A 128,808-nucleotide genomic window follows, 5' to 3' on the forward strand; every position below is an offset into this window, starting at 1 on the left:
GGTGGGGCACTCCTCATTGACGGGAGGCACTCCACTTTGACCTAGGGGAATCGTCATAGACGGGGGTGGGGGTGGCACTACTCATTCACAGGGTGGCACTCCTCATTGACGGTGGGGCAATCCTCATTGACAGGGTGAAGTCCTCATTGACAGGGGGCTCTCTTAATTGACAGGGGCACTCCTCATTGATAGGGGGCCACTCCTAATTGACAAGGCGCAATCCTCATTGACAGAGGGCAGGCCTAATTGACAGGGGGCACTCCTAATTGGCAGGCGGCACACTTGATTGACAGGGGGCACACCACATTGACAGGGGGCAGTACCCGTTGACAGGGGGCACTCCTCATTGACAGGGAGCACTCCTCATTATCAGGCCGCACGGCTGATTGACAGGGGGAACTCCTGATTGACAGGGAGCACTCCTCCTTGACAGGGTGCACTCCTCATTGACAGGGGTCACTCCTAATTGACTGTGGGGCACTCCTGATTGACGGAGGGCACTCCTCATTGACGGAGTGGCACTCCTCATTGACAAGCGGAATTCCTCATTGACAGTCGCATCCCAATTGACAGGGGCACTCCAAATTGCCAGGGGGCACTCCAATTGACAGGGGGCACTCCTAATTGACATGGGGAGCTCTTAATTGGTATGGGGCACTCCTAATTGAAAGGGGGCACTCCTATTTGACAGGGGGCACTCTTGATTGACATGGGGCACTCCTAATTGAATTGGGCACTGCTATTTGTCAGCGGGCACTCCTAATTGACATCGGGCACTCCTAATTGACAGGGGGCACTCCTAATTGACATGGTGAGCTCGTAATTGACATGGGGCACTCCTAATTGAAAGGGGGCACTCCTAATTGACAGGGGCTACTCCTCATTGACAGGACCAATCCTCATTGACAGCGGGCACTCCTCATTGAAAGGCGACACCTCTCATTGACAGGGGGGCACTCCTAATTGAAAGGGGGTCACTCCTAATTGACAGTGGTCATCCCTAGGTGATAGGGGGCACTCCTCATTGACAGGGGGCACTCCTCATTGACGGCGGGCACTCTTCATTGACGGTGGGGCACTCCTAATAGACAGGGGGCACTCCTAATTGACATGGTGGGCTCGTAATTGATATGGGGCACTCCTAATTGAAAGGGGGCACTGCTATTTGTCAGGGGGCACTCCTAATTGACATGAGGCACTCCTATTTGACAGGGGGCACTCCTTATTGACATGGGGAGCGAGTATTTGATATGGGGCAATCCTAATTGAAAGGGGGGACTCCTAATTGACAGGGCCAATCCTCATTGATAGCGGGCACTCCTCATTGAACGGGGGCACCCCTCATTGACAGGGGGCACTCCGAATTGCAAGGGGGTCACTCCTCATTGACAGCGGTCGCCCCTTGGTGATAGGGGGCATTCCTCATTGACAGGGGGCACTCCTCATTGACAGGGAGCACTCCTCATTATCAGGCCGCACGGCTGATTGACAGGGGGAACTCCTGATTGACAGGGAGCACTCCTCCTTGACAGGGTGCACTCCTCATTGACAGGGGTCACTCCTAATTGACTGTGGGGCACTCCTGATTGACGGAGGGCACTCCTCATTGACGGAGTGGCACTCCTCATTGACAAGCGGAATTCCTCATTGACAGTCGCATCCCAATTGACAGGGGCACTCCAAATTGCCAGGGGGCACTCCAATTGACAGGGGGCACTCCTAATTGACATGGGGAGCTCTTAATTGGTATGGGGCACTCCTAATTGAAAGGGGGCACTCCTATTTGACAGGGGGCACTCTTGATTGACATGGGGCACTCCTAATTGAATTGGGCACTGCTATTTGTCAGCGGGCACTCCTAATTGACATCGGGCACTCCTAATTGACAGGGGGCACTCCTAATTGACATGGTGAGCTCGTAATTGACATGGGGCACTCCTAATTGAAAGGGGGCACTCCTAATTGACAGGGGCTACTCCTCATTGACAGGACCAATCCTCATTGACAGCGGGCACTCCTCATTGAAAGGCGACACCTCTCATTGACAGGGGGGCACTCCTAATTGAAAGGGGGTCACTCCTAATTGACAGTGGTCATCCCTAGGTGATAGGGGGCACTCCTCATTGACAGGGGGCACTCCTCATTGACGGCGGGCACTCTTCATTGACGGTGGGGCACTCCTAATAGACAGGGGGCACTCCTAATTGACATGGTGGGCTCGTAATTGATATGGGGCACTCCTAATTGAAAGGGGGCACTGCTATTTGTCAGGGGGCACTCCTAATTGACATGAGGCACTCCTATTTGACAGGGGGCACTCCTTATTGACATGGGGAGCGAGTATTTGATATGGGGCAATCCTAATTGAAAGGGGGGACTCCTAATTGACAGGGCCAATCCTCATTGATAGCGGGCACTCCTCATTGAACGGGGGCACCCCTCATTGACAGGGGGCACTCCGAATTGCAAGGGGGTCACTCCTCATTGACAGCGGTCGCCCCTTGGTGATAGGGGGCATTCCTCATTGACAGGGGGCACTCCTCATTGACGGCGGGCACTCTTCATTGACGGTGGGGCGCTCCTCATTGACGGGGGGGGGGGCACTCCTCATTGACACGGGGAACTCCTCGTTGACAGGGGGCTGTCCGCATTGAAAGTGGGCAATCGTGACTGACAAGGGGCAATTCTCATTGACAGGGGACACTCCTCATTGACGGTGGAGCACTTCTCATTGACGGGGGGGCACTCCTCATTGACGTGGGGGGAATCGTCATAGACTGGGGGGGCAATACTCATTCACAGGGTGGAACTCTTCATTGACGGTGGGGCAATCCTGATTGACAGGTTGAAATCCTCATTGACAGGGGGCTCTCCTAATTGACAGGGGGCACTACTAATTGCCAGGGGGCACTGCTAATTGACAGGGGGTACTCCAATTTGACAGGGGGCACACCAAATTGACAGAGGGAACTCCAAATTGACAGGGGGCACACCTAATTTCCAGCCTTACTCCGAATTGGCAGCGGGCATTCCAAGATGACAGCGAGCACTCCTGATTGACAGAGGATACCCCTAACTGACAGTTGGAGCTCCTAACTGACAAGCGGCACTCCTAATTGCAAGGGGGTACTCCTCATTGACGGGGGGCACTCCGCATTGACAGTGGCACTCCGCATTGATGGTGGGGCTCTCCTCATGGACGGTGCGGCTCTCCTCATTGACGGTGGGACACTCCTCATTGATAGGGGGCACTCCTCATTGACAGGGGGCACTCCTCATTGACAGGGGGAACTCCTCATTGACAGGGTGCACTCCTCCTTGACAGGGGGCACTCCTCATTGACTGGGGGCGCTCCTCATTGACAGGGGGCAGTCCTAATTGACAGTGGACGCTCCTCATTAACAGGGGGGCGCTCGTCATTGACGGTGGGGCACCCCCCATTGACGGTGGGGCACTCCTCATTGACAGGGGGAACTCCTCATTGAAAGGGACGTCCTAATTGACAGGTGGCACTCCTAATTTACTGGGGCCACTCCAAATTGACAGGGAGAGCTCCTAACTGACATGGGGGACTTCTACATGAAAGGGTGCACTTCTAATTGACAGGGGGCACTCCTAATTGACAGGGGAGACTTGTAATTGACAGGGGGCAATCCTTATGGACAGTGAGCACTCCTCATTGACAGGGGCACTCCTCATTGACAGGGGTCGCTCCTCATTGACAGGGGGCACTCCTCATTGACAGGAGGCACTCCTCATTGACAGGGAGAACTCCCCATTGACAGGCGGCACTCCTCATTGACAGGGGAACTCCTCATTGACAGGGGGCACTCCTCCTTGACAGGGGGCAGTCCTAATTGACAGTGGACACTCCTCATTGACAGGGGGGCACTCGTAATTGACAGGGGGCATTCCTCATTGACTAGGGGTCAGTCCTCATTGACGGTGGGGCACTCCTCATTGACAGGGGGAACTCCTCATTGAAAGGGGCATCCTAATTGACAGGCGGCACTCGTAATTTACTGGGGCCATTCCTAATTGACAGGGGAGCTCCTAACTGACATGGGGCAAATCTGTATGAAAGGTGGCACTCCGAATTGACAGGGGAGACTTGTAATTGACAGGAGGCAATCATCATGGACAGTGGGCACTCCTCATTGACAGGGGGCACTCCTCATTGACAGGGGGCGCTCCCCATTGACGGGGCACTCCTCATTGACAGGGGGCACTCCGCATTGACAGGGGGCACTCCTAATTGACAGAGGGCACTCCTAATTGACATGGGGCCCTGCTAATTCTCAGGGGGCACTCCTAATTGTCAGGGGGCACTCCTAATTGACATCGGGCACTGCTAATTGACAGGGGGCACTCCTAATTGACAGGGGAGACTTGTAATTGACAGGGGGTAATCCTAATGGACAGTGAGCACTCCTCATTGACAGGGGGCACTCCTCATTGACAGGTGGCGCTCCTCATTGACAGGGGGCACTCCTCATTGACAGCCGACACTCCGCATTGACAGGGGGCACTCCTAATTGACAGGGGGCACTCCTAATTGACGTGCGGCACTCCTAATTGACATGGGGCACTGCTAATTGTCAGGGGGCACTCCTAATTGACGTGCGGCACTCCTAATTGACACGGGGGCAATCCTAATTGATTTGGGCAGCTCGTAATTGATATGGGGCACTCCTAATTGAAAGGGGGCACTCCTAATTGACAGGGCCACTCCTCATTGATAGGGGGCACTCCTCATTGACAGGGGGTCACTCCTAATTGAAATGGGTCACTGCTTGGTGACAGGGGGCACTCCACATTGACAGGGGGCACTCCCCATTGACGGGGGGGGGAGGCTCCCCATTTACGGGGCGGGGGCACTCATCATTGAAGGTGGGGCACTCCTCATTGACGGGGGGGCACTCCTCATTGACACGGGAACTCCTCATTGACAGGGGGCTGTCCTCATTGAAAGCGGGCTCTCCTCATTCACATGTGGCACTCCTCATTGACAGGGGGCACTCCTCATTGACAAGGGGCAATCCTCATTGACAAGCGGCAATCCTCATTGACAGGGGGCACTCCTCAATGACGGTGGGGCACTCCTCATTGACGGGGGGGGCACTCCACATTGACGTGGGGCAATCGTCATAGACGGGGGGGGTGGGGGGGCACTACTCATTCACAGGTTGGCACACCTCATTGACGGTGGAGCAATCCTCATTGACAGGGTGAAGTCCTCATTGACAGGGGGCTCTCCTAATTGACAGGTGTCACTCCAAATTGATAGTGAGCCACTCCTAATTGACAAGGCGCAATCCTAATTGACAGAGGGCAGACCTAATTGACAAGGGGTACTCCTAGTTGACAGGCGGCACACTTCATTGACAGGGTGCACACGTCATTGACAGGGGGCACACCTCATTGATAGGGAGCACTCCTCATTGACAGGGGGCACTGCAATTGACTGGGGGCACTTCAATTGACAGGGGGTACTCCAATCGACAGGGGACACTTTAATTGACAGGGTGTACCCCGGTTGACATGGGGGACTCCTAATTGACAGGGGCCACTCCTAATTGGCAGCGTGCACTACTAATTGGCAGGGGGCACTACTAATTGCCAGGGGGCACTGCTAATTGACAGGGGGTACTCTAATTTGACAGGGAGCACACCAAATTGACAGGCGGCACTCCTCATTGGCAAGGGGAACTCCTCATTGACATGGGGCACTCCTCCTTGACAGGGGGCACTCCTCATTGACAGGCGGCACTCCCCATTGACAGGGGGAACTCCTCATTGACATAGGGCACTCCTCATTGACGGGGGAGGGGGGCACTCCTTATTGACACGGGGAACTCCTCATTGACAGGGGGCTGTCCTCATTGAAAGGGAGCACTTCTCATTCACATGTGGCACTCCTCATTGACAGGGGGCACTCCTCATTGACAGGGGGCAATCCTCATTGACAAGGGGCAATCCTCATTGACAAGAGGCAATCCTCATTGACAGGGGGCACTCCTCATTGACGGGGGGGCACTCCACATTGACGTGGGGGCAATCGTCATAGACGGGCGGGGGAGAACTATTCATTCACAGGGTGGCACATCTCATTGACGGTGGGGCACTCATTGACAGGGTGAAGTCCTCATTGACAGGGGGCTCTCTTAATTGACAGTGGTCACTCCAAATTGATAGGGGCCACTCCTAATTGACAAGTCGCAATCCTAATTGTCAGAGGGCAGACCTAATTGTCAGGGGGAACTCCTAATTGACAGGCGGCACACTTCATTGACAGGGGGCACACCTCATTGACAGGGGGCACGCCTCATTGATCGGGAGCACTCCTCATTGACAGGGATCACTCCTCATTGACAGGGGGCACTCCAATAGACAGGGGACACACCAAGAGACAGGAGGCACTCCAATTGACAGGGGGCACTCCAATCGACAGGGGGCACTCCAATTGACAGGGTGTACTCCGATTGACACGGGGGATTCCTAATTTACAGGGGCCACTCCTAATTGGCAGCGGGCACTACTAATTGGCAGAGGGCACTACTAATTACGAGGGGGCACGGAGATTTTAACTCAGGAATATCAGCCTACCAAACAAGTGCTTGAACGAACTGAACCACCGTTGACTTATTTTTGGACGCAATATAGGAACGAGAGAGGCAGCACGTAAAGTGGGGATGATTTGATGAGGTCGGTGTGGTGCCAAATCGATGAAATCCTAAGCACGACTTGACTTTTGGACATTGGGAAAGTGAGGCGAAATACTCATCTTGAATTTAACGTGGATAACATGACACTCACCCAGCTACATTAAAAAATGAACTCTCTTCCAATCTTCTCTCCTCTCGAGCGCGGTTAGTTCAACGGAGGGAAAAGATTGGCACCCAGGAGCCCGGATAGCTCAGTCGGTAGAGCGTCTGACTTTTAATCTGAGGGTCCAGGGTCCAGTGCATGTTCGGGCGTAGCTTTCCTTCCAGCCACAAAGGCAAAATTTGGAGATGTTGTTCAAATTCGCTTAACTTTAACAAATTCCTCACACGCGATTGACAATTGCAGAAGTCACCACCAGCAAAATTCATCCATTTTCATCGGTGCTTGATGGCCGGCAAGGCCAAAATGCGCCTCTGGTCTTCTTTTCCTGCTGTCGAACTGGATGACGGTCAAGTTGCGGCGTCTCACAGCAAGTGAACAGATACAACGTTTCGGGAAACTTCTTCACCCACAGGGTGCTGAATGAGTTGAATTCGCTACCACACAATTTAATTAAAGTCAAACTTTGTTTGCGAAACCATTTCAGCCAAGTTGCGGCGTCTCACAGCAAGAGTGAGTTTGTTGTAAAACGGCGAAACGCCACGAACACGAAGGTGCCGCTGAGATTCGAACTCACGATCTCCTGTTTACGAGACAGGCGCTTTAACCAACTAAGCCACGGCGCCAATGGAACGCTGCAAGCAGCATTACAATTTGTAGATGAAAAAAAATGTGACCGACCGTGGACCGTGCAATCTGAAACAAAAGCAAAAACGGTGGAAAATCACAGCAGGTCTGACAGCATCTGGGCACAGAGAACAGAAACAACGTTTCGGGACATTTCTTCAACCACATGGTGCTGAATGAGTTGAATTCTCTCTCGGCAAATGCTGAGATTTTCAAGACATTTTCTATTTTACTTTGATGTCTTTACTAAAGTTAAGTGGATGCTACTCATGCCCCTATTTCTCATGCACTGACAGACATCAACAAACACCATTATCGTTGCTTTGGAGTACAGGGAGGCAAGATTCGCCAGCAACATTCTTCTTTTAACTAGGTACTTAGGTGACTGATCTGCAGTGTTAAAACTGTTAAATCTGCGAAACCATTTCAGCCTATTCCTGGGCAATGGGAACATGCTGCCGAATGAAGTGTTCATTGACAATCCAATGTCTTTTGCACGGATGACTTGCTGGAAACATAGAAAACAGTTTTGGAAATCAAATGGATGAAAGCTGCGGCAAATCTTTGACTCCTCATTGACGGTGGGGCACTCCTCATTGACGAGGGGGGAGGGTGGCGTTCGTCATTGACGGTGAGGCACACCTGATTGACGGGGGGGGGGCACTCCTCATTGACGGAGTGGCACTCCTCATTGACAAGGGGAATTCCTCATTGACAGGGGCCTCCCAATTGACAGGGGGCATTCCTACTTGACGGGGGGCACCCTTAATTGAGATGGGGCACTCCCAATTGACATGGGGCACTGCTATTTGTCAGTGGGCACTCCTAATTGAAATGGGGCACTCCTAATTCACAGGGGGCACTCCTTATTGACATGGGGAGCTAGTATTTGATATGGGGCACTCCTAATTGAAAGGGGGGGAGTCCTAATTGACAGGGCCAATCCTCATTGCCAGCGGGCACTCCTCATTGAAAGGGGGCACCCCTCATTGACAGGGGGGCACTCGGAATTGAAAGGGGGTCACTCCTAATTCACAGCGGTCGCCCCTAGGTGATAGGGGGCACTCCTCATTGACAGGGGTCACTCCTCATTGACGGTGGGGGCACTCCTCATTGACGGGGGGCACTCTTCATTGACGGTGGGGCACTCCTCATTAACGGGGGGGCACTCCTCATTGACACGGGGAACTCCTCATTGACAGGGGGCTGTCCTCAGTGAAAGGGGGCACTCCTCATTCACATGGGGCACTCCTCATTGACAGCGGGCACTCATCATTGACAGGGGGCAATCCTCATTGACAACGGGCAATCCTCTTTGACAGGGGGCACTCCTCATTGACGGTGGGGCACTCCTCATTGACGGGGGGCACTCCACTTTGACCAAGGGGAATCGTCATAGACGGCGGTGGGGGAGGGGGGGCACTACTCATTCACAGGGTGGCACTCCTCATTGACGGTGGGGCAATCCTATTTGACAGGGTGAAGTCCTCATTGACAGGGGGCTCTCCTAATTGACAGGGACACGTCTAATTGATAGGGGGCTACTCCTAATTGACAAGGCGCAATCCTCATTGACAGAGGGCAGGCCTAATTGACAGGGGGCACTCCTAATTGACAGGCGGCACACTTGAGTGACAGGGGGCACACCTCATTGACAAGGGGCAGTACTCGTTGACAGGGGGCACTCCTCATTGCCGGGGGCACTCCAATAGACAGGGGGCACTCCAATTGACAGGGGGCACTCCAATTGACAGGGTGTACTCCGATTGAACTGGGGGACTCCTAATTGAGAGGGGCCACTCCTAATTGACAGGGGGAACTCGAATTTGACAGGGGGCACTCCAAATTTCCTGCGTCACTCCTAATTGACAGGGGGCACTCCTAACTGACAGTGGGAGCTCCTAACTGATAAGCGGCACTCCTAATTGCAAGGGGGTACTCCTCATTGACGGGGGGCACTCCGCATTGACAGGGGCACTCCGCATTGATGGTGGGGCTCTCCTCATGGACGGTGCGGCACTCCTCATTGACGGTCGGACACTCCTCATTGACAGGGGGCACTCCTCATTGACAGGCGGCACTCCTCATTGACAGGCGGCACTCCTCATTGACAGGGGGAACTCCTCATTGACAGGGAGCACTCATCATTGGCAGGCGGCACTCCTCATTGACAGGGGGAACTCCCCATTGACAGGGGGCACTCCTCCTTGACAGAGGGCACTCCTCATAGACAGGGGGCACTCCTCATTGACAGGGGGCACACCTAATTGACAGTGGACACTCCTCGTTGACAGGAGGGCACTCGACATTGACAGCGGGCACGCCCCATTGACGGTGGTGCATTCGTCATTGACTATGGGTCACTCCTCATTGACGGTGGGGCACTCGTCATTGACGGGGGCGGCACTCCTCATTGACAAGGGGATCTCCTCATTGAAAGGGGCTTCCTAATTGACCGGGGGCACTGCTTATTTTCTGGGGCCACTCCTAATTGAAAAGAGGAGCTCCTAACTGACAAGGGGCACTCCTGCATGAAAGGGGGCACTCCTCATTGACAGGGGAGACTTGTAATTGACAGGGGGCAATCTTTATGGACAGGGGGCACTCCTCATTGACAGGTGGCACTCCTCATTGACAGGGGGTGCTCCTCCTTGACAGGGGGCACTCCAATCGACACGGAGCACTCCAATTGACAGGGTGCACTCTAATTGACATGGGGGCGCTCCTCATTGACAGGTGGCACTCCGCATTGACAGGGGACACTCCAATCGACACGGAGCACTCCAATTGACAGGGTGCACTCCAATTGACATGGGGGAACTCCTAATTGACAGGGGGCACTCCTAATTGGCAGCGGGCACTCCAAATTGACAGGGTTCACTCATAATTGACGGGGGCTCTCCGAATTGACTGGGGGCACTCCCAATTCATATGGGGCACTCCTCATTGACGGCGAGGTCCACCTTATTGACGGTGGGGCATTCCTCATTGACGGTGGGGTACTTCTGCTTGACGGGGGGGAACTCCTCGTTGACGGAGTGGCACTCCTCATTGCCAAGGGGAATTCCTCATTGACAGGGGTCTCCCAATTGACAGGGGGCACTCCTAATTGACAGGGCGCACTCTTAAATGACATGAGGCACTGCTATTGGTCAGGCGGCACTCCTAATTGACATGGGGCAATCCTAATTGACACGGGGGCACACCTAATTGACATGGGGAGCTCAAAATTGATATGGGGCACTCCTAATTGAAAGGGGGGAGTCCTAATTGACAGGGCCAATCCTCATTGACAGCGGGCACTTCTCATTGAAATGGGTCACCCCTCATTGACAGGGGGAGCTCCTAATTGACAGGGGTCACTCCTAGGTGATAGGGGGCACACTTCATTGAAAGGGGGCACTCCCCATTGACGGTGGGGGCACTCCTCATTGACGGGGGGCACTCTTTATTGACGGTGGGGCCCTCCTCATTGATGGGGGGCACTCCTCATTGACTCGGGGAACTCCTCATTGAAAGGGGGCAATCCTCATTCACACGGGGCACACCTCATTGACGGGGAACTCATTATTGACAGGGGGCAATTCTCATTGACAAGGGGTAATCCTCATTGACAGGGGGCACTCCTCATTGACGGTGGGGCACTCCTCATTGACGGGGGGCACTCCTCATTGACCTGGGGGGCATCGTCATAGACGGGGGGGGGCACGACTCATTCACAGGGTGGCACTCCTCATTGACGGAGTGGCACTCCTCATTGACAAGGGGAATTCCTCATTGACTGGGGCCTCCCAATTGACAGGGGGCACTCCTAATTGACGGGGGCACTCTTAATTGACATGGCGCACTCCTAATTGACATGGGGCACTGCTATTTGTCAGGGGGCACTCCTAATTGACATGAGGCACTCCTATTTGACAGGGGGCACTCCTTATTGACATGGGGAGCTCGTATTTGATATGGGGCACTCCTAATTGAAAGGGGGGACTCCTAATTGACAGGGCCAATCCTCATTGACAGCGGGCACTCCTCATTGAACGGGGGCACCCCTCATTGACAGGGGGGCACTCCGAATTGCAAGGTGGTCACTCCTCATTGACAGCGGTCGCCCCTAGGTGATAGGGGGCACTCCTCATTGATAGGGGGCACTCCTCATTAACGGTGGGGGCACTCCTCATTGACGGGGGGCACTGCTATTTGTCAGGGGGCACTCCTAATTGACATGAGGCACTCCTACCTGACAGGGGGCACTCCTTATTGACATGGGGAGCTCGTATTTGTTATGGGGCACTCCTAATTGAAAGGGGGGACTCCTAATTAACAGGACCAATCCTCATTGACAGCGGGCACTCCTCATTGAACGGGGGCACCCCTCATTGACAGGGGGGCACTCCGAATTGCAAGGGGGTCACTCCTCATTGACAGCGGTCGCCCCTAGGTGATAGGGGGCACTCCTCATTGATAGGGGGCACTCCTCATTGACGGTGGGGGCACTCCTCATTGACGGGGGGCACTGCTATTTGTCAGGGGGCACTCCTAATTGACATGAGGCACTCCTATTTGACAGGGGGCACTCATTATCGACATGGGGAGCTCGTATTTGACAGGGGGCACTCCTAATTGAAAGGGGGGACTCCTAATTGACAGGACCAATCCTCATTGACAGCGTGCACTCCTCATTGAACGGGGGCACCCCTCATTGACAGGGGGGCACTCCGAATTGCAAGTGGGTCACTCCTCATTGACAGCGGTCGCCCCTAGGTGATAGGGGGCACTCTTCATTGACAGGGGGCACTCCTCATTGACGGTGGGGGCACTCCTCATTGACGGGGGGGCACTCCTCATTGACACGGGGAACTCCTCATTGACAGGGGGCTGTCCTCATTGAAAGGGGCACTCCTCATTCACATGGGGCACTCCCCATTGACAGCGGGCACTCATCATTGACAGGGGGCAATCCTCATTGACAAGGGGCAATCCTCATTGACAGGGGGCACACCTCATTGACAAGGGGCAGTACCCGTTCACAGCGGGCACTCCTCATTGACAGGGAGCACTCCTCATTGTCAGGCCGCACTCCTCATTGACAGGGGAAACTCCTGACTGACAGGGGAAACTCCTGATTGACAGGGGGCACTCCTCATTGACAGCGGGCACTCCTCATTGACGGGGGGGCATTCCTCATTGACGGTGGGGCACTCCTGATTGACGGAGGGCAGTCCTCATTGACGGAGTGGCACTCCTCATTGACAAGCGGAATCCCTCATTGACAGTCGCCTCCCAATTGACAGGGGGCACTCCTAATTGCCAGGGGGCACTCCTAATTGACAGGGAGCACTCCTAATTGACATGGGGAGCTCTTAATTGATATGGGGCACTCCTAATTGAAAGGGGGCACTCCTATTTGACAGGGGGCACTCTTAATTGACATGGGGCACTCCTCATTGAATTGGGCACTGCTATTTGTCAGCGGGCACTCCTCATTGAACGGGGGCACCCCTCATTGACAGGGGGCACTCCGAATTGCAAGGGGGTCACTCCTCATTGACAGCGGTCGCCCCTAGGTGATAGGGGGCACCCCTCATTGATAGGGGGCACTCCTCATTGACGGTGGGGGCACTCCTCATTGACGGGGGGCACTCTTCATTGACGGTGGGGCACTCCTCACTGACGGGGGGGCACTCCTCATTGACACGGGGAACTCCTCATTGACAGGGGGCTGTCCTCATTGAAAGGGGGCACTCCTCATTCACATGGGGCACTCCTCATTGACAGCGGGCACTCATCATTGACAGGGGGCAATCCTCATTGACAAGGGGCAATCCTCATTGACAGGGGGCACTCCTCATTGACGGTGGTTCACTCCTCATTGACGGGGGGCACTCCACTTTGAACTAGGGGAATCGTCATAGACGGGGGCGGGGGGGGGGACTACTCATTCACAGGGTGGCGCTCCTCATTGACGGTGGGGCAATCCTCATTGACAGGGTGAAGTCCTCATTGACAGGGGGCTCTCCTAATTGACAGGGGCACTCCTCATTGATAGGGGGCCACTCCTAATTGACAAGGCGCAATCCTCATTGACAGAGGGCAGGTCTAATTGACAGGGGGCACTCCTAATTGGCAGGCGGCACACTTGATTGACAGGGGGCACACCTCATTGACAAGGGGCAGTACCCGTTGACAGGGGGCACTCCTCATTGACAGGGAGCACTCCTCAATGTCAGGCCGCACTCCTCATTGACAGGGGGAACTCCTGATTGACAGGGGGCACTCCTCCTTGACAGGGTGCACTCCTCATTGACAGGGGGCACTCCTCATTGACGAGGGGGGCATTCCTCATTGACGGTGGGGCACTCCTGATTGACGGAGGGCACTACTCATTGACGGAGTGGCACTCCTCATTGACAAGCGGAATTCCTCATTGACAGTCGCCTCCCAATTGACAGGGGGCACTCCTAATTGCCAGGGGGCACTCCTAATTGACAGGGGGCACTCCTAATTGACATGGGGAGCTCTTAATTGATATGGGGCACTCCTAATTGAAAGGGGGCACTCCTATTTGACAGGGGCACTCTTAATTGACATGGGGCACTCCTAATTGAATTGGGCACTGCTATTTGTCAGCGGGCACTCCTAATTGACATCGGGCACTCCTAATTGACAGGGAGCACTCCTAATTGCCAGGGGGCACTCCTAATTGACAGGGGGCACTCCTAATTGACATGGGGAGCTCTTAATTGATATGGGGCACTCCTAATTGGAAGGGGGCACTCCTATTTGACAGGGGCACTCTTAATTGACATGGGGCACTCCTAATTGAATTGGGCACTGCTATTTGTCAGCGGGCACTCCTAATTGACATCGGGCACTCCTAATTGATATGGGGCACTCCTAATTGAAAGGGGGCACTCCTAATTGACAGGGGCTACTCCTCATTGACAGGGCCAATCCTCATTGACAGCGGGCACTCCTCATTGAAAGGGGGCACCTCTCATTGACAGGGGGGCACTCCTAATTGAAAGGAGGTCACTCCTAATTGACAGTGGTCATCCCTAGGTGATAGGGGGCACTCCTCATTGACAGCGGGCACTCCTCATTGACGGCGGGCACTCTTCATTGACGGTGGGGCGCTCCTCATTGACGGGGGGGGGGGCACTCCTCATTGACACGGGGAACTCCTCGTTGACAAGGGGCTGTCCGCATTGAAAGGCCGCAATCGTGACTGACAAGGGGCAATTCTCATTGACAGGGGACACTCCTCATTGACGGTGGGGCACTCCTCATTGACGGGGGGCACTCCTCATTGACGTGGGGGGAATCGTCATAGACGGGGGGGGAGGGCAATACACATTCACAGGGTGGAACTCTTCATTGACGGTGGGGCAATCCTGATTGACAGGGTGAAATCCTCATTGACAGGGGGCTCTCCCCATTGACAGAGGCACTCCTCATTGACAGGGGGCACTCCGCATTGACAGGTTGCACTCCTATTTGACAGGGGGCACTCCTAATTGACATGGGGCACTGCTAATTCTCAGGGGGCACTCCTAATTGTCAGGGGGCACTCCTAATTGACAGGGGAGACTTGTAATTGACAGGGGGTAATCCTAATGGACAGTGGGCACTCCTCATTGACAGGGGGCACTCCTCATTGACAGGTGGCGCTCCTCGTTGACAGGGGGCACTCCTCATTGACAGCCGGCACTCCGCATTGACAGGGGGCACTCCTAATTGTCAGGGGGCACTCCTAATTGACGTGCGGCACTCCTAATTGACACAGGGGCACTCCTAATTGATATGGGCAGCTCGTAATTGATATGGGGTACTCCTAATTGAAAGGGGGCACTCCTAATTGACAGGGCCACTCCTCATTGATAGGGGGCACTCCTCATTGACAGGGGGTCACTCCGAATTGAAATGGGTCACTGCTTGGTGACAGGGGGCACTCCACATTGACAGGGGGCACTCCCCATTGACGGGGGGGTAGACTCCTCATTGACGGGGGGGCACTCATCATTGAAGTTGGGGCACTCCTCATTGACACGGGGAACTCCTCATTGACAGGGGGCTGTCCTCATTGAAAGCGGGCTCTCCTCATTCACATGTGGCACTCCTCATTGACAGGGGGCACTCCTCATTGACAGGGAGCAATCCTCATTGACAAGGGGCAATCCTCATTGACAGGGGGCACTCCTCAATGAGGGTGGGGCACTCCTCATTGACGGGGGGGGGGGGCACTCCACATTGACGTGGGGCAATCGTTATAGACGGGGGGTGGGGGGGCACTACTCATTCACAGGTTGGCACACCTCATTGACGGTGGAGCAATCCTCATTGACAGGATGAAGTCCTCATTGACAGGGGGCTCTCCTAATTGACAGGTTTCACTCCAAATTGATAGTGGGCACTCCTAATTGACAAGGCGCAATCCTAATTGACAGAGGGCAGACCTAATTGACAGGGGGTACTCCAAGTTGACAGGCGGCACATTTCATTGACAGGGGGCACACGTCATTGACAGGGGGCACGCCTCATTGATAGGGAGCACTCCTCATTGACAGGGGGCACTGCAATTGACTGGGGGCACTTCAATTGACAGGGGGTACTCCAATCGACAGGGGGCACTCTAATTGACAGGGTGTACTCCGGTTGACATGGGGGACTCCTAATTGACAGGGGCCACTCCTCATTGACAGGGGGCAATCCTCATTGACAAGGGGCAATCCTCATTGACAAGAGGCAATCCTCATTGACAGGGGGCACTCCTCATTGACCGTGGGGCTCTCCTCATTGGCGGGAGGAGGGGGGGGGCACTCCACATTGACGTGGGGGCTATCGTCATCGACGGGCGGGGGAGAACCATTCATTCACAGGGTGGCACATCTCATTGACGGTGGGGCAATCATTGACCGGGTGAAGTTCTCATTGACAGGGGGCTCCCTTAATTGACAGTGGTCACTCCAAATTGATAGGGGCCACTCCTAATTGACAAGGCGCAATCCTAATTGTCAGAGGGCAGACCTAATTGACAGGGGGAACTCCTAATTGACAGGCGGCACACTTCATTGACAGGGGGGGCACACCTCATTGACAGGGGGCACACCTCATTGATCGGGAGCACTTCCCATTGACAGGGATCACTCCTCATTGACAGGGGGCACTCCAATAGACAGGGGACACACCAATAGACAGGAGGCACTCCAATTGACAGGGGGCACTGCAATTGACAGGGGGCACTCCAATCGACAGGGTGCACTCCAATTGACAGGGTGTACTCCGATTGACATGGGGGACTCCTAATTGACAGGGGCCACTCCTAATTGGCAGCGGGCACTACTAATTGGCAGAGGGCACTACTACTTACGAGGGGGCACGGAGATTTTAACTCAGGAATATCAGCCTACCAGACAAGTGCTTGGACGAACTGAACAACCGTTGACTTATTTTAGGACGCAATATAGGAACGAGAGAGGCAGCGCGTAAAGTGGGGATGGTTTGATGGGGTCGTTGTGGTGCCAAATCGATGAAATTCAAAGCACGACTTGACTTTTGGACATTGAGAAAGTGAGGCGAAATACTCATCTTGAATTTAACGTGGATAACATGACACTTCCCCAGCCACATTAAAAAATGAACTCTCTTCCAATCTTCTCTCCTCTAGAGCGCGGCTAGTTCAACGGAGGGAAAAGATTGGCACCCAGGAGCCCGGATAGCTCAGTCGGTGGAGCATGTGACTTTTAATCTGAGGGTACCGGGTCCAGTCCATGTTCGGGCGTAGATTTCCTTCAAGCCTGAACGCAACTGTTTGAGATGTCGTTCAAATTCGCTTATCTGGTGGAACAGTCTCGGAGGGCCGGACGACCCTTCTAGCTTCTATATTTCCATGTCGAGATTCTGCATCCTGACGGAATGTCAACCTGACTCGAAACGTTGTCTTTGTTCTCTCTCGGCAAATGCTGAGATTTTCAAGACATTTTCTATTTTACTTTTATGTCTTTACTAAAGCTAAGTGGATGCGACTCATGCCCCTATTTCTCATGTACTGACAGACATCAACAAACACGATTATCGTTGCTTGGGATTACATGGAGGCCAGATTCGCCAGCAACTTTCTTCTTTGAACTGGGTACTTAGGAGACTGATCTGCAGTGTTAAAATTGTTAAATCTGCGAAACCATTTCAGCCTATTCCTGGGCAATGGGAACATGCTGCCGAATGAAGTGTTCATTGACAATCCAATTTCTTGTTCACGGATGACTTGCTGGAAACAGAGAACACAGTATTGGAAATGAAATGGATTAAAGCTGCGGCAAATCATTTGTCAACGATGTACATATGAACAAAAGTCGTCGTGAATAGTTTGAAGATCAGTGCAGAGAGAACAAGAGTCAATGTTTAGATAGAACCGACACGTGCTTGATGGCCGGAACAGACACGATGTGCCAAAGGGACACTTTCTGCTGCAGAATGCAGGACACTGAAACTGGTGGTCCTCAGAGAGATGGTGATGTACTTCAAATTGTACAACGTGAAATGCATAAACAAGTACCACGGAGAATTGAACTCAGGAATATCAGCCTACTAGACAAGTGCATGAACGACCAGGACCACCGTTGATTTACTTTTGGACGCAATATAGGAACGAGAGAGGCAGCACGTAAAGTGGGGATGATTTGATAAGGACGTTGTGGTGCCAAATCGATGAAATTCTAAGCACGACTTGAATTTTGGACATTGAGAAAGTAAGGCGAAATACTCATCTTGAATATAACGTGGATAACATGACACTTCCCAAGCCACTTGAAAAAATGAACTCTCTTCCAAGCTTCTCTCCTCGAGAGCGCGGCCAGTTGAACGGAGGGAAGCGATTAGTCGTTATGAGTCCGGGTCGCTCAATCGGTAGAGCATCAGACTTTTAACCTGAGAGTCCAGAGTTCAAGTCCCTGTTCGGGCGTAGCTTATCTTCAAACCTGAACGCAACTGTTTGACATGTAGTTCAATTTCGCTTCACTTTAACCAATTCCTCACACGCGATTGACAATTGGAGAAGTCGCCACCAGCAAAATTCACCTATTTTCATTGGTGCTTCATGGCCGGCACAGCCAAAATACGCCTCTGGTCTTCTTTTCCTCCTGTCGAACTGTATGACTGTCAAGTTGCGGCGTCTCACAGCAAGAGTGAGTTTGTTGTAAAACGGCGAAACGCCACGTACACGAAGGTGCCGCTGAGATTCGAACTCAAGATCTGCCTCTTTCCGAGACTGGCGCTGTAACCAACTAAGCCACGGCGCCAACGGAACGCTGCAAGCAGCATTACAATTTGTAGATGAAAAAAAAATGTAACCGACCGTGGACCGTGCAATCTGAAACAAAAGCAAAAACGGTGGAAAATCACAGCAGGTCTGACAGCATCCGGGCACAGAGAACAGAAACAACGTTTCGGGACATTTCTTCAACCACAGGGTGCTGAATGAGTTGAATTCACTGCCACACAATTTAATTGAAGTCAAACTTTGTTTGATTTCAAGAAGAAATTACTTTGCGTTCTTGGGGCGAAAGGCATCCAGGGTTATGGGAGGAAGGGGGATCACCATTAGATAATCAGCCATGATCAAAATGAATGGCGGAACAGTCTCGGAGGGCCGGACGACCCTTCTAGCTTCTATATTTCCATGTCGAGATTCTGCATCCTGACGGAATGTCATCCTGACTCGAAGCGATGTCTTTGTTCTCTCTCGGCAAATGCTGAGATTTTCAAGACATTTTCTATTTTACTTTTATGTCTTTACTAAAGCTAAGTGGATGCGACTCATGCCCCTATTTCTCATGTACTGACAGACATCAACAAACACGATTATCGTTGCTTGGGAGTACATGGATGCCAGATTCGCCAGCAACTTTCTTCTTTGAACTGGGTACTTAGGAGACTGATCTGCAGCGTTAAAACTGTTAAATCTGCGAAACCATTTCAGCCTATTCCTGGGCAATGGGAACATGCTGCCGAATGAAGTGTTCATTGACAATCCAATTTCTTTTGCACGGATGACTTGCTGGAAACAGAGAACACAGTTTTGGAAATCAAATGGATTGAAGCTGCGCAAATCATTTGTCAACGATGTACATATGAACAAAAGTCGTCGTGAATAGTTTGAAGATCAGTGCAGAGAGAACAAGAGTCAATGTTTAGATAGAACTGACACGTGCTTGATGGCCCGAACAGACTCGATGTGCCAAATGGACACTTTCTGCTGCAGAATGCAGGACACTGAAACTGGTGGTCCTCAGAGAGATGGTGATGTACTTCAAATTGTACAACGTGAAATTCATAAACAGGTACCATGGAGAATTGAACTCAGGAATATCAGCCCACTAGACAAGTGCATGAACGACCTGGACCACCGTTGACTTACGTTTGGACGCAATATAGGAACGAGAGAGGCAGCACGTAAAATGGGGATGATTTGATAAGGACGTTGTGATGCCAAATCGATGAAATTCTAAGCACGACTTGAATTTTGGACATTGAGAAAGTAAGGCGAAATACTCATCTTGAATTTAACGTGAAAAACATGACACTTCCCAAGCCACTTGAAAAAATGAACTCTCTTCCAAGCTTCTCTCCTCGAGAGCGCGGCCAGTTGAACGGAGGGAAACGACTAGCACCCAGGAGCCCGGATAGCTCAGTCGGTAGAGCATCAGACTTTTAATCTGAGGGCCCAGGGTTCAAGTCCCTGTTCGGGCGTAGCTTCTATTCAAACCTGAACGCAACTGTTTGAGATGTAGTTCAATTTCGCTTCACTTTGACCAATTCCTCACACGCGATTGACAATTGCAGACGTCGCCACCAGCAAAATTCACCTATTTTCATCGGTGCTTCATGGCCGGCACAGCCAAAATGCGTCCCTGGTCTTCTTTTCCTGCTGTCGAACTGTATGACTGTCAAGTTGCGGCGTCTCACAGCAAGAGTGAGTTTGTTGCAAAACGGCAGAACGCCGCGGACACGAAGGTGCCGCTGAGATTCGAACTCCCGATCTCCTGTTAACGAGAGAGGCGCTTTAACCAACTAAGCCACGGCGCCAATGGAACGCTGCAAGCAGCATTACAATTTGTAGATGAAAAACAATGCAACCGACCGTGGACCCTGCAATCTGAAACAAAAGCAAAAACGCTGGAAAATCACAGCAGGTCTGACAGCATCTGGGCACAGAGAACAGAAGCAACGTTTCGGGACATTTCTTCACTCACAGGGTGCTGAATGAGTTGAATTCACTACCACACAATTTCATTGAAGTCAAACTTTGTTTGATTTCAAGAAGAAATTACTTTTCGCTCTTGGGGCTAAAGGGATCCAGGGGTATGGGAGGAAGGGGGATCACCATTTGATAATCAGCCATGATCAAAATGAATGGCGGAACAGTCTCGGAGGGCCGGACGACCCTTCGAGCTTCTATATTTCCATGTCGAGATTCTGCATCCTGACGGAATGTCATCCTTACTCGAAACGTTGTCTTTGTTCTCTCTCGGCAAATTCTGAGATTTTCAAGGCATTTTCTATTTTACTTTGATGTCTTTACTAAAGCTAACTGGATGCTACTCATGCCCCTATTTCTCATGTACTGACAGACATCAACAAACACGATTATCGTTGCTTGGGAGTACATGGAGACCAGATTCGCCAGCAACTCTCTTCTTTGAACTGGGTACTTAGGAGACTGATCTGCAGCGTTAAAACTGTTAAATCTGCGAAACCATTTCAGCCTATTCCTGGGCAATGGGAACATGCTGCCGAATGAAGTGTTCATTGACAATCCAATTTCTTGTTCACGGATGACTTGCTGGAAACAGAGAACACAGTTTTGGAAATCAAATGGATTAAAGCTGCGGCAAATCATTTGTCAACGATGTACATATGAACAAAAGTCGTCGTGAATAGTTTGAAGATCAGTGCAGAGAGAACAAGAATCAATGTTTAGATAGAACCGACACGTGCTTGATGGCCGGAACTGACTCGATGTGCCAAAGGGACACTTTCTGCTGCAGAATGCAGGACACTGAAACTGGTGGTCCTCAGAGAGATGGTGATGTACTTCAAATTGTACAACGTGAAATGCATAAACAAGTGTCACGGAGAATTGAACTCAGGAATATCAGCCTACTAGACAAGTGCATGAACGACCAGGACCACCGTTGATTTACTTTTGGACGCAATATAGGAACGAGAGAGGCAGCACGTAAAGTGGGGATGATTTGATAAGGACGTTGTGGTGCCAAATCGATGAAATTCTAAGCACGACTTGAATTTTGGACATTGAGAAAGTAAGGCGAAATACTCATCTTGAATATAACGTGGATAACATGACACTTCCCAAGCCACTTGAAAAAATGAACTCTCTTCCAAGCTTCTCTCCTCGAGAGCGCGGCCAGTTGAACGGAGGGAAACGATTAGTCGTTAGGAGTCCGGATAGCTCAATCGGTAGGGCATCAGACTTTTAATCTGAGGGTTCAGGGTTCAAGTCCCTGTTCGGGCGTAGCTGATCTTCAAACCTGAACGCAACTGTTTGAGATGTTGTTCAATTTCGCTTCACTTTAACCAATTCCTCACACGCGATTGACAATTGCAGAAGTCGCCACCAGCAAAATGCACCTATTTTCATCGGTGCTTCATGGCCGGCAGAGCCAAAATGCGTCTCTGGTCTTCTTTTCCTGCTGTCGAACTGTGTGACTGTCAAGTTGCGGCGTCTCACAGCAAGAGTGAGTTTGTTGTAAAACGGCGAAACGCCACGCACACGAAGGTGCCGCTGAGATTCGAACTCAGGATCTCCTGTTTACTCGACAGGCGCTTTAACCAACTAAGCCACGGCGCCAATGGAACGCTGCAAGCAGCATTACAATTTGTAGATGAAAAACAATGCAACCGACCGTGGACCGTGCAATCTGAAACAAAAGCAAAAACGGTGGAAAATCACAGCAGGTCTGACAGCATCTGGGCACAGAGAACAGAAGCAACGTTTCGGGACATTTCTTCACTCACAGGGTGCTGAATGAGTTGAATTCACTACCACACAATTTAATTGAAGTCAAACTTTGTTTGATTTCAAGAAGAAATTACTTTTCGCTCTTGGGGCGAAAGGGATCCAGGGGTCTCGGAGGAAGGGGGATCACGATTTGATGATCAGCCATGATCAAAATGAATGGCGGAACAGTCTCGGAGGGCCGGACGACCCTTCTTGCTTCTATATTTCCATGTCGAGAGATTCTGCATCCTGACGGAATGTCATCCTGACTCGAAACGTTGTCTTTGTTCTCTCTCGGCAAATGCTGAGATTTTCAAGACATTTTCTATTTTACTTTTATGTCTTTTACTCAAGCCACGTGGATGCTACTCATGCCCCTATTTCTGATGTACTGACAGACATCAACAAACACGATTATCGTTGCTTGGGAGGACAAGGAGGCCAGATTCGCCAGCAACTTTCTTCTTTTAACTGGGTACTTCGGAGACTGATCTGCAGTGTTAAATCTGTTTAATCTGCGACACCATTTCAGCCTCTTCCTGAGCAATGGGAACTTTCTACCGAATGATATGTTCATTGATAATCCAACTTATTTTTTCCGGATGGCTGGCTGGAAATAGTGAAAACAGTTTTGGAAATCAAAGGTTTCTCATTTACACTCCACATTTACAGGGTCACTCCTCATTGACAGAGGGCACTCCTCATTGACAGGGGGCTCTCCTCATTGAGAGAGGCAGTCCTCATTGACAAGGGGCGCTCCTCATTGACAAGGGGTACTCCTCATTGACAGCATCACTCCTTGACTGAGGTCACTCCTCATTGACAGAGGGCATTCCTCATTGACAGAGGGCACTCCTTATTGACAGGGGGCACTCCTAATTGACAGGGGCACACCAAACTGACAGGGGGCATTCCTCATTGTCAGGGGGCCCTCCGCATTTATAGTGGGCCCTAATCATTGACAGCGGGCATTGCACATTGACGGGTCAGGCAGTCCAAATTTACAGGGGTCACGCCTAATTGACAGGGGTCACTCCTAATTGACAGGGGGCACTCCTCATTGACAGGGGTACTCCTCATTGACTGGGGGCACTCCTCATTGACGGGGGGCACTCCTCATTGACGGGGGTATTCCTCATTGATGGGGGAGCTCCTCATTGATGGGGCGCACTCCTCATTTACAGGGTCGCTCTTCATTGACAGGGGGCACTCCTCGCTGACAGGGGGCACTCCTCATTGATAGGGGACACCTTTCATTGATAGGGGGTACCCCTCATTGATAGGGGCACTCCTCATTGATAGGGGGCGCTCTTCATTGACAGGGGGCACTCATCATTGACAGGGGGCACTCCTCATAGATGGGGGGGGGGAGCAGTCCTCATTGACAAGGTGCAGTCCTCATTGACAGGGATCACTTCTAATTGACAGGCAACACCCCTAATTGACAGGGATCACTCCTAATTGAAACGGGGCACTCCTCATTGACAGAGGGCACTCCTCATTGACACGGAGCACTCCTCATTGACAGGGGGCACTCCTCATTGACCGGATCACTTCTTGACAGAGGCCACTCCTCAGTGACAGGGTCAATCCTCATTGACAGAGGTCACTCCTCATTGACAGAGGGCACTCCTCATTGACAGGGGGCACTCCTAATTGACAGGGGGCACTCCTAATTGTCAGGGGGCATTCCTCATTGTCAAGGGGCACTCCGCATTTGTAGGGGGCCCTCCTCATTGACAGGGGGCATTCCACATTGACGGGCCAGGCAGTCCAAATTTACAGGGGACATTCCTAATTTACAGGGGTTACTCCTAATTGACAGGGGTCTCTCCTCATTGACAGGGGACAGTCCTCATTGACTGGGGGCACTCCTCATTGACTGGGGGCACCCCTCATTGACTGGGGGCACCCCTCATTGACTGGGGGCACTCCTCATTGACAGGGGGCACACCTCATTGACAGGGGGTACTCCTGATAGACGGGGAGGCGGCATTCCTCATTGTCAGGGGGCACTCCTCGATGACAGGGGACACCCCTCGATGACAGGGGACACTCCTCATTGAAAGGGGGCACACCTCATTGACGGGGGGCACTCTTCATTGACAGGGGGCACTCCTTATTGACAGTGGGCACTCCTCATTGACAGGGTCACTCTTTGACAGAGGGCACTACTCATTGACAGGTGGCACTCCTGATTGATGGGGTGGGGGGGTTGCACTCGTCATTTTCGGGGAGGGACTCCTAACTGACAGGGGTCACTCATCGTTGATGGGGGTCACTCCTCATCGACGGGGCAGGGACTCCAAATTTACAGGGGTCACTCCTAATTTACAGGGGTCACTCCTCATTGATGGGGGGCGGGGACAGTCGTCATTGACGGGGAGGGGGACGACTCCTAATTGACAGGGGGCTCTTCTCATTGACAGGGGACACTCGTAATTAACAGCGGGCACTCCTCATTGACAGGGGGCTCTCCTCATTGACAAGGGGCACTCCAAATTAACAGCTGGCACTCCTCATTGACAGGGTGCACTCCTCATTGACAGGGGGCACTTCTCATTGACAGAGGGCTCTCCTCATTGACCGGGGGGGGGGGGGGAGACACTCCTCATTGACGGGGGGGGGGGCACTCCTCATTGACAAGGAGCATTCCACATTGACAGAGGGCACTCATCATTCACAGGAGACACTCATCATTGACAGGGGGCACTCCTCATTGACAGGGGGCTCTCCTCATTGACAGGGGGCTCTCCTCATTGACAGGGGGCACTCCTAATTAACAGCTGGGATTCCTCATTGATAGGGGGCACTCCTCATTGACAGGGCGCACTACTCATTGACAGGGGGGTGGGGGGACACTCCTCATTGACGGGGGGCACTCTTCATAGAGGGGGGGGCACTCCTCATTGACAGGGGGTACTCCGCATTGGCTGGGGCTCCCTCATTGACAGGGGGCACTCCTCATTGACAGGGGGCACTCCTCATTGACGGGGGGGCACTCCTCATTGACGGAGGGCACTCCTTTTTGACGGGGGGCACTCCTTTTTGACGGGGGCACTCCTCATTGACAGGGGGCCCTCCGCATTGACAGGGGACATTCCACATTGACGGAGGGCACCCATCATTGACAGGGGGCACTCCTCATTGACGTGGGGCACTCCTCATTGACAGGGAGCACTCCTCATTGACAGAGGGCACTCCTCATTGACAGGCTCATTCCTCATTGACGGGGGGCACTCCTCATTGATGGGGGGTATTCGTCATTGTCGGGGGGAGTCCTAATTGACAGGGTCACTCCTAATTGACAGGGGGCACTCCTCGTTGACAGCGGGCACTCGTCATTGACAGGTGGCACTCCTCATTGACAGAGAGCACTCCTCATTGACGGGGGGCACTCCTCATTGACGTGGGGTATTCCTCTTTGACGGGGGGCGCTCCTCGTTGATGGGGCGCACTCATCATTTACAGGCCAACTACTCGTTGACAGTGGGCACGTGTCGTTGACAGGGGGCACTCCTGATTGATAGGGGGCACACCTCATTGACCGGGGGCATTGCTCATTTACGGGGAGCACTCCCCATTAACGGGGGACAATCCTAATTTGCAGCGGTGACTCCTCATTGATGGGGGGGGGGGGGCACTCCTCATTTACAGGGTCACTCCTAATTGACAGAGGGCACTCCTCATTGACAGGGGGCACTCCTCATTGACAGGGGGCATTCCTCATTGTCAAGGGTCCCTCCGCATTTATAGGGGGCCCTCCTCATTGACAGGGGGCAATCCTCATTGACTGGGGGGGCACTCGTCATTGACGTGGTTTGGACTCCTAAGTGACCGGGGTCACTCCTAATTAACAGGGGTCTCTCCTCATTGACAGGGGACAGTCGTCATTGACAGGGGGCTCTCTTCATTGACAGGGATCACACCTCGTTGACAGGGGGCCCTCCTCATTGACTGGGGGCACTCCTCATTGACTGGGGGCACTCCTCATTAACAGGGGGCACACCTCATTGACAGGGGGTACTCCTGATAGACGGGGGGGTGCACACCTCATTGACGGGGGGCACTCTTCTTTGACAGTGGGCATTGCTCATTGACGGGGGCACTCCTCATTGACAGTGGGCACTCCTCATTGACAGGGGCACTCCTTATTGACAGTGGGCACTCCTCATTGACAGGGTCACTCTTTGACAGAGGGCACAACTCATTGACATGGGGCACTCCTCATTGATGGGTGGCACTCGTCATTTTCGGGGAGGGACTCCTAACTGACAGAGGGCACTCCTCATTGACAGGGGGCTTTCCCCATTGACGTGAGGCACTCCTCATTGACAGCCTCATTCCTCATTGACGGGGGCCACTCCTCATTGATGGGGGGTATTCGTCATTGACGGGGGGAGTCATAATTGACAGGGTCACTCCTAATTGACAGGGGGCACTCCTCGTTGACAGCGGGCTCTCGTCATTGACAGGGGGCACTCCTCATTGACGTGGGGTATTCCTCTTTGACAGGGGGCGCGCCTCGTTGATGGGGCGCACTCATCATTTACAGGCCAACTACTCGTTGACAGGGGGCACATGTCGTTGACAGGGGGCACTCCTCATTGATAGGGGGCACACCTCATTGACCGGGGGCATTGCTCATTTACGGGGAGCACTCCCCATTAACGGGGGACAATCCTAATTTGCAGAGGTGACTCCTCATTGATTTGGGGGGGGGCACTCCTCATTTACAGGGTCACTCCTAATTGACAGAGGGCACTCCTCATTGACAGGGGGCTCTCCCCATTGACAGAGGCACTCCTCATTGACAAGGGGCACTCTTCATTGACAAGGAGCACTCCTCATTGTCAGGGTCACTCATTGGCTGAGGGCACTCCTCATTGACAGAGGGCATTCCTCATTGACAGGGTTGCCCCTCATTTACAGGGCGCATTCCACATTGGCAGGAGCCCCTCCTCATCGACGGGGCAGGGACTCCAAATTTACAGGGGTCACTCCTAATTTACAGGGGTCACTCCTCATTGATGGGGGGGGGGGGAGGGGGCCACTCGTCATTGACGGGGGTGGGGACGACTCCTAATTGACAGGGGTCTCTCCTAATTGACAGGGGGTTCTTCTCATTGACAGCGGACACTCATCATTCACAGGGGCTCTCCGCATTGCCAGGGGGTACTCCTCATAGATGGGTGGGGTACTCTAATAGACGGGGGGGGGGGCACTCCTCATTGACAGGGGGCTCTCTTCATTGACAGAGGGCTCTCCCCATTGACAGGGGGCACTGCTAAGTAACAGCTGGCACTCCTCATTGACAGCGTGCACTACTCATTGACAGGGGGCACTTCTCATTGGCAGAGGGAACTCCTCGTTGACCGGGGCGGGGGGGGGGAACACTCCTCATTGGCGGGGTGCACTCCTCATTGACAGGTGGCACTCTTCATAGGCGGGGGGGCACTCCTCATTGACAGGGGGTACTCCTCATTGACAAGGAGCATTCCACATTGACAGAGGGCACTCATCATTGACAGGGGACACTCATCATTGACAGGGGGCACTCCTCATTGACAGGGGGCTCTCCTCATTGACAGGGGGCTCTCCTCATTGACAGGGGGCACTTCTAATTAACAGCTGGGATTCCTCATTGACAGGGTGCACTCCTCATTGACTGGGGTGGGGTGGGGGGACACTCCTCATTGACGGGGTGCACTGCTCATTGACAGGGGGCACTCTTCATAGAGGGGGGGCACACCTCATTGACAGGGGATACTCCTCATTGGCTGGGGCTCCCTCATTGACATGGGGCACTCCTCATTGACGGGGGGCACTCCTCATTGACATGGGGCACTCCTCATTGACAGGGGGCCCTCCGCATTGACAGGGGACATTCCACATTGACAGAGGGCTCTCCTCAATGACAGGGGGCACTCCTAATTAACAGCTGGGACTCCTCATTGACAGGGTGCACTCCTCATTGACAGGGGGCTCTCCTCATTGACAGGGGGCTCTCCTCAATGACAGGGGGCACTCCTAATTAACAGCTGGGACTCCTCATTGACAGGGTGCACCAGTCATTGACAGGGGGCACTTCTCATTGACAGAGGGAACTCCTCATTGACCGGGACGCGGGGGACACTCCTCATTGACGGGGTGCACTCCTCATTGACTGGGGACACTGTTCATAGACGGGGGGGGGGCACTCCTCATTGACAGGGGGTACTCCTCATTGACAGGGGGCATTCGTCATTGACGGGGTGCACAGCTTTATGACGGGGGGCACTCCTAATTTACACCGGTCACTGCTCATTGACGATGGGGCACTCCTCATTTGCAGGGTCACTCCTCATTGACGGGGGTGCTCCTCATTGACAGGGGGCACACCTCATTGACAGGGAGTGCTCCTGATAGACGGGGGGGGTGGTACTCCTCATTGTCAGGGGGCACTCCTCGATGACAGGGGGCACTCCTCGATGACAGGGGGCACTCCTCATTGACGGGGGGCACTCTTCATTGACAGTGGGCATTGCTCGTTGACGGGGGGCACTCCTCATTGACAGTGGGCATTCCTCGTTGACAGGGGGCACTCCTTATTGACAGTGGGCACTCATAGAAATCATAGAAACCCAACCGTGCAGAAGGAGGCCATTCGGCCCATCGAGTCTGCACCGACCACAATCCCACCCAGGCCCTATCCCCGCATATTTACCTGCTAATCCCTCTAACCTCCGCATCTCAGGACTCTAAGGGGCAATTGTTTTTCACCTGGCCAATCAACCTAGCGCGCACATCTTTGGACTGTGGGAGGAAACCGGAGCACCCGTAGGAAACCCACGCTGACACGAGGAGAATGTGCAAACTCCACACAGACAGTGACCCGAGCCGGGAATCGAACCCAGGACCCTGGAGCTGTGAAGCAGCAGTGCGAACCACTGTGCTACCGTGCCACTCCTCATTGACAGGGTCACTCTTTGACAGAGGGCACTACTCATTGACATGGGGCACTGCTCATTGATGGGGGGCACTCGTCATTTTCGGGGAGGGACTCCTAACTGACAGGGGTCACTCCTCATTGACAGGGGTCACTCCTCATTGACAGGGGGCACTCCTCATTGACGGTGGGGGCACTCTTCATTGACGGGGGGCACTCTTCATTGACGGTGGGGCACTCCTCATTGACGGGGGGCACTCCTCATTGACTCGGGGAACTCCGCATTGACAGAGGGCTGTCCTCATTGAAAGGGGACACTCCACATTCACATGGGGCACTCCTCATTGACAGGGGACACTCCTCATTGACAGGAAGCACTCCTCATTGTCAGGGGGCACTCCTCATTGACAGGAGGAACTCCTCATTGACAGGGGGCATTCCATATTGACAGGGGGCACACGTAATCGACAGTGCACACTCCTCATTGACAGGGGGGCAGTCGTCATTGACAGCGGGCACTCCCCATCGACGGTGGTGCATGCATCATTGGCTAGGGGTCACTCCTCATTGACAGTGGGGCACTCGTCATTGACGGGGGGGGGGGGGTGGCGTTCGTCATTGACGGTGAGGCACACCTGATTGACGGGGGGGGGCACTCCTCATTGACGGAGTGGCACTCCTCATTGACAAGGGGAATTCCTCATTGACAGGGGCCTCCCAATTGACAGGGGGCATTCCTAATTGACGGGGGGCACTCTTAATTGACATGGGGCACTCCCAATTGACATGGGGCACTGCTATTTGTCAGTGGGCACTCCTACTTGACATGAGGCACTCTTATTTGACAGGGGGCACTCCTTATTGACATGGGTAGCTCGTATTTGATATGGAGCACTCCTAATTGAAAGGGGGGAGTCCTAATTGACAGGGCCAATCCTCATTGACAGCGGGCACTCCTCATTGAAAGGGGGCAACCCTCATTGACAGGGGGGCACTCCGAATTGAAATGGGGTCACTCCTAATTCACAGCGGTCGCACCTAGGTGATGGGGGCACTCCTCATTGACAGGGGGCACTCCTCATTGACGGTGGGGCCACTCCTCATTGACGAGGGGCACTCTTCATTGACGGTGGGGCACTCCTCATTCACGGGGGGGCACTCCTCATTGACACAGGGAACTCCTCATTGACAGGGGGCTGTCCTCATTGAAAGGGGGCACTCCTCATTCACATGGGGCACTCCTCATTGACAGCGGGCACTCATCATTGACAGGGGGCAATCCTCATTGACAAGGGACAATCCTCATTGACAGGGGGCACTCCTCATTGACGGGGGGGCACTCCACTTTGACCAAGGGGAATCTTCATAGACGGCGGTGGGGGGGGGGGGGGGGGGCACTACTCATTCACAGGGTGGCACTCCTCATTGACGGTGGGGCAATACTATTTGACAGGGTGAAGTCCTCATTGACAGGGGGCACTCCTAATTGACAGGGACACTTCTAATTGATAGGGGGCCACTCCTAATTGACAAGGCGCAATCCTCATTGACAGAGGGCAGGCCTAATTGACAGGGGCACTCCTAATTGGCAGGCGGCACACTTGATTGACAGGGGGCACACCTCATTGACAAGGGGCAGTACTCGTTGACAGGCGGCACTCCTCATTGACAGGGGGCACTCCAATAGACAGGGGGCACTCCAATTGACAGGGGGCACTCCAATTGACAGGGGCCACTCCTACTTGACAGGGGCCACTCCTAATTAACAGGGGGAACTCGAATTTGACGGTGGGGCACTCCTAATTTCCTGCGTCACTCCGAATTGGCAGGGGGAACTCCAGAATGACAGAGAGGATTCCTAATTGACAGGGGGCACTCCTAACTGACAGTGGGAGCTCCTAACTGACAAGCGACACTCCTAATTGCAAGGGGGTACTCCTCATGGACGGTGCGGCACTCCTCATTGACGGTCGGACACTCCTCATTGACGGTCGGACACTCCTCATTGACAGGGGGCACTCCTCACTGACAGGCGGCACTCCTCATTGACAGGCGGCACTCCTCATTGACAGGGGGAACTGCTCATTGACAGGTGGCACTCCTCATTGACAGGGGGCACTCCAATCGACACGGAGCACTCCAATTGACAGGGTGCACTCTAATTGACATTTGGGCGCTCCTCATTGACAGGTGGCACTCCTCATTGACAGGGGGCACTCCGCATTGACAGGGGACACTCCAATTGAGGGGGGCACTCCAATTGACAGGGGGCACCCCAATCGACACGGAGCACTCCAATTGACAGGGTGCACTCCAATTGACATGGGGGAACTCCTAATTGACAGGGGACACTCCGAATTGGCAGCGGGCACTCCAGATTGACAGGGTTCACTCATAATTGACGGGGGCTCTCCGAATTGACTGGGGGCACTCCCAATTCATATGGGGCACTCCTCATTGACGGTGAGGTCCACCTTATTGACGGTGGGGCACTCCGCATTGAGGGTGGGGTACTCCTGCTTGACGGGGGGGAACTCCTCGTTGACGGAGTGGCACTCCTCATTGCCAAGGGGAATTCCTCATTGACAGGGGCCTCCCAATTGACAGGGGGCACTCCTAATTGACAGGGTGCACTCTTAAATGACATGAGGCACTCCTAATTGACATGGGGCACTGCTATTTGTCAGGGGGCACTCCTAATTGACATGGGGAGCTCAAAATTGATATGGGGCACTCCTAATTGAAAGGGGGGAGTCCTAATTGACAGGGCCAATCCTCATTGACAGCGGGCACTTCTCATTGAAAGGGGGCACCCCTCATTGACAGGGGGAGCTCCTAATTGACAGGGGTCATTCCTAGGTGATAGGGGGCACACCCCATTGAAAGGGGGCACTCCCCATTGACGGTGGGGGCACTCCTCATTGACGGGGGGCACTCTTTATTGACGGTGGGGCCCTCCTCATTGATGGGGGGCACTCCTCATTGACACGGGGAACTCCTCATTGAAGGGAGGCAGTCCTCATTCACACGGGGCACACCTCATTGACGGGGAACTCATTATTGACAGGGGGCAATTCTCATTGACAAGGGGCAATCCTCATTGACAGGGTTGCACTCCTCATTGACGGTGGGGCACTCCTCATTGACGGGGGGCACTCCTCATTGACCTGGGGGGCATCGTCATAGACGGGGGGGGGCACGACTCATTCACAGGGTGGCGCTCCTCATTGACGGTGGGGCAATCCTCATTGACATGGTGAAGTCCTCATTGACAAGGGGCTCTCCTAATTGACAGGGGCACTCCTAATTGATAGGGGGCCACTCCTAATTGACAAGGCGCAATCCTCATTGCCAGAGGGCAGACTTAATTGACAGGGGGCACTGCTAATTGACAGGCGGCACACTTGATTGACAGGGGGCACACCTCATTGACAAGGGGCAGTCCTCGTTGACAGGGGGCACTCCTCATTGACAGGGGGCACTCCAATAGACAGGGGACACTCCAATTGACAGGGGCACTCCAATTGACAGGGGGAACTCGAAATTGACAGGGGGCACTCCTAATTTCCTGCGTCACTCCGAATTGGCAGAGGGCACTCGAAAATGACAGTGAGGACTCCTTATTGACAGGGGGTACTCCGAACTGACAGTGGGAGCTCCTAACTGACAAGCGGCAGTCCTAATTGCAAGGGGGCACTCCTCATTGACGGTCGGACACTCCTCATCGACAGGGGGCACTCCTCATTGACAGGGAGCACTCCGCATTGACAGGTCGCACTCCTCATTGACAGGGGGAACTCCTCATTGACAGGGGGAACTCCTCATTGACAGGGGGCACTCCTCCTTGACAGAGGGCAGTCCTCATTGACAGGGGGGCACTCCGAATTGAAAGGGGGTCACTCATAATTTACAGCGGTCGCCCCTAGGTGATAGGGGGCGCTCCTCATTGACAGGGGGCACTCCTCATTGACGGTGGGGCCATTCCTCATTGACGAGGGGCACTCTTCATTGACGGTGGGGCACTCCTCATTCACGGGGGGGCACTCCTCATTGACACAGGGAACTCCTCATTGACAGGGGGCTGTCCTCATTGAAAGGGGGCACTCCTCATTCACATGGGGCACTCCTCATTGACAGCGGGCACTCATCATTGACAGGGGGCAATCCTCATTGACAAGGGGCAATCCTCATTGACAGGGGGCACTCCTCATTGACGGGGGGGCACTCCACTTTGACCAAGGGGAATCTTCATAGACGGCGGTGGGGTGGGGGGGCACTACTCATTCACAGGGTGGCACTCCTCATTGACGGTGGGGCAATACTATTTGACAGGGTGAAGTCCTCATTGACAGGGGGCACTCCGAATTGACAGGGACACTTCTAATTGATAGGGGGCCACTCCTAATTGACAAGGCGCAATCCTCATTGACAGAGGGCAGGCCTAATTGACAGGGGCACTCCTAATTGGCAGGCGGCACACTTGATTGACAGGGGGCACACCTCATTGACAAGGGGCAGTACTCGTTGACAGGCGGCACTCCTCATTGACAGGGGGCACTCCAATAGACAGGGGGCACTCCAATTGACAGGGGGCACTCCAATTGACAGGGGCCACTCCTAATTGACAGGGGCCACTCCTAATTAACAGGGGGAACTCGAATTTGACGGTGGGGCACTCCTAATTTCCTGCGTCACTCCGAATTGGCAGGGGGAACTCCAGAATGACAGAGAGGATTCCGAATTGACAGGGGGCACTCCTAACTGACAGTGGGAGCTCCTAACTGACAAGCGACACTCCTAATTGCAAGGGGGTACTCCTCATGGACGGTGCGGCACTCCTCATTGACGGTCGGACACTCCTCATTGACGGTCGGACACTCCTCATTGACAGGGGGCACTCCTCACTGACAGGCGGCACTCCTCATTGACAGGCGGCACTCCTCATTGACAGGGGGAACTGCTCATTGACAGGTGGCACTCCTCATTGACAGGGGGTGCTCCTCATTGACAGGGGGCACTCCAATCGACACGGAGCACTCCAATTGACAGGGTGCACTCTAATTGACATTTGGGCGCTCCTCATTGACAGGTGGCACTCCTCATTGACAGGGGGCACTCCGCATTGACAGGGGACACTCCAATTGAGGGGGGCACTCCAATTGACAGGGGGCACTCCAATCGACACGGAGCACTCCAATTGACAGGGTGCACTCCAATTGACATGGGGGAACTCCTAATTGACAGGGGACACTCCGAATTGGCAGCGGGCACTCCAGATTGACAGGGTTCACTCATAATTGACGGGGGCTCTCCGAATTGACTGGGGGCACTCCCAATTCATATGGGGCACTCCTCATTGACGGTGAGGTCCACCTTATTGACGGTGGGGCACTCCGCATTGAGGGTGGGGTACTCCTGCTTGACGGGGGGGAACTCCTCGTTGACGGAGTGGCACTCCTCATTGCCAAGGGGAATTCCTCATTGACAGGGGCCTCCCAATTGACAGGGGGCACTCCTAATTGACAGGGTGCACTCTTAAATGACATGAGGCACTCCTAATTGACATGGGGCACTGCTATTTGTCAGGGGGCACTCCTAATTGACATGGGGAGCTCAAAATTGATATTGGGCACTCCTAATTGAAAGGGGGGAGTCCTAATTGACAGGGCCAATCCTCATTGACAGCGGGCACTTCTCATTGAAAGGGGGCACCCCTCATTGACAGGGGGAGCTCCTAATTGACAGGGGTCACTCCTAGGTGATAGGGGGCACACCTCATTGAAAGGGGGCACTCCCCATTGACGGTGGGGGCACTCCTCATTGACGGGGGGCACTCTTTATTGACGGTGGGGCCCTCCTCATTGATGGGGGGCACTCCTCATTGACACGGGGAACTCCTCATTGAAGGGAGGCAGTCCTCATTCACACGGGGCACACCTCATTGACGGGGATCTCATTATTGACAGGGGGCAATTCTCATTGACAAGGGGCAATCCTCATTGACAGGGTTGCACTCCTCATTGACGGTGGGGCACTCCTCATTGACGGGGGGCACTCCTCATTGACCTGGGGGGCATCGTCATAGACGGGGGGGCGGGGCACGACTCATTCACAGGGTGGCACTCCTCATTGACGGTGGGGCAATCCTCATTGACATGGTGAAGTCCTCATTGACAAGGGGCTCTCCTAATTGACAGGGGCACTCCTAATTGATAGGGGGCCACTCCTAATTGACAAGGCGCAATCCTCATTGCCAGAGGGCAGACTTAATTGACAGGGGGCACTGCTAATTGACAGGCGGCACACTTGATTGGCAGGGGGCACACCTCATTGACAAGGGGCAGTCCTCGTTGACAGGGGGCACTCCTCATTGACAGGGGGCACTCCAATAGACAGGGGACACTCCAATTGACAGGGGCACTCCAATTGACAGGGGGAACTCGAAATTGACAGGGGGCACTCCTAATTTCCTGCGTCACTCCGAATTGGCAGGGGGCACTCGAAAATGACAGGGAGGACTCCTTATTGACAGGGGGTACTCCGAACTGACAGTGGGAGCTCCTAACTGACAAGCGGCAGTCCTAATTGCAAGGGGGTACTCCTCATTGACGGGGGGCACTCCGCATTGACAGGGGCACTCCGCACTGATGGTGGGGCTCTCCTCATGGGCAGTGCGGCACTCCTCATTGACGGTCGGACACTCCTCATCGACAGGGGGCACTCCTCATTGACAGGGAGCACTCCGCATTGACAGGCCGCACTCCTCATTGACAGGGAGCACTCCTCATTGTCAGGCGGCACTCCTCATTGACAGGGGGAACTCCTCATTGACAGGGGGCACTCCTCCTTGACAGAGGGCAGTCCTCATTGACAGGGGGGCACTCCGAATTGAAAGGGGGTCACTCATAATTTACAGTGGTTGCCCCTTGGTGATAGGCGGAGCTCCTCATTGACAGGTGGCACTCTTCATTGACGGTGGGGGCACTCCTCATTGACGGGGGGGCGCTCCTCACTGACTCGGGGAACTCCGCATTGACAGGGGGCTGTTCTCATTGAAGGGGGACACTCCTGATTCAAATGGGGCACTCCTCATTGATAGGGGGCACTCCTCATTGACAGGCGGCACTCCTCATTGACAGGGGGAACTCCTCATTGACAGGAAGCACTCCTCATTGACGGGGGGGCACTCCTCATTGACAGGGGGAACTCCTCATTGACAGGGTACACTCCTCCTTGTCAGGGGGCACTCCTCATTGACAGGAGGCACTCCAAATTGGCAGGGAGCACACCTAATCGACAGTGGACACTCCTCATTGACAGGGGGGCACTCGCCATTGACAGCGGGCACTCCTCATTGACGGTGGTGCATTCGTCATTGACTGGGGGTCACTCCTCATTGACGGTGGGGCACTCGTCATTAACGCGGGGGGGGGGGGCATTCGTCATTGACGGTGGGGCACTGCTGATTGACGGGGGGGGGCACTCCTCATTGACGGAGTGGCACTCCTCATTGACAAGGGGAATTCCTCATTGACAGGGGCCTCCCAATTGACAGGGGGCACTCCTAATTGACATGGGGCACTCCTATTTCACAGGGGCGCTCCTTATTGACATGGGGAGCTCGTATTTGTTATGGGGCACTCCTAATTGAAAGGGGGTCTCCTAATTGACAGGGCCAATCCTCATTGACAGCTGGCACTCCTCATTGAACGGGGGCACCCCTCATTGACTGGGGGGCACTCCGAATTGCAAGGTGGTCACTCCTCATTGACAGCGGTCGCCCCTAGGTGATAGGGGGCACTCCTCATTGACAGGGGGCACTCCTCATTGACGGTGGGGGCATTCCTCATTGACACGGGGAACTCCTCAATGACAGGGGGCTGTCCTCATTGAAAGGGGGCACTCCTCATTCACATGGGGCACTCCTCATTGACAGCGGGCACTCATCATTGACAGGGGGCAATCCTCATTGACAACGGGCAATCCTCATTGACAGGGGGCACTCGTCATTGACGGTGGGGCACTCCTCATTGACGGGGGGCACTCCACTTTGACCTCAGGGAATCGTCATAGACGGGAGTGGGGGGGCACTACTCATTCAAGGGTGGCACTCCTCATTGACGGTGGGGCAATCCTCATTGACAGGGTGAAGTCTTCATTGACAGGGGGCTCTCCTAATTGACAGGGGCACTCCTAATTGATAGGGGGCCACTCCTAATTGACAAGGCGCAATCCTCATTGACAGAGGGCAGGCCTAATTGACAGGGGGCACTCCTAATTGGCAGGCGGCACACTTGATTGACAGGGGGCACACCTCATTGACAAGGGGCAGTACCCGTTGACAGGCCGCACTCCTCATTGACAGGGGGAACTCCTGATTGACAGGGGGCACTCCTCCTTGACAGGGTGCACTCCTCATTGACAGGGGTCACTCCTCATTGACGGGGGGGCATTCCTCATTGACGTTGGGGCACTCCTGATTGACGGAGGGCACTCCTCATTTACGGAGTGGCACTCCTCATTGACGGAGTGGCACTCCTCATTGACAGTCGCCTCCCAATTGACAGGGGGCACTCCTAATTGCCAGGCGGCACTCCTAATTGACAGGGGGCACTCCTAATTGACAGGGGGAGCTCTTAATTGATATGGGGCACTCCTAATTGAAAGGGGGCACTCCTATTTGACAGGGGGCACTCTTAATTGACATGGGGCACTCCTAATTGAATTGGGCACTGCTATTTGTCAGCGGGGACTCCTAAGTGACATCGGGCACTCCTAATTGACAGGGGGCACTCTAATTGACATGGTGAGCTCGTAATTGATATGGGGCACTCCTAATTGAAAGGGGGCACTCCTATTTGACAGGGGCACTCTTAATTGACATGGGGCACTCCTAATTGAATTGGGCACTGCTATTTGTCAGCGGGGACTCCTAAGTGACATCGGGCACTCCTATTTGACAGGGGGCACTCTAATTGACATGGTGAGCTCGTAATTGATATGGGGCACTCCTAATTGAAAGGGGGCACTCCTAATTGACAGGGGATACTCCTCATTGACAGGGGGCACTCCTCATTGACAGGGCCAATCCTCATTGACAGCGGGCACTCCTCATTGAAAGGGGGCACCTCTCATTGACAGGGGGGTCTCCTAATTGAAAGGGGGTCACTCCTAATTGACAGTGGTCATCCCTAGGTGATAGGGGGCACTCCTCATTGACAGGGGGCACTCCTCATTGACGGCGGGCACTCTTCATTGACGGTGGGGCGCTCCTCATTGACGGGGGGGGGCACTCTTCATTGACACGGGGAACTCCTCTTTGACAGGGGGCTGTCCGCATTGAAAGGGGGCAATCGTGACTGACAAGGGGTAATTCTCATTGACAGGGGACACTCCTCATTGACGGTGGGGCACTCTTCATTGACGGGGGGGCACTCCTCATTGACGTGGGGGGAATCGTCATAGACGGGGGGGGGCAATACTCATTCACAGGGTGGAACTCTTCATTGACGGTGGGGCAATCCTGATTGACAGGGTGAAATCCTCATTGACAGGGGCTCTCCGAATTGACAGGGGGCACTCCTAATTGACGGGGGCACTCTTAATTGACATGGGGCACTCCTAATTGACATGGGACACTGCTATTTGTCAGGGGGCACTCCTAATTGACATGAGGCACTCCTACTTGACAGGGGGCACTCCTTATTGACATAGGGAGCTCGTATTTGATATGGGGCACTCCTAATTGAAAGGGGGGACTCCTAATTGACAGGGCCAATCCTCATTGACAGCGGGCACTCCTCATTGAACGGGGGCACCCCTCATTGACAGGGGGGCACTCCTCATTGACAGGGGGCACTCCTCATTGACGGTGGGGGCACTCCTAATTGATAGGGGGCACTCCTAATTGACATGGGGAGCTCTTAATTGATATGGGGCACTCCTAATTGAAAGGGGGCACTCCTATTTGACAGGGGGCACTCTTCATTGACGGTGGGGCACTCCTCATTGACGGGGGGGGCACTCCTCATTGACACGGGGAACTCCTCATTGACAGGGGGCTGTCCACATTGAAAGGGGGCGCTCCTCATTCACATGGGGCAGTCCTCATTGACAGCGGGCACTAATCATTGACAGGGGGCAATCCTCATTGACAACGGGCAATCCTCATTGACAGGGGGCACTCCTTATTGACGGTGGTGCACTCCTCATTGACGGGGGCACTCCACTTTGACCTAGGGGAATCGTCATAGACGGAGGTGTGGGGGGGGGGCACTACTCATTCATAGGGTGGCACTCCTCATTGACGGTGGGGCAATCCTCATTGACAGGGTGAAGTCCTCATTGACAGGGGGCTCTCCTAATTGACAGGGGCACTCCTAATTGATAGGGGGCCACTCCTAATTGACAAGGCGCAATCCTCATTGACAGAGGGCAGGCCTAATTGACAGGGGGCACTCCTAATTGGCAGGCGGCACACTTGATTGACAGGGGGCACACCTCATTGACAATGGGCAGTACCCGTTGACAGGGGGCACTCCTCATTGACAGGGAGCACTCCTCATTGTCAGGCCGCACTCCTCATTGACAGGGGGAACTCCTGATTGACAGGGGGCACTCCTCCTTGACAGGGTGCACTCCTCATTGACAGGGGGCACTCCTCATTGACGGGGGGGCATTCCTCATTGACGGTGGAGCACTCCTGATTGACGGAGGGCACTCCTCATTGACGGAGTGGCACTCCTCATTGACAGTCGCCTCCCAATTGACAGGGGGCACTCCTAATTGCCAGGGGGCACTCCTCATTGACAGGGGGCACTCCTAATTGACATGGGGAGCTCTTAATTGATATGGGGCACTCTAATTGAAAGGGGGCACTCCTATTTGACAGGGGCACTCTTAATTGACATGGGGCACTCCTAATTGAATTGGGCACTGCTATTTGTCAGCGGGCACTCCTAATTGACATCGGGTACTCCTAATTGACAGGGGGCACTCCTAATTGACATGGTGAGCTCGTAATTGATATGGGGCACTCCTAATTGAAAGGGGGCACTCCTAATTGACAGGGGCTACTCCTCATTGACAGGGCCAATCCCCATTGACAGCGGGCACTCCTCATTGAAAGGGGGCACCTCTCATTGACAGGGGGGCACTCCTAATTGAAAGGGGGTCACTCCTAATTGACAGTGGTCATCCCCAGGTGATAGGGGGCACGCCTCATTGACAGGGGGCACTCCTCATTGACGGCGGGCACTCTTCATTGACGGTGGGGCGCTCCTCATTGACGGGGGGGGGCACTCCTCATTGACACGGGGAACTCCTCGTTGACAGGGGGCTGTCCGCATTGAAAGGGGGCAATCGTGACTGACAAGGGGCAATTTTCATTGACAGGGGACACTCCTCATTGACGGTGGGGCACTCCTCATTGACGGGGGGGCACTCCTCATTGACGTGGGGGCAATCGTCATAGACGGGGGGGGGGGGGGCAATACTCATTCACAGGGTGGAACTCTTCATTGACGGTGGGGCAATCCTGATTGACAGGGTGAAAACCTCACTGACAGGGGGCTCTCCTAATTGACAGGGGGCACTACTAATTGCCAGGGGGCACTGCTAATTGACAAGGGGTACTCCAATTTGACAGGGGGCACACCAAATTGACAGAGGGGCACTCCTAATTTCCAGCCTCACTCCGAATTGGCAGCGGGCATTCCAAGATGACAGCGAGCACTCCTGATTGACAGAGGGTACCCCTAACTGACAGTGGGAGCTCCTAACTGACAAGCGGCACTCCTAATTGCAAGGGGGTACACCTCATTGACGGGGGGCACTCCGCATTGACAGTGGCACTGCGCATTGGTGGTGGGGCTCTCCTCATGGGCGGTGCGGCTCTCCTCATTGACGGTGGGACACTCCTCATTGATAGGGGGCACTCCTCATTGACAGGGGGCACTCCTCATTGACAGGGGGACTCCTCATTGACAGGGTGCACTCCTCCTTGACAGGGGGCACTCCTCATTGACAGGGGGCGCTCCTCATTGACAGGGGGCAGTCCTAATTGACAGTGGACGCTCCTCATTGACAGGGGGGCGCTCGTCATTGACAGGGGGCACTCCCCATTGACGGTGGGGCATTTCTCATTGACTAGGGGTCACTCCTCATTGACGGTGGGGCAATCGTCTTTGACGGTGGGGCACTCCTCATTGACAGGGGGAACTCCTCATTGAAAGGGACGTCCTAATTGACAGGTGGCACTCCTAATTTACTGGGGCCACTCCTAATTGACAGGGAGAGCTCCTAACTGACATGGGGCACTTCTACATGAAAGGGTGCACTTCTAATTGACAGGGGGCACTCCTAATTGACAGGGGAGACTTGTAATTGACAGGGGGCAATCCTTATGGACAGTGAGCACTCCTCATTGACAGGGGCACTCCTCATTGACAGGGGTCGCTCCTCATTGACAGGGGGCACTCCTCATTGACAGGAGGCACTTGACAGGGGGCACTCCAATTGACGGGGGGGTCACACCAATTGACAGGGGGCACTCCAATCGACACGGGGCAGTCCAATTGCCAGGGTGCACTCCAATTGACATGGGGGACTCCGAGTTGGCAGGGGGCACTCCTAATTGGCAGGGGGCACTCCTCATTGAGAGGGTGCACTCATAATTGAAAGGAGGCACTCCGAATTGACTGGGGGCACTCCTAATTTATATGGAGCACTCCTCATTGACGGCGCGGTACACCTTATTGATGGTGGGGCATTCCTCATTGACGGTGGGGCACTCCTCATTGACGGGGGGGCACTCCTCATTGACGTGGTGGTACTCCTCATTGACAAGTGGAATTCCTCATTGCCAGGGGCCTCCCAATTGACAGGGGGCATTCTAATTGACAGGGGGCACTCCTAATTGACAGGCGGCACACTTCATTGACAGGGGGCACACCTCATTGAGAGGGGACACTCCAATAGACAGGGGACACTCCAATAGACAGGGGGCACTCCGATTGACAGGGGGCACTCCAATCGAGAGGGGGTACTCCAATTGACAGAGTGCACTCCAATTGAACTGGGAGACTCCTAATTAACAGGGGCCACTCCTAATTGGCAGCGGGCACTACTATTTGGCAGGGTGCACTACTAATTGCCAGTGGGAACTGCTAATTGACAGGGGGTTCTCCTATTTGACAGAGGGCACACAAAATTGACAGGGGAACTCCAAATTGACAGGGGGCACTTCTAATTTCCAGCGTCACTCTGAATTGGCAGCGGGCATTCCTAATTGACAGTGGGAGCTCCTAACTGACAAGCGGCACTCCTAATTGCATGGGGCTACTCCTCATTGACGGGGGGCACTCCACATTGACAGGGGCACTCCGCATTGATGGTGGGGCTCTCCTCATGGATGGCGCGGCACTCCTCATTGACAGTGGGACACTCCTCATTGACAGGGGGCACTCCTCATTGACAGGGAGAACTCCTCATTTACAGGCGGCACTCCTCATTGACAGGGGAACTCCTCATTGACAGGGGGCACTCCTCCTTGACAGGGGGCACTCCTCATTGACAGGGGCACTCCTCATTGACAGGGGGCAGTCCAAATTGACACTGGACACTCCTCATTGACAGGGGGGCACTCGTAATTGACAGGGGGCATTCCTCATTGACTAGGGGTCAGTCCTCATTGACGGTGGGGCACTCCTCATTGACAGGGGGAACTCCTCATTGAAAGGGGCACCCTAATTGACAGGCGGCACTCGTAATTTACTGGGGCCATTCCTAATTGACAGGGGAGCTCCTAACTGACATGGGGCAAATCTATATGAAAGGTGGCACTCCTAATTGACAGGGGAGACTCCTCATTGACAGGGGGCGCTCCCCATTGACAGAGGCAGTCCTCATTGACAGGGGGCACTCTGCATTGACAGGGGGCACTCCTAATTGACAGGGGGCACTCCTAATTGACATGGGGCCCTGCTAATTCTCAGGGGGCACTCCTAATTGTCAGGGGGCACTCCTAATTGACATCGGGCACTGCTAATTGACAGGGGGCACTGCTAATTGACAGGGGAGACTTGTAATTGACAGGGGGTAATCCTAATGGACAGTGGGCACTCCTCATTGACAGGGGGCACTCCTCATTGACAGGTGGCGCTCCTCATTGACAGGGGGCACTCCTCATTGACAGCCGACACTCCGCATTGACAGGGGGCACTCCTAATGGACAGGGGCACTCCTAATTGACGTGCGGCACTCCTAATTGACATGGGGCACTGCTAATTGTCAGGGGGCACTCCTAATTGACGTGCGGCACTCCTAATTGACACGGGGGCAATCCTAATTGATTTGGGCAGCTCGTAATTGATATGGGGCACTCCGAATTGAAAGGGGGCACTCCTAATTGACAGGGCCACTCCTCATTGATAGGGGGCACTCCTCATTGACAGGGGGTCACTCCTAATGGAAATGGGTCACTGCTTGGTGACAGGGGGCACTCCACATTGACAGGGGGCACTCGCCATTGACGGGGGGGGAGGCTCCCCATTGACGGGGGGGGGGGCACTCATCATTGAAGGTGGGGCACTCCTCATTGACGGGGGGGGGGCACTCCTCATTGACACGGGGAACTCCTCATTGACAGGGGGCTGTCCTCATTGAAAGCGGGCTCTCCTCATTCACATGTGGCACTCCTCATTGACAGGGGGCACTCCTCATTGACAAGGTGCAATCCTCATTGACAAGCGGCAATCCTCATTGACAGGGGGCACTCCTCAATGACGGTGGGGCACTCCTCATTGACGGGGGGGGGCACTCCACATTGACGTGGGGCAATCGTCATAGACGGGGGTGGGGGGGCACTACTCATTCACAGGTTGGCACACCTCATTGACGATGGAGCAATCCTCATTGACAGGGTGAAGTCCTCATTGACAGGGGGCTCTCCTAATTGACAGGTGTCACTCCAAATTGATAGTGGGCCACTCCTAATTGACAAGGCGCAATCCCAATTGACAGAGGGCAGACCTAATTGACAGGGGGTACTCCGAGTTGACAGGCGGCACACTTCATTGACAGGGTGCACACGTCATTGACAGGGGGCACACCTCATTGATAGGGAGCACTCCTCATTGACAGGGGGCACTGCAATTGACTGGGGGCACTTCAATTGACAGGGGGTACTCCAATCGACAGGGGACACTCTAATTGACAGGGTGTACTCCGGTTGACATGGGGACTCCTAATTGACAGGGGCCACTCCTAATTGGCAGCGTGCACTACTAATTGGCAGGGGGCACTACTAATTGCCAGGGGGCACTGCTAATTGACAGGGGGTACTCTAATTTGACAGGGAGCACACCAAATTGACAGGCGGCACTCCTCATTGGCAGGGCGAACTCCTCATTGACATGGGGCACTCCTCCTTGACAGGGGGCACTACTCATTGACAGGCGGCACTCCCCATTGACAGGGGGAACTCCTCATTGACATAGGGCACTCCTCATTGACGGGGGAGGGGGGGCACTCCTTATTGACACGGGGAACTCCTCATTGACAGGGGGCTGTCCTCATTGAAAGGGGGCACTTCTCATTCACATGTGGCAATCCTCATTGACAGGGGGCACTCCTCATTGACCGTGGGGCACTCCTCATTGACGGGGGGGCACTCCACATTGACGTGGGGGCAATCGTCATAGACGGGCGGGGTAGAACTATTCATTCACAGGGTGGCACATCTCATTGACGGTGGGGCAATCATTGACAGGGTGAAGTCCTCATTGACAGGGGGCTCTCTTAATTGACAGTGGTCACTCCAAATTGATAGGGGCCACTCCTAATTGACAAGGCGCAATCCTAATTGTCAGAGGGCAGACCTAATTGACAGGGGGAACTCCTAATTGACAGGCGGCACACTTCATTGACAGGGGGCACACCTCATTGACAGGGGGCACACCTCATTGATCGGGAGCACTCCTCATTGACAGGGATCACTCCTCATTGACAGGGGGCACTCCAATAGACAGGGGACACACTAAGAGACAGGAGGCACTCCAATTGACAGGGGGCACTGCAATTGACAGGGGGCACTCCAATCGACACGGGGCACTCCAATTGACAGGGTGTACTCCGATTGACATGGGGGATTCCTATTTGACAGGGGCCACTCCTAATTGGCAGCGGGCACTACTAATTACGAGGGGGCACGGAGATTTTAACTCAGGAATATCAGCCTACCAAACAAGTGCTTGAACGAACTGAACCACCGTTGACTTATTTTTGGACGCAATATAGGAACGAGAGAGGCAGCACGTAAAGTGGGGATGATTTGATGAGGTCGTTGTGGTGCCAAATCGATGAAATTCTAAGCACGACTTGACTTTTGGACATTTAGAAAGTGAGGCGAAATACTCATCTTGAATTTAACGTGGATAACATGACACTTACCCAGCCACATTAAAAAATGAACTCTCTTCCAATCTTCTCTCCTCTCGAGCGCGGTTAATTCAACGGAGGGAAAAGATTGGCACCCAGGAGCCCGGATAGCTCAGTCGGTAGAGCATCTGACTTTTAATCTGAGGGTCCAGGGTCCAGTGCATGTTCGTGCGTAGCTTTCCTTCCAGCCAGAGCGCAACTATTTGAGATGTTGTTCAAATTCGCTTCACTTTAACCAATTCCTCACACGCGATTGACAATTGCAGAAGTCGCCACCAGCAAAATTCACCTATTTTCATCGGTGCTTCATGGCCGGCAGAGCAAAAATGCGCCTCTGGTCTTCTTTTCCTGCTGTAGAACTGTATGACTGTAAAGTTGCGGCGTCTCACAGCAAGAGTGAGTTTGTTGTAAAACGGCGAAACGCCACGTACACGAAGGTGCACGCTGAGATTCGAACTCAGGATCTCCTGTTTACGAGACAGGCGCTTTAACCAACTAAGCCACGGCGCCAAATGAACGCTGCAAGCAGCATTACAATTTGGAGATGAAAAACAATGCAAACGACCGTGGCCCCTGCAATCTGAAACAAAAGCAGAAACGCTGGAAAATCACAGCAGGTCTGACAGCATCTGGGCACAGAGAACAGAAGCAACGTTTCGGGACATTTCTTCAACCACAGGGTGCTGAATGAGTTGAATTCACTGCCACACAATTTAATTGAAGTCAAACTTTGTTTGATTTCAAGAAGAAATTACTTTTTGCTCTTGGGGCTAAAGGGATCCAGGGGTATGGGAGGAAGGGGAATCACGATTTGATGATCAGCCATGATCAAAATGAAAGGCGGAACAGTCTCGGAGGGCCGGACGACCCTTCTAGCTTCTAAATTTCCATGTCGAGATGGTGCTTCCTGACGGAATGCCACCCTGACTCGAAGCGATGTCTTTGTTCTCACTCGGCAAATGCTGAGATTTTCAAGACATTTTCTATTTTACTTTTATGTCTTTACTAAAGCTAAGTGGATGCTACTCATGCCCCTATTTCTCATGCACTGACAGACATCAACAAACACGATTATCGTTGCTTTGGAGTACATGGAGGCCAGATTCGCCAGCAACTTTCTTCTTTGAACTGGGTACTTAGGAGACTGATCTGCAGTGTTAAAACTGTTAAATCTGCGAAACCATTTCAGCCTATTCCTGGGCAATGGCAACATGCTGCCGAATGAAGTGTTACTTGACAATCCAATTTCCTTTTCACGGATGGCTTGCTGGAAATAGAGAACACAGTTTTGGAAATCAATTTGATTAAAGCTGCGGCAAATCATTTGTCAACGATGTACATATGAACAAAAGTCGTCGTTAATAGTTTGAAGATCTGTGCAGAGAGAACAAGAGTCAATGTTTAGATAGAACCGCCACGTGCTTTATGGCCGGAACAGACTCGATGTGCCAAAGGGACACTTTCTGCTGCAGAATGCAGGACACTGAAACTGGTGGTCCTCAGAGAGATGGTGATTTACTTCAAATTGTACAACGTGAAATGCAGAAACAAGTACCACGGAGAATTGAACTCAGGACTATCAGCCTACTGGACAATTGCATGAACGACCTGGACCACCGTTGACTTACTTTTGGACGCAATTTAGGAACGAGATAGGCAGCACGTAAATTGGGGATGATTTGATAAGGACGTTGTGGTGCCAAATCGATGAAATTCTAAGCACGACTTGAATTTTGGACATTGAGAAAGTGAGGCGAAATACTCATCTTGAATTCAACGTGGATAACATGACACTTCCCAAGCCAATTGAAAAAATGAACTCTCTTCCAAGCTTCTCTCCTCGAGAGCGCGGCCAGTTGAACGGAGGGAAACGAGTAGTAGTCAGGAGCCCGGATAGCTCAGTCGGTAGAGCATCAGACTTTTAATCTGAGGGTCCAGGGTTCAAGTCCCTGTTCGGGCGTAGCTTATCTTCAAACCTGAACGCAACTGTTTGAGATGTGGTTCCATTTCGCTTCACTTCAACCAATTCTTCACACGCGATTGACAATTGCAGAAGTCGCCACCAGCAAAATTCTCCTATTTTCATCGGTGCTTCATGGCCGGCAGAGCCAAAATGCGCCTCTGGTCTTCTTTTCCTGATGTCGAACTGTATGACTGTCAAGTTGCGGCGTCTCACAGCAAGAGTGAGTTTGTTGTAAAATGGCGAAACGACACGTACACGACGGTGCCGCTGAGATTCGAACTCAGGATCTCCTGTTGACGAGACAGGCGCTTTAACCAACTAAGCCACGGCGCCAATGGAACGCTGCAAGCAGCATTACAATTTGGAGATGAAAAAAAATGTAACGGACCGTGGACCGTGCAATCTGAAACAAAAGCAAAAACGGTGGAAAATCACAGCAGGTCTGACAGCAACTGGGCACAGAGAACAGAAACAACGTTTCGGGACATTTCTTCAACCACAGGGTGCTGAATGAGTTGAATTCACTACCACACAATTTCATTGAAGTCAAACTTTGTTTGATTTCAAGAAGAAATTACTTTTCGCTCTTGGGGCGAAAGGGATCCAGGGGTATGGGAGGAAGGGGGATCACGATTTGATGATCAGCCATGATCAAAATGAATGGCGGAACAGTCTCGGAGGGCCGGACGACCCTTCTAGCTTCTATATTTCCATGTCGAGATTCTGCATCCTGACGGAATGTCATCCTGACTTGAAACGTTGTCTTTGTTCTCTCTCGGCAAATGCTGAGATTTTCAAGACATTTTCTATTTTACTTTTATGTCATTACTAAAGCAAAGTGGATGCGACTCATGCCCCTATTTCTCATGAACTGACAGATATCAACAAACACGATTATCGTTGCTTGGGAGTACATGGAGGCCAGATTCGCCAGCAACTTTCTTCTTTGAACTGGGTACTTAGGAGACTGATCTGCAGTGTTAAAACTGTTAAATCTGCGAAACCATTTCAGCCTGTTCCTGGGCAATGGGAACATGCTGCCGAATGAAGTGTTCATTGACAATCCAATTTCTTGTTCACGGATGACTTGCTGGAAACAGAGAACACAGTTTTGGAAATCAAATGGATTAAAGCTGCGGCAAATCATTTGTCAACGATGTACATATGAACAAAAGTCGTCGTGAATAGTTTGAAGATCAGTGCAGAGAGAACAAGAGTCAATGTTTAGATAGAACCGCCACGTGCTTGATGGCCCGAACAGACTCGATGTGCCAAAGGGACACTTTCTGCTGCAGAATGCAGGACACTGAAACTGGTGGTCCTCAGAGAGATGGTGATTTACTTCAAATTGTACAACGTGAAATGCAGAAACAAGTACCACGGAGAATTGAACTCAGGACTATCAGCCTACTGGACAATTGCATGAACGACCTGGACCACCGTTGACTTACTTTTGGACACAATTTCGGAACGAGAGAGGCAGCACGTAAATTGGGTATGATTTGATAAGGACGTTGTGGTGCCAAATCGATGAAATTCTAAGCACGACTTGAATTTTGGACATTGATAAAGTGAGGCGAAATAGTCATCTTGAATTTAACGTGGATAACATGACACTTCCCAAGCCAATTGAAAAAATGAACTCTCTTCCAAGCTTCTCTCCTCGAGAGCGCGGCCAGTTGAACGGAGGGAAACGAGTAGTAGTCAGGAGCCCGGATAGCTCAGTCGGTAGAGCATCAGACTTTTAATCTGAGGGTCCAGGGTTCAAATCCCTGTTCGGGCGTAGCTTATCTTCAAACCTCAACGCAACTGTTTGAGATGTGGTTCAATTTCGCTTCACTTGAACCAATTCCTCACACGCGATTGACAATTGCAGAAGTCGCCACCAGCAAAATTCACCTATTTTCATCGGTGCTTCATGGCCGGCACAGCCAAAATGCGCCTCTGGTCTTCTTTTCCTGCTGTCGAACTGTTTGACTGTCAAGTTGCGGCGTCTCACAGAAAGAGTGAGTTTGTTGTAAAACGGCAAAACGACACGTACAGGAAGGTGCCGCTGAGATTCGAATTCAGGATCTCCTGTTTACTCGACAGGCGCTTTAACCAACTAAGCCACGGCGCCAATGGAACGCTGCCAGCAGCATTACAATTTGTAGATGAAAAACAATGCAACCGACCGTGGCCCCTGCAATCTGAAACAAAAGCAAAAACGCTGGAAAATCACAGCAGGTCTGACAGCATCTGGGCACAGAGAACAGAAGCAACGTTTCGGGACATTTCTTCAACCACAGGGTGCTGAATGAGTTGAATTCACTGCCACACAATTTAATTGAAGTCAAACTTTGTTTGATTTCAAGAAGAAATTACTTTTTGCTCTTGGGGCTAAAGGGATCCAGGGGTATGGGAGGAAGGGGAATCACGATTTGATGATCAGCCATGATCAAAATGAAAGGCGGAACAGTCTCGGAGGGCCGGACGACCCTTCAAGCTTCTATATTTCCATGTCGAGATGGTGCTTCCTGACGGAATGCCCCCCTGACTCGAAGCCATGTCTTTGTTTTCACTCGGCAAATGCTGAGATTCTCAAGACATTTTCTATTTTACTTTTATGTCTTTACTAAAGCTAAGTGGATGCTACTCATGCCCCTATTTCTCATGCACTGACAGACATCAACAAACACGATTATCGTTGCTTTGGAGTACAAGGAGGCCAGATTCGCCAGCAACTTTCTTCTTTTAACTGGCTACTTAGGTGACTGATCTGCAGTGTTAAAACTGTTAATTCTGCGAAACCATTTCAGCCTATTCCTGGGCAATGGGAACATGCTGCCGAATGAAGTGTTCATTGACAATCCAATTTCCTTTTCACGGATGGCTTGCTGGAAATAGAGAACACAGTTTTGGAAATCAATTTGATTAAAGCTGCGGCAAATCATTTGTCAACGATGTACATATGAACAAAAGTCGTCGTTAATAGTTTGAAGATCTGTGCAGCGAGAAAATGAGTCAATGTTTAGATAGAACCGACATGTGCTTGATGGTCCGAACAGACTCGATGTGCCAAATGGACACTTGATCCTGCAGAATGTGCCGCGGTTCCCCGTGGACGGCAAGAAGAGTTCATCAATCAGAATAGAGAGTCTGATTCTTGATCTTCCAGGCAGCAAGGCTTTATTAGCTAATACATTTCAATAAAGCCGGGATTTCCAGATGAATCCAAAAAACCAGTGCTCTGACAGTCCTTTTTATCCACATTTAGCTTCATATTTCATCATTCTTATCTTACAGTCAAGGTTTTTTTGTTGCAGACCCCAAGGCCACTTTTCGTTAGCCACCATAGTTTACTGGACCTACGTTATCTGCCTTCTTTCTGATTGGTCACTAATGAATGTGCTGTGATATCATTGTGGTTACATCTTGCCTCCTTATCTGAAGTTTATTGTCTAATCAGCCAAGGTTGTTGCTTGTTCAACCATTGTAGGGCATCCTGCTATGCCAAGTCTTTTTTCCCGTTGTCTGACTTTCTCACGTTTATTTAAGAAATTACTTTCAGCTTCTGTGTGTTTCCTTGACTTCTTTTAACCTTTATGTTCATTTATGTGAGTATCCATGTGTACTGACCTGGTAAGGTATTGTGCACTTAAAAAGGGTACAAGTATATGCTTAATAAGATATGTGATGATATATGAGAACTTCTTAAGTAGTGATTATCTCTTCTATGTTAATTATTATCTCCTACTTGTCCTAATAATTATTCCTTCCAATATATGTTGTCTTAATGATTATCCCTTACATATCCCCTCTTTGAGACATCATTGTCTCACTAAACTATTTCTTGATATATTTTCCCAATATATGTCTTAGTTATGTTTGGTTTCACGAAATGTGGAGGAGCTTAAGTGTAGGATCAATATCCCTTTTTGTTTATTAATAGCCTAATTGCGAACTGCTCCTCCAGATTTCCTTTCCCTGATAGTTCATTAAAATACATTTTTGCATTAATACATTTCATACACTTTAGACTAACACATCTCTCCCTCCTTGATTTTGCTTGATCATTTAAGTATTTCCCTCTATGCGTATGGTATCTAGGGTCATATTATCTCCTCTTATTTTCAAACTATTGATAATGGTACATGCTGTCCATTGCCCTGTTAATTACACATCGACATAAGCATCCTGCTAACGCTATCCCTACTATTATAAGCAACAGTAACATAAATGATTTAAAAATCCAATCAAACATCCCATTTCCTACCCATCCTAACCATCCAGGTGGGTTATAATCATGGAATTCGTGACCTATCTTTTGGAGTTGGTCTGCTTGTGCCTTGATATGCTTTGCAAGGTTAGTTATATTCTCAGATTTATCTGGTATGTAAGTACAGCATTCTTGTTAAATTATGGCACATGTTCCTCCCTGCGAGGCCAATAGATAGTCCAAAGCCAGTCTATTTTGCAGGGCTACTGTGCGGACTGCCATCAGTTCTGCTGATACTTCTGTCAAGGCTTGCCCTGTTTTTCGAGCTTCAGCTGCAGTGATATTAGCCAGTTGTTCCAGGGCTGTGGCCATCAGAATTAACTCGTTTGCCGTTCTTCCTGTCCCATGTAATGGAAAGGCCATCATAAAGAACTAGTCAGTCTTACTGATTGTTCGTTTTGCTCGCGAAGGGTAGCTTCGTAGGGAAGGCATGTGGTGCATATAGGGCACTACATATCCCAGATAACAGGAGCCTGTCCAGTTCGCAGGAAGCCAGGGATATGCCTTTGTACCGCATATAAAGTAAGTTCCATTGTAGGCCGTGAAGTTCTCAGCCAGCGTCATCCAAGTTTGTACAGCTTTTCCTTCCCACACGTTGCTTGATGTGATGTTGCATATTTCAGTCCAGTCTATTTTGAACATACCAGCTGTACTTAAATCTTTCACAGGTGGTTGCCATTCTACAGTTTGCTGACATTTACTTTCTCCAACTCTTGCTCCATCCACATTTTTCTTTAAACAGAAGGATCCTGGTCCATTTGATTTTAGGACCGTCGGTACAGGTGGGAACTGGGAATGGTCGTAGGTTGGTTGGTACCATGTAGCAAACCTGGTCATTCTATACCCAGCTGACTCCCACATTGTCATGTTTCCTCCTTCCCCTGTCTTATTTTGTCTCAATATCCATTCTATAGTTTCTGAAATCTGAAAGGGGAGAGACTGGAGTGGTAGGCCTTCTTGGGAATGGCTTGGGACATGAGTGCAGACCTAACATTTGCTTATGTTCAATCTTTCTGCATACATATATGACATATATAGGTAAGTATTTATATGCGATCTGTCTTCTTCCTGTTCATTTTTACTCTTGCCACCCCCCATACTAAGTACTAGTATTATCCCCATCCATCCTACCCCTACTTTTCCCATGCTATCACAAGGAGGGAGAGTACAATTTATCACAGTTTACACAATTCTTTTCCCGCGCTTAGTCGCCGCTACTACTATTTAGTTTATACAGTCTTTCAGCTTCAATTTCAGTGTTTTCTCTTGTTTTGTCAGTTCAGTTGATAGCTCAGTTTCCTGGGTCGAATTCGGTGAACCATGAACTTGAGCGGTAGAGTTTGTGTCAACAGTCCTTGTTCCTGAGGAAGGAAAATACTGATCACTGGTATACAAATCAAATTTCCATCTTCTTTTAACGCATTGAAACAGATCTTCCCCTCTTTTGCAGTCTTTAGTGCTACATTGCAAAACAAGGAGCGTCAGTCTCAATCAAAGTTATCATGAGTCTATTCGGTGGGGGTAATTCAACTTGACCCCATTCCTGGACTTCTTGTTCGGGGATTTGTTCATTCTCTATTCGCACTACCATTTGTCGCATCATTAGTCTGGTAATAAAAGATCTCAAAGCAGGCAGTAAACAACAAAAGATTAGTCCAATTACGATCATTACTACTACTATTATAACCCCTGCCTTTGCAAACCATGCTCCCCATTGTCCGAATACATTATCAAGCCAATTCCAAATATTATGGCCAATTCTTTTGGGCCCATCATAGCTTGTATTAAGGCTTTTATTTGACTTTCATGCTGTATTGGTTCCCCACTACTTTTCATAAAGCCTCTCTGTTTCCAGATTGATCCAAACAGATGACACACTCCATGTGCATAAGCCGAATCTGTATACACTTCTACTGCCTCCCCTTTTGCTAATTCACATGCTCTGGTTAGTGCCTTAAGTTCTGCTAGTTGGGCCGAACAGGGCTGTTCACATTTTTCTGCTTCTATAACTTCAAGTCCTCCTGGTCTTTGTTCAACTATGGCATAGCCTGCGTGGTTTCCCAAGTGATCCCTGTAACATGAGCCATCTACATACAGTGTCCTCTTCTCTTCTGTCACTAGTCCCTCTGCTCTTAAGTCTTCTCTCAGTTTCATAAATGTTTTTGCTTCTCTTAAGCATTCATGTTCTTCTCCTTCATGAGGTAATGGCATGTAATCAGCTGGATTTACTCTGTTGCACTTTATTATTGTGATATCTGGAAATGTGGTTAGCATTCGATAATGATGGATCCTAGCAGGTGTCAGCACAAATTTTCCTTGCTCAATCAATTCAGCTACTTTGTGGTGTACATGTATGTTTATTAAATATCCCATTGTGATGGTAGCTGCTTTTTCGTAAGCCCACCAAGCAGCTGCCAAACCCTGATAACATGGAGGGTACCCCAGGGCCACATCGTCTAACTTGGTGCTATAATAAGCTATTGCTTGTTTCTTTCTTCCTTTACACCTGTCCTGCATTAACACAGCAGTTGCGAATCCTGTTTCCCTGTTGCTAACAAAAAGGTCAAAGGGTTTATCATACGAAGGCAGCATCAGTGCTGGTGCTTGCACCATCTCTTGTTTCATGTTATCAAATGCCTCTGAGGCCTCCCTGTCCCATATCAAGATCGCTTTTAACTCCTCACATCCGGCCTCTTTCATTATTTTCCTTAACGCTTGTGTTTTTTCTGCATAGTTTTCTATCCATTCTGAACTAAATCCTGTCATTCCTAAGAATGTCATCATCTGTCTCACTGTCTGTGGTTTTGGGATTTTCAATACTGCTTCTATCTGCTGGTGAGCTATTCTTTTTTGTCCAACAGTTATTTCCCTTCCAAGGTATTCTACTTTTCTTTGACAGAACTGTAATTTCTTTCTTGACACTTTATGTCCTTCTTTCGCCAGCTTTCCCAGCAGTTTTAAACTTTCTTCCCTACACTGTTCCTTTGTTTCTGTACACAACAACAAGTCATCCACATATTGTATCAGTGTTCCTTCTAGTTGTATCCCTGCCAAATCTGCTCTCAACACTTGGTTGAATACATGTGGGGAGTGTTTGAATCCTTGTGGCATTCTATTGTATGTGTATTGTTTTCCCTCATACTTGAAAGCAAAAAAGTACTGACTCGCTTGTGCCAAGGGCACACTGAAAAATGCTGAGCATAAGTCTATTACTGTAAACCATCTGCTTTCAGACGGTATGTTAGTCAATAAGGTGTAGGGGTTAGGGACTTCTACTGGCATATTTTCAACTACTTCATTAACTGCTCTCAGGTCGTGTACTAACCTCCACTTTTCCCCATCTGCCTTTTTAACTGGTAATAAGGGTGTGTTACATTTACTTCGGGTTTCTTTTAACACCCCTGCGTCTACTAATCCTCTGATTGTTTCTCTTATGCCTTTTACTGCTTCTGCCTTGATTGGATATTGTGGTTTATAAGGTCCTTGACATCCTGGCTTCAATTTTACTTCGACTGGGGTAGCTGTTTTAACTTTGCCTACATCTCTGTCGTTCTTTGACCACAATTCCTCAGGGAGAGAATCTAAATCTTTTTCTAACTTTGCTCTCCATTCTTGCTCTACTTCTTTATCTTTTAACTCTATTTTTACCTCTTTTGGTCTTCCAGTCATCCTTGCATTAACAGATATTTTCATCATTTGTCCGTCAGTCGACATCCAAATATTCTCATTGTTTGCTTTAATAAATTCCAGTTCCTGTGCCCTAAACGTCATAAGTCCCAAATCCTTTGGTCTGTAATCAGGATTCACCTTTAGCGTAACATGTGGTTCTGTCTCAGGCACTGAGAACCATTTTCTGACCCATTCATTCTTTCTAATTGTGAGGGCTGCTCCCTCTGGTCCGATTAAAATGCTGTCTGAATTTATTTCCTGTTCTTGTCCTGCCTCTTTATTCCACTTCTCCTGTATCTCTGACTGTTGCATTTTATCAAAAATCATTGTGCTATGTAGTTCAGTTTTTGGCCATTCGGCGTCTGGAATCTGTGCCTCTACAAATGTCCCCCAAATTTCCCATACCTGCTTTTTAATTTGTTCTTCTATGTCCCCTAGCCAATATACATTGGCCCACTCTTCTCCCCTTACCCTAATTACGTACATGCCCGTCAGATTAATTCCTTGAGTTGCACACTCTAATTTTAACCCTCACCCTAAGATTGCATCCCGGCCTAACAAATTCAGTGGTGTTTTATTGCACACTAACACAGGCACATGAGTGGTTTTGTTTCCACCGGTGATAGGCACCGGCATCGTCATTTGAGTCAATACTGCTTTCCCCGAGAACCCCATAGTTTTTACAAACTGACCTGACAATGGTAGGTGTCCTGCATATTTTTCTTGTATGCACGTACAAGTAGCTCCTGTATCTATCATCATGGGGATCTCAACCCCCCCTATTCTAACATTGATTACAGGTTCTTGATTTGCTGTGTCCGTTATTTGTACATACTGGCCTACCATTTCGGGGTTCTCTGGGCCTCCCTATAGGAAACTCTGGTGATTTACTGGCCCCTGACTCATTGGGCAGTCACTGGTTGGCACTTGCATCATTTGCTGACTCATTTGTTGTTGACCTCCTTGTCTATAGCTGTTTTGGGAACAATTCCTTTTTATGTGTCCTGTTTCCCCACATCCCCAGCATACCCCTGGAGGGCCAGGTGGTCCTCCCTGCCTGGGGCCTTGATTATATCCTTGGTTTTGTCCCCTCTGGTTCTAATAGGGTGCTTTTCCCTGTCCCTGTCCTTTTCCTCCTGCACTTCCCTTGCTATATTTACATTTTTCATCCCATTCTTCCTTACCCTCCTTCTCTTCACACCTTGCCTCACTGTCCACTGCCTCCTCACCTTTTTTACTCTGTTCTTCCTCCATTTTTCTATTTGCCCATTTTAACACCCTTACCCGAACCAACTCTTCCTCTAACTCTTGCCTCATACGGCGTATGTTATCCAGTTCTCCTTCCACTTTAGCACCTTCTTCTTCCCTTTTTACCTTTCTTTCCACCTTCTGCTTTGCCCATTGTTCGCGGGTCATGTCCCTTTCTTCATATTCCCCCTCAAAATTCACTGTCCCCTTTATTACTGGATACAGCCCAGCAAAATCTTGGTTTTCCTTATAAGGGGGCGGGGCTATATTTGGGTCTTTCAATTTTTCCTTTTCCTGAATCTGAACTGGCATTTGCATTTTCCATATGCACTTTTTCTCTTTTCCTTCCTTTTCAAATAATGTTAGTATCTCCAATTCTTTTCTTCTTTTCTGATTTCTCTTTTGTGATTTATCCCTTAGTTTATAGTTCTTTACCAGTCCTTTCTGATCCTCACATCTTTCTGTACACCAGGTGCCTCCCTCTGGCCACTGTGTGTTTAATTTACTTGTTCATTTGGTCCATTTTTGGGAGATATGGGCTATGTCTCCTTTCAGGGCTGGGTACTTTTCTCCCAGAATTTCCACCGGTGTCTTAGTTTGATGTGGCATGTTCTGTTTCTTTGCACTGCCTTGCGGCTTAATATTTTCTGATATGTTGGTATTTGGCACTATTGTTATTTTTATGCGATATACTGTTTTCCCTTTTTCTGTCCTTGGGCTATCTTCCCACTGCACTTCCCTGACTGACACCTGTATTTCCAACCGAGGTCTCAGTATTTGCTTCCCTGTTCTTCCCTCTCCTGGTGATAATCCTTTTTCTTCTGCTAGTGGATAATATGCCTCCACTTGCTCACTGATTTCCAACAGAGCCTTACTTGGTCTGATTTCTTCTATTAATTCTGTCAATGTTTCTTCTACTGCTTCACTCGTCCAATTTTTGTATATTATTTCGTCCCAATTTATGTATGGCCACTCCTTATTCACTTCCTCCAAATTAACTACTTCAGTTATTCTTCTTAGCAGGGCATTTCTCTCACCCTCATACCACTCCCTAAAACCTCCTCCAACTATTTTTACTAGATCTTCTCTAAAAAAAATGTGTGTTAACACCACTACTTAAGAAATCTATTACTGCAATATTCCTACGTTATTCATCACTGTCGTGATCCTGCTTTACACTCCACATTTACCAACAGCTGCTTACACCGCTATTCCAGATCAACCTTTTCAGGCTTCTCCTTGTAGCCCCTTTACTTTATTTCACTACCTATCCCCTCTCTTCTTCCGGCGATCAACGTAGGTCCTTAATTACTATATCAGGTAGGAGACCAATCTCTCCTAGATCTCTCCTTCCTCTCGGCTGACGTCTCTCTCTCCGAGGTCCTGGGTAGGTTTGGACTGGCAGGCTTGCCTACACTTACTCTCCTTGGGCAAGTCGTAACCTGGAAGCCCGCTCCAAACCGCTCGACTAACCTAATTGCATCAATTAGCGTTCGGTTTTTGTAGCGTCTCACTTTTTACCCATTCGTGGACAATACAGTACATAAAACTAAAGCGTGCTTTTTACATGCAAAATTTACCCTTCCGATCAGACTCAGTCTCTCAATATTTTACACAATTTTAACTTTACCAATGCAGGTTATCTTTTGGGCAGGTGAGATCCAGGACCAGTGGAGAACCGGGTGCGCCAGGCCTCGAAAACCCCTTTCTGACAACAAGGATTTACATGCATGCAAGTCTGCTTACCTTGTTGACAGAAGGCCGGCTGGGGACTTCTCGGTTCCGGTCGGACCACCGTCTCCCTCGATCCCTCCGGGGTTGAGTCACCGGACGACCTCAACTCTGCCCTGCTCGCAAGCGACAGATTTGCCGTGGTTCCCCGTGGACGGCAAGAAGAGTTCATCAATCAGAATAGAGAGTCTGAGTCTTGATCTTCCAGGCAGCAAGGCTTTATTAGCTAATACATTTCAATAAAGCCGGGATTTCCAGATGAATCCAAAAAACCAGTGCTCTGACAGTCCTTTTTATCCACATTTAGCTTCATATTTCATCATTCTTATCTTACAGTCAAGGTTTTTTTGTTGCAGACCCCGAGGCCACTTTTCGTTAGCCACCATGGTTCACTAGACCTACGTTATCTGCCTTCTTTCTGATTGGTCACTAATGAATGTGCTGTGATATCATTGTGGTTACATCTTGCCTTCTTATCTGAAGTTTATTGTCTAATCAGCCAAGGTTGTTGCTTGTTCAACCATTGTAGGGCATCCTGCTATGCCAAGTCTTTTTTCCCGTTGTCTGACTTTCTCACGTTTATTTAAGAAATTACTTTCAGCTTCTGTGTGTTTCCTTGACTTCTTTTAGCCTTTATGTTCATTTATGTGAGTATCGATGTGTACTGACCTGGTAAGGTATTGTGCACTGAAAAAGGGTACAAGTATATGCTTAATAAGATATGTGATGATATATGAGAACTTCTTAAGTAGTGATTATCTCTTCTATGTTAATTATTATCTCCTACTTGTCCTAATAATTATTCCTTCCAATATATGTTGTCTTAATGATTATCCCTTACAAATGCAGGACACTGAAACTGGTGGTCCTCAGAGAGATGGTGATTTACTTCAAACTGTACAACGTGAAATGCAGAAACAAGTACCACGGAGAATTGAACTCAGGAATATCAGCCGACTAGACAAGTGCATGAACGACCAGGACCACCGTTGACTTACTTTTGGACGCAATATAGGAACGAGAGAGGCAGCACGTAAAGTGGGGATGATTTGATAAGGACGTTGTGGTGCCAAATCGATGAAATTCGAAGCACGACTTGAATATTGGACATTGAGAAAGTGAGGCGAAATACTCATCTTGAATTTAACGTGGATAACATGACACTTCCCAAGCCACTTGAAAAAATGAACTCTCTTCCAAGCTTCTCTCCTCTCGAGCGCGGACAGTTGAACGGAGGGAAACAACTGGCAGTCAGGAGCCCGGATAGCTCAGTCGGTAGAGCATCAGACTTTTAATTTGAGGGTTCAGGGTTCAAGTCCCTGTTCGGGCGTAGCTGATCTTCAAACCTGAACGCAACTGTTTGAGATGTTGTTCAATTTCGCTTCACTTTAACCAATTCCTCACACGCGATTGACAATTGCAGAAGTCGCCACCAGCAAAATGCACCTATTTTCATCGGTGCTTCATGGCCGGCAGAGCCAAAATGCGTCTCTGGTCTTCTTTTCCTGCTGTCGAACTGTATGACTGTCAAGTTGCGGCGTCTCACAGCAAGAGTGAGTTTGTTGTAAAACGGCGAAACGACACGCACACGAAGGTGCCGCTGAGATTCGAACTCAGGATCTCCTGTTTACTAGACAGGCGCTTTAACCAACTAAGCCACGGCGCCAATGGAACGCTGCAAGCAGCATTACAATTTGTAGATGAAAAACAATGCAACCGACCGTGGACCGTGCAATCTGAAACAAAAGCAGAAACGGTGGAAAATCACAGCAGGTCTGACAGCATCTGGGCACAGAGAACAGAAGCAACGTTTCAGGACATTTCTTCACTCACAGGGTGCTGAATGAGTTGAATTCGCTACCACACAATTTAATTGAAGTCAAACTTTGTTTGATTTCAAGAAGAAATTACTTTTCGCTCTTGGGGCGAAAGGGATCCAGGGGTATAGGAGGAAGGGGGATCACGATTTGATGATCAGCCATGATCAAAATGAATGGCGGAACAGTCTCGGAGGGCCGGACGACCCTTCTTGCTTCTATATTTCCATGTCGAGAGATTCTGCATCCTGACGGAATGTCATCCTGACTCGAAACGTTGTCTTTGTTCTCTCTCGGCAAATGCTGAGATTTTCAAGACATTTTCTATTTTACTTTTATGTCTTTACTAAAGCTAAGTGGATGCTACTCATGCCCCTATTTCTCATGTACTGACAGACATCAACAAACACGATTATCGTTGCTTGGGAGTACATGGAGGCCAGATTCGCCAGCAACTTTCTTCTTTGAACTGGGTACTTAGGAGACTGATCTGCAGTGTTTAAACTGTTAAATCTGCGAAACCATTTCAGCCTATTCCTGGGCAATGGGAACATGCTGCCGAATGAAGTGTTCATTGACAATCCAATTTCTTGTTCACGGATGACTTGCTGGAAACAGAGAACACAGTTTTGGAAATCAAATGGATTAAAGCTGCGGCAAATCATTTGTCAACGATGTACATATGAACAAAAGTCGTCGTGAATAGTTTGAAGGTCAGTGCAGAGAGAACAAGAGTCAATGTTTAGATAGAACCGCCACGAGCTTGATGGCCGGAACAGACTCGATGTGCCAAAGGGACACTTTCTGCTGCAGAATGCAGGACACTGAAACTGGTGGTCCTCAGAGAGATGGTGGAGTCCATATCCACAGATCTCTAAAGGTTGCCAGTCAAGTGGATAGAGCTGTGAAGAAGGCCTATAGTGTGTTAGATTTTATTAACAGGGGGTTGGAGTTTAAGAGCCGTGGCGTTATGCTGCAACTGTACAGGACCTTGGTGAGACCACATTTGGAATATTGTGTGCAGTTCTGGTCACCTCACTATAAGAAGGATGTGGAAGCGCTGGAAAGAGTGCAGAGGAGATTTACCAGGATGCTGCCTGGTTTGGAGGGTAGGTCATATGAGGAAAGGTTGAGGGAGCTAGGGCTGTTCTCTCTGGAGCGGAGGAGGCTGAGGGGAGACTTAATAGAGGTGTAGAAAATGATGAAGGGGATAGATAGAGTGAACGTTCAAAGACTATTTCCTCGGGTGGATGGAGCTATTACAAGGGGGCATAACTATAGGGTTCGTGGTGGGAGATACAGGACGGATATCAGAGGTAGGTTCTTTACGCAGAGAGTGGTTGGGGTGTGGAATGGACTGCCTGCAGTGATAGTGGAGTCAGACACTTTAGAAACATTTAAGCGGTTATTGGATAGGCACATGGAGCACACCAGGATGATAGGGAGTGGGATAGCTTGATCTTGGTTTCAGATAAAGCTCGGCACAACATCGTGGGCCGAAGGGCCTGTTCTGTGCTGTACTGTTCTATGTTCTATGACGTACTTCAAATTGTACAACGTGAAATGCATAAACAAGTAAAACGGAGAATTGAACTCAGGAAGATCAGCCTACTGGACAAGTGCATGAACGACCTGGACCACCGTTGACTTACTTTTGGACGCAATATAGGAACGAGAGAGGCAGCACGTAAAGTGGGGATGATTTAATAAGGACGTTGTAATGCCAAATCGATGAAATTCTAAGCACGACTTGAATATTGGACATTGAGAAAGTGAGGCGAAATACTCATCTTGAATTTAACGTGGATAACATGACACTTCCCAAGCCACCTGAAAAAATGAACTCTCTTCCAAGCTTCTCTCCTCTCGAGCGCGGACAGTTGAACGGAGGGAAATGTTTGCCAGTCAGGAGCCCGGATAGCTCAGTCGGTAGAGCATCAGACTTTGAATCTGAGGGTCCAGGGTTCATGTTCCTGTTCGGGCGTAGCTGATCTTCAAACCTGAACGCAACTATTTGAGATGTCGTTCAATTTCGCTTCACTTTAACCAATTTCTCACACGCGATTGACGATTGCAGAGGTCGCCACCAGCAAAATTCACCTATTTTCATCGGTGCTGAATGGCCGGCAGAGCCAAAATGCGTCTCTGGTCTTCTTTTCCTGCTGTCGAACTGTATGACTGTCAAGTTGCGGCGTCTCACAGCAAGAGTGAGTTTGTTGTAAAACGGCGAAACGACACGCACACGAAGGTGCCGCTGAGATTCGAACTCAGGATCTCCTGTTTACTAGACAGGCGCTTTAACCAACTCAGCCACGGCGCCAATGGAACGCTGCAAGCAGCATTACATTTGTAGATGAAAAAAAATGTAACCGACCGTGGACCGTGCAATCTGAAACAAAAGCAAAAACGGTGGAAAATCACAGCAGGTCTGACAGCATCTGGGCACAGAGAACAGAAGCAACGTTTCGGGACATTTCTTCAACCACAGGGTGCTGAATGAGTTGAATTCACTACCACACAATTTAATTGAAGTCAAACTTTGTTTGATTTCAAGAAGAAATTACTTTTTGCTCTTGGGGCTAAAGGGATCCAGGGGTATGGGAGGCAGGGGGATCACGATTTGATGATCAGCCATGATCAAAATGAATGGCGGAACAGTCTCGGAGGGCCGGACGACCCTTCTAGCTTCTATATTTCCATGTCGAGATGGTGCTTCCTGACGGAATGCCACCCTGACTCGAAACGTTGTCTTTGTTCTCTCTCGGCAAATGCTGAGATTTTCAAGACATTTTCTATTTTACTTTTATGTCTTTCCTAAAGCTAAGTGGATGCTACTCATGCCCCTATTTCTCATGTACTGACAGACATCAACAAACACGATTATCGTTGCTTGGGAGTACATGGAGGCCAGATTCGCCAGCAACTTTCTTCTTTGAACTGGGTACTTAGGAGACTGATCTGCAGTGTTTAAACTGTTAAATCTGCGAAACCATTTCAGCCTATTCCTGGGCAATGGGAACATGCTGCCGAATGAAGTGTTCATTGACAATCCAATTTCTTGTTCACGGATGACTTGCTGGAAACAGAGAACACAGTTTTGGAAATCAAATGGATTAAAGCTGCGGCAAATCATTTGTCAACGATGTACATCTGAACAAAAGTCGTCGTGAATAGTTTGAAGATCAGTGCAGAGAGAACAAGAGTCAATGTTTAGATAGAACCGCCACGAGCTTGATGGCCGGAACAGACTCGATGTGCCAAAGGGACACTTTCTGCTGCAGAATGCAGGACACTGAAACTGGTGGTCCTCAGAGAGATGGTGGAGTCCATATCCACAGATCTCTAAAGGTTGCCAGTCAAGTGGATAGAGCTGTGAAGAAGGCCTATAGTGTGTTAGATTTTATTAACAGGGGGTTGGAGTTTAAGAGCCGTGGCGTTATGCTGCAACTGTACAGGACCTTGGTGAGACCACATTTGGAATATTGTGTGCAGTTCTGGTCACCTCACTATAAGAAGGATGTGGAAGCGCTGGAAAGAGTGCAGAGGAGATTTACCAGGATGCTGCCTGGTTTGGAGGGTAGGTCATATGAGGAAAGGTTGAGGGAGCTAGGGCTGTTCTCTCTGGAGCGGAGGAGGCTGAGGGGAGACTTAATAGAGGTGTAGAAAATGATGAAGGGGATAGATAGAGTGAACGTTCAAAGACTATTTCCTCGGGTGGATGGAGCTATTACAAGGGGGCATAACTATAGGGTTCGTGGTGGGAGATACAGGACGGATATCAGAGGTAGGTTCTTTACGCAGAGAGTGGTTGGGGTGTGGAATGGACTGCCTGCAGTGATAGTGGAGTCAGACACTTTAGAAACATTTAAGCGGTTATTGGATAGGCACATGGAGCACACCAGGATGATAGGGAGTGGGATAGCTTGATCTTGGTTTCAGATAAAGCTCGGCACAACATCGTGGGCCGAAGGGCCTGTTCTGTGCTGTACTGTTCTATGTTCTATGACGTACTTCAAATTGTACAACGTGAAATGCATAAACAAGTAAAACGGAGAATTGAACTCAGGAAGATCAGCCTACTGGACAAGTGCATGAACGACCTGGACCACCGTTGACTTACTTTTGGACGCAATATAGGAACGAGAGAGGCAGCACGTAAAGTGGGGATGATTTAATAAGGACGTTGTGATGCCAAATCGATGAAATTCTAAGCACGACTTGAATATTGGACATTGAGAAAGTGAGGCGAAATACTCATCTTGAATTTAACGTGGATAACATGACACTTCCCAAGCCACCTGAAAAAATGAACTCTCTTCCAAGCTTCTCTCCTCTCGAGCGCGGACAGTTGAACGGAGGGAAATGTTTGCCAGTCAGGAGCCCGGATAGCTCAGTCGGTAGAGCATCAGACTTTGAATCTGAGGGTCCAGGGTTCATGTTCCTGTTCGGGCGTAGCTGATCTTCAAACCTGAACGCAACTATTTGAGATGTCGTTCAATTTCGCTTCACTTTAACCAATTTCCCACACGCGATTGACGATTGCAGAGGTCGCCACCAGCAAAATTCACCTATTTTCATCGGTGCTGAATGGCCGGCAGAGCCAAAATGCGTCTCTGGTCTTCTTTTCCTGCTGTCGAACTGTATGACTGTCAAGTTGCGGCGTCTCACAGCAAGAGTGAGTTTGTTGTAAAACGGCGAAACGACACGCACACGAAGGTGCCGCTGAGATTCGAACTCAGGATCTCCTGTTTACTAGACAGGCGCTTTAACCAACTCAGCCACGGCGCCAATGGAACGCTGCAAGCAGCATTACATTTGTAGATGAAAAAAAATGTAACCGACCGTGGACCGTGCAATCTGAAACAAAAGCAAAAACGGTGGAAAATCACAGCAGGTCTGACAGCATCTGGGCACAGAGAACAGAAGCAACGTTTCGGGACATTTCTTCAACCACAGGGTGCTGAATGAGTTGAATTCACTACCACACAATTTAATTGAAGTCAAACTTTGTTTGATTTCAAGAAGAAATTACTTTTTGCTCTTGGGGCTAAAGGGATCCAGGGGTATGGGAGGCAGGGGGATCACGATTTGATGATCAGCCATGATCAAAATGAATGGCGGAACAGTCTCGGAGGGCCGGACGACCCTTCTAGCTTCTATATTTCCATGTCGAGATGGTGCTTCCTGACGGAATGCCACCCTGACTCGAAGCGATGTCTTTGTTCTCACTCGGCAAATGCTGAGATTTTCAAGACATTTTCTATTTTACTTTTATGTCTTTACTAAAGCTAAGTGGATGCTACTCATGCCGCCATTTCTCATGCACTGACAGACATCAACAAACACGATTATCGTTGCTTTGGAGTACATGGAGGCCAGATTCGCCAGCAACGTTCTTCTTTTAACTGGCTACTTAGGTGACTGATCTGCAGTGTTAAAACTGTTAAATCTGCGAAACCATTTCAGCCTATTCCTGGGCAATGGGAACATGCTGCCGAATGAAGTGTTACTTGACAATCCAATTTCCTTTTCACGGATGGCTTGCTGGAAATAGAGAACACAGTTTTGGAAATCAAATGGATTAAAGCTGCGGCAAATCATTTGTCAACGATGTACATATGAACAAAAGTCGTCGTTAATAGTTTGAAGATCAGTGCAGAGAGAACAAGAGTCAATGTTTAGATAGAACCGACACGTGCTTGATGGCCGGAACAGACTCGATGTGCCAAATGGACACTTTCTGCTGCAGAATGCAGGACACTGAAACTGGTGGTCCTCAGAGAGATGGTGATTTACTTCAAATTGTACAACGTGAAATGCAGAAACAAGTACCACGGAGAATTGAACTCAGGACTATCAGCCGACTGGACAATTGCATGAACGACTTGGACCACCGTTGACATACTTTTGGACGCAATTTAGGAACGAGAGAGGCAGCACGTAAATTGGGGATGATTTGATAAGGACGTTGTGCTGCCAAATCGATGAAATTCTAAGCACGACTTGAATTTTAGACATTGAGAAAGTGAGGCGAAATAGTCATCTTGAATTTAACGTGGATAACATGACACTTCCCAAGCCAATTGAAAAAATGAACTCTCTTCCAAGCTTCTCACCTCGAGAGCGCGGCCAGTTGAACGGAGGGAAACGAGTAGTAGTCAGGAGCCCGGATAGCTCAGTCGGCAGAGCATCAGACTTTTAATCTGAGGGTCCAGGGTTCAAGTCCCTGTTCGGGCGTAGCTTATCTTCAAATCTGAACTCCACTGTTTGAGATGTGGTTCAATTTCGCTTCACTTTAACCAATTCCTCACACGCGATTGACAATTGCAGAAGTCGCCACCAGCAAAATTCACCTATTTTCATCGGTGCTTCATGGCCGGCAGAGCCAAAATGCGCCTCTGGTCTTCTTTTCCTGCTGTCGAACTGGGTGTGGGTCAAGTTGCGGCGTCTCACAGCAAGAGTGAGTTTGTTGCAAAACGGCGAAAGGCCACGTACACGAAGGTGCCGCTGGGATTCGAACTCAGGATCTCCTGATTACTAGACAGGCGCTTTAACCAACTAAGCCACGGCGCCAATGGAACGCTGCAACCAGCATTACAATTTGCAGATGAAAAAAAACGCAACCGACCGTGGACCCTGCAATCTGAAACAAAAGCAAAAACGCTGGAAAATCACAGCAGGTCTGACAGCATCTGGGCACAGAGAACAGAAACAACGTTTCAGGACATTTCTTCACTCACAGGGTGCTGAATGAGTTGAATTCACTACCACACAATTTAATTGAAGTCAAACTTTGTTTGATTTCAAGAAGAAATTACTTTTCGCTCTTGGGGCTAAAGGGATCCAGGGGTATGGGAGGAAGGGGAATCACGATTTGATGACCAGCCAAGATCAAAATGAATGGCGGAACAGTCTCGGAGGGCCGGACGACCCTTCTAGCTTCTATATTTCCATGTCGAGATGGTGCTTCCTGACGGAATGCCACCCTGACTCGAAACGTTGTCTTTGTTCTCTCTCGGCAAATGCTGAGATTTTCAAGACATTTTCTATTTTACTTTTATGTCTTTCCTAAAGCTAAGTGGATGCTACTCATGCCCCTATTTCTCATGTACTGACAGACATCAACAAACACGATTATCGTTGCTTGGGAGTACATGGAGGCCAGATTCGCCAGCAACTTTCTTCTTTGAACTGGGTACTTAGGAGACTGATCTGCAGTGTTTAAACTGTTAAATCTGCGAAACCATTTCAGCCTATTCCTGGGCAATGGGAACATGCTGCCGAATGAAGTGTTCATTGACAATCCAATTTCTTGTTCACGGATGACTTGCTGGAAACAGAGAACACAGTTTTGGAAATCAAATGGATTAAAGCTGCGGCAAATCATTTGTCAACGATGTACATCTGAACAAAAGTCGTCGTGAATAGTTTGAAGATCAGTGCAGAGAGAACAAGAGTCAATGTTTAGATAGAACCGCCACGAGCTTGATGGCCGGAACAGACTCGATGTGCCAAAGGGACACTTTCTGCTGCAGAATGCAGGACACTGAAACTGGTGGTCCTCAGAGAGATGGTGGAGTCCATATCCACAGATCTCTAAAGGTTGCCAGTCAAGTGGATAGAGCTGTGAAGAAGGCCTATAGTGTGTTAGATTTTATTAACAGGGGGTTGGAGTTTAAGAGCCGTGGCGTTATGCTGCAACTGTACAGGACCTTGGTGAGACCACATTTGGAATATTGTGTGCAGTTCTGGTCACCTCACTATAAGAAGGATGTGGAAGCGCTGGAAAGAGTGCAGAGGAGGTTTACCAGGATGCTGCCTGGTTTGGAGGGTAGGTCATATGAGGAAAGGTTGAGGGAGCTAGGGCTGTTCTCTCTGGAGCGGAGGAGGCTGAGGGGAGACTTAATAGAGGTGTAGAAAATGATGAAGGGGATAGATAGAGTGAACGTTCAAAGACTATTTCCTCGGGTGGATGGAGCTATTACAAGGGGGCATAACTATAGGGTTCGTGGTGGGAGATACAGGACGGATATCAGAGGTAGGTTCTTTACGCAGAGAGTGGTTGGGGTGTGGAATGGACTGCCTGCAGTGATAGTGGAGTCAGACACTTTAGAAACATTTAAGCGGTTATTGGATAGGCACATGGAGCACACCAGGATGATAGGGAGTGGGATAGCTTGATCTTGGTTTCAGATAAAGCTCGGCACAACATCGTGGGCCGAAGGGCCTGTTCTGTGCTGTACTGTTCTATGTTCTATGTTCTATGACGTACTTCAAATTGTACAACGTGAAATGCATAAACAAGTAAAACGGAGAATTGAACTCAGGAAGATCAGCCTACTGGACAAGTGCATGAACGACCTGGACCACCGTTGACTTAATTTTGGACGCAATATAGGAACGAGAGAGGCAGCACGTAAAGTGGGGATGATTTAATAAGGACGTTGTGATGCCAAATCGATGAAATTCTAAGCACGACTTGAATATTGGACATTGAGAAAGTGAGGCGAAATACTCATCTTGAATTTAACGTGGATAACATGACACTTCCCAAGCCACCTGAAAAAATGAACTCTCTTCCAAGCTTCTCTCCTCTCGAGCGCGGACAGTTGAACGGAGGGAAATGTTTGCCAGTCAGGAGCCCGGATAGCTCAGTCGGTAGAGCATCAGACTTTGAATCTGAGGGTCCAGGGTTCAAGTTCCTGTTCGGGCGTAGCTGATCTTCAAACCTGAACGCAACTATTTGAGATGTCGTTCAATTTCGCTTCACTTTAACCAATTTCTCACACGCGATTGACGATTGCAGAGGTCGCCACCAGCAAAATTCACCTATTTTCATCGGTGCTGAATGGCCGGCAGAGCCAAAATGCGTCTCTGGTCTTCTTTTCCTGCTGTCGAACTGCATGACTGTCAAGTTGCGGCGTCTCACAGCAAGAGTGAGTTTGTTGTAAAACGGCGAAACGACACGCACACGAAGGTGCCGCTGAGATTCGAACTCAGGATCTCCTGTTTACTAGACAGGCGCTTTAACCAACTCAGCCACGGCGCCAATGGAACGCTGCAACCAGCATTACAATTTGTAGATGAAAAAAAACGTAACCGACCGTGGACCGTGCAATCTGAAACAAAAGCAAAAACGGTGGAAAATCACAGCAGGTCTGACAGCATCTGGGCACAGAGAACAGAAGCAACGTTTCGGGACATTTCTTCAACCACAGGGTGCTGAATGAGTTGAATTCACTACCACACAATTTAATTGAAGTCAAACTTTGTTTGATTTCAAGAAGAAATTACTTTTTGCTCTTGGGGCTAAAGGGATCCAGGGGTATGGGAGGCAGGGGGATCACGATTTGATGATCAGCCATGATCAAAATGAATGGCGGAACAGTCTCGGAGGGCCGGACGACCCTTCTAGCTTCTATATTTCCATGTCGAGATGGTGCTTCCTGACGGAATGCCACCCTGACTCGAAGCGATGTCTTTGTTCTCACTCGGCAAATGCTGAGATTTTCAAGACATTTTCTATTTTACTTTTATGTCTTTACTAAAGCTAAGTGGATGCTACTCATGCCGCCATTTCTCATGCACTGACAGACATCAACAAACACGATTATCGTTGCTTTGGAGTACATGGAGGCCAGATTCGCCAGCAACGTTCTTCTTTTAACTGGCTACTTAGGTGACTGATCTGCAGTGTTAAAACTGTTAAATCTGCGAAACCATTTCAGCCTATTCCTGGGCAATGGGAACATGCTGCCGAATGAAGTGTTACTTGACAATCCAATTTCCTTTTCACGGATGGCTTGCTGGAAATAGAGAACACAGTTTTGGAAATCAAATGGATTAAAGCTGCGGCAAATCATTTGTCAACGATGTACATATGAACAAAAGTCGTCGTTAATAGTTTGAAGATCAGTGCAGAGAGAACAAGAGTCAATGTTTAGATAGAACCGACACGTGCTTGATGGCCGGAACAGACTCGATGTGCCAAATGGACACTTTCTGCTGCAGAATGCAGGACACTGAAACTGGTGGTCCTCAGAGAGATGGTGATTTACTTCAAATTGTACAACGTGAAATGCAGAAACAAGTACCACGGAGAATTGAACTCAGGACTATCAGCCTACTGGACAATTGCATGAACGACTTGGACCACCGTTGACATACTTTTGGACGCAATTTAGGAACGAGAGAGGCAGCACGTAAATTGGGGATGATTTGATAAGGACGTTGTGCTGCCAAATCGATGAAATTCTAAGCACGACTTGAATTTTAGACATTGAGAAAGTGAGGCGAAATAGTCATCTTGAATTTAACGTGGATAACATGACACTTCCCAAGCCAATTGAAAAAATGAACTCTCTTCCAAGCTTCTCACCTCGAGAGCGCGGCCAGTTGAACGGAGGGAAACGAGTAGTAGTCAGGAGCCCGGATAGCTCAGTCGGCAGAGCATCAGACTTTTAATCTGAGGGTCCAGGGCTCAAGTCCCTGTTCGGGCGTAGCTTATCTTCAAATCTGAACTCCACTGTTTGAGATGTGGTTCAATTTCGCTTCACTTTAACCAATTCCTCACACGCGATTGACAATTGCAGAAGTCGCCACCAGCAAAATTCACCTATTTTCATCGGTGCTTCATGGCCGGCAGAGCCAAAATGCGCCTCTGGTCTTCTTTTCCTGCTGTCGAACTGGGTGTGGGTCAAGTTGCGGCGTCTCACAGCAAGAGTGAGTTTGTTGCAAAACGGCGAAACGCCACGTACACGAAGGTGCCGCTGGGATTCGAACTCAGGATCTCCTGTTTACTAGACAGGCGCTTTAACCAACTAAGCCACGGCGCCAATGGAACGCTGCAACCAGCATTACAATTTGCAGATGAAAAAAAACGCAACCGACCGTGGACCCTGCAATCTGAAACAAAAGCAAAAACGCTGGAAAATCACAGCAGGTCTGACAGCATCTGGGCACAGAGAACAGAAACAACGTTTCAGGACATTTCTTCACTCACAGGGTGCTGAATGAGTTGAATTCACTACCACACAATTTAATTGAAGTCAAACTTTGTTTGATTTCAAGAAGAAATTACTTTTCGCTCTTGGGGCTAAAGGGATCCAGGGGTATGGGAGGAAGGGGAATCACGATTTGATGACCAGCCAAGATCAAAATGAATGGCGGAACAGTCTCGGAGGGCCGGACGACCCTTCTAGCTTCTATATTTCCATGTCGAGATGGTGCTTCCTGACGGAATGCCACCCTGACTCGAAACGTTGTCTTTGTTCTCTCTCGGCAAATGCTGAGATTTTCAAGACATTTTCTATTTTACTTTGATGTCTTTCCTAAAGCTAAGTGGATGCTACTCATGCCCCTATTTCTCATGTACTGACAGACATCAACAAACACGATTATCGTTGCTTGGGAGTACATGGAGGCCAGATTCGCCAGCAACGTTCTTCTTTGAACTGGGTACTTAGAAGACTGATCTGCAGTGTTAAAACTGTTAAATCTGCGAAACCATTTCAGCCTATTCCTGGGCAATGGGAACATGCTGCCGAATGAAGTGTTCATTGACAATCCAATTTCTTGTTCACGGATGACTTGCTGGAAACAGAGAACACAGTTTTGGAAATCAAATGGATTAAAGCTGCGGCAAATCATTTGTCAACGATGTACATATGAACAAAAGTCGTCGTTAACAGTTTGAAGTGCTGTGCATAGAGAAAAAGAGTCAATGTTTAGATAGAATCGACACGTTCTTGATGGCCGGAAAATACTCGATGTGTCAAAGGGACACTTTATGCTGCAGAATGCAGGACACTGAAACTGGTGGTCCTCAGTGAGATGGTGAGTCACTTCAAATTGTACAACGTGAATTGCATAAACAAGTATCACGGAGATTTCAACTCAGTGATATCAGCCTACTAGACAAGTGCATGAACGAACTGAACCACTGTTGACTTACTTTTGTAGTTGTAGGGGATTCTATTATCAGGGGGATAGATAGTATCCTTTGTGAGCAGGATAGAGTGTCCCGCATGGTATGTTGCCTGCCCGGTGCTAGGGTGCGGGACATCTCTGACCGGCTTGAAAGGATACTGGAGAGGGAGGGGGAGGATCCAGTTGTTGTGGTCCATGTTGGTACCAACAACATAGGCAAGTCTAGGAAAGAGGACCTGTTTGGAGATTATAAAGAGCTAGGATTCAAATTAAAAAACAGGTCCTCAAGGGTCATAATCTCCGGATTACTGCCCGAGCCACGTGCAAATTGGCATTGGGAGGCAAGAATAAGGGAAGTTAACACGTGGCTGAAAGAGTGGTGTGGGAAAGAGGGGTTCTTTTTCATGGGACACTGGCATCAGTTTTGGGGCAGGGGGGACCTATACCGTTGGGATGGTCTCCACCTGGACCGAGCTGGGATCAGTGTTCTGGTGAAGAGAGTAAATGGGGTGGTCAATAAGAGTTTAAACTAGAGATTGGGGGGGAAGGGAAAGTCAGGGAACCAAGAGGTGAAGGAATCAGTGGGAAGCGTAGCTGCTTAGGATTACAAAAAATCACGAAAAGACAGCACTCAGGAGAGGTTACGATAGTCCCCATCTCACAAAATATGACACAGTGTCTGGAAAGGCTCAGTAAACCAAGGTCCACCACACTACGAAAACAAAAAGGGACGGTCAATAGGGAATTAAAGGTGCTATATTTAAATGCCCGCAGTGTCCGGAACAAGGTAGATGAGCTTGTGGCCCAGATTGTGACTGGCAGGTATGATGTGGTAGGCATCACAGAGACGTGGTTGCAGGGGGTTCAGGACTGGCAGTTAAACATCCAGGGATTCACAACCTATCGAAAAGACAGAGAGGTGGGTAGAGGGGGCGAGGTTGCCTTGTTAATTAGAAATGAAATTAAATCAGTCGCACTAAACGACATAGGGTCAGACGATGTGGAGTCTCTGTGGGTAGAGTTGAGGAACCACAAAGGCAAAAAAACCATAATGGGAGTTATGTACAGGCCTCCTGACATTGGTCAGGACCAGGGACACAAAATGCACCACGAAATAGAAAGGGCATGTCAGAAAGGCAAGGTCACAGTGATCATGGGGGATTTCAATATGCAGGTGGACTGGGTAAATAATGTTGCCAGTGGACCCAAAGAAAGGGAATTCATTGAATGTTTACAGGATGGCTTTTTGGAACAGCTTGTGATGGAGCCCACGAGGGAACAGGCTATTCTGGGCTTAGTGTTATGTAATGAGCCAGACGTGATAAAAGATCTTAAAGTAAGGGAACACTTAGGAAGCAGTGATCATAATATGGTAGAATTCAGTCTGCAATTTGAAAGAAGGAAGGCAGAATCAGATGTGAAGGTTCTACAGTTAAATAAAGGTAATTACAGGCGCATGAGGGAGGAACTGACAAAAATCGACTGGAAGCAGAGCCTAGTGGGAAAGACAGTAGAACAGCAATGGCAGGAGTTTCTGGGAGTAATTGAGGACACAGTGCAGAGGTTCATCCCAAACAAAAGAAAGGTTATCAGAGGGGGGATTAGGCAGCCATGGCTGACAAAGGAAGTCAGGGAATGCATCAAGGCAAAAGAGAGAGCCTATAATGTGGCAAAGAGTAGTGGGAAGTCAGAAGATTGGGAAGGGTATAAAAACAAACAGAGGATAACAAAGAGAGAAATAAGGAAGGAGAGGATCAAATATGAAGGTAGGCTAGTCAGTAACATTAGGAATGATAGTAAAAGTTTCTTTAAATACATTAAAAACAAACGGGAGGCAAAAGTAGACATTGGGCCGCTCCAAAATGACGCTGGTAATCTAGTGATGGGAGACAAGGAAATAGCTGAGGAACTTAATAAGTACTTTGCGTCAGTCTTCACAGTAGAAGACATGAGTAATATCCCAACAATTCAGGAAAGTCAGGGGGCAGAGTTGAATATGGTTGCCATCACAAAGGAGAAAGTGCAAGAGAAACTAAAAGGTCTGAAAATTGATAAATCTCCGAGCTCAGATGGGCTACATCCTCGAGTTCTTAAGGAGATAGCTGAAGAAATAGTGGAGGCGTTAGTTATGATCTTTCAAAAGTCACTGGAGTCAGGGAAAGTCCCAGAGGATTGGAAAATCGCTGTTGTAACCCCACTGTTCAAGAAGGGAACAAGAAAAAAGATGGAAAATTATAGGCCAATTAGCCTAACCTCAGTTGTTGGCAAAATTCTAGAATCCATCGTTAAGGATGAGATTTCTAAATTATTGGAAGTGCAGGGTCGGATTAGGACAAGTCAGCATGGATTTAGTAAGGGGCGGTCGTGCCTGACAAACCTGTTAGAGTTCTTTGAAGAGATAATAAATAGGTTAGACCAAGGAGAGCCAATGGATGTTATCTATCTTGACTTCCAAAAGGCCTTTGACAAGGTGCCTCACGGGAGACTGCTGAGTAAAATAAAGGCCCATGGTATTCGAGGCAAGGTACTAACATGGATTGACGATTGGCTGTCAGACAGAAGGCAGAGAGTTGGGATAAAAGGTTATTTCTCAGAATGGCAACCGGTGACAAGTGGTGTCCCGCAGGGTTCAGTGTTGGGGCCACAGCTGTTCTCTTTATATATTAACGATCTAGATGACGGGACTGGGAGCATTCTGGCCAAGTTTGCCGATGATACAAAGATAGGTGGAGGGGCAGGTAGTATTGAGGTGGGGAGGCTGCAGAAAGATTTAGACAGTTTAGGAGAGTGGTCCAAGAAGTGGCTGATGAAATTCAACGTGGGCAAGTGCGAGGTCGTACACTTTGGAAAAAAGAATAGAGGCATGGACTATTTTCTAAACGGTGACAAAATTCATAATGCTAAAGTGCAAAGGAACTTGGGAGTCCTAGTCCAGGATTCTCTAAAGGTAAACTTGCAGGTTGAGTCCGTAATTAAGAAGGCAAATGTAATGTTGTCATTTATCTCAAGAGGCTTGGAATACAAAAGCAGGGATGTACTTCTGAGGCTTTATAAAGCACTGGTTAGGCCCCATTTGGAGTACTGTGAGCAATTTTGGGCCCCACACCTCAGGAAGGAGATACTGGCACTGGAGCGGGTCCAGCGGAGATTCACACGGATGATCCCAGGAATGGTAGGCCTGACATACGATGAACGTCTGAGGATCGTGGGATTGTATTCGTTGGAGTTTAGGAGGTTGAGGGGAGATCTGATAGAAACTTACAAGAAAATGAACGGCTTAGATAGGATGGACGTAGGGAAGTTGTTTCCATTAACAGGGGAGACTAGGACGCGGGGGCACAGCCTTAGAATAAAAGGGAGTCACTTTAGAACAGAGATGAGGAGAAATTTCTTCAGCCAGAGAGTGGTGGGTCTGTGGAATTCATTGCCACAGAGGGCTGTGGAGGCCGAGACGTTGAGCGTCTTCAAGACAGAAATTGATAAATTCTTGATTTCTCGAGGAATTAAGGGCGATGGGGAGAGAGCGGATAAATGGAGTTGAAATCAACCATGATTGAATGGTGGAGTGGACTCGATGGGCCGAATGGCCTTACTTCCGCTCCTATGTCTTATGGTCTTATGGTCTTATGGACGCAATATTGGAACGAGAGAGTCGGCACGTAAAGTGGGGATGATTTGATGAGGTTGTTGTGGTGCCAAATCGATGAAATTCTAAGCACGACTTGACTTTTGGTCATTTAGAAAGTGAGGCGAAATACTCATCTTGAATTTAACGTGGATAACATGACACTTCCCCTGCCAAATTAAAAATGAACTCTCTTCCAATCTTCTCTCCTCTAGAGCGCGGCTAATTCAACGGAGGGAAATGATTGGCATTCTGGAGCCCGGATAGCTCAGTCGGTAGAGCATCAGACTTTTTATTTGAGGGTCCTGGGTTCAAGTCCCTGTTCGAGCGGAGCTTTTCATCCAGCCTGCACGCAACTGTTTGAGATGTTGTTCAAGTTCGCTTAACTTTAACCAATTCCTCACACGCGATTGACAATTGCAGAAGTCGCCACCAGCAAAATGCATCAATTTTCATCGGTGCTTGATGGCCCGCACAGCCAAATGCGCCTCTGGTCTTCTTTTCCTGCTGTCTCACTGGATGGGGGTCAAGTTGCGGCGTCTCACAGCACGAGTGAGTGTGTTGCAAAACGCCATGCATACGAAGGTGCCGCTGAGATTCGAACTCAGAATCGCCTGTTTATTACACCAGTCGCTTTAACCAACTAAGCCACGGCGCCAATGGAACGGCCCCAGCAGCCTTACAATTTGTATATAAAAATAAATGCAACCGACCGTGGACCCTGCAATCTGAAACAAAAGCAAAAATGCTGGAAAATCGCAGCAGGTCTGACAGCACCTGGGCACAGAGAACAGAAACAACGTTTCGGGGAATTTCTTCACCCACAAGGTACTGAATGAGTTGAATTCACTCCCACACAATTTCATTGAAGTCAAACTTTGTTTGATTTCAAGAAGAAGTTACTTGGGGCGAAAGGGATCCAGGGGTATGGGAGGAAGGGGGATCACGATTTGATGATCAGCCAAGATCAAAATGAATGGCGGAACAGTCTCGGAGGGCCGGACGACCCTTCTAGCTTCTATATTTCCATGTCGACATTCTGCAATCTGACGGAATGTCATCCTGACTCGAAACGTTGTCTTTGTTCTCTCTCGGCAAATGCTGAGATTTTCAAGACATTTTCTATTTTACTTTTATGTCTTTACTAAAGCTAAGTGGATGCTACTCATGCCCCTATTTCTCATGTACTGACAGACATCAACAAACACGATTATCGTTGCTTGGGAGTACATGGAGGCCAGATTCGCCAGCAACGTTCTTCTTTGAACTGGGTACTTAGGTGACTGATCTGCGGTATTAAAACTGTTAAATCTGCGAAACCATTTCAACCTATTCCTGGGCAATGGGAACATGCTGCCGAATGAAGTGTTCATTGACAATCCAATTTCCTTTTCACGGATGGCTTGCTGGAAATAGAGAACACAGTTTTGGAAATCAATTTGATTAAAGCTGCGGCAAATCATTTGTCAACGATACACATATGAACAAAAGTCGTCGTTAATAGTTTGAAGATCTGTGCAGAGAGAATAAGAGTCAATGTTTAGATAGAACCGACACGTGCTTGATGGCCCGAACAGACTCGATGTGCCAAAGGGACACTTTCTGCTGCAGAATGCAGGACACTGAAACTGGTGGTCCTCAGAGAGATGGTGATGTACTTCAAATTGTACAACGTGAAATGCATAAACAATTACCACGGAGATTTTAACTCAGGAATATCAGCCGACTAGACAAGTGCATGAACGAACTGAACCACCGTTGAATTACTTTTGGACGCAATATAGGAACGAGAGAGGCAGCAAGTAAAGTGGGGATGATTTGATGAGGTCGTTGTGGTGCCAAATCGATGAAATTCTAAGCACGACTTGACTTTTGGACAGTGAGAAAGTGAGGCGAAATACTCATCTTGAATTTAACGTGGATAACATGACACTTCCCCAGCCACATTAAAAAGTGAACTCTCTTCCAAGCTTCTCTCCTCTCGAGCGCGGCAAGTTCAACGGAGGGAAATGATTGGCATTCTGGAGCCCGGATAGCTGAGTCGGGAGAGCATCAGACTTTTTATTTGAGGTCCTGGGTTCAAGTCCCTGTTCGGGCGTAACTTATCTTCAAGCCTGAACGCATCTGTTTGAGATGTAGTTCAATTTCGCTTCACTTTAACCAATTCCTCACACGCGATTGACAATTGCAGAAGTCGCCACCAGCAAAATTCACCTATTTTCATCGGTGCTTCATGGCCGGCACAGCCAAAATCCGCCTCTGGTCTTCTTTTCCTGGTGTCGAACTGGGTGAGGGTCAAGTTGCGGCGTCTCACAGCAAGAGTGAGTTTGTTGCGAAACGGCGAAACGCCACGTACACGACGGTGCCGCTGAGATTCGAACTCAGCATCTCCAGTTTACTAGACAGGCGCTTTAACCAACTAAGCCACGGCGCCAATGGAACGCTGCAAGCAGCATTACAATTTGCAGATGAAAAAAAACGCAACCGACCGTGGACCCTGCAATCTGAAACAAAAGCAAAAACGCTGGAAAATCACAGCAGGTCTGACAGCATCTGGGCACAGAGAACAGAAGCAACTTTTCGGGACATTTCTTCAACCACAGCGTGCTGAATGAGTTGAATTCACTACCACACAATTATATGAAGTCAAACTTTGTTTGATTTCAAGAAGAAATTACTTTTCGCTCTTGGGGCTAAAGGGATCCAGGGGTATGGGAGGAAGGGGAATCACGATTTGATGATCAGCCATGATCTAAATGAATGGCGGAACAGTCTCGGAGGGCCGGACGACTCTTCTAGCTTCTATATTTCCATGTCGAGATTCTGCATCCTGACGGAATGTCATCCTGACTCGAAACGTTGTCTTTGTTCTCTCTCGGCAAATGCTGAGATTTTCAAGACATTTTCTTTTATGTGTTTACTAAAGCTAAGTGGATGCTACTCATGCCCCTATTTCTCATGTACTGACAGACATCAACAAACACGATTATCGTTGCTTGGGAGTACATGGAGGCCAGATTCGCCAGCAACTTTCTTCTTTTTACTGGGTACTTAGGAGACTGATCTGCAGTGTTAAAACTGTTAAATCTGCGAAACCATTTCAGCCTCTTCCTGGGCAATGGCAACATGCTGCCGAATGAAGTGTTCATTGACAATCCAATTTCCTTTTCACGGATGGCTTGCTGGAAATAGAGAACACAGTTTTGGAAATCAATTTGATTAAAGCTGCGGCAAATCATTTGTCAACGATGTACATATGAACAAAAGTCGTCGTTAATAGTTTGAAGATCTGTGCAGAGAGAATAAGAGTCAATGTTTAGATAGAACCGACACGTGCTTGATGGCCCGAACAGACTCGATGTGCCAAAGGGACACTTTCTGCTGCAGAATGCAGGACACTGAAACTGGTGGTCCTCAGAGAGATGGTGATGTACTTCAAATTGTACAACGTGAAATGCAGAAACAAGTACCACGGAGAATTGAACTCAGGAATATCAGCCTACTAGACAAGTGCATGAACGACCAGGACCACCGTTGACTTACTTTTGGACGCAATATAGGAACGAGAGAGGCAGCACGGAAAGTGGGGATGATTTGATAAGGACGTTGTGATGCCAAATCGATGAAATTCTAAACACGACTTGAATTTTGGACATTGAGAAAGTGAGGCGAAATACCCATCTTGAATTTAACGTGGATAACATGACACTTCCCCAGCCACATTAAAAAATGAACTCTCTTCCAAGCTTCTCTCCTCTCGAGCGCGTCCAGTTGAACGGAGGGAAAAGATTAGCTGGCAGGAGCCCGGATAGCTCAGTCGGGAGAGCATCAGACTTTTAATCTGAGGGTCCAGGGTTCTTGTCCCTGTTCGGGCGTAGCTTATCTTCAAGCCTGAACGCAAATGTTTGAGATGTCGTTCAATTTCGCTTAACTTCAACCAATTCCTCACACGCGAATGACAATTGCAGAACTCGCTTCCAGCAAAATTCATCCAGTTTCATCGGTGCTTGATGGCCGGCACAGCCAAAATGCGCCTCTGGTCTTCTTTTCCTGCCGTCGAACTGGATGACGGTCAAGTTGCGGCGTCTCGCAGCAAGTGTGAGTTTGTTGCAAAACGGCGAAACGCCACGCAGACGAACGTGCCGCTGAGATTAGAATTCAGGATCTCCTGTTTACTGGACAGGCGCTTTAACCAACTATGCCACGGCACCAATGAAACACTGCAAGCAGCATTACAATTTGTATATAAAAATAAATGCAACCGACCGTGGACCCTGCAATCTGAAACAAAAGCAAAAACGCTGGAAAATCACAGCAGGTCTGACAGCATCTGGGCACAGAGAATAGAAGCAACGTTTCGGGACATTTCTTCAACCACAGGGTGCTGAATGAGTTGAATTCACTACCACACAATTTAGTTGAAGTCAAACTTTGTTTGATTTCAAGAAGAAATTACTTTTCGCTCTTGGGGCTAAAGGGATCCAGGGGTATGGGTGGAAGGGGGATCACGATTTGATGATCAGCCAAGATCAAAATGAATGGCGGAACAGTCTCGGAGGGCCGAACGACCCTTCTAGCTTCTATATTTCCGTGTCGAGATTCTGCATCCTGACGGGATGTCATCCTGATCGAAACGTTGTCTTTGTTCTCTCTCGACAAATGCTGAGATTTTCAAGACATTTTCTATTTTACTTTTATGTCTTTTACTCAAGCCGCGTGGATGCTACTCATGCCCCTATTTCTGATGTACTTACAGACATCAACAAACACGATTATCGTTGCTTGGGATTACATGGAAGCCAGATTCGCCAGCAACTTTCTTCTTTTAAGTGTTTACTTAGGAGACTGATCTGCAGTGTTAAAACTGTTAAATCTGCGACACCATTTCAGCCTATTCCTGGGCAATGGGAACATGAATGAAGTGTTCATTGACAATCCAATTTATTTTTTACGGATGGCTGGCTGGAAATAGTGAACACAGTTTTGGAAATCAAAGGTTTCTCATTTACACTCCTCATTTACAGGGTCACTCCTCATTGACAGAGGGCTCTCCTCATTGACAAGGGGCGCTCCTCATTGACAAGGGGTACTCCTCATTGACAGCATCACTCATTGACAGAGGGCACTCCTCATTGACAGGGGGCTCTCCTCATTGAGAGAGGCAGTCCTCATTGACAAGGGGCGCTCCTCATTGACAAGGGGTACTCCTCATTGACAGCATCACTCATTGACTGAGGGCACTCCTCATTGACAGAGGGCATTCCTCATTGACAGAGGGCACTCCTTATTGACAGGGGGCACTCCTAATTGACAGGGGGCACACCTAACTGACAGGGGGCATTCCTCATTGTCAGGGGGCCCTCCGCATTTATAGTGGGCCCTACTCATTGACAGGGGGCATTGCACATTGACGGGTCAGGCAGTCCAAATTTACAGGGGTCACGCCTAATTGACAGGGGTCACTCCTAATTGACAGGGGGCTCTCCTCATTGACAGGGGTACTCCTGATTGACTGCGGGCACTCCTCATTGACAGGGGGCACACCTCATTGACATGGGTTACTCCTCGTAGACAGCGGTGCACTCCTCATTGACAGGGGGCACACCTCATTGACGGGGGCATTGCTCATTGACAGGGTGCATTGCCCATTGACGGGGGGCACTCCTCATTGACGGGGGGCACTCCTAATTTGCAGAGGTGACTCCTCATTGACGGCGGGGAGGGGGCACTCCTCATTGACAGGGGGCACTCCTCATTGACAGGGGGCACTCCTTATTGACAAAGGGCACTCCTCATTGACACGGTCACTCATTGACAGAGGGCACTCCTCATTGACAGGGTTACTCTTCGACAGAGGGCACTCCTCATTCACAGGGGTCACTCCTCATTGACAGGGGTCATTTCTCAATGACAGGGGGCACTCCTCATTGACAGGGAGCACTCCTGATTGTCAGGGAGCCTTCCGCATTTACAGGGGGCCCTCCCCATTGACAGGGGGCTTTCCTCATTGACAGAAGACACTCCTCATTGACTGGGGGCACTCCTCATTGACGGGGGGCACTCCTCAAAGACAGGGGGCAGTCCTCATTGCCACGGGACACTCCTCATTGACAGGGGTCACTCCTCATTGACAGGGTCACTCCTCATTGACGGGGGGCACTCCTCATTGACGGGGGTATTCGTCATTGATGGGGGAGCTCCTCATTGATGGGGCGCACTCCTCATTTACAGGGTCGCTCCTCATTGACAGGGGGCACTCCTCGCTGACAGGGGTCACTCCTCATTGATAGGGGACACCTTTCATTGATAGGGGGTACCCCCATTGATAGGGGGCACTCCTCATTGACAGGGGGCACTCCTCATTGACAGGGGGCACTCCTCATTGACAGGGGGCACTCATCATTGACAGGGGGCACTCCTCATAGATGGGGGGGGGGAGCAGTCCTCATTGACAAGGTGCAGTCCTCATTGACAGGGATCACTTCTAATTGACAGGCAACACCCCTAATTGACAGGGATCACTCCTAATTGAAACGGGGCACTCCTCATTGACAGAGGGCACTCCTCATTGACACGGAGCACTCCTCATTGACAGGGGGCACTCCTCATTGACCGGATCACTTCTTGACAGAGGCCACTCCTCATTGACAGGGTCAATCCTCATTGATAGAGGTCACTCCTCATTGACAGAGGGCACTCCTCATTGACAGGGGGCACTCCTAATTGACAGGGGGCACTCCTAATTGTCAGGGGGCATTCCTCATTGTCAAGGGGCAATCCGCATTTATAGGGGGCCCTCCTCATTGACAGGGGGCATTCCACATTGACGGGCCAGGCAGTGCAAATTTACAGGGGTCATTCCTAATTTACAGGGGTTACTCCTAATTGACAGGGGTCTCTCCTCATTGACAGGGGACAGTCCTCATTGACTGGGGGCACTCCTCATTGTCTGGGGGCACTCCTCATTGACTGGGGGCACTCCTCATTGACTGGGGACACTCCTCAGTGACAGGGGGCACACCTCATTGACAGGGGGTACTCCTGATAGACGGGGAGGCGGCATTCCTCATTGTCAGGGGGCACTCCTCGATGACAGGGGACACCCCTCGATGACAGGGGGCACTCCTCATTGAAATGGGGCACACCTCATTGACGGGGGGCACTCTTCATTGACAGGGGGCACTTCTCATTGACAGAGGGCTCTCCTCATTGACCGGGTGGGGGGGAGACACTCCTCATTGACGGGGTGCACTGCTCATTGACAGGGGGCACTCTTCATTGACGGGGGGGGGGCGGCACTCCTCATTGACAGGGGGCACTCCTCATTGACAGGGTGCACTGCTTCATGATGGGGGGCACTCCTAATTTACACCGGTCACTGCTCATTGACGGTGGGGCACTCCTCATTTACAGGGTCACTCCTCATTGACGAGGGTGCTCCTCATTGACAGGGGGCAATCCTCATTGACAGGGGGCCCTCCTCATTGACAGGGGGGACTCCTCATTGACAGGATCACTTATTGACAGAGGGCACTCCTCATAGACAGAGGCCACGCCTCATTGACAGTGTCAATCCTCATTGACAGAGATCACTCCTCATTGACAGAGGGTACTCCTCATTGACAGGGGGCACTCCTAATTGACAGGGGGCACTCCTCATTGTCAAGGGGCCCTCCGCATTTATAGGGGGCCCTCCTCATTGACAGGGGGCACTCCTCATTGATTGGGGGGGCACTCGTCATTGACGTGGGTTGGACTCCTAAGTGACCGGGGTTACTCCTAATTGACAGGGGTCTCTCCTCATTGACAGGGGACAGTCGTCATTGACAGGGGGCTCTCCTCATTGACAGGAGACACTCCCCATTGACTAGGGGCACTCCTAATTGACAGTGATCACACCTCGTTGACAGGGGGCGCTCCTCATTGACTGGGGGCACTCCTCATTGACTGGGGGCACTCCTCATTGTCTGGGAGCACTCATCATTGACTGGGGGCACTCCTCATTGACTGGAGGCACTCCTCATTGACAGGGGGCACACCTCATTGACAGGGGGTACTCCACATAGACGGGGGGGCACACCTCATTGACGGGGGGCACACTTCATTGACAGTGGGCATTGCTCATTGACGGGGGGCACTCCTCATTGACAGTGGGCACTCCTCATTGACAGGGGCACTCCTTATTGATAGTGAGCACTCCTCATTGACAGGGTCACTCTTTGACAGAGGGCACTACTCATTGACATGGGGCACTCCTCATTGATGGGTGGTACTCGTCATTTTCGGGGAGGGACTCCTAACTGACAGGGGGCCGTCCTCATTGACAGAGGGCACTCCTCATTGACAGGCTCATTCCGCATTGACGGGGGGCACTCCTCATTGATGGGGGGTATTCGTCATGGACGGGGGGAGTCCTAATTGACAGGGTCACTCCTAATTGACAGGGGGCACTCCTCATTGACAGCGGGCACTCGTCATTGACAGGGGGCACTCCTCATTGACGGGGGGCACTCCTCATTGACGTGGGGTATTCCTCTTTGACGGGGGGCGCTCCTCGTTGATGGGGCGCATTCATCATTTACAGGCCAACTACTCGTTGACAGGGGGCACACGTCGTTGACAGGGGGCACTCCTCATTGATAGGGGGCACACCTCATTGACCGGGGGCATTGCTCATTTACGGGGAGCACTCCCCATTAACGGGGGACAATCCTAATTTGCAGAGGTGACTCCTCATTGATTGGGGGGGGGGGGCACTCCTCATTTACAGGGTCACTCCTAATTGACAGAGGGCACTCCTCATTGACAGGGAGCTCTCCTCATTGACAGAGACACTCCTCATTGACAAGGGGCACTCTTCATTGACAAGGGGCACTCCTCATTGTCAGGGTCATTCATTGGTTGAGGGCACTCATCATTGACAGAGGGCATTCCTCATTGACAGGGTTGCTCCTCATTGACAGGGCGCATTCCACATTGGCAGGAGCCCCTCCTCATCGACGGGGCAGGGACTCTAAATTTACAGGGGTCACTCCTAATTTACAGGGGTCACTCCTCATTGATGGGAGGGGGGCACTCGTCATTGCCGGGGGTGGGGACGACTCCTAATTGACAGGGGGTTCTTCTCATTGACAGCGGACACTCATCATTCACAGGGGCTCTCCGCATTGCCAGGGGGTACTCCTCATAGATGGGTGAGGTACTCTAATAGACGGGGGGGGCACTCCTCATTGACAGGTGGCATTCATAATTAACAGCGGGCACTCCTCATTGACAGGGGGCTCTCTTCATTGACAGAGGGCTCTCCCCATTGACAGGGGGCACTGCTAATTAACAGCTGGCACTCCTCATTGACAGGGGCACTCCTCATTGACAGTGGGCACTCCTCATTGCCAGGGGGTACTCTTCATTGATGGGTGGGGTACTCTAATAGACGGGGGGGCAATCCTCATTGACAGGGGGCATATATAATTAACAGCGGGCACTCCTCATTGACAGGGGGCTCTCCTCATTGACAGAGGGCTCTCCCCATTGACAGGGGGCACTGCCAATTAACAGCTGGCACTCCTCATTGACAGGGTGCACTATTCATTGACAGGGGGCACTTCTCATTGACAGAGGGAACTCCTCATTGACCGGGGCGGGGGTTGGGGACACTCCTCATTGACGGGGGGGGGGGGGACTCCTCATTGACAAGGAGCATTCCACATTGACAGAGGGCACTCATCATTGACAGGGGACACTCATCATTGACAGGGGGCACTCTTCATTGACAGGGGGCTCTCCTCATTGACAGGGGGCTCTCCTCATTGACAGGGGGCACTCCTAATTAACAGCTGGGATTCCTCATTGATAGGGGGCACTCCTCATTGACAGGGTGCACTACTCATTGACAGGGGGTGGGGGGACACTCCTCATTGACGGGGGGCACTCTTCATAGAGGGGGGGCACTCCTCATTGACAGGGGGTACTCCTCATTGGCTGGGGCTCCCTCATTGACAGGGGGCACTCCTCATTGACAGGGGGCACTCCTCATTAACGGGGGGGCAGTCCTCATTGACGGAGGGCACTCCTTTTTGACGGTGGGGCACTCTAATAGACGGGGGGGGGGGGTTGCGGCACTCCTCATTGACAGAGGGCTCTCCTCATTGACAGAGGGCTCTCCCCATTGACAGGGGGCACTGCTAATTAACAGCTGGCACTCCTCGTTGACAGGGTGCACTACTCATTGACAGGGGGCACTTCTCATTGACAGAGGGAACTCCTCATTGACCGGGGCGGGGGGGGGGGGACACTCCTCATTGACGGGGTGCACTGCTCATTGACAGGGGGCACTCTTCATAGATGTGGGGGCACTCCTCATTGACAGGGGGTACTCCTCATTGACAAGGGGCATTCCACATTGACAGAGGGCACTCATCATTGACAGGGGACACTCATCATTGACAGGGGGCACTCCTCATTGACAGGGGGCACTCCTCATTGACAGGGGGCTCTCCTCATCGACAGGGGGCACTCCTAATTAACCGCTGGGATTCCTCATTGACAGGGTGCACTCCTCATTGACAGGGGGGGATGGGTGGCGTGGCACTCCTCATTGACAGGGATCACACCTCGTTGACAGGGGGCGCTCCTCATTGACTGGGGGCACTCCTCATTGACTGGGGGCACTCCTCATTGTCTGGGGTTACTCCTGATAGACGGTGGGTGCACACCTCATTGACGGGGGACACTCTTCATTGACAGTGGGCGTTGCTCATTGACGGGGGCACTCCTCATTGACAGTGGGCACTCCTCCTTGACAGGGGCACTCCTTATTGATAGTGGGCACGCCTCATTGACACGGTCACTCTTTGACAGAGGGCACAACTCATTGACATGGGGCACTCCTCATTGATGGGTGGCACTCGTCATTTTCGGGGAGGGACTCCTAACTGACAGTGGGCCCTCCTCATTGACAGGGGGCTTTCCTCATTGACGTGAGGCACTCCTCATTGAGAGGCTCATTCCTCATTGACGGGGGGCACTCCTCATTGATGGGGGGTATTCGTCATTGACGGGGGGAGTCCTAATTGACAGGGTCACTCCTAATTGACAGGGCGCACTCCTCGTTGACATTGGGCACTCGTCATTGACAGGGGGCACTCCTCATTGACGTGGGGTATTCCTCTTTGACGGGGGGCGCTCCTCGTTGATGGGGCGCACTCATCATTTACAGGCCAACTACTCGTTGACAGGGGGCACATGTCGTTGACAGGGGGCACTCCTCATTGATAGGGTGCACACCTCATTGACCGGGGGCATTGCTCATTTACAGGGTCACTCCTAATTGACAGAGGGCACTCCTCATTGACAGGGGGCTCTCCCCATTGACAGAGACACTCCTCATTGACAAGGGGCACTCCTCATTGACAGAGGGCATTCCTCATTGACAGGGTTGCCCCTCATTGACAGGGCGCATTCCACATTGGCAGGAGCCCCTCCTCATCGACGGGGCAGGGACTCCAAATTTACAGGGGTCACTCCTAATTTACAGGGGTCACTCCTCATTGATGGGGGGGGGGGGAGGGGGGCCACTCGTCATTGACGGGGGTGGGGACGACTCCTAATTGACAGGGGTCTCTCCTAATTGACAGGGGGTCCTTCTCATTGACAGCGGACACTCATCATTCACAGGGGCTCTCCGCATTGCCAGGGGGTACTCCTCATAGATGGGTGGGGTACTCTAATAGACGTGGGGGGGGGCACTCCTCATTGACAGGGGGCATTCATAATTAACAGCGGGCACTCCTCATTGACACGGGGCTCTCTTCATTGACAGAGGGCTCTCCCCATTGACAGGGGGCACTGCTCAGTAACAGCTGGCACTCCTCATTGACAGGGTGCACTACTCATTGACAGGGGCACTCCTCATTGACAAGGGGCACTCTTCATTGACAAGGAGCACTCCTCATTGGCAGGGTCACTCATTGGCTGAGGGCATTCCTCATTGACAGGGCGCATTCCACATTGGCAGGAGCCCCTCCTCATCGACGGGGCAGGGACTCCAAATTTACAGGGGTCACTCCTAATTTACAGGGGTCACTCCTCATTGATGGGGGGGGGGGGGGAGGGGGGCCACTCGTCATTGACGGGGGTGGGGACGACTCCTAATTGACAGGGGTCTCTCCTAATTGACAGGGGGTCCTTCTCATTGACAGCGGACACTCCTCATTCACAGGGGCTCTCCGCATTGCCAGGGGGTACTCCTCATAGATGGGTGGGGTACTCTAATAGACGGGGGGGGGGGGCACTCCTCATTGACAGGGGGCATTCATAATTAACAGCGGGCACTCCTCATTGACAGGGGGCTCTCTTCATTGACAGAGGGCTCTCCCCATTGACAGGGGGCACTGCTAAGTAACAGCTGGCACTCCTCATTGACAGCGGGCACTCCTCATTGCTAAGGGGCACTCCTCATAGATGGGTGGGGTTCTCTAATAGAGGGGGGGGCACTCCTCATTGACAGGGGGCATTCATAATTAACAGTGGTCACTCCTCATTGACACGGGGCTCTCCTCATTGACAGAGGGCTCTCCCCATTGACAGGGGGCACTGCTAATTAACAGCTGGCACTCCTCATTGACAGGGTGCACTACTCATTGACAGGGGGCACTTCTCACTGTCAGAGGGAACTCCTCATTGACCGGGGCGGGGGGGGGGGGAACACTCCTCATTGGCGGGGTGCACTGCTCATTGACAGGTGGCACTCTTCATAGACGGGGGGGGCGGTCACTCCTCATTGACAGGGTGTACTCCTCATTGACAAGGAGCATTCCACATTGACAGAGGGCACTCATCATTGACAGGGGGCTCTCCTCATTGACAGGGTGCACTCCTCATTGACAGGGGGCTCTCCTCAATGACAGGGGGCACTCCTAATTAACAGCTGGGTCTCCTCATTGACAGGGTGCACTCCTCATTGACAGGGGGCACTTCTCATTGACAGAGGGAACTCCTCATTGACCGGGGCGCGGGGGACACTCCTCATTGACGGGCTGCACTGCTCATTGACAGGGGGCATTCGTCATTGACGGGGTGCACTGCTTTATGACGGGGGGCACTCCTAATTTACACCGGTCACTGCTCATTGACGATGGGGCACTCCTCATTTACAGGGTCACTCCTCATTGACGGGGGTGCTTCTCATTGACAGGGGGCACACCTCATTGACAGGGAGTGCTCCTGATAGACGGGGGGGGGGGCACTCCTCATTGTCAGGGGGCACTCCTCGATGACAGGGGGCACTCCTCATTGGAAGGGGGCACACCTCATTGACGGGGGGCACTCTTCATTGACAGTGGGCATTGCTCGTTGACGGGGGGCACTCCTCATTGACAGTGGGCAGTCCTCGTTGACAGGGGGCACTCCTTATTGACAGTGGGCACTCATAGAAATCATAGAAACCCAACCGTGCAGAAGGAGGCCATTCGGCCCATCGAGTCTGCACCGACCACAATCCCACCCAGGCCCTATCCCCACATATTTACCTGCTAATCCCTCGAACCTCCGCATCTCAGGACTCTAAGGGGCAATTGTTTTTCACCTGGCCAATCAACCTAGCGCGCACATCTTTGGACTGTGGGAGGAAACCGGAGCACCCGTAGGAAACCCACGCTGACACGAGGAGAATGTGCAAACTCCACACAGACAGTGACCCGAGCCGGGAATCGAACCCAGGACCCTGGAGCTGTGAAGCAGCAGTGCTAACCACTGTGCTACCGTGCCACTCCTCATTGACAGGGTCACTCTTTGACAGAGGGCACTACTCATTGACATGGGGCACTGCTCATTGATGGGGGGCACTCGTCATTTTCGGGGAGGGACACCTAACTGACAGGGGTCACTCCTCATTGACAGGGAGCACTCCTCATTGACGGTGAGGGCACTCCTCATTGACGGGGGGCACTCCTCATTGACTCGGGGAACTCCGCATTGACAGAGGGCTGTCCTCATTGAAAGGGGACACTCCTCATTCACATGGGGCACTCCTCATTGACAGGGGACACTCCTCATTGACAGGAAGCACTCCTCATTGTCAGGGGGTATTCCTCATTGACAGGGGGAACTCCTCATTGACAGGGGGCATTCCATATTGACAGGGGGCACACCTAATCGACAGTGGACACTCCTCATTGACAGGGGGGCACTCGTCATTGACAGCGAACACTCCCCATCGACGGTGGTGCATGCATCATTGGCTTGGGGTCACTCCTCATTGACAGTGGGGCACTCGTCATTGACGGGGGGGTGGCGTTCGTCATTGACGGTGAGGCACATCTGATTGACGGGGGGGGGGGGGCACTCCTCATTGACGGAGTGGCACTCCTCATTGACAAGGGGAATTCCTCATTGACAGGGGCCTCCCAATTGACAGGGGGCATTCCTAATTGACGGGGGGCACTCTTAATTGACATGGGGCACTCCCAATTGACATGGGGCACTGCTATTTGTCAGTGGGCACTCCTAATTAACATGAGGCACACCTATTTGACAGGGGGCACTCCTTATTGACATGGGGAGCTCGTATTTGATATGGGGCACTCCTAATTGAAAGGGGGGAGTCCTAATTGACAGGGCCAATCCTCATTGACAGCGGGCACTCCTCATTGAAAGGGGGCACCCCTCATTGACAGGGGGGCACTCCGAATTGAAAGGGGGTCACTCCTAATTCACAGCGGTCGCCCCTAGGTGATAGGGGGCACTCCTCATTGACAGGGGGCACTCCTCATTGACGGTGGGGGCACTCCTCATTGACGAGGGGCACTCTTCATTGACGGTGGGGCACTCCTCATTCACGGGGGGGCACTCCTCATTGACACAGGGAACTCCTCATTGATAGAGGGCTGTCCTCATTGAAAGGGGGCACTCCTCATTCACATGGGGCACTCCTCATTGACAGCGGGCACTCATCATTGACAGGGGGCAATCCTCATTGACAAGGGGCGATGTTCATTGACAGGGGGCACTCCTCATTGACGGGGGAGCACTCCTCATTGACGGGGGGCACTCCACTTTGACCAAGGGGAATCTTCATAGACGGCGGTGGGTGGGGGGGGGGGGGCACTACTCATTCACAGGGTGGCACTCCTCATTGACGGTGGGGCAATCCTCATTGACAGGGTGAAGTCCTCATTGACAGGGGGCTCTCCTAATTGACAGGGACACTTCTAATTGATAGGGGGCCACGCCTAATTGACAAGGCGCAATCCTCATTGACAGAGGGCAGGCCTAATTGACAGGGGGCACTCCTAATTGGCAGCGGCACACTTGATTGACAGGGGGCACACCTCATTGACAAGGGGCAGTACTCGTTGACAGGCGGCACTCCTCATTGACAGGGGGCACTCCAATAGACAGGGGGCACTCCAATTGACAGGGGGCACTCCAATTGACAGGGGCCACTCCTAATTGACAGGGGCCACTCCTAATTAACAGGGGGAACTCGAATTTGACGGTGGGGCACTCCTAATTTCCTGCGTCACTCCGAATTGGCAGGGGGAACTCCAGAATGACAGGGAGGATTCCTAATTGACAGGGGGCACTCCTAACTGACAGTGGGAGCTCCTAACTGACAAGCGACACTCCTAATTGCAAGGGGGTACTCCTCATGGACGGTGCGGCACTCGTCATTGACGGTCGGACACTCCTCATTGACAGGGGGCACTCCTCATTGACAGGCGGCACTCCTCATTGACAGGCGGCACTCCTCATTGACAGGGGGAACTCCTCATTGACAGGGAGCACTCATCATTGGCAGGCGGCACTCCTCATTGACAGGGGGAACTCCCCATTGACAGGGGGCACTCCTCCTTGACAGAGGGCACTCCTCATAGACAGGGGGCACTCCTCATTGACAGGGGGCACACCTAATTGACAGTGGACACTCCTCGTTGACAGGAGGGCACTCGTCATTGACAGCGGGCACGCCCCATTGACGGTGGTGCATTCGTCATTGACTATGGGTCACTCCTCATTGACGGTGGGGCACTCGTCATTGACGGGGGCGGCACTCCTCATTGACAAGGGGATCTCCTCATTGAAAGGGGCTTCCTAATTGACCGGGGGCACTGCTTATTTTCTGGGGCCACTCTTAATTGAAAAGAGGAGCTCCTAACTGACAAGGGGCACTCCTGCATGAAAGGGGGCACTCCTCATTGACAGGGGAGACTTGTAATTGACAGGGGGCAATCTTTATGGACAGGGGGCACTCCTCATTGACAGGTGGCACTCCTCATTGACAGGGGGTGCTCCTCATTGACAGGGGGCACTCCAATCGACACGGAGCACTCCAATTGACAGGGTGCACTCTAATTGACATGGGGGCGCTCCTCATTGACAGGTGGTACTCCTCATTGACAGGGGGCACTCCGCATTGACAGGGGACACTCCAATTGAGGGGGGCACTCCAATTGACAGGGGGCACTCCAATCGACACGGAGCACTCCAATTGACAGGGTGGACTCCAATTGACATAGGGGAACTCCTAATTGACAGGGGGCACTCCTAATTGGCAGCGGGCACTCCAAATTGACAGGGTTCACTCATAATTGACGGGTGCTCTCCGAATTGACTGGGGGCACTCCCAATTCATATGGGGCACTCCTCATTGACGGTGAGGTCCACCTTATTGACGGTGGGGCACTCCTCATTGACGGTGGGGTACTCCTGCTTGACGGGGGGGAACTCCTCGTTGACGGAGTGGCACTCCTCATTGCCAAGGGGAATTCCTCATTGACAGGGGCCTCCCAATTGACAGGGGGCACTCCTAATTGACAGGGCGCACACTTAAATGACATGAGGCACTCCTAATTGACATGGGGCACTGCTATTTGTCAGGGGGCACACCTAATTGACATGGGGAGCTCAAAGTTGATATGGGGCACTCCTAATTGAAAGGGGGGAGTCCTAATTGACAGGGCCAATCCTCATTGACAGGGGGCACTTCTCATTGAAAGGGGGCACCCCTCATTGACAGGGGGAGCTCCTAATTGACAGGGGTCACTCCTAGGTGATAGGGGGCACACCTCATTGAAAGGGGGCACTCCCCATTGACGGTGGGGGCACTCCTCATTGACGGGGGGCACTCTTTATTGACGGTGGGGCCCTCCTCATTGATGGGGGGCACTCCTCATTGACACGGGGAACTCCTCATTGAAAGGGGGCAGTCCTCATTCACACGGGGCACACCTCATTGACGGGGAACTCATTATTGACAGGGGGCAATTCTCATTGACAAGGGGCAATCCTCATTGACAGGGTTGCACTCCTCATTGACGGTGGGGCACTCCTCATTGACGGGGGGCACTCCTCATTGACCTGGGGGGCATCGTCATAGACGGGGGGGGGGGGGCACGACTCATTCACAGGGTGGCACTCCTCATTGACGGTGGGGCAATCCTCATTGACATGGTGAAGTCCTCATTGACAAGGGGCTCTCCTAATTGACAGGGGCACTCCTAATTGATAGGGGGCCACTCCTAATTGACAAGGCGCAATCCTCATTGCCAGAGGGCAGACTTAATTGACAGGGGGCACTGCTAATTGACAGGCGGCACATTTGATTGACAGGGGGCACACCTCATTGACAAGGGGCAGTCCTCGTTGACAGGGGGCTCTCCTCATTGACAGGGGGCACTCCAATAGACAGGGGACACTCCAATTGACAGGGGGCACTCCAATTGACAGGGGGAACTCGAAATTGACAGGGGGCACTCCTAATTTCCTGCGTCACTCCGAATTGGCAGGGGGCACTCGAAAATGACAGGGAGGACTCCTTATTGACAGGGGGTACTCCGAACTGACAATGGGAGCTCCAAACTGACAAGCGGCATTTCTAATTGCAAGGGGCACTCCTCATTGACGGTCGGACACTCCTCATCGACAGGGGCACTCCTCATTGACAGGGAGCACTCCGCATTTACAGGCCGCACTCCTCATTGACAGGGGGAACTCCTCATTGACAGGGAGCACTCCTCATTGTCAGGCGGCACTCCCCATTGACAGGGGGAACTCCTCATTGACAGGGGGCACTCCTCCTTGACAGAGGGCAGTCCTCATTGACAGGGGGCACTCCGAATTGAAAGGGGGTCACTCATAATTTACAGCGGTCGCCCCTAGGTGATAGGCGGCGCTCCTCATTGACAGGTGGCACTCTTCATTGACGGTGGGGGCACTCCTCATTGACGGGGGGGCGCTCCTCACTGACTCGGGGAACTCCGCATTGACAGGGGGCTGTTCTCATTGAAGGGGGAGACTCCTGATTCACATGGGGCACTCCTCATTGACAGGCGGCACTCCTCATTGACAGGGGGAACTCCTCATTGACAGGAAGCACTCCTCATTGACGGGGGGGCACTCCTCATTGACAGGGGGAACTCCTCATTGACAGGGGGCACTCCTCCTTGTCAGGGGGCACTCCTCATTGACAGGAGGCACTCCACATTGGCAGGGAGCACACCTAATCGACAGTGGACACTCCTCATTGACAGGGGGGCACTCGCCATTGAACAGCGGGCACTCATCATTGACAGGGGGCAATCCTCATTGACAAGGGGCAATGCTCATTGACAGGGGGCACTCCTCATTGACGGGGGGGCACTCCTCATTGACGGGGGGCACTCCACTTTGACCAAGGGGAATCTTCATAGACGGCGGTGGGTGGGGGGGGGGGCACTACTCATTCACAGGGTGGCACTCCTCATTGACGGTGGGGCAATCCTCATTGACAGGGTGAAGTCCTCATTGACAGGGGGCTCTCCTAATTGACAGGGACACTTCTAATTGATAGGGGGCCACGCCTAATTGACAAGGCGCAATCCTCATTGACAGAGGGCAGGCCTAATTGACAGGGGGCACTCCTAATTGGCAGGCGGCACACTTGATTGACAGGGGGCACACCTCATTGACAAGGGGCAGTACTCGTTGACAGGCGGCACTCCTCATTGACAGGGGGCACTCCAATAGACAGGGGGCACTCCAATTGACAGGGGGCACTCCAATTGACAGGGGCCACTCCTAATTGACAGGGGCCACTCCTAATTAACAGGGGGAACTCGAATTTGACGGTGGGGCACTCCTAATTTCCTGCGTCACTCCGAATTGGCAGGGGGAACTCCAGAATGACAGGGAGGATTCCTAATTGACAGGGGGCACTCCTAACTGACAGTGGGAGCTCCTAACTGACAAGCGACACTCCTAATTGCAAGGGGGTACTCCTCATGGACGGTGCGGCACTCCTCATTGACGGTCGGACACTCCTCATTGACAGGGGGCACTCCTCATTGACAGGCGGCACTCCTCATTGACAGGCGGCACTCCTCATTGACAGGGGGAACTCCTCATTGACAGGAAGCACTCCTCATTGACGGGGGGGCACTCCTCATTGACAGGGGGAACTCCTCATTGACAGGGGGCACTCCTCCTTGTCAGGGGGCACTCCTCATTGACAGGAGGCACTCCACATTGGCAGGGAGCACACCTAATCGACAGTGGACACTCCTCATTGACAGGGGGGCACTCGCCATTGACAGCGGGCACTCCTCATTGACGGTGGTGCATTCGTCATTGACTAGGGGTCACTCCTCATTGACGGTGGGGCACTCGTCATTATCGCGGGGGGGGGGGGGCATTCCTCATTGACGGTGGGGCACTCCTGATTGACGGGGGGGGGGGCACTCCTCATTGACGGAGTGGCACTCCTCATTGACAAGGGGAATTCCTCATTGACAGGGGCCTCCCAATTGACAGGGGGCACTCCTAATTGACATGGGGCACTGCTATTTGTCAGGGGGAACTCCTAATTGACATGAGGCACTCCTATTTCACAGGGGCGCTCCTTATTGACATGGGGAGCTCGTATTTGTTATGGGGCACTCCTAATTGAAAGGGGGGACTTCTAATTGACAGGGCCAATCCTCATTGACAGCGGGCACTTCTTATTGAACGGGGGCACCCCTCATTGACTGGGGGGCACTCCGAATTGCAAGGGGGTCACTCCTCATTGACAGCGGTCGCCCCTAGGTGATAGGGGGCACTCCTCATTGACTCGGGGAACTCCGCATTGACAGAGGGCTGTCCTCATTGAAAGGGGACACTCCTCATTCACATGGGGCACTCCTCATTGACAGGGGACACTCCTCATTGACAGGGGGAACTCCTCATTGACAGGAAGCACTCCTCATTGACGGGGGGGCACTCCTCATTGACAGGGGGAACTCCTCATTGACAGGGGGCACTCCTCCTTGTCAGGGGGCACTCCTCATTGACAGGAGGCACTCCACATTGGCAGGGAGCACACCTAATCGACAGTGGACACTCCTCATTGACAGGGGGGGCACTCGCCATTGACAGCGGGCACTCCTCATTGACGGTGGTGCATTCGTCATTGACTTGGGGTCACTCCTCATTGACGGTGGGGCACTCGTCATTATCGCGGGGGGGGGGGGGCATTCCTCATTGACGGTGGGGCACTCCTGATTGACGGGGGGGGGCACTCCTCATTGACGGAGTGGCACTCCTCATTGACAAGGGGAATTCCTCATTGACAGGGGCCTCCCAATTGACAGGGGGCACTCCTAATTGACATGGGGCACTGCTATTTGTCAGGGGGAACTCCTAATTGACATGAGGCACTCCTATTTCACAGGGGCGCTCCTTATTGACATGGGGAGCTCGTATTTGTTATGGGGCACTCCTAATTGAAAGGGGGGACTTCTAATTGACAGGGCCAATCCTCATTGACAGCGGGCACTTCTTATTGAACGGGGGCACCCCTCATTGACTGGGGGGCACTCCGAATTGCAAGGGGGTCACTCCTCATTGACAGCGGTCGCCCCGAGGTGATAGGGGGCACTCCTCATTGACAGGGGGCACTCCCCATTGACGGTGGGGGCATTCCTCATTGACACGGGGAACTCCTCAATGACAGGGGGCTGTCCTCATTGAAAGGGGGCACTCCTCATTCACATGGGGCACTCCTCATTGACAGCGGGCACTCATCATTGACAGGGGGCAATCCTCATTGACAACGGGCAATCCTCATTGACAGGGGGCACTCCTCATTGACGGTGGGGCACTCCTCTTTGACGGGGGGCACTCCACTTTGACCTCGGGGAATCGTCATAGACGGGAGTGGGGGGGGGGCACTACTCATTCACAGGGTGGCACTCCTCATTGACGGTGGGGCAATCCTCATTGACAGGGTGAAGTCCTCATTGACAGGGGGCTCTCCTAATTGATAGGGGCACTCCTAATTGACAGGGGCACTCCTAATTGACAGGGGCACTCCTAATTGACAGGGGCACTCCTAATTGATAGGGGGCCACTCCTAATTGACAAGGCGCAATCTTCATTGACAGAGGGCAGGCTTAATTGACAGGGGGCACTCCTAATTGGCAGGCGGCACACTTGATTGACAGGGGGAAAACCTCATTGACAAGGGGCAGTACCCGTTGACAGGCGGCACTCCTCATTGACAGGGGGAACTCCTGATTGACAGGGGGCACTCCTCCTTGACAGGGTGCACTCCTCATTGACAGGGGGCACTCCTCATTGACGGGGGGGCATTCCTCATTCACGGTGGGGCACTCCTGATTGACGGAGGGCACTCCTCATTGACGGAGTGGCACTCCTCATTGACGGAGTGGCACTCCTCATTGACAGTCGCCTCCCAATTGACAGGGGGCACTCCTAATTGCCAGGGGGCACTCCTAATTGACAGGGGGCACTCCTAATTGACATGGGGAGCTCTTAATTGATATGGGGCACTCTTAATTGAAAGGGGGCACTCCTATTTGACAGGGGGCACTCTTAATTGACATGGGGCACTCCTAATTGAATTGGGCACTGCTATTTGTCAGCGGGGACTCCTAATTGACATCGGGCACTCCTAATTGACAGGGGGCACTCCTAATAGACATGGTGAGCTCGTAATTGATATGGGGCACTCCTAATTGAAAGGGGGCACTCCTAATTGACAGGGCCTATCCTCATTGACAGCGGGCACTCCTCATTGAAAGGGGGCACCTCTCATTGACAGGGGGGCACTCCTAATTGAAAGGGGGTCTCTCCTAATTGACAGTGGGCATCCCTAGGTGATAGGGGGCACTCCTCATTGACAAGGGGCACTCCTCATTGACGGCGGGCACTCTTCATTGACGGTGGGGCGCTCCTCATTGACGGGGGGGGGGGGCACTCCTCATTGACACGGGGAACTCCACGTTGACAGGGGGCTGTCCGCATTGAAAGGGGGCAATCGTGACTGACAAGGGGTAATTCTCATTGACAGGGGACACTCCTCATTGACGGTGGGGCACCCCTCATTGACGGGGGGGCACTCCTCATTGACGTGGGGGGAATCGTCATAGACGGGGGGGCAATACTCATTCACAGGGTGGAACTCTTCATTGACGGTGGGGCAATCCTGATTGACAGGGTGAAATCCTCATTGACAGGGGGCTCTCCTAATTGACAGGGGGCACTCCTAATTGACGGGGGCACTCTTAATTGACATGGGGCACTCCTAATTGACATGGGGCACTGCTATTTGTCAGGGAGCACTCCGAATTGACATGAGGCACTCCTATTTGACAGGGGGCACTCCTTATTGACATGGGGAGCTCGTATTTGATATGGGGCACTCCTAATTGAAAGGGGGGAACTCCTAATTGACAGGGCCAATCCTCATTGACAGCGGGCACTCCTCATTGAACGGGGGCACCCCTCATTGACAGGGGGGGCACTCCGAATTGCAAGGGGGTCACTCCTCATTGACAGCGGTCGCCCCCAGGGTAATAGGGGGCACTCCTCATTGACAGGGGGCACTCCTCATTGACGGTGGGGGCACTCCTAATTGACAGGGGGTACTCCTAATTGACATGGGGAGCTCTTAATTGATATGGGGCACTCCTAATTGTAAGGGGGCACTCCTATTTGACAGGGGGCACTCTTCATTGACGGTGGGGCACTCCTCATTGACGGGGGGGCACTCCACATTGACACGGGGAACTCCTCATTGACAGGGGGCTGTCCTCATTGAAAGGGGGCACTCCTCATTCACATGGGGCACTCCTCATTGACAGCGGGCACTAATCATTGACAGGGGGCAATCCTCATTGACAACGGGCAATCCTCATTGACAGGGGCACTCCTCATTGACGGTGGGGCACTCCACTTTGACCTAGGGGAATCGTCATAGACGGAGGTGGGGGGGGGGGGGCACTACTCATTCACAGGGTGGCACTCCTCATTGACGGTGGGGCAATCCTCATTGACAGGGTGAAGTCCTCATTGACAGGGGCTCTCCTAATTGACAGGGGCACTCCTCATTGATAGGGGGCCACTCCTAATTGACAAGGCGCAATCCTCATTGACAGAGGGCAGGCCTTATTGACAGGGGGCACTCCTAATTGGCAGGCGGCACACTTGATTGACAGGGGGCACACCTCATTGACAAGGGGCAGTACCCGTTGACAGGGGGCACTCCTCATGGACAGGGAGCACTCCTCATTGTCAGGCCGCACTCCTCATTGACAGGGGGAACTCCTGATTGACAGGGGGCACACCTCCTTGACAGGGTGCACTCCTCATTGACAAGGGGCACTCCTCATTGACGGGGGGGGGCATTCCTCATTGACGGTGGGGCACTCCTCATTGACGGAGTGGCACTCCTCATTGACGGAGTGGCACTCCTCATTGACAGTCGCCTCCCAATTGACAGGGGGCACTCCTAATTGCCAGGGGGCACTCCTAATTGACAGGGGGCACTCCTAATTGACATGGGGAGCTCTTAATTGATATGGGGCACTCCTAATTGAAAGGGGGCACTCCTATTTGACAGGGGCACTCTTAATTGACATGGGGCACTCCTAATTGAATTGGGCACTGCTATTTGTCAGCGGGCACTCCTAATTGACATCGGGCACTCCTCATTGACAGGGGGCACTCCTAATTGACATGGTGAGCTCGTAATTGATATGGGGCACTCCTAATTGAAAGGGGGCACTCCTAATTGACATGGGGCACTCCTAATTGACATGAGGCACTCCTATTTGACAGGGAGCACTCCTTATTGACATGGGGAGCTCGTATTTGATATGGGGCACGCCTAATTGAAAGGGGGGACTCCTAATTGACAGGGCCAATCCTCATTGACAGCGGGCACTCCTCATTGAACGGGGGCACCCCTCATTGACAGGGGGGCACTGCGAATTGCAAGGGGGTCACTCCTCATTGACAGCGGTCGCCCCTTGGTGATAGGGGGCACTCCTCATTGACGGGGGGCACTCCTCATTGACGGTGGGGGCACTCCTCATTGACGGGGGGGCACTCCACATTGACACGGGGAACTCCTCATTGACAGGGGGCTGTCCTCATTGAAATGGGGCACTCCTCATTCACATGGGGCACTCCTCATTGACAGCGGGCACTAATCATTGACAGGGGGCATCCTCATTGACAAGGGGCAATCCACATTGACAGGGGGCGCTCTTCATTGACGGTAGGGCACGCCTCATTGACGGGGGGCACTCCACTTTGACCTAGGGGAATCGTCATAGACGGGGGTGGGGGGGGGGGGCACTACTCATTCACAGGGTGGCACTCTTCATTGACGGTGGGGCAATCCTCATTGACAGGGTGAAGTCCTCATTGACAGGGGGCTCTCCTAATTGACAGGGGCACTCCTAATTGATAGGGGGCCATTCCTAATTGACAAGGCGCAATCCTCATTGGCAGAGGGCAGGCCTAATTGACAGGGGGGCACTCCTAATTGGCAGGCGGCACACTTGATTGACAGGGGGCACACCTCATTGACAAGGGGCAGTACCCGTAGACAGGGGGCACTCCTCATTGACAGGGAGCACTCCTCATTGTCAGGCCGCACTCCTCATTGACAGGGGGAACTCCTGATTGACAGGGGGCACTCCTCCTTGACAGGGTGCACTCCTCATTGACAGGGGGCACTCCTGATTGACGGGGGGGCATTCCTCATTGACGGTGGGGCACTCCTGATTGACGGAGGGCACTCCTCATTGACGGAGTGGCACTCCTCATTGACAGTCGCCTCCCAATTGACAGGGGGCACTCCTAATTGCCAGGGGGCAATCCTAATTGACAGGGGGCACTCCTAATTGACATGGGGAGCTCTTAATTGATATGGGGCACTCCTTATGGAAAGGGGGCACTCCTAATTGACAGGGGCACTCTTAATTGACATGGGGCACTCCTAATTGAAAGGGGGCACTCCTATTTGACAGGGGGCACTCTTAATTGACATGGGGCACTCCTAATTGAATTGGGCACTGCTATTTGTCAGCGGGCACTCCTAATTGACATCGGGCACTCCTAATTGAAAGGGGGCACTCCTAATTGACAGGGGCTACTCGTCATTGACAGGGCCAATCCTCATTGACAGCGGGCACTCCTCATTGAAAGGGGGCACCTCTCATTGACAGGGGGGCACTCCTAATTGAAAGGGGGTCACTCCTAATTGACAGGGGGGCACTCCTAATTGAAAGGGGATCACTCCTAATTGACAGTGGTCATCCCTAGGTGATAGGGGGCACGCCTCATTGACAGGGGGCACTCCTCATTGACGGCGGGCACTCTTCATTGACGGTGGGGCGCTCCTCATTGACACGGAGGGGGCACTCCTCATTGACACGGGGAAGTCCTCATTGACAGGGAGAACTCCTAACTGACATGGGGCACTTCTACATGAAATGGTGCACTTCTAATTGACAGGGGGCGCTCCTAATTGACAGGGGAGACTTGTAATTGACAGGGGGCAATCCTTATGGACAGTGAGCACTCCTCATTGACAGGGGCACTCCTCATTGACAGGGGTCGCTCCTCATTGACAGGGGGCACTCCTCATTGACAGGAGGCACTCCGCATTGACAGGGGGCACTCCAATTGACGGGGGGGGGGGGTCACACCAATTGACAGGGGGCACTCCAATCGACACGGGGCACTCCAATTGACAGGGTGCACTCCAATTGACATGGGGGACTCCGAATTGGCAGGGGGCACTCCTAATTGGCAGGGGGCACTCCTAATTTATATGGGGCACTCCTCATTGACGGTGGGGTACACCTTATTGATGGTGGGGCATTCCTCATTGACGGTGGGGCACTCCTCATTGACGGGGGGCACTCCTCATTGACGTGGTGGTACTCCTCATTGACAAGTGGAATTCCTCATTGCCAGGGGCGTCCCAATTGACAGGGGGCATTCTAATTGACAGGCGGCACACTTCATTGACAGGGGGCACACCTCATTGAGAGGGGACACTCCAATAGACAGGGGACACTCCAATAGACAGGGGGCACTCCGATTGACAGGGGGCACTCCAATCGAGAGGGGGTACTCCAATTGACAGAGTGCACTCCGATTGAACTGGGAGACTCCTAATTAACAGGGGCCACTCCTAATTGGCAGCGGGCACTACTATTTGGCAGGGGGCACTACTAATTGGCAGTGGGCACTGCTAATTGACAGTGGGTACTCCTATTTGACAGAGGGCACACAAAATTGACAGGGGAACTCCAAATTGACAGGGGGCACTTCTAATTTCCAGCGTCACTCTGAATTCGCAGCCCGCATTCCTAATTGACAGTGGGAGCTCCTAACTGACAAGCGGCACTCCTAATTGCATGGGGCTACTCCTCATTGACGGGGGGCAGTCCACATTGACAGGGGCACTCCGCATTGATGGTGGGCTCTCCTCATGGATGGTGCGGCACTCCTCATTGACAGTGGGACACTCCTCATTGACAGGGAGAACTCCTAATTGACATGGGGAGCTCTTAATTGATATGGGGCACTCCTAATTGAAAGGGGGCACTCCTATTTGACAGGGGGCACTCTTAATTGACATGGGGCACTCCTAATTGAATTGGGCACTGCTATTTGTCAGCGGGCACTCCTAATTGACATCGGGCACTCCTCATTGACAGGGGGCACTCCTAATTGACATGGTGAGCTCGTAATTGATATGGGCACTCCTAATTGAAAGGGGGCACTCCTAATTGACAGGGGCACTCCTAATTGACATGAGGTTCTCCTATTTAACAGGGGGCACTCCTTATTGACATGGGGAGCTCGTATTTGATATGGGGCACTCCTAATTGAAAGGGAGGACTCCTAATTGACAGGGCCAATCCTCATTGACAGCGGGCACTCCTCATTGAAGGGGGGCACCCCTCATTGACAGGGGGGCACTCCGAATTGCAAGGGGGTCACTCCTCATTGACAGCGGTCGCCCCTTGGTGATAGGGGGCACTCCTCATTGACGGTGGGGGCACTCCTCATTGACGGGGGGGCACTCCACATTGACACGGGGAACTCCTCATTGACAGGGGGCTGTCCTCATTGAAATGGGGCACTCCTCATTCACATGGGGCACTCCTCATTGACAGCGGGCACTCATCATTGACAGGGGGCAATCCTCATTGACAAGGGGCACTCCTCATTTACGGGGGGCACTCCACTTTGACCTAGGGGAATCGTCATAGACGGGGGTGGGGGGGGGCACTACTCATTCACAGGGTGGCACTCCTCATTGACGGTGGGGCAATCCTCATTGACAGGGTGAAGTCCTCATTGACAGGGGGCTCTCCTAATTGACAGGGGCACTCCTAATTGATAGGGGGCCACTCCTAATTGACAAGGCGCAATCCTCATTGACAGAGGGCAGGCCTAATTGACAGGGGGCACTCCTAATTGGCAGGCGGCACACTTGATTGACAGGGGGCACACCTCATTGACAAGGGGCAGTACCCGTTGACAGGGGGCACTCCTCATTGACAGGGAGCACTCCTCATTGTCAGGCCGCACTCCTCATTGACAGGGGGAACTCCTGATTGACAGGGGGCACTCCTCCTTGACAGGGTGCACTCCTCATTGACAGGGGGCAATCCTCATTGACGGGGGGGCATTCCTCATTGACGGTGGGCCACTCCTGATTGACGGAGGGCACTCCACATTGACGGAGTGGCACTCCTCATTGACAAGCGGAATTCCTCATTGACAGTCGCCTCCCAATTGACAGTGGGCACTCCAAATTGCCAGGGGGCACTCCTAATTGACAGGGGGCACTCCTAATTGACATGGGGAGCTCTTAATTGATATGGGGCACTCCTAATTGAAAGGGGGCACTCCTATTTGACAGGGGGCACTCCTAATAGACATCGGGCACTCCTAATTGACAGGGGGCACTCCTAATTGACATGGTGAGCTCGTAATTGATATGGGGCACTCCTAATTGAAAGGGGGCACTCCTAATTGACAGGGGCTACTCCTCATTGACAGGGCCAATCCTCATTGACAGCGGGCACTCCTCATTGAAAGGCGGCACCTCTCATTGACAGGGGGCACTCCTAACTGAAAAGGGGTCACTCCTAATTGACAGTGGTCATCCCTAGGTGATAGGGGGCACTCCTCATTGACACGGAGCACTCCTCATTGACGGCGGGCACTCTTCATTGACGGTGGGGCGCTCCTCATTGACGGGGGGGGCACTCCTCATTGACACGGGGAACTCCTCGTTGACAGGGGGCTGTCCGCATTGAAAGGGGGCAATCGTGACTGACAAGGGGCAATTCTCATTGACAGGGGACACTCCTCATTGACCGTCGGGCACTCCTCATTGACGGGGGGCACTCCTCATTGACGTGGGGGGAATCGTCATAGACGGGGGGGCAATACTCATTCACAGGGTGGAACTCTTCATTGACGGTGGGGCAATCCTGATTGACAGGGTGAAATCCTCATTGACAGTGGGCTCTCCTAATTGACAGGGGGCACTCTTAATTGACATGGGGCACTCCTAATTGACATGGGGCACTGCTATTTGTCGGGGGGCACTCTTAATTGACATGGGGCACTCCTAATTGACATGAGGCACTCCTATTTAACAGGGGGCACTCCTTATTGACATGGGGAGCTTGTATTTGATGTGGGGCAATCCTAATTGAAAGGGGGGACTCCTAATTGACAGGGCCAATCCTCATTGACAGCGGGCACTCCTCATTGAACGGGGGCACCCCTCATTGACAGGGGGGCACTCCGAATTGCAAGGGGGTCACTCCTCTTTGACACCGGTCGCCCCTAGGTGATAGGGGGCACTCCTCATTGACAGGGGGCACTCCTCATTGACGGTGGGTAACTCCTCATTGACGGGGGGCACCCTTCATTGACGGTGGGGCACCCCTCATGACGGGGGGCACTCCACATTGACACGGGGAACTCCTCATTGACAGGGGGCTGTCCTCATTGAAAGGGGGCACTCCTCATTCACATGGGGCACTCCTCATTGACAGCGGGCACTCATCATTGACAGGGGGCAATCCTCATTGACAAGGGGCAATCCTCATTGACAGGGGGCACTCCTCATTGACGGTGGGGCACTCCTCATTGACGGGGGGCACTCCACTTTGACCTAGGGGAATCGTCATAGACGGGGGTGGTGGGGGCACTACTCATTCACAGGGTGGCACTCCTCATTGACGGTGGGGCAATCCTCATTGACAGGGTGAAGTCCTCATTGACAGGGGGCTCTCTTAATTGACAGGGGCACTCCTCATTGATAGGGGGCCACTCCTAATTGACAAGGCGCAATCCTCATTCACAGAGGGCAGGCCTAATTGACAGGGGGCACTCCTAATTGGCAGGCGGCACACTTGATTGACAGGGGGCACACCTCATTGACAAGGGGCAGTACCCGTTGACAGGGGGCACTCCTCATTGACAGGGAGCACTCCTCATTGTCAGGCCGCACTCCTCATTGACAGGGGGAACTCCTGATTGACAGGGGGCACTCCTCCTTGACAGGGTGCACTCCTCATTGACAGGGGGCACTCCTCATTGACGGGGGGCATTCCTCATTGACGGTGGGGCACTCCTGATTGACGGAGGGCACTCCTCATTGACGGAGTGGCACTCCTCATTGACGGAGTGGCACTCCTCATTGACAGTCGCCTCCCAATTGACAGGGGGCACTCCTAATTGCCAGGGGGCACTCCTAATTGACAGGGGCACTCTTAATTGACATGGGGCACTCCTCATTGACAGGGCCAATCCTCATTGACAGCGGGCACTCCTCATTGAAAGGGGGCACCTCTCATTGACAGGGGGGCACTCCAAATTGAAAGGGGGTCACTCCTAATTGACAATGGTCATCCCTAGGTGATAGGGTGCACGCCTCATAGACAGGGGGCACTCCTCATTGACGGCGGGCACTCTTCGTTGACGGTGGGGCGCTCCTCATTGACGGGGGGGGGGGCACTCCTCATTGACAAGGGGAACTCCTCGTTGACAGGGGGAACTCCTCATTGACAGGGAGCACTCCTCATTGTCAGGCCGCACTCCTCATTGACAGGGGGAACTCCTGATTGACAGGGGGCACTCCTCCTTGACAGGGTGCACTCCTCCTTGACAGTGGGCACTCGTCATTGAAAGGGACGTCCTAATTGACAGGTGGCACTCCAAATTTACTGGGGCCACTTCTAATTGACAGGGAGAGCTCCTAATTGACAGGGGAGACTTGTAATTGACAGCGGGCAATCCTTATGGACAGTGAGCACTCCTCATTGACAGGGGGCATTCCTCATTGACAGGAGGCACTCCAATCGACACGGGGCACTCCAACTGACAGGGTGCACTCCAATTGACATGGGGGACTCCGAATTGGCAGGGGGCACTCCTAATTGGCAGGGGGCACTCCTCATTGAGAGGGTGCACTCATAATTGAAAGGGGGCACTCCGAATTGACTGGGGGCACTCCTAATTTATATGGGGCACTCCTCATTGACGGTGGAGTACACCTTATTGATGGTGGGGCATTCCTCATTGACGGTGGGGCACTCCTCATTGACGGGGGGCACTCCTCATTGACGGTGGAGTACACCTTATTGATGGTGGGGCATTCCTCATTGACGGTGGGGCACTCCTCATTGATGGTGGGGCACTCCTCATTGACGGGGGGGCACTCCTCATTGACGGGGGGCACTCCTCATTGACGGGGGGGCACTCCTCATTGACGGGGGGGCACTCCTCATTGACGTGGTGGTACTCCTCATTGACAAGTGGAATTCCTCATTGCCAGGGGCCTCCCAATTGACAGGGGGCATTCTAATTGACAGGGGGCACTCCTAATTGACAGGCGGCACACTTCATTGACAGGGGGCACACCTCATTGAGAGGGGACACTCCAATAGACAGGGGACACTCCAATAGACAGGGGGCACTCCGATTGACAGGGGGCACTCCAATCGAGAGGGGGTACTCCAATTGACAGAGTGCACTCCGATTGAACTGGGAGACTCCTAATTAACAGGGGCCACTCCTAATTGGCAGCGGGCACTACTAATTGGCAGGGGGCACTACTAATTGCCAGTGGGCACTGCTAATTGACAGGGGGTACTCCTATTTGACAGAGCGCACACAAAATTGACAGGGGAACTCCAAATTGACAGGGGACACTTCTAATTTCCAGCGTCACTCTGAATTGGCAGCGGGCATTCCTAATTGACAGTGGGAGCTCCTAACTGACAAGCGCCACTCCTAATTGCATGGGGCTACTCCTCATTGACGGGGGGAACTCCACATTGACAGGGGCACTCCGCATTGATGGTGGGGCTCTCCGCATGGATGGTGCGGCACTCCTCATTGACAGTGGGACACTCCTCATTGACAGGGGGCACTCCTCATTGACAGGGAGAACTCCTAATTGACATGGGGAGCTCTTAATTGATATGGGGCACTCCTAATTGAAAGGGGGCACTCCTATTTGACAGGGGGCACTCTTAATTGACATGGGGCACTCCTAATTGAATTGGGCACTGCTATTTGTCAGCGGGGACTCCTAATTGACATCGGGCACTCCTAATTGACAGGGGGCACTCCTAATAGACATGGTGAGCTCGTAATTGATATGGGGCACTCCTAATTGAAAGGGGGCACTCCTAATTGACAGGGGCACTCCTAATTGACATGAGGCACTCCAATTTGACAGGGGGCACTCCTTATTGACATGGGGAGCTCGTATTTGATATGGGCACTCCTAATTGAAAGGGGGGACTCTTAATTGACAGGGCCAATCCTCATTGACAGCGGGTACTCCTCATTGAACGGGGGCACCCCTCATTGACAGGGGGGCACTCCGAATTGCAAGGGGGTCACTCCTCGTTGACAGCGGTCGCCCCTTGGTGATAGGGGGCACTCCTCATTTACAGGGAGCACTCCTCATTGACGGTGGGGGCACACCTCATTGACGGGGGGGCACTCCTCATTGACACGGGGAACTCCTCATTGACAGGGGGCTGTCCTCATTGAAAGGGGGCACTCCTCATTCACATGGGGCACTCCTCATTGACAGCGGGCACTCATCATTGACAGGGGGCAATCCTCATTGACAAGGGGCAATCCTCATTGACAGGGGGCACTCCTCATTAACGGTGGGGCACGCCTCATTGACGGGGGGCACTCCACTTTGACCTAGGGGAATCGTCATAGACGGGGGTTGGGGGGGGCACTACTCATTCACAGGGTGGCACTCCTCATTGACGGTGGGGCAATCCTCATTGACAGGGTGAAGTCCTCATTGACAGGGGGCTCTCCTAATTGACAGGGCACTCCTAATTGATAGGGGGCCACTCCTAATTGACAAGGCGCAATCCTTATTGACAGAGGGCAGGCCTAATTGACAGGGGGCACTCCTAATTGGCAGGCGGCACACTTGATTGACAGGGGGCACACCTCATTGACAAGGGGCAGTACCCGTTGACAGGGGGCACTCCTCATTGACAGGGAGCACTCCTCATTGTCAGGCCGCACTCCTCATTGACAGGGGGAACTCCTGATTGACAGGGGGCACTCCTCATTGACAGGGGGAACTCCTCATTGACAGGAAGCACTCCTCATTGACGGGGGGGCACTCCTCATTGACAGGGGGAACTCCTCATTGACAGGGGGCACTCCTCCTTGTCAGGGGGCACTCCTCATTGACAGGAGGCACTCCACATTGGCAGGGAGCACACCTAATCGACAGTGGACACTCCTCATTGACAGGGGGGGCACTCGCCATTGACAGCGGGCACTCCTCATTGACGGTGGTGCATTCGTCATTGACTTGGGGTCACTCCTCATTGACGGTGGGGCACTCGTCATTATCGCGGGGGGGGGGGGGCATTCCTCATTGACGGTGGGGCACTCCTGATTGACGGGGGGGGGCACTCCTCATTGACGGAGTGGCACTCCTCATTGACAAGGGGAATTCCTCATTGACAGGGGCCTCCCAATTGACAGGGGGCACTCCTAATTGACATGGGGCACTGCTATTTGTCAGGGGGAACTCCTAATTGACATGAGGCACTCCTATTTCACAGGGGTGCTCCTTATTGACATGGGGAGCTCGTATTTGTTATGGGGCACTCCTAATTGAAAGGGGGGACTTCTAATTGACAGGGCCAATCCTCATTGACAGCGGGCACTTCTTATTGAACGGGGGCACCCCTCATTGACTGGGGGGCACTCCGAATTGCAAGGGGGTCACTCCTCATTGACAGCGGTCGCCCCGAGGTGATAGGGGGCACTCCTCATTGACAGGGGGCACTCCCCATTGACGGTGGGGGCATTCCTCATTGACACGGGGAACTCCTCAATGACAGGGGGCTGTCCTCATTGAAAGGGGGCACTCCTCATTCACATGGGGCACTCCTCATTGACAGCGGGCACTCATCATTGACAGGGGGCAATCCTCATTGACAACGGGCAATCCTCATTGACAGGGGGCACTCCTCATTGACGGTGGGGCACTCCTCTTTGACGGGGGGCACTCCACTTTGACCTCGGGGAATCGTCATAGACGGGAGTGGGGGGGGGGCACTACTCATTCACAGGGTGGCACTCCTCATTGACGGTGGGGCAATCCTCATTGACAGGGTGAAGTCCTCATTGACAGGGGGCTCTCCTAATTGATAGGGGCACTCCTAATTGACAGGGGCACTCCTAATTGACAGGGGCACTCCTAATTGACAGGGGCACTCCTAATTGATAGGGGGCCACTCCTAATTGACAAGGCGCAATCTTCATTGACAGAGGGCAGGCTTAATTGACAGGGGGCACTCCTAATTGGCAGGCGGCACACTTGATTGACAGGGGGAAAACCTCATTGACAAGGGGCAGTACCCGTTGACAGGCGGCACTCCTCATTGACAGGGGGAACTCCTGATTGACAGGGGGCACTCCTCCTTGACAGGGTGCACTCCTCATTGACAGGGGGCACTCCTCATTGACGGGGGGGCATTCCTCATTCACGGTGGGGCACTCCTGATTGACGGAGGGCACTCCTCATTGACGGAGTGGCACTCCTCATTGACGGAGTGGCACTCCTCATTGACAGTCGCCTCCCAATTGACAGGGGGCACTCCTAATTGCCAGGGGGCACTCCTAATTGACAGGGGGCACTCCTAATTGACATGGGGAGCTCTTAATTGATATGGGGCACTCTTAATTGAAAGGGGGCACTCCTATTTGACAGGGGGCACTCTTAATTGACATGGGGCACTCCTAATTGAATTGGGCACTGCTATTTGTCAGCGGGGACTCCTAATTGACATCGGGCACTCCTAATTGACAGGGGGCACTCCTAATAGACATGGTGAGCTCGTAATTGATATGGGGCACTCCTAATTGAAAGGGGGCACTCCTAATTGACAGGGCCTATCCTCATTGACAGCGGGCACTCCTCATTGAAAGGGGGCACCTCTCATTGACAGGGGGGCACTCCTAATTGAAAGGGGGTCTCTCCTAATTGACAGTGGGCATCCCTAGGTGATAGGGGGCACTCCTCATTGACAAGGGGCACTCCTCATTGACGGCGGGCACTCTTCATTGACGGTGGGGCGCTCCTCATTGACGGGGGGGGGGGGCACTCCTCATTGACACGGGGAACTCCACGTTGACAGGGGGCTGTCCGCATTGAAAGGGGGCAATCGTGACTGACAAGGGGTAATTCTCATTGACAGGGGACACTCCTCATTGACGGTGGGGCACCCCTCATTGACGGGGGGGCACTCCTCATTGACGTGGGGGGAATCGTCATAGACGGGGGGGCAATACTCATTCACAGGGTGGAACTCTTCATTGACGGTGGGGCAATCCTGATTGACAGGGTGAAATCCTCATTGACAGGGGGCTCTCCTAATTGACAGGGGGCACTCCTAATTGACGGGGGCACTCTTAATTGACATGGGGCACTCCTAATTGACATGGGGCACTGCTATTTGTCAGGGAGCACTCCGAATTGACATGAGGCACTCCTATTTGACAGGGGGCACTCCTTATTGACATGGGGAGCTCGTATTTGATATGGGGCACTCCTAATTGAAAGGGGGGAACTCCTAATTGACAGGGCCAATCCTCATTGACAGCGGGCACTCCTCATTGAACGGGGGCACCCCTCATTGACAGGGGGGGCACTCCGAATTGCAAGGGGGTCACTCCTCATTGACAGCGGTCGCCCCCAGGGTAATAGGGGGCACTCCTCATTGACAGGGGGCACTCCTCATTGACGGTGGGGGCACTCCTAATTGACAGGGGGTACTCCTAATTGACATGGGGAGCTCTTAATTGATATGGGGCACTCCTAATTGTAAGGGGGCACTCCTATTTGACAGGGGGCACTCTTCATTGACGGTGGGGCACTCCTCATTGACGGGGGGGCACTCCACATTGACACGGGGAACTCCTCATTGACAGGGGGCTGTCCTCATTGAAAGGGGGCACTCCTCATTCACATGGGGCACTCCTCATTGACAGCGGGCACTAATCATTGACAGGGGGCAATCCTCATTGACAACGGGCAATCCTCATTGACAGGGGCACTCCTCATTGACGGTGGGGCACTCCACTTTGACCTAGGGGAATCGTCATAGACGGAGGTGGGGGGGGGGGGGCACTACTCATTCACAGGGTGGCACTCCTCATTGACGGTGGGGCAATCCTCATTGACAGGGTGAAGTCCTCATTGACAGGGGCTCTCCTAATTGACAGGGGCACTCCTCATTGATAGGGGGCCACTCCTAATTGACAAGGCGCAATCCTCATTGACAGAGGGCAGGCCTTATTGACAGGGGGCACTCCTAATTGGCAGGCGGCACACTTGATTGACAGGGGGCACACCTCATTGACAAGGGGCAGTACCCGTTGACAGGGGGCACTCCTCATGGACAGGGAGCACTCCTCATTGTCAGGCCGCACTCCTCATTGACAGGGGGAACTCCTGATTGACAGGGGGCACACCTCCTTGACAGGGTGCACTCCTCATTGACAAGGGGCACTCCTCATTGACGGGGGGGGGCATTCCTCATTGACGGTGGGGCACTCCTCATTGACGGAGTGGCACTCCTCATTGACGGAGTGGCACTCCTCATTGACAGTCGCCTCCCAATTGACAGGGGGCACTCCTAATTGCCAGGGGGCACTCCTAATTGACAGGGGGCACTCCTAATTGACATGGGGAGCTCTTAATTGATATGGGGCACTCCTAATTGAAAGGGGGCACTCCTATTTGACAGGGGCACTCTTAATTGACATGGGGCACTCCTAATTGAATTGGGCACTGCTATTTGTCAGCGGGCACTCCTAATTGACATCGGGCACTCCTCATTGACAGGGGGCACTCCTAATTGACATGGTGAGCTCGTAATTGATATGGGGCACTCCTAATTGAAAGGGGGCACTCCTAATTGACATGGGGCACTCCTAATTGACATGAGGCACTCCTATTTGACAGGGAGCACTCCTTATTGACATGGGGAGCTCGTATTTGATATGGGGCACGCCTAATTGAAAGGGGGGACTCCTAATTGACAGGGCCAATCCTCATTGACAGCGGGCACTCCTCATTGAACGGGGGCACCCCTCATTGACAGGGGGGCACTGCGAATTGCAAGGGGGTCACTCCTCATTGACAGCGGTCGCCCCTTGGTGATAGGGGGCACTCCTCATTGACGGGGGGCACTCCTCATTGACGGTGGGGGCACTCCTCATTGACGGGGGGGCACTCCACATTGACACGGGGAACTCCTCATTGACAGGGGGCTGTCCTCATTGAAATGGGGCACTCCTCATTCACATGGGGCACTCCTCATTGACAGCGGGCACTAATCATTGACAGGGGGCATCCTCATTGACAAGGGGCAATCCACATTGACAGGGGGCGCTCTTCATTGACGGTAGGGCACGCCTCATTGACGGGGGGCACTCCACTTTGACCTAGGGGAATCGTCATAGACGGGGGTGGGGGGGGGGGGCACTACTCATTCACAGGGTGGCACTCTTCATTGACGGTGGGGCAATCCTCATTGACAGGGTGAAGTCCTCATTGACAGGGGGCTCTCCTAATTGACAGGGGCACTCCTAATTGATAGGGGGCCATTCCTAATTGACAAGGCGCAATCCTCATTGGCAGAGGGCAGGCCTAATTGACAGGGGGGCACTCCTAATTGGCAGGCGGCACACTTGATTGACAGGGGGCACACCTCATTGACAAGGGGCAGTACCCGTAGACAGGGGGCACTCCTCATTGACAGGGAGCACTCCTCATTGTCAGGCCGCACTCCTCATTGACAGGGGGAACTCCTGATTGACAGGGGGCACTCCTCCTTGACAGGGTGCACTCCTCATTGACAGGGGGCACTCCTGATTGACGGGGGGGCATTCCTCATTGACGGTGGGGCACTCCTGATTGACGGAGGGCACTCCTCATTGACGGAGTGGCACTCCTCATTGACAGTCGCCTCCCAATTGACAGGGGGCACTCCTAATTGCCAGGGGGCAATCCTAATTGACAGGGGGCACTCCTAATTGACATGGGGAGCTCTTAATTGATATGGGGCACTCCTTATGGAAAGGGGGCACTCCTAATTGACAGGGGCACTCTTAATTGACATGGGGCACTCCTAATTGAAAGGGGGCACTCCTATTTGACAGGGGGCACTCTTAATTGACATGGGGCACTCCTAATTGAATTGGGCACTGCTATTTGTCAGCGGGCACTCCTAATTGACATCGGGCACTCCTAATTGAAAGGGGGCACTCCTAATTGACAGGGGCTACTCGTCATTGACAGGGCCAATCCTCATTGACAGCGGGCACTCCTCATTGAAAGGGGGCACCTCTCATTGACAGGGGGGCACTCCTAATTGAAAGGGGGTCACTCCTAATTGACAGGGGGGCACTCCTAATTGAAAGGGGATCACTCCTAATTGACAGTGGTCATCCCTAGGTGATAGGGGGCACGCCTCATTGACAGGGGGCACTCCTCATTGACGGCGGGCACTCTTCATTGACGGTGGGGCGCTCCTCATTGACACGGAGGGGGCACTCCTCATTGACACGGGGAAGTCCTCATTGACAGGGAGAACTCCTAACTGACATGGGGCACTTCTACATGAAATGGTGCACTTCTAATTGACAGGGGGCGCTCCTAATTGACAGGGGAGACTTGTAATTGACAGGGGGCAATCCTTATGGACAGTGAGCACTCCTCATTGACAGGGGCACTCCTCATTGACAGGGGTCGCTCCTCATTGACAGGGGGCACTCCTCATTGACAGGAGGCACTCCGCATTGACAGGGGGCACTCCAATTGACGGGGGGGGGGGGTCACACCAATTGACAGGGGGCACTCCAATCGACACGGGGCACTCCAATTGACAGGGTGCACTCCAATTGACATGGGGGACTCCGAATTGGCAGGGGGCACTCCTAATTGGCAGGGGGCACTCCTAATTTATATGGGGCACTCCTCATTGACGGTGGGGTACACCTTATTGATGGTGGGGCATTCCTCATTGACGGTGGGGCACTCCTCATTGACGGGGGGCACTCCTCATTGACGTGGTGGTACTCCTCATTGACAAGTGGAATTCCTCATTGCCAGGGGCGTCCCAATTGACAGGGGGCATTCTAATTGACAGGCGGCACACTTCATTGACAGGGGGCACACCTCATTGAGAGGGGACACTCCAATAGACAGGGGACACTCCAATAGACAGGGGGCACTCCGATTGACAGGGGGCACTCCAATCGAGAGGGGGTACTCCAATTGACAGAGTGCACTCCGATTGAACTGGGAGACTCCTAATTAACAGGGGCCACTCCTAATTGGCAGCGGGCACTACTATTTGGCAGGGGGCACTACTAATTGGCAGTGGGCACTGCTAATTGACAGTGGGTACTCCTATTTGACAGAGGGCACACAAAATTGACAGGGGAACTCCAAATTGACAGGGGGCACTTCTAATTTCCAGCGTCACTCTGAATTCGCAGCCCGCATTCCTAATTGACAGTGGGAGCTCCTAACTGACAAGCGGCACTCCTAATTGCATGGGGCTACTCCTCATTGACGGGGGGCAGTCCACATTGACAGGGGCACTCCGCATTGATGGTGGGCTCTCCTCATGGATGGTGCGGCACTCCTCATTGACAGTGGGACACTCCTCATTGACAGGGAGAACTCCTAATTGACATGGGGAGCTCTTAATTGATATGGGGCACTCCTAATTGAAAGGGGGCACTCCTATTTGACAGGGGGCACTCTTAATTGACATGGGGCACTCCTAATTGAATTGGGCACTGCTATTTGTCAGCGGGCACTCCTAATTGACATCGGGCACTCCTCATTGACAGGGGGCACTCCTAATTGACATGGTGAGCTCGTAATTGATATGGGCACTCCTAATTGAAAGGGGGCACTCCTAATTGACAGGGGCACTCCTAATTGACATGAGGTTCTCCTATTTAACAGGGGGCACTCCTTATTGACATGGGGAGCTCGTATTTGATATGGGGCACTCCTAATTGAAAGGGAGGACTCCTAATTGACAGGGCCAATCCTCATTGACAGCGGGCACTCCTCATTGAAGGGGGGCACCCCTCATTGACAGGGGGGCACTCCGAATTGCAAGGGGGTCACTCCTCATTGACAGCGGTCGCCCCTTGGTGATAGGGGGCACTCCTCATTGACGGTGGGGGCACTCCTCATTGACGGGGGGGCACTCCACATTGACACGGGGAACTCCTCATTGACAGGGGGCTGTCCTCATTGAAATGGGGCACTCCTCATTCACATGGGGCACTCCTCATTGACAGCGGGCACTCATCATTGACAGGGGGCAATCCTCATTGACAAGGGGCACTCCTCATTTACGGGGGGCACTCCACTTTGACCTAGGGGAATCGTCATAGACGGGGGTGGGGGGGGGCACTACTCATTCACAGGGTGGCACTCCTCATTGACGGTGGGGCAATCCTCATTGACAGGGTGAAGTCCTCATTGACAGGGGGCTCTCCTAATTGACAGGGGCACTCCTAATTGATAGGGGGCCACTCCTAATTGACAAGGCGCAATCCTCATTGACAGAGGGCAGGCCTAATTGACAGGGGGCACTCCTAATTGGCAGGCGGCACACTTGATTGACAGGGGGCACACCTCATTGACAAGGGGCAGTACCCGTTGACAGGGGGCACTCCTCATTGACAGGGAGCACTCCTCATTGTCAGGCCGCACTCCTCATTGACAGGGGGAACTCCTGATTGACAGGGGGCACTCCTCCTTGACAGGGTGCACTCCTCATTGACAGGGGGCAATCCTCATTGACGGGGGGGCATTCCTCATTGACGGTGGGCCACTCCTGATTGACGGAGGGCACTCCACATTGACGGAGTGGCACTCCTCATTGACAAGCGGAATTCCTCATTGACAGTCGCCTCCCAATTGACAGTGGGCACTCCAAATTGCCAGGGGGCACTCCTAATTGACAGGGGGCACTCCTAATTGACATGGGGAGCTCTTAATTGATATGGGGCACTCCTAATTGAAAGGGGGCACTCCTATTTGACAGGGGGCACTCCTAATAGACATCGGGCACTCCTAATTGACAGGGGGCACTCCTAATTGACATGGTGAGCTCGTAATTGATATGGGGCACTCCTAATTGAAAGGGGGCACTCCTAATTGACAGGGGCTACTCCTCATTGACAGGGCCAATCCTCATTGACAGCGGGCACTCCTCATTGAACGGCGGCACCTCTCATTGACAGGGGGCACTCCTAACTGAAAAGGGGTCACTCCTAATTGACAGTGGTCATCCCTAGGTGATAGGGGGCACTCCTCATTGACACGGAGCACTCCTCATTGACGGCGGGCACTCTTCATTGACGGTGGGGCGCTCCTCATTGACGGGGGGGGCACTCCTCATTGACACGGGGAACTCCTCGTTGACAGGGGGCTGTCCGCATTGAAAGGGGGCAATCGTGACTGACAAGGGGCAATTCTCATTGACAGGGGACACTCCTCATTGACCGTCGGGCACTCCTCATTGACGGGGGGCACTCCTCATTGACGTGGGGGGAATCGTCATAGACGGGGGGGCAATACTCATTCACAGGGTGGAACTCTTCATTGACGGTGGGGCAATCCTGATTGACAGGGTGAAATCCTCATTGACAGTGGGCTCTCCTAATTGACAGGGGGCACTCTTAATTGACATGGGGCACTCCTAATTGACATGGGGCACTGCTATTTGTCGGGGGGCACTCTTAATTGACATGGGGCACTCCTAATTGACATGAGGCACTCCTATTTAACAGGGGGCACTCCTTATTGACATGGGGAGCTTGTATTTGATGTGGGGCAATCCTAATTGAAAGGGGGGACTCCTAATTGACAGGGCCAATCCTCATTGACAGCGGGCACTCCTCATTGAACGGGGGCACCCCTCATTGACAGGGGGGCACTCCGAATTGCAAGGGGGTCACTCCTCTTTGACACCGGTCGCCCCTAGGTGATAGGGGGCACTCCTCATTGACAGGGGGCACTCCTCATTGACGGTGGGTAACTCCTCATTGACGGGGGGCACCCTTCATTGACGGTGGGGCACCCCTCATGACGGGGGGCACTCCACATTGACACGGGGAACTCCTCATTGACAGGGGGCTGTCCTCATTGAAAGGGGGCACTCCTCATTCACATGGGGCACTCCTCATTGACAGCGGGCACTCATCATTGACAGGGGGCAATCCTCATTGACAAGGGGCAATCCTCATTGACAGGGGGCACTCCTCATTGACGGTGGGGCACTCCTCATTGACGGGGGGCACTCCACTTTGACCTAGGGGAATCGTCATAGACGGGGGTGGTGGGGGCACTACTCATTCACAGGGTGGCACTCCTCATTGACGGTGGGGCAATCCTCATTGACAGGGTGAAGTCCTCATTGACAGGGGGCTCTCTTAATTGACAGGGGCACTCCTCATTGATAGGGGGCCACTCCTAATTGACAAGGCGCAATCCTCATTCACAGAGGGCAGGCCTAATTGACAGGGGGCACTCCTAATTGGCAGGCGGCACACTTGATTGACAGGGGGCACACCTCATTGACAAGGGGCAGTACCCGTTGACAGGGGGCACTCCTCATTGACAGGGAGCACTCCTCATTGTCAGGCCGCACTCCTCATTGACAGGGGGAACTCCTGATTGACAGGGGGCACTCCTCCTTGACAGGGTGCACTCCTCATTGACAGGGGGCACTCCTCATTGACGGGGGGCATTCCTCATTGACGGTGGGGCACTCCTGATTGACGGAGGGCACTCCTCATTGACGGAGTGGCACTCCTCATTGACGGAGTGGCACTCCTCATTGACAGTCGCCTCCCAATTGACAGGGGGCACTCCTAATTGCCAGGGGGCACTCCTAATTGACAGGGGCACTCTTAATTGACATGGGGCACTCCTCATTGACAGGGCCAATCCTCATTGACAGCGGGCACTCCTCATTGAAAGGGGGCACCTCTCATTGACAGGGGGGCACTCCAAATTGAAAGGGGGTCACTCCTAATTGACAATGGTCATCCCTAGGTGATAGGGTGCACGCCTCATAGACAGGGGGCACTCCTCATTGACGGCGGGCACTCTTCGTTGACGGTGGGGCGCTCCTCATTGACGGGGGGGGGGGCACTCCTCATTGACAAGGGGAACTCCTCGTTGACAGGGGGAACTCCTCATTGACAGGGAGCACTCCTCATTGTCAGGCCGCACTCCTCATTGACAGGGGGAACTCCTGATTGACAGGGGGCACTCCTCCTTGACAGGGTGCACTCCTCCTTGACAGTGGGCACTCGTCATTGAAAGGGACGTCCTAATTGACAGGTGGCACTCCAAATTTACTGGGGCCACTTCTAATTGACAGGGAGAGCTCCTAATTGACAGGGGAGACTTGTAATTGACAGCGGGCAATCCTTATGGACAGTGAGCACTCCTCATTGACAGGGGGCATTCCTCATTGACAGGAGGCACTCCAATCGACACGGGGCACTCCAACTGACAGGGTGCACTCCAATTGACATGGGGGACTCCGAATTGGCAGGGGGCACTCCTAATTGGCAGGGGGCACTCCTCATTGAGAGGGTGCACTCATAATTGAAAGGGGGCACTCCGAATTGACTGGGGGCACTCCTAATTTATATGGGGCACTCCTCATTGACGGTGGAGTACACCTTATTGATGGTGGGGCATTCCTCATTGACGGTGGGGCACTCCTCATTGACGGGGGGCACTCCTCATTGACGGTGGAGTACACCTTATTGATGGTGGGGCATTCCTCATTGACGGTGGGGCACTCCTCATTGATGGTGGGGCACTCCTCATTGACGGGGGGGCACTCCTCATTGACGGGGGGCACTCCTCATTGACGGGGGGGCACTCCTCATTGACGGGGGGGCACTCCTCATTGACGTGGTGGTACTCCTCATTGACAAGTGGAATTCCTCATTGCCAGGGGCCTCCCAATTGACAGGGGGCATTCTAATTGACAGGGGGCACTCCTAATTGACAGGCGGCACACTTCATTGACAGGGGGCACACCTCATTGAGAGGGGACACTCCAATAGACAGGGGACACTCCAATAGACAGGGGGCACTCCGATTGACAGGGGGCACTCCAATCGAGAGGGGGTACTCCAATTGACAGAGTGCACTCCGATTGAACTGGGAGACTCCTAATTAACAGGGGCCACTCCTAATTGGCAGCGGGCACTACTAATTGGCAGGGGGCACTACTAATTGCCAGTGGGCACTGCTAATTGACAGGGGGTACTCCTATTTGACAGAGCGCACACAAAATTGACAGGGGAACTCCAAATTGACAGGGGACACTTCTAATTTCCAGCGTCACTCTGAATTGGCAGCGGGCATTCCTAATTGACAGTGGGAGCTCCTAACTGACAAGCGCCACTCCTAATTGCATGGGGCTACTCCTCATTGACGGGGGGAACTCCACATTGACAGGGGCACTCCGCATTGATGGTGGGGCTCTCCGCATGGATGGTGCGGCACTCCTCATTGACAGTGGGACACTCCTCATTGACAGGGGGCACTCCTCATTGACAGGGAGAACTCCTAATTGACATGGGGAGCTCTTAATTGATATGGGGCACTCCTAATTGAAAGGGGGCACTCCTATTTGACAGGGGGCACTCTTAATTGACATGGGGCACTCCTAATTGAATTGGGCACTGCTATTTGTCAGCGGGGACTCCTAATTGACATCGGGCACTCCTAATTGACAGGGGGCACTCCTAATAGACATGGTGAGCTCGTAATTGATATGGGGCACTCCTAATTGAAAGGGGGCACTCCTAATTGACAGGGGCACTCCTAATTGACATGAGGCACTCCAATTTGACAGGGGGCACTCCTTATTGACATGGGGAGCTCGTATTTGATATGGGCACTCCTAATTGAAAGGGGGGACTCTTAATTGACAGGGCCAATCCTCATTGACAGCGGGTACTCCTCATTGAACGGGGGCACCCCTCATTGACAGGGGGGCACTCCGAATTGCAAGGGGGTCACTCCTCGTTGACAGCGGTCGCCCCTTGGTGATAGGGGGCACTCCTCATTTACAGGGAGCACTCCTCATTGACGGTGGGGGCACACCTCATTGACGGGGGGGCACTCCTCATTGACACGGGGAACTCCTCATTGACAGGGGGCTGTCCTCATTGAAAGGGGGCACTCCTCATTCACATGGGGCACTCCTCATTGACAGCGGGCACTCATCATTGACAGGGGGCAATCCTCATTGACAAGGGGCAATCCTCATTGACAGGGGGCACTCCTCATTAACGGTGGGGCACGCCTCATTGACGGGGGGCACTCCACTTTGACCTAGGGGAATCGTCATAGACGGGGGTTGGGGGGGGCACTACTCATTCACAGGGTGGCACTCCTCATTGACGGTGGGGCAATCCTCATTGACAGGGTGAAGTCCTCATTGACAGGGGGCTCTCCTAATTGACAGGGGCACTCCTAATTGATAGGGGGCCACTCCTAATTGACAAGGCGCAATCCTTATTGACAGAGGGCAGGCCTAATTGACAGGGGGCACTCCTAATTGGCAGGCGGCACACTTGATTGACAGGGGGCACACCTCATTGACAAGGGGCAGTACCCGTTGACAGGGGGCACTCCTCATTGACAGGGAGCACTCCTCATTGTCAGGCCGCACTCCTCATTGACAGGGGGAACTCCTGATTGACAGGGGGCACTCCTCCTTGACAGGGTGCACTCCTCATTGACAGGGGGCACTCCTCATTGACGGGGGGGCATTCCTCATTGACGGTGGGGCACTCCACATTGACGGTGGGGCAATCCTCATTGACAGGGTGAAGTCCTCATTGACAGGGGGCTCTCCTAATTGACAGGGGCACTCCTATTTGATAGGGGGCCACTCCTAATTGACAAGGCGCAATCCTCATTGACAGAGGGCAGGCCTAATTGACAGGGGGCACTCCTAATTGGCAGGCGGCACACTTGATTGACAGGGGGCACACCTCATTGACAAGGGGCAGTACCCGTTGCCAGGGGGCACTCCTCATTGACAGGGAGCACTCCTCATTGTCAGGCCGCACTCCTCATTGACAGGGGGAACTCCTGATTGACAGGGGGCACTCCTCCTTGACAGGGTGCACTCCTCATTGACAGGGGGCACTCCTCATTGACGGGGGGCATTCCTCATTGACGGGGGGGCATTCCTCATTGACGGTGGGGCACTCCTGATTGACGGAGGGCACTCCTCATTGACGGAGTGGCACTCCTCATTGACGGAGTGGCACTCCTCATTGACAGTCGCCTCCCAATTGACAGGGGGCACTCCTAATTGCCAGGGGGCACTCCTAATTGACAGGGGGCACTCCTAATTGACATGGGGAGCTCTTAATTGATATGGGGCACTCCTAATTGAAAGGGGGCACTCCTATTTGACAGGGGGCACTCTTAATTGACATGGGGCACTCCTAATTGAATTGGGCACTGCTATTTGTCAGCGGGCACTCCTAATTGACATCGGGCACTCCTAATTGACAGGGGCACTCCTAATTGACATGGTGAGCTCGTAATTGATATGGGGCACTCCTAATTGAAAGGGGGCACTGGTATTTGTCAGGGGGCACTCCTAAGTGACATGAGGCACTCCTATTTGACAGGGGGCACTCCTTATTGACATGGGGAGCTCGTATTTGATATGGGGCACTCCTAATTGAAAGGGGGGACTCCTAATTGACAGGGCCAATCCTCATTGACAGCGGGCACTCCTCATTGAACGGGGGCACTCCTCATTGACAGGGGGGGCACTCCGAATTGCAAGGGGGTCACTCCTCATTGACAGCGGTCGCCCCTTGGTGATAGGGGGCAATCATCATTGACAGGGGGCACTCCTCATTGACGGTGGGGGCACTCCTCATTGACGCGGGGGCACTCCACATTGACACGGGGAACTCCTCATTGACAGGGGGCTGTCCTCATTGAAAGGGGGCACTCCTCATTCACATGGGGCACTCCTCATTGACAGCGGGCACTCATCATTGACAGGGGGCACTCCTCATTGACGGTGGGGCACTCCTCATTGACGGGGGGCACTCCACTTTGACCTAGGGGAATCGTCATAGACGGGTGTGGGGGGGGGGGGCACTACTCATTCGCAGGGTGGCACTCCACATTGACGGTGGGGCAATCCTCATTGACAGGGTGAAGTCCTCATTGACAGGGGGCTCTCCTAATTGACAGGGGCACTCCTATTTGATAGGGGGCCACTCCTAATTGACAAGGCGCAATCCTCATTGACAGAGGGCAGGCCTAATTGACAGGGGGCACTCCTAATTGGCAGGCGGCACACTTGATTGACAGGGGGCACACCTCATTGACAAGGGGCAGTACCCGTTGCCAGGGGGCACTCCTCATTGACAGGGAGCACTCCTCATTGTCAGGCCGCACTCCTCATTGACAGGGGGAACTCCTGATTGACAGGGGGCACTCCTCCTTGACAGGGTGCACTCCTCATTGACAGGGGGCACTCCTCATTGACGGGGGGCATTCCTCATTGACGGTGGGGCACTCCTGATTGACGGAGGGCACTCCTCATTGACGGAGTGGCACTCCCCATTGACGGAGTGGCACTCCTCATTGACAGTCGCCTCCCAATTGACAGGGGGCACTCCTAATTGACATCGGGCACTCCTAATTGACAGGGGGCACTCCTAATTGACATGGGGAGCTCTTAATTGATATTGGGCTCTCCTAATTGAAAGTGGGCACTCCTATTTGACAGGGGGCACTCCAATCGAGAGGGGGTACTCCAATTGACAGAGTGCACTCCGATTGAACTGGGAGACTCCTAATTAACAGGGGCCACTCCTAATTGGCAGCGGGCACTACTAATTGGCAGGGGGCACTACTAATTGCCAGTGGGCACTGCTAATTGACAGGGGGTACTCCTATTTGACAGAGCGCACACAAAATTGACAGGGGAACTCCAAATTGACAGGGGACACTTCTAATTTCCAGCGTCACTCTGAATTGGCAGCGGGCATTCCTAATTGACAGTGGGAGCTCCTAACTGACAAGCGCCACTCCTAATTGCATGGGGCTACTCCTCATTGACGGGGGGCACTCCACATTGACAGGGGCACTCCGCATTGATGGTGGGGCTCTCCGCATGGATGGTGCGGCACTCCTCATTGACAGTGGGACACTCCTCATTGACAGGGGGCACTCCTCATTGACAGGGAGAACTCCTAATTGACATGGGGAGCTCTTAATTGATATGGGGCACTCCTAATTGAAAGGGGGCACTCCTATTTGACAGGGGGCACTCTTAATTGACATGGGGCACTCCTAATTGAATTGGGCACTGCTATTTGTCAGCGGGGACTCCTAATTGACATCGGGCACTCCTAATTGACAGGGGGCACTCCTAATAGACATGGTGAGCTCGTAATTGATATGGGGCACTCCTAATTGAAAGGGGGCACTCCTAATTGACAGGGGCACTCCTAATTGACATGAGGCACTCCAATTTGACAGGGGGCACTCCTTATTGACATGGGGAGCTCGTATTTGATATGGGCACTCCTAATTGAAAGGGGGGACTCTTAATTGACAGGGCCAATCCTCATTGACAGCGGGTACTCCTCATTGAACGGGGGCACCCCTCATTGACAGGGGGGCACTCCGAATTGCAAGGGGGTCACTCCTCGTTGACAGCGGTCGCCCCTTGGTGATAGGGGGCACTCCTCATTTACAGGGAGCACTCCTCATTGACGGTGGGGGCACACCTCATTGACGGGGGGGCACTCCTCATTGACACGGGGAACTCCTCATTGACAGGGGGCTGTCCTCATTGAAAGGGGGCACTCCTCATTCACATGGGGCACTCCTCATTGACAGCGGGCACTCATCATTGACAGGGGGCAATCCTCATTGACAAGGGGCAATCCTCATTGACAGGGGGCACTCCTCATTAACGGTGGGGCACGCCTCATTGACGGGGGGCACTCCACTTTGACCTAGGGGAATCGTCATAGACGGGGGTTGGGGGGGGCACTACTCATTCACAGGGTGGCACTCCTCATTGACGGTGGGGCAATCCTCATTGACAGGGTGAAGTCCTCATTGACAGGGGGCTCTCCTAATTGACAGGGGCACTCCTAATTGATAGGGGGCCACTCCTAATTGACAAGGCGCAATCCTTATTGACAGAGGGCAGGCCTAATTGACAGGGGGCACTCCTAATTGGCAGGCGGCACACTTGATTGACAGGGGGCACACCTCATTGACAAGGGGCAGTACCCGTTGACAGGGGGCACTCCTCATTGACAGGGAGCACTCCTCATTGTCAGGCCGCACTCCTCATTGACAGGGGGAACTCCTGATTGACAGGGGGCACTCCTCCTTGACAGGGTGCACTCCTCATTGACAGGGGGCACTCCTCATTGACGGGGGGCATTCCTCATTGACGGTGGGGCACTCCTGATTGACGGAGGGCACTCCTCATTGACGGAGTGGCACTCCCCATTGACGGAGTGGCACTCCTCATTGACAGTCGCCTCCCAATTGACAGGGGGCACTCCTAATTGACATCGGGCACTCCTAATTGACAGGGGGCACTCCTAATTGACATGGGGAGCTCTTAATTGATATTGGGCTCTCCTAATTGAAAGTGGGCACTCCTATTTGACAGGGGGCACTCCAATCGAGAGGGGGTACTCCAATTGACAGAGTGCACTCCGATTGAACTGGGAGACTCCTAATTAACAGGGGCCACTCCTAATTGGCAGCGGGCACTACTAATTGGCAGGGGGCACTACTAATTGCCAGTGGGCACTGCTAATTGACAGGGGGTACTCCTATTTGACAGAGCGCACACAAAATTGACAGGGGAACTCCAAATTGACAGGGGACACTTCTAATTTCCAGCGTCACTCTGAATTGGCAGCGGGCATTCCTAATTGACAGTGGGAGCTCCTAACTGACAAGCGCCACTCCTAATTGCATGGGGCTACTCCTCATTGACGGGGGGCACTCCACATTGACAGGGGCACTCCGCATTGATGGTGGGGCTCTCCGCATGGATGGTGCGGCACTCCTCATTGACAGTGGGACACTCCTCATTGACAGGGGGCACTCCTCATTGACAGGGAGAACTCCTAATTGACATGGGGAGCTCTTAATTGATATGGGGCACTCCTAATTGAAAGGGGGCACTCCTATTTGACAGGGGGCACTCTTAATTGACATGGGGCACTCCTAATTGAATTGGGCACTGCTATTTGTCAGCGGGGACTCCTAATTGACATCGGGCACTCCTAATTGACAGGGGGCACTCCTAATAGACATGGTGAGCTCGTAATTGATATGGGGCACTCCTAATTGAAAGGGGGCACTCCTAATTGACAGGGGCACTCCTAATTGACATGAGGCACTCCAATTTGACAGGGGGCACTCCTTATTGACATGGGGAGCTCGTATTTGATATGGGCACTCCTAATTGAAAGGGGGGACTCTTAATTGACAGGGCCAATCCTCATTGACAGCGGGTACTCCTCATTGAACGGGGGCACCCCTCATTGACAGGGGGGCACTCCGAATTGCAAGGGGGTCACTCCTCGTTGACAGCGGTCGCCCCTTGGTGATAGGGGGCACTCCTCATTTACAGGGAGCACTCCTCATTGACGGTGGGGGCACACCTCATTGACGGGGGGGCACTCCTCATTGACACGGGGAACTCCTCATTGACAGGGGGCTGTCCTCATTGAAAGGGGGCACTCCTCATTCACATGGGGCACTCCTCATTGACAGCGGGCACTCATCATTGACAGGGGGCAATCCTCATTGACAAGGGGCAATCCTCATTGACAGGGGGCACTCCTCATTAACGGTGGGGCACGCCTCATTGACGGGGGGCACTCCACTTTGACCTAGGGGAATCGTCATAGACGGGGGTTGGGGGGGGCACTACTCATTCACAGGGTGGCACTCCTCATTGACGGTGGGGCAATCCTCATTGACAGGGTGAAGTCCTCATTGACAGGGGGCTCTCCTAATTGACAGGGGCACTCCTAATTGATAGGGGGCCACTCCTAATTGACAAGGCGCAATCCTTATTGACAGAGGGCAGGCCTAATTGACAGGGGGCACTCCTAATTGGCAGGCGGCACACTTGATTGACAGGGGGCACACCTCATTGACAAGGGGCAGTACCCGTTGACAGGGGGCACTCCTCATTGACAGGGAGCACTCCTCATTGTCAGGCCGCACTCCTCATTGACAGGGGGAACTCCTGATTGACAGGGGGCACTCCTCCTTGACAGGGTGCACTCCTCATTGACAGGGGGCACTCCTCATTGACGGGGGGGCATTCCTCATTGACGGTGGGGCACTCCTGATTGACGGAGGGCACTCCTCATTGACGGAGTGGCACTCCTCATTGACGGAGTGGCACTCCTCATTGACAGTCGCCTCCCAATTGACAGGGGGCACTCCTAATTGCCAGGGGGCACTCCTAATTGACAGGGGGCACTCCTAATTGACATGGGGAGCTCTTAATTGATATGGGGCACTCCTAATTGAAAGGGGGCACTCCTATTTGACAGGGGGCACTCTTAATTGACATGGGGCACTCCTAATTGAATTGGGCACTGCTATTTGTCAGCGGGCACTCCTAATTGACATCGGGCACTCCTAATTGACAGGGGCACTCCTAATTGACATGGTGAGCTCGTAATTGATATGGGGCACTCCTAATTGAAAGGGGGCACTGGTATTTGTCAGGGGGCACTCCTAAGTGACATGAGGCACTCCTATTTGACAGGGGGCACTCCTTATTGACATGGGGAGCTCGTATTTGATATGGGGCACTCCTAATTGAAAGGGGGGACTCCTAATTGACAGGGCCAATCCTCATTGACAGCGGGCACTCCTCATTGAACGGGGGCACTCCTCATTGACAGGGGGGGCACTCCGAATTGCAAGGGGGTCACTCCTCATTGACAGCGGTCGCCCCTTGGTGATAGGGGGCAATCATCATTGACAGGGGGCACTCCTCATTGACGGTGGGGGCACTCCTCATTGACGCGGGGGCACTCCACATTGACACGGGGAACTCCTCATTGACAGGGGGCTGTCCTCATTGAAAGGGGGCACTCCTCATTCACATGGGGCACTCCTCATTGACAGCGGGCACTCATCATTGACAGGGGGCACTCCTCATTGACGGTGGGGCACTCCTCATTGACGGGGGGCACTCCACTTTGACCTAGGGGAATCGTCATAGACGGGTGTGGGGGGGGGGGCACTACTCATTCGCAGGGTGGCACTCCACATTGACGGTGGGGCAATCCTCATTGACAGGGTGAAGTCCTCATTGACAGGGGGCTCTCCTAATTGACAGGGGCACTCCCATTTGATAGGGGGCCACTCCTAATTGACAAGGCGCAATCCTCATTGACAGAGGGCAGGCCTAATTGACAGGGGGCACTCCTAATTGGCAGGCGGCACACTTGATTGACAGGGGACACACCTCATTGACAAGGGGCAGTACCCGTTGCCAGGGGGCACTCCTCATTGACAGGGAGCACTCCTCATTGTCAGGCCGCACTCCTCATTGACAGGGGGAACTCCTGATTGACAGGGGGCACTCCTCCTTGACAGGGTGCACTCCTCATTGACAGGGGGCACTCCTCATTGACGGGGGGCATTCCTCATTGACGGTGGGGCACTCCTGATTGACGGAGGGCACTCCTCATTGACGGAGTGGCACTCCCCATTGACGGAGTGGCACTCCTCATTGACAGTC

General features: G+C 51.9%; 24 non-coding genes across 24 annotated transcripts; 12 read left to right on the top strand and 12 right to left on the bottom strand.

Moving 5' to 3' along the window:
* Nucleotides 1-7,377: 7,377 nt before the first annotated feature.
* trnat-cgu (transfer RNA threonine (anticodon CGU)) lies at nt 7,378-7,451 on the bottom strand. Its single transcript has one exon. It is a non-coding gene; the product is annotated as a tRNA-Thr (tRNA).
* Nucleotides 7,452-20,123: 12,672 nt separating this feature from the next.
* On the top strand, nt 20,124-20,196 carry trnak-uuu (transfer RNA lysine (anticodon UUU)). The gene has a single exon. It is a non-coding gene; the product is annotated as a tRNA-Lys (tRNA).
* Nucleotides 20,197-21,909: 1,713 nt separating this feature from the next.
* On the top strand, nt 21,910-21,982 carry trnak-uuu (transfer RNA lysine (anticodon UUU)). The gene has a single exon. It is a non-coding gene; the product is annotated as a tRNA-Lys (tRNA).
* Nucleotides 21,983-22,244: 262 nt separating this feature from the next.
* trnat-agu (transfer RNA threonine (anticodon AGU)) lies at nt 22,245-22,318 on the bottom strand. Its single transcript has one exon. It is a non-coding gene; the product is annotated as a tRNA-Thr (tRNA).
* A 23,950-nt stretch (nt 22,319-46,268) lies between these two features.
* trnat-cgu (transfer RNA threonine (anticodon CGU)) lies at nt 46,269-46,343 on the bottom strand. Its single transcript has one exon. It is a non-coding gene; the product is annotated as a tRNA-Thr (tRNA).
* A 1,377-nt stretch (nt 46,344-47,720) lies between these two features.
* trnak-uuu (transfer RNA lysine (anticodon UUU)) lies at nt 47,721-47,793 on the top strand. The gene has a single exon. It is a non-coding gene; the product is annotated as a tRNA-Lys (tRNA).
* A 262-nt stretch (nt 47,794-48,055) lies between these two features.
* Nucleotides 48,056-48,129, bottom strand: trnat-cgu (transfer RNA threonine (anticodon CGU)). Its single transcript has one exon. It is a non-coding gene; the product is annotated as a tRNA-Thr (tRNA).
* A 1,377-nt stretch (nt 48,130-49,506) lies between these two features.
* On the top strand, nt 49,507-49,579 carry trnak-uuu (transfer RNA lysine (anticodon UUU)). Its single transcript has one exon. It is a non-coding gene; the product is annotated as a tRNA-Lys (tRNA).
* A 262-nt stretch (nt 49,580-49,841) lies between these two features.
* On the bottom strand, nt 49,842-49,915 carry trnat-agu (transfer RNA threonine (anticodon AGU)). The gene has a single exon. It is a non-coding gene; the product is annotated as a tRNA-Thr (tRNA).
* Nucleotides 49,916-59,959: 10,044 nt separating this feature from the next.
* trnak-uuu (transfer RNA lysine (anticodon UUU)) lies at nt 59,960-60,032 on the top strand. The gene has a single exon. It is a non-coding gene; the product is annotated as a tRNA-Lys (tRNA).
* Nucleotides 60,033-60,294: 262 nt separating this feature from the next.
* Nucleotides 60,295-60,368, bottom strand: trnat-agu (transfer RNA threonine (anticodon AGU)). Its single transcript has one exon. It is a non-coding gene; the product is annotated as a tRNA-Thr (tRNA).
* Nucleotides 60,369-62,430: 2,062 nt separating this feature from the next.
* trnaq-uug (transfer RNA glutamine (anticodon UUG)) lies at nt 62,431-62,503 on the top strand. Its single transcript has one exon. It is a non-coding gene; the product is annotated as a tRNA-Gln (tRNA).
* Nucleotides 62,504-62,765: 262 nt separating this feature from the next.
* On the bottom strand, nt 62,766-62,839 carry trnat-agu (transfer RNA threonine (anticodon AGU)). Its single transcript has one exon. It is a non-coding gene; the product is annotated as a tRNA-Thr (tRNA).
* A 2,059-nt stretch (nt 62,840-64,898) lies between these two features.
* Nucleotides 64,899-64,971, top strand: trnaq-uug (transfer RNA glutamine (anticodon UUG)). Its single transcript has one exon. It is a non-coding gene; the product is annotated as a tRNA-Gln (tRNA).
* A 262-nt stretch (nt 64,972-65,233) lies between these two features.
* Nucleotides 65,234-65,307, bottom strand: trnat-agu (transfer RNA threonine (anticodon AGU)). Its single transcript has one exon. It is a non-coding gene; the product is annotated as a tRNA-Thr (tRNA).
* Nucleotides 65,308-66,683: 1,376 nt separating this feature from the next.
* trnak-uuu (transfer RNA lysine (anticodon UUU)) lies at nt 66,684-66,756 on the top strand. The gene has a single exon. It is a non-coding gene; the product is annotated as a tRNA-Lys (tRNA).
* Nucleotides 66,757-67,018: 262 nt separating this feature from the next.
* trnat-agu (transfer RNA threonine (anticodon AGU)) lies at nt 67,019-67,092 on the bottom strand. The gene has a single exon. It is a non-coding gene; the product is annotated as a tRNA-Thr (tRNA).
* A 2,067-nt stretch (nt 67,093-69,159) lies between these two features.
* Nucleotides 69,160-69,232, top strand: trnaq-uug (transfer RNA glutamine (anticodon UUG)). The gene has a single exon. It is a non-coding gene; the product is annotated as a tRNA-Gln (tRNA).
* A 262-nt stretch (nt 69,233-69,494) lies between these two features.
* Nucleotides 69,495-69,568, bottom strand: trnat-agu (transfer RNA threonine (anticodon AGU)). The gene has a single exon. It is a non-coding gene; the product is annotated as a tRNA-Thr (tRNA).
* Nucleotides 69,569-70,945: 1,377 nt separating this feature from the next.
* Nucleotides 70,946-71,018, top strand: trnak-uuu (transfer RNA lysine (anticodon UUU)). The gene has a single exon. It is a non-coding gene; the product is annotated as a tRNA-Lys (tRNA).
* A 262-nt stretch (nt 71,019-71,280) lies between these two features.
* On the bottom strand, nt 71,281-71,354 carry trnat-agu (transfer RNA threonine (anticodon AGU)). Its single transcript has one exon. It is a non-coding gene; the product is annotated as a tRNA-Thr (tRNA).
* Nucleotides 71,355-76,329: 4,975 nt separating this feature from the next.
* trnak-uuu (transfer RNA lysine (anticodon UUU)) lies at nt 76,330-76,402 on the top strand. Its single transcript has one exon. It is a non-coding gene; the product is annotated as a tRNA-Lys (tRNA).
* A 2,030-nt stretch (nt 76,403-78,432) lies between these two features.
* Nucleotides 78,433-78,506, bottom strand: trnat-agu (transfer RNA threonine (anticodon AGU)). Its single transcript has one exon. It is a non-coding gene; the product is annotated as a tRNA-Thr (tRNA).
* Nucleotides 78,507-79,874: 1,368 nt separating this feature from the next.
* On the top strand, nt 79,875-79,947 carry trnak-uuu (transfer RNA lysine (anticodon UUU)). The gene has a single exon. It is a non-coding gene; the product is annotated as a tRNA-Lys (tRNA).
* Nucleotides 79,948-128,808: the final 48,861 nt, after the last annotated feature.

Source organism: Mustelus asterias, chromosome 16, assembly GCF_964213995.1.
Source record: "Mustelus asterias chromosome 16, sMusAst1.hap1.1, whole genome shotgun sequence".
In the NCBI taxonomy this organism is placed as follows: Eukaryota; Metazoa; Chordata; class Chondrichthyes; order Carcharhiniformes; family Triakidae; genus Mustelus; species Mustelus asterias.